This window comes from Heterodontus francisci, chromosome 5 (genome assembly GCF_036365525.1).
Source record: "Heterodontus francisci isolate sHetFra1 chromosome 5, sHetFra1.hap1, whole genome shotgun sequence".
Lineage (NCBI taxonomy): Eukaryota > Metazoa > Chordata > Chondrichthyes > Heterodontiformes > Heterodontidae > Heterodontus > Heterodontus francisci.
The window spans coordinates 114,167,728-114,311,906 of NC_090375.1; positions in this window are offsets into that span (position 1 = coordinate 114,167,728).

A 144,179-nucleotide genomic window follows, 5' to 3' on the forward strand; every position below is an offset into this window, starting at 1 on the left:
CAATGAAACAGAGGAAAGTGCAGGACAATGGGATTAGGAAGGAGTACATGAGCAGTCTACAATGTTATCTGAGTGAACAACTCCAAACTGCACAAATAACTCTCTCACAACAAGTACTCGCATCAAACTGTTTCCCCCAGGCAGCTATGAATACTGAAACTTTATTCATGATGGCACTCCTGACCGTTAACCATCCCCATGAAATGCCACTCAATCTTGCCTCTGTTTCACTGAGAAAATTCCCAAACCCAGGGAAACCTGTGTAGGAAGGATTAATTTCAAATTGCTACCAAATTCTCATCAAAGATCCTTCATTTAGATATTATAATTTCAGAGGCCCTGAAACCCAATATGGTCAAAACAGAAACAGGCATGTTTGCAGCAGGTTGGTCTGGATTTCCTGAATTTGATGATTTAACCACACCTCCACCTATGATGGGGGCAGGGATAAAACTCCCCCACTGCCTCTCAACATTTATTAATTGAATACTGTGAAGAATTTCTTACAATTTAAAAAAGTTATAATTTTCTTTAAACCATGAAGGGTTGAATTTTAACTTGCGAATCCGCTCACAGTGGGGCAGATCAGCAGCAGGTCGGGAACACAAAAGATCATGGAGCCGGTCTTGCCATGGCTCTTTAACTCAGCTATGGCATTTGCATCCCACTTTCGGGTTTCCTGACCAATTGGAATGGGTGGACATGGTCACAAACCACACCTGACTGTTCAAGCCTCAGTATTTAAGGAGCTCCCAGCAAGGGACAGAATGGATCCATTCCATAGTTATCAAGAGAGAGGCAGCAACACAGCTGATGGAGTTTTAACATGGGCAAGGCATGCCTGGACATAATGCTGTGGGCTGTAGGAGCCTGAAGAGAGATATTGTTCCCAGTGGATGGGAGGAAGAGGTCAGCCTCTGAAACCAAGCAGAGTGGGTGGAAGTGGCTAAGGAAGTGAGCAGCAGGATTGTGATCCCTCGCTCATAGGTACAGTGCCACAAGAGATTAAATGGCATTAAGGCAGGAAAGGTGAGTGGCATGTCATATTAAAGTGCCAACCTCCTCACTCTGACTTCCCCAGAATTCTCCTGCACAACAATCCTCAGACCAACACAAGTTGCATCTCCACCCATCTCTCTCTCCAGGCACCTCCTCACATTCCCATTTGAACAGCCAGCACTGACACTCACCCTCATCTTTCTGCCATCTCAAACCTATCCCTCACAGTCGCCCTCCACAAATGTTGTCCTTGAATCCTCTCAGCACATTCCATTTCTCACACTCATAGCTCTGTTTTTTCTCTCCTTGCAGGAGAAGAGAGCACAGAACACTGGGGAGAGGACACTGCCTGTTGCACCTACATGCTTACCTTCAGCGACTGGTGTACAAGAACACCCAGGTCAAGCTGCATATTCCCCTTTCTCATTTTATAGCCGTTTAGATAATAATCTGCCTTCCTGTTTTTGCTACCAAAGTGGATAACCTCACATTTATCCACATTATACTGCATCTGCCACTCACTCAACTTGTCCAAATCACCCTGAAGCCTCTCTGCAACCTCCTCACAACTCACCCTCCCACCCAGTTTTGTGTCATCTGCAAATCTGGAGATATTACATTTAGTTCCCTCATCTAAATCATTAATGTATATTGTGAATAGCTGGGGTCCTAGCACTGATCCCTGCAGTATCCCACTCGTCACTGCCTGCCATGCGGAGAAAGACCTATTTATCCCTACTCTTTGTTTCCTGTCCACCAATCAATTTTCTATCCATCGCAATACACTACCCCCAATCCCATGTGCTTTAATTTACACGCTAATCTCTTATGTGGGACTTTGTCGAAAGCCTTCTGAAAGTCCAAATAAACCACATCCACTGGCTCCCCCTCATCAACTCAAAGAATTCTAGTCAATTTGTCAAGCATGATTTCCCTTTCGTAAATCCATGCTGACTCTGTCCGATTCTACCACTGTTCTCAAGTGCTCTGCTATAAAATCTTTGATAATGGACTCTAGAATTTTCCCCACTACTGACGTTAGGCTGACTGGTCTATAATTCCCTGCTTTCTCTCTACCTCCCTTTTTAAATAGTGGGGTTGCATTAGCTACCCTCCAATCTGTAGGAACTGTTCCAGAGTCTATAGAATCTTGGAAGATGACCACCAATGCATTCACTATTTCTAGGGCCACTTCCTTACGTACTCTGGGATGCTTACCATCAGGCCCTAAGGATTTATCGGCCTTCAATCCCATCAATTTCTCCAACACCATTTCTCTACTAATACTGCTTTCTTTCAGTTCCTCTCTCTCACTAAGCCCTGTGTTCCCCAACATTTCTGGTATGATATTTGTGTCCTCCTTTCTGAAGACAGAACCAAAGTATGCATTTAGTTGGTCAACCATTTCTTTATTCCCCATAATAAATTCCCCTGTTTCTGACTGTAAAGGACCTACATTTGGCTTCACCAATCTTTTTCTCTTCACATACCTATAGAAACTTTTACAGTCAGTTTTTATGTTCCCCGCAAGCTTGCTCTCGTACTCTATTTTCCCCTTCTTAATCAATCCCTTGGTCCTCCTTTGCTGTATTCTAAACTGTTGACTTTCATTTACTAGCCCATAACTTTCCAACTGTCAATTAACTTTGCTCCAAATTATTTTTGCTAAAAGTTTCCCCACCACCGACTTTAGGCTGACTGGTCTGTCATTGCCGGGTTTATCCCTCTCCACTTTTTTGAACAGGGTTGTAACATTTGCAATCTTCCAGCTCTCTGGCACCACCCCTGTAACTAAGGAGGATTGGAAGATTGTGGCCAGAGCCTCCTCAATCTCCACTCTTACTTCTCTCAATAACCTTTAATGATTTTCATCCGGACCAGTGACTTTTCTACTTTGAGTACTGTTAAACTTTTAAGTATCTCCTCTTTATTTTATCCTATCCAATTTCTCTCATAGCTACTTGTTTAGTATTACATTGGCAGCATCCTGTTCTTTAGTAGAAACAAATGAAAAGTACTCATTTCGTACCTCAGCCATGATCTCTGCCTCCACAAGAAGTTATCTTTTTTGGTCCTGAATCAACCCCACCTGTCCTTTGACGACCCTTTCACGAGTCATATGTTTGTAAAAGGCTTTTGGCTTCCCTTTTATATTAACCACTAATCTATTCTCATACCTTCTCTTTCCTCCTCTTATTCCCATTTTTAAATCTCCTCTGTACTTTCTCTGTTCAGCTTGGTTGTCTACTATATTATGAACCTCACATTTGTCATAAGCCTCCTTTTTTTTTTAATCATAAAGGAAGCTCTAGCTTTGGATGCCCTTCCTTTCCCCCTCATGAGAATGTACCTTCACTGTACCCAAACTGTATCCTCTTTGAAGGCCACCCATTTTTCAATTACCGTTTTCCTTACAAACATTTGATTTTATTCCACGTGAGTCAAATCACCATCTCACAAGAATTAGCCCTCCTTGAGTTAAGTACTTTTATGTTTCATTGCTCCTTGTCCTTTGGCCATAACTATATTAAAACTGATGACATTATGATCACTGTTCTCTCTCACTGCACTCTCAAAGAAACATGCTTCACTTGCCCCACTTCAGAGAGAGAGAGCAAGCCTGAGGGGAAACAGTGCCGGAAACCCATGGATAACAGAGGCGGTGGGGAGTCAGCGTGAGTCAGGAAGAGAGCGAGCCTGAGAAAAAAACAGTGCTGGAAACCCACAGAGAAAAGCAACGAGTCCGCGAGAGACAGAGGTACAGAGAGACAGCCTGAGGAAAAACAGATAAAAGCTGCAGTGAGGAGTCAACAAGAGTCAGAGAGAGCGCTGTAAGAACAAATCAACAAAAACATCAAGCAATGATGTCACAGGGCAGCAGGTAGGTGATTGGTTGTATGGAGAGCCCAGAGGTGAGGATTGTACAGCTGAAGGAGTTTGGGGACAGAGCAGTAGAGCAGAGTAAGCATGAGTGTCAGGAAGCAAGGTAAAAAAAACTAAAAGTATAGTCAGCACAAGGGAGGATGCTGACTAGTAAGATATTTTTTATGTCTTTCACAAGTCTTTAGTTTATTTCTGTCAGGTTAGTTTGTCTAATAAATAGAGGCTTGGCAGAGATCCTCAGTCCCATGGAATGCACTTCCTGTAATATAAAAACATAAGAAATAGAGGCAGGAGTAGAGCATTCGGCCCCTCAAGCCTGCTCTGCCATTCAATAAGATCATGGCTGATCTGGTCATGGCCTCAACTACACTTTTCTGTCTGACCCCCAACCCTTGACTCCCTTGTAGATCAAAAATCTGTCTAACTCAGACCTGAATATATTCAATGACCCAGCCTCCACTGCTCTCTGGGGTACAGAATTCCAAAAATGAATGACCATCTGAGAGAAGAAATTTCTCCTCATCTTAAAAGGAAGACCCTGTATTTTGAAACTATGCCCCCTAGTTCTATATTTCCCCATGAAATATCACCTCAGCATCTACCCTGTCAAGTCCCCACAGAATCGTATACGTCTCAATAGATCACCTCTCATTCTTCTAAACTCCAATGAGTATAGGCCCAACTTGTTCAACCTTTCCTCATAAAACCTTCTGTGCACCCTCTCCAGTGCAATCACATCCTTCCTATGGTGTGGTGCCCAGAACTGTACACTGTACTCCAGCTGTGGCATAACTAGCATTTTACACAGCTCCATCATAACCTCCCTGCTCTTATATTCTGTGCCTTGGCTAACAAAGGCAAGTATCCCATATGCCATCCTAAGCATCTTAGCTACCTGTGCTGCTACCTTCAGTGATCTATGGATAAGTACAACGAGGTCCCTCCGACCCTCTGTACTTCCTAGGATCCTACCATCCATTGTATATTCCCTTGCCTTGTTGGTCCTCCCAAAATGCATCACCTCACACTTCTCAGGATTAAATTCCATTTTCCACTGCTCTGCCCATCTTACCAGCCCATCTATATGGTCCTGTAATCTAAAGCTTTCCTCCTCACTATTTACGACACCACCAATTCTCGTGTCATCTGTGAACTTACTGATCATACCTCCTATATTCACGTCTAAATCATTAATGTACACTACAAATAGCAAGCATCCCAGCACCGATCCCTGCGATACACCACTGGTCACAGGCTTCCAATCGCAAAAACAACCCTCGATCATCATACTCTGCCTCCTGCCACGAAGTCAATTTTGGATCCAATTTGCCAAATGGCACAGAATATAAGAGCAGGGAGGTTATGATGGAGCTGTGTAAAATGCTAGTTATGCCACAGCTGGAGTACAGTGTACAGTTCTGGGCACCACACTATAGGAAGGATGTGATTGCACTGGAGAGGGTGCACAGGAGATTCACCAGGATGTTGCCTGGGCTGGAGCATTTCAGCTATGAAGAGAGACTGGATAGGCTTGGGTTATTTTCCTTAGAACAGAGGAGGACTCTTACCTTCTTAACCAATCTCCCATGTGGGACCTTATCAAAAGCCTTAATGACGTCCATGTAGACTACATCAGCTGCATTACCCTCATCTACACATCTAGTCACCTCCTCGAAAAATTCAATCAAGTTTGTTAGACATGATCTGCTCACAAAGCCATGCTGACTATCCTTGATTAATTCCTGCCTCTCCGTGTGGAAATTAATCCACTCCCTCAGAATTTTTTCCAATAGTTTCCCTACCACTGATGTTAAACTCACTGGCCTGTAATTACCTGGTTTATCCCTATTACCCTTCTTGAATAATGGTACCACATTCGCTGTCCTCCAGTCCTGTGGCCAGAGAGGATTTGAAAAGTTGTGTCAGAGCCCCTGCTATCTCTCCCCTTGTCTCACATAACAGCCTGGGATACATCTCATCTGGGCCTGGGGATTTATCCACTTTTAAGTCGGCTAAAACAGCTAATACTGCCTCCCTTTCAATGCTAATTTGTTCAAGTATATCACAATCCCCCTCCCTGATCTCGACACCTACATCGTCCTTCTCCATCGTGAGCACAGATGAAAAGTAATCATTTAAAACCTCACCTATGTCCTTCGGCTCCTGACACAGATTGCCACTTTGGTCCCTAATGGGCCCTACTCTTCTCCTGGTTATCCTCTTGCCATTAATATACATAAAACACCTTGGGATTTCCCTTTATCTTGCCTGCCAGTGTTTTTTCATGCCCCCTCTTCGCTCTCCTAATTACTTTTTTAAGTACCCCCCCCCCCCCCCCTCTACACTTTCAACACTCCTCTAGGGCCTCTGCTGTTTTCAGCCCTCTGAATCTGCCATAAGCCTTCTTTTTGTTCTTTATCCAATCCGCTATATCCCTTGACATCCAGGGTTCCCTGGGCTTGTTGGTCCTACCCTTCACCTTTACGGGCACATATTGGCCCTGAACTCTCACTATTTCCTTTTTGAATGACTCCTCCTGGTCTGATGTAGACTTTCCTACAAGTAGCTGCTCCCAGTCCACTTTGGCCAGATCCTGTTCTGATCATATTGAAATTGGCCTTCCGCCAATTCAGTACCTTTATTTCCAGTCAATCTTTGTCCTTTTCCATAACTACTTTAAATCTTACAGAGTTATGGTCACTATCCCTGAAATGCTCCCCCACTGACACCTCTACCACTTGTCCGGCTTCATTCCCTAGGATTAGGTCCAGTACTGCCCCTTCTCTTGTCGGACTTTCTACGTGCTGGCTCAAAAAGCTCTCCTGTGTGCACTTTAAGAATTCCACCCCCTTTAAGCCTTTGGCACTAAGACTATCCCAGTTAATATTGGGGAGGTTGAAATCCCCTACTATTATTACCCTATTATTTTTCCACCTCTCTGAGATTTGTCTACATATCTGTTCCTCTATCTCTCTCTGACTGTTTGGAGGCCTGTCGTACACTCCCAGCCAAGTGAGTGCCCCCTTTTTGTTTTTAAGTTCTACCCATATGGCCTCATTTGAGGAACCTTCTAAGATATCATCCCTCCTTACTGCAGTGATTGACTCCTTGATCAATAGTGCAATGCCACCTCCTCTTTAACAACCCCCTCCCCACCCCCGTCACACTTGAAGATTCTATACCCTGGAATATTGAGCTGCCAGTCCTGCCCTTCCCTCAACCATGTCTCTGTGATAGCAATAATATAATTTCCCATGTGTTAATCAACGACCTTAATTCATCTGCCTTACTAGTAAGACTCCTTGCGTTAAAGTAGATGCAATCCAGCCTTGCATTATTTGCTTGTGCCTTAACATGTCTATATTTTCTCTGCCTTCCAGACTGACTTAGTTTTTCTTCTATATTTGGCTGTGCATCACCCCCTACTGTACCTCCACTCTGTATCTCACCCCCCTGTCAAATTAGTTTAACCCCCCCCACCCCACCCCCCGCAACAACAGCACTATAAAACCTCCCAGCAAGGATGTTGGTCCCATTCCAGTTCAGGTGCAACCCATCCGACATGTACAGGTCTCACCTGTGATCCAGGAAACTAAAGCCCTCCCTCCTACACCACTAACCTATTTATATCTCTTTGCAAACTCTCTGTGTCCACCTCATGACTTGCTTTCCTACCTATCTTTGTATCATCATCAAATTTGGCTACAATACACTCTGTCCTTTCATCCAAGTCATTAATATAGATTTTAAATAGTTGAGGCCCAGCACTGATCCATGTGGCACACTAGTTGCAGTTTGCCAACCAGAAAACTGATGTGTTATTGGGAAGGTCTTAGACTCCGGTAAAGGTTAACTAACAGCCTTCATTATTTGCAGTTACTATATACGCTCTCAGCAAGCCACCTAAGCTAGCATCCTTCGTGCTGCTATACCTTCTTCTCAAGCCTATTTCATGTGACTGTTTCATGATCGCTCATACAGTGGGAGGGGTCTCTCACCGTCTTCCATATTAACCCTTTACATCCTTATACTACATATCCCCCTGCAAGTCTTTATCCAACATTTTTCCAAACGTGTATACATTTATGATTTCTCTACTGCTCTCTCTCCCCCCAAGTCTCTGACTTTACAGATTCAGTAGCAGGAGGTTTGACAAATCTCCCCGATCTGGTTGTAATCTGTCTGGGACGATCAGTAGTCTTTGTAGAAAGTCTGGGTTGCTGACTTGGGTTTTTCATTTCTATGGGTTGTAGCATTTCATTCAGTTTGGGTTTGTTCATCTTCATCTGGATCTTACAGATGGATTATTGGCTCTTGCTTTTGCAGAATAGGAATGATATTCCTCCAATTCCTTCATATGTTTCCTTCATTTGTTTGTAAAACATACAATGACTGATAGTTCTCATGTTTATGGATTACTGTACCTTCTCGTTCCAGGTCACATATCCAAACTTTTTGACCAATGTTTAATTTGGGTAACTTCTCATTCAAAATCTCCTATTGTAATTCCGGGTTTGTTTTCCTCTGTAGGAGGTTTCTCCTTTTAGATTAGAGATACAGCACTGAAACAGGCCCTTCGGCCCACCGAGTCTGTGCCGAACATCAACCACCCATTTATACTAATCCTACACTAATCCCATATTCCTACCAAACATCCCCACCCTGTCCCTATATTTCCCTACCACCTACCTATACTAGTGACAATTTATAATGGCCAATTTACCTATCAACCTGCAAGTCTTTTGGCATGTGGGAGGAAACCGGAGCACCCGGAGAAAACCCACGCAGACACAGGGAGAACTTGCAAACTCCACACAGGCAGTACCCAGAATTGAACCCGGGTCGCTGGAGCTGTGAGGCTGCAGTGCTAACCACTGCGCCACTGTGCCGCCCCTGAACTTCTTGAACTTTCTCATAATCTTGAGTCTTTACCGTGGTTTGCTTGACTTTGGCTACCTTTTTAACCAACTGCAATTCCAAACATGCATTCCTGCTCAGGAAAGAAAATTCTTGATTGTGTAAGATGTATAAGATCTCTCCCAGTTGTCTTCCTTTATGCTGAAGTGTTGCTTGGAGTTTGCCTTTTAATCGCAGTTGTATCCTGCCTGGACCATCCAACTGTATATCTGTCAGTTGCAGGTAATGTCTCTTCACCCAAGGCTCTTGGTCAGACAATATTGTGACGCTAGCTTAAAATTCATAAGGTGTCCATTCACAGAGATGTCTGCTGTCCAGAAATTTTGTTTTGGATTACCGATTTCTCCCAAGAACTCACCTGGTTTCTTCTCTTGTGGGTATTGCTGTTCTTGATTCACAGCTATTTGCGTGAAGGTCTTCAGCTTTGTACCTTTAAGCGCAGAAATTTTGCTGTGGCACATCTTTCCATAGTGGCCAGTTTTTCCACACTTAAAACACTCAGCTTTACTTGCTGGCCACTGCTCTCATCTGTGGGTCTTCTTGGCTCCTCAATGTTGGCAAGGTTTTCCTATTTCATGTGCTTTCTCACCTGTATGTTTTTTCTGTTCCTCAAAGTGTTTCCTTGGCTTTGGCTTAACCAGTTGGATGGGCATTGGACTCCTTCTCATCCATGGCTTGTCTTCAGTTCATAGGATGTCCCTATTCTGTTTGTAAACCTCAGCCTGTTTTACAATTTGAATGTCCTTTTCCAGTGTAAGGTCTTCCAGGGATTGCTACAAGGCTGACAGGGATTCATCCACTGTGCCGACGACTATCCTGTCTCTGATTGGTTCTGCCTTTAATTTGCCATATTCGCAACCTTCTGCTAATCTATAAAGGTCATTAATATAGGAGTCTACAGATTCGCCAATCATCTGTGCCCGCTTATTAAATTTGGCTCTTTCCATGATTTTATTGGTACGGAGATTAAATATTTATCAAAGGCTTGGAGTACCTCTTCGAATTTATCGGTAGCCTTGTTGATCCCTTGTCGGGCAATTATGTCGTCCGCTATTGCTCCTATTGAATATAGCAGGGTGTTCACTTGTTCCACTTCAGATATGGTATGGAGTTGAGAAGCTATTCTGAATCTTAAGAACCATTTTCTCCATACTAGCCAATTGTGGACCCAATTGGGACCTTTATTTTAATTGTTCGTGGGATGTGGGCGTTGCTGGCTAGGCCAGCATTTATTGCCCATCCCTAATTGCCCTTGAACTGAGTGGCTTGCTAGACCATTTAGAGGGCATTTAAGAGTCAACCACATTGCTGTGGGTCTGGAGTCACATGTAGGCCAGACCAGGTAAGGATGGTAGATTTCCTTCCCTAATGGACATTAGTGAACCAGATGGTTTTTTAACAACAATCAACAATGGTTTCATGATCACCATTAGACTAGCTTTTAATTACAGATTTTTATTAACTGAATTCAAATTTCACCATCTGCCATCATGGGATTCTAACCCATGTCCCCAGAACTTTAGCCTGGGCCTCTGGATTACTCATCCAGTGACATTACCACTACGCCACTGCCACCTTCTTGACTCTGAAAACTCTCAGGTATTCCCTTAATTTTGGATCCATATTGCTTTCTTTTGTTTGCTCAGATTTGCTAGGGTGTTCCCCTTTCATTTTAATTTTTTCCTGCTTGGCTTGACATGCTCGCGTTCTGTTCAGGGCTTTCCTGCGTTCCCCGATCTTTCCTGCACTTTCCGACAATAACCGTACTTTATCTCCCAGGCGAGGCTGAGCAATGGCTGCCGACTGTATCGCCTCCGTAGTCGCCAATTTGGCTGAGATCATGTTCTCCACCTGATTTTCTTTTTCCCAGTGCATCGTTTAAATAAATGGCCAGGTTCACTGTCTCACGGATCCTGGATGGTCGCCCAGCATGAAGACTCAGACCCGACCATTGGAAGTGCTGCCACAGACTCCCATGCTGCTGTGGTGTGGGGTCTGAGAGGCTGCAGAGCTCTTCACAGCTGCTTCTGCCGTTAAGTCGTTTTCTCACTGTATTGGGCCAGTATGTATCTTTAAATTTCTCTGTTGTTCCCCTGGTGTTTCTTCCAAAGGTAAGGAGATATTCAAATTCTCCAGGTCACTTTCACCATTGCCACCCTGTTATGTTGTTGGGTTTGTATTTGTAGCGATGTAGGGTGTTCTAGAGAAAGTCTTAGTCTTTTGTAAAAGTTAACTAACAACTCTATTATTTACAGTTACTATATTCACTCTCAGCAAGCCACCTAAGCTAGCTGCTGTACCTTCTTCTTCTCAAGCATATGTCATGTGACTGTTAGATCATCACTCATACAGTGGGAGGGGTCTCTCCCACTGTCTTTTGTATTAACCCTTTACATCCTTAAACTACAAAAATGCCCCATTTATCCCGACTCTCTGTTTCCTATTAGTTAGCCAATCCTATAACCATGCTGAAATATTACCCCCAACACCATGAGCTCTTACCTTGTGTTGTAACCTTTTATGTGGCACCTTATCGAATGCCTTTTGGAAATCTAAATACATTACATCTACTAGTTTCCCTTTATCCACCCCGCTCATTAAATCTTTAAAGAACTCTAATAAATTTGTCAAGCAGAATTTGCCTTTCATAAAATGATGTTGACTCTGCTTTGTTGCATTATGATTTTCTAAATGTCCTGCACCTACTTCCTTAATGATGGATTCCAGCATTTTCTCAATGATAAAAGTTAGGCTAACTGGCCTAAAGTTTCCTGCTTTCTGTCTTTCTCATTTCTTGAATAGGGGTGTTATATTTGCAGTTTTCCAATTCACTGGAACCCTCCCAGAAGATTACAACGAATGCATCCACTATCTTTGTTGCCAATTCTTTAGTGACCCTATATGCAGGCCACCAGGCCCAAGGGGACTCGTCAGCCTTTAGTCCCATTAGTTTTCCTAGTACCTTTTCTCTAGTGATAGAGGTTGCTTTAAGTTCCACCCCTTTTGCCCCTTGAGTTTATACTTTTATTGGGACGCTTTTAGTGTCTTCTATCATGAAGACAGATACAAAATATTTGTTCAAAGTCCTTGCCATTTCCTTGTTTCCCATTATTAATTCCCCAGTATCATCCACTAAAGGATGATTACTTTAGCTACTCTTCTTTTTATATACTTATAGAAGCTGTTACTGTATGCTTTTATATTTCTTGTGAGTTTACTCTCATATTCTAATTTCTCCCTCTTTTTAGGTTATTCTTTGATGGTTTCTAAAATTTTCCAGATCTTCGGACCTACCAGTCATCTTCACAGAATTATACACCTTTACTTTCAAATTGATACAATTCTTAACTTCCTTAGTAGTCATGGGTGGCTCATCCTTCTCATAGAGTATTTCTTTCTCAAGGGAATATAGCTTTGTTAAGAGTTGTGAAATATTTCCTTAAATGATATCTCCTTAAACGTCTGCCACTGCTCATTTACTGTCTTAATTTTTAACTTATTTTCCCAGTCCACTTTAGAAAACTCTGTCTTCATACCTTTGTAATTCCCTTTATTTAAGTTTAAGACACTAGTTCCAGACCCATGTTTCTCACCTTCAAACTGAATGTGAAATTCTATCATGTTATCCTGTTCCCAAGAGGATCCCTTACTATGAGATCATTAATTAATCCTGTCTCATTACACATTACCAAGTACAAAATAGCCTGTTCCCTTGTTGGTTCCACAATGTATTGTTCTAAGAAACTGTCCCGAACACACTCTATGAACTTGTCCTCAAGGTTACCTTTGCCAAATTGATTTGTCCAATGTATATGAAGAATAAAATTCATCCACAATTATTACAGTACCTTTCTTACAAGTCTCCATTATTTCTTGATATGTGCAAACTCCAGGATGCTCCTCATGTTCTGGACAGCCACATGTGCAGGAGGTGTCATTAGCTGGAGCAGTTTTGGAGCTTGAATGGCAGCTGGCAGCACTACAATGCATCCATGAGGCACAGATCTATGTAGATTACATGTTTTTGGATGTGGTCACTCACTCCACAGCTTAAGGGTTTGCAGGCAGAGAGGGAATGGGTGACCGCCAGGCAGAGAAGGAGAACAAGGCAGGTAGTATACTGGTGAGAGTGATGATTCCTCTCTAGGGAGTGCAGCCAGAGCTAAGTCTACAGCACCATGGCTCATTCAGCTGTACAAGTGGGTAGGAGGAAGATTGGGAAAACACTAGTGATTTTGGATTGTATAGTTAGGGGAACAAACAGAAGTTTCTGTCACCGCAGACGTGAATCCAGAAAAGTATGTTGCCTGTTTGTTGCCAGGGACAAGAATGTCACTGAGCAGATGCAGAGCACACTGAGGGGTGGGGGTGGTGGATGAACAGTCAGCAGTCGTGGTCCATATCGGTACCAACAACATAGGTAGAAAGAGGAATGAGGTACTGCATACATATTTTAGGGGGGCAAGGAAAGAAACTAGCAAGCAAGACCTCAAAAGTTGTAATCTCCAGATTACTCCCTGTGCCACTCGCTAGTGAGTATAAAGGATTGAGGATGTCCTAGAGTGGTCAAGGACAGAGGTACTATTATATGACTCGATGTATTCTATAGGCCACCAACTAGTGGGAAAGATAGAGAGGAACATATTGCAAGGAACTTACAGAGAGGTGCAAGAATTACCCTGTAGTTTTAATATTCGTGCATGGGATGTTGGCGTCGTTGACTCAGCCAGCATTTATTGCCCATCCCTAATTGCCCCTGAGAAGGTGGTGGTGAGCTTCTTTCTTGAACTACTGCAGTCCATTTGGGGTAGGTACATCCACAGTGCTGTTGGGAAGGGAGTTCCAGGATTTTGATCCAGCGACAATGAAGGAACAATGATATAGTTCCAAGTCAGGATGGTGTGTAGCTTAGAGGGGATCTTGCAGGTGGTGGTGTCCCCGTGCATTTGCTGCCCTTGTCCATCTAGGTGGTAGAGGTCGTAGGTTTGGAAAGTGCTGTCTAGGAGCCTTGATGAGTTTCTTGTAGATGGTACACACCACAGCTTTTCTGCATCGGTGGTGAAGGGAGTGAATGTTTGTGAATGGGATGCCAATCAAGCGGGTTGCTTTGTCCTGGATAGTGTCGAGCTTCTTGAGTGTTGTTGGAGCTGCACCCATTCGGACAAGTGGAGAGTATTCCATCACACTCCTGACTCGTGCCTTGTAGATGCTGGGAATCAAGAGGTGAGTTACTCAACTCAGGATTCGTAGCCTCTGACCTGCTCTTGTAGCCATGGTATTTATATGGCTACTCAAGTTCGGTTTCTGGTCAAATTTAACCCCCAGGATGTTGATGGTGTGGGTGGGTGGGGCGTTGTTGGTGGTGGTTTCAGCGATGGTGATGCCATTGAATGTCAGGGGGAGATGGTTAGATTCTCTCTTGTTGGAGATGGCCATTGCCTGGCACTTAGGAACATATGAATTAGGAGCAGGAGTAGGCCACTCAACCCCTCGAGCCTGCTCCACCATTCAATACGTTCATGACTGAACTGATTACTCCACATTTCTACCTATCCCGATAACCTTCCACCCCTTTGCTTATCAAGAATCTATCTACCTCTGCCTTAAAAATATTCAAAGACTCTGCTTCCACTGCCTTTTAAGGAAGAGAATTCCAAAGACTCCTGATACTCTGAGAGAAAAAAATCTCTCCTCATCTCTGTCTTAAATGGGTGATGCCTTATTTTTAAACAGTGACACCTAGTTTGAGATTCTCCCACAAAGGGAAACATCCTTTCCACATCCACCCTGTCAAGACCCCTTAGGATATTATACGTTTCAATCAAGTCGCCTTTTACTTTTCTCAATTCCAGCAGATACAAGCCTAGCCTGTCCAATCCTACCTCATAAGACAGCCCACCCATTCCAGGTATTAGTCTAGCAAACCTTCTCTGGACTGCCTCCAACGCATTTACATCCTTCCTTAAATAAGGAGACCAGTACTGTACACAGTACTCCAGATGTGGTCTCACCAATGCCCTGTATAGCTGAAGCACAACTGCCCTACTTTTGTATTCAATTCCACTCGCGATAAACGATAGCATTCTATTATCTTTCCTAATTACGTGCTGTACCTGCATACTAACCTTTTGCGATTCATGCACTAGGACACCCAGATTCCTCTGCATCTCAGAGCTCTGCAATCTCTCACTGTTCAGATAATATGCTTCTGTTTTATTCTTCCTGCCAAAGTGGACAATTTCACATTTTCCCACATTATACTCCATTTGCTATCTATATCCCTTTTTTAGCCCTCTTATGTCCTCTTCACAACTTACTTTCCTACCAATCTTTGTGCCATCAGCAAATTTAGCAACCAGACCTTCGGTCCTTTCATCTAAGTCATTTATATAAATTGTAAAAAGTTGCGGCCCCAGCACAGATCCCTGTGGCACACCACTTGTTACATCTTGCTAACCAGAAAATGACCTATTTATGCCTACTCTCTGTTTCCTGTTAGCTAACCAATCTTCTATCCATGCCAATATGTTACCCCCTAAACCATGAGCTTTTATTTTCTGCAATAACCTTTGATATGGCACCTTATCAAATGCCTTCTGGAAATCTAAGTACAATACATCCACTGGTTCCCCTTTATCCACAGCACATGTAACTCCCTCAAAGAACTCCAACAAATTGGTTAAACATGATTTCCCTTTCACAAAACTATGTTGACTCTGCCTGATTACCTTGATTTTTTCTAAATGTCCTGCTATAACATCTCTAACAATAGCTTCTAACATTTTCCTAAGACAGATGTTAAGCTAACTGGCCTGTAGTTTCCTGCTTTCTGTCTCCTTCCCTTTTTGAATAAAGGAGTTACAATTGCTATTTTCCAGTCTAAAGGAACCTTCCCCAAATCTAGGGAATTTTGGAAAATTAAAACTAATGCATCAACTGTCTCACTGGCCACTTCTTTTAACACCCTAGGATGAAGTCCATCAGGACCCGGGGACTTGTCGGCCCACAGCTCCAATAATTTGTTCAGTACCACTTCCCTGGTGACTGTAATTTCCTTGAGTTCCTCCCTCCTTTCCATTTCCTACTTACAGCTAATACTGGGATGTTACTTGTATCCTCAATAGTGAAGACCGATGCAAAATATCTGTTCAATTCATCTGCCATCTTCCTATTATCAATCATTAATTCCCCAGACTCACTTTTTATAAGACCAACATTCACTTTGTTAACTCTTTTCTTTTTAAAATATCTATGGAAACTCTTACTATCTGTCTTTATCTTTCTAGCTAGCTTTCTCTCGTACTCTAATTTTACCTTCTTATCAATCTTTTAGTCCTCCTTTGCTGTTTTTTACATTCTGTCCAATCTTCTGACCTGCCTTCCATCTTAACGCAATTATAGGATTTTTCTTTAAGTTTGATGCTATCTTTAACTATTTTAGTTAACCACGATGGCGGGTCCCACCCTTGGAATTTTTCTTTCTTGTTGAAATGTATCTATTCAGTGTATTCTGAAATATCTCCTTAAATGTCTGCCACTACATCTCTATTGATCTATCCCTTAACCTGATTTGCCAGTTCACTTTAGCCAGCTCTGCTTTCATGCCCTCATAATTGCCCTTATTTAAGTTTAAAATACCAGTCTTGGACCCACTCTTCTCTCCCTCAAACTGAATAAAAATTAAATAATATTATGATCGCTGCTACCTAGGGGCACCTTAACTATGAGGTCATTAATTAATCCTATCTCATTGCACAATAATAGATCTAGTATAGCCTGCTCTCTGGTTGGCTCCAGAATGTATTGTTCCAAGAAATTATCCCAAAAACATTCTATGTACTCCTCATCTCGTCTACTTCTGCCCATCTGATTTTTCCAGTCTATATGCAGGTTAAAATCCCCCATAATTATCACTGTACCTTTCTGACAATCTGCCATTATTTCTTCCTTTATACCCTGTCTTTCTTTTTACAGCGGCGACAGGGAGTGCAAGGTGGCAGCTGGGTAAGTGAGTTTACAACTTATATAAACTTACCTTTTTGTTTTGGCAGTTTCTTTTTGCAGCGGCGACAGGGAGAGCGAGGTGGCAGCTGGGTAAGTAAGTCCTATATATTTGGGCAGCGGCTGAACCCGAGACACTACACCTGTAGGGTGTCTCCCACCTGCCCTCCTCCTCTAACCAAAAAAAAAGGACTCGGTGGTGTGCAGATAAGGTAAGGCTTTTTCTATTTTTTTTTTTTTCCTGTGATTGGTAAAATCTTTTCGTTCCTTTTTCATTTATCTAAGTTAAGACTAAGTTAAGCTTAAGATTAAAAATGGCAGGAGATCTCAGACCCGCGTTATGCTCCTCTTGCTCAATGTGGGAGCTCAGGGACACGGCTGATGTCCCTGACTCCTTCACGTGCTGGAAGTGTGTCCAGCTGCAGCTCTTGTTAGACTGCATGACGGCTCTGGAGCTGCGGATGGACTCACTTTGGAGCATCCGCGTTGCTGAGGAGGTCGTGGATAGCACGTTTAGCGAATTGGTCACACCGCAGATTAGGATTGCTGAGGGAGAAAGGGAATGGGTGACCAAAAGGCAGAGAATGGGCAGGAAGGCAGTGCAGGTGTCCCCTGCGGTCATCTCCCTCCAAAACAGGTATACCGTTTTGGATACTGTTGAGGGAGATGGCTCACCAGGGGAAGGCAGCAGTAGCCAGGTTCATGGCACCGTGGCTGGCTCTGCTGTTCGGAAGGGCGGGAAAAAGAGTGGAAGGGCTATAGTCATCGGGGATTCGATTGTAAGGGGAGTAGATAGGCGGTTCTGTGGTCGAAAACGAGACTCACGAATGGTGTGTTGCCTCCCAGGTGCACAGGTCAGGGATGTCTCAGATCGGCTGCAGAACATTCTGAAAGGGGAGGGTGAACAGCCAGTTGTCGTTGTGCACACAGGCACCAATGATATAGGTAAAAAATGGGATGAGGTCCTACAAGCAGAATTTAGGGAGTTAGGAGCCAAGTTAAAAAGTAGGACCTCAGAGGTAGTAATCTCAGGATTGCTACCAGTGCCACGTGATAGTCAGAGTAGAAATGAAAGAATAGTCAGGATGAATGTGTGGCTTGAGAGATGGTGCAGGAGGGAGGGGTTCAGATTTTTGGGACATTGGGACCGGTTCTGGGGGAGGTGGGACTATTACAAATTGGACGGTCTACACCTGGGCCGGACTGGAACCAATGTCCTTGGGGGTGCGTTTGCTAACGCTGTTGGGGAGGGTTTAAACTAATGTGGTAGGTGGATGGGAACCAAATGAGGAGGTCAGTGGACAGTAAGGAGGTAGTAACGAAAGCCTGTAAGGAACTAGATAATGAAGTCAGCGTGACTAAGGGAAAGAGTAGACAGGGAGCAGATGATGAACGCAAAGGGAGTGGTGGTCTGAGGTTCATTTGTTTTAATGCAAGAAGTGTAGTAGGTAAGGCAGATGAACTTAGGGCTTGGATTAGTACCTGGGAGTATGATGTTATTGCGATTACTGAGACTTGGTTGAGGGAAGGGCATGAATGGCAACTAAATATCCCAGGATATCGATGCTTCAGGCGGGATAGAGAGGGAGGTAAAAGGGGTGGAGGAGTTGCATTACTGGTCAAAGAGGATATCACAGCTGAAGGAGGGCACTATGGAGGACTCGAGCAGTGAGGCAATATGGGCAGAACTCAGAAATAGGAAGGGTGCGGTAACAATGTTGGGGCTGTACTACAGGCCTCCCAACAGCGAGCGTGAGATAAAGGTACAAATATGTAAACAGATTATGGAAAGATGTAGGAGCAACGGGGTGGTGGTGATAGGAGATTTTAATTTTCCCAACATTGACTGGGATTCACTTAGTGTTAGAGGTCTAGATGGAGCAGAATTTGTAAGGAACATCCAGGAGGGTTTTCGAGAGCAGTATGTAAATTGTCCAACTCGGGAAGGGGCCATACTGGACCTGGTGTTGGGGAATGAGCCCGGCCAGGTGGTTGAAGTTTCAGTAGGGGACTACTTTGGGAATAGTGATCACAATTCCGTAAGTTTTAGAATACTCATGGACAAAGATGAGAGTGGTCCTAAAGGAAGAGTGCTAAATTGGGGGAAGGCCAACTATACCAAAATTCGGCAGGAGCTGGGGAATGTAGAGTGGGAGCAGCTGTTTGAAGGTAAATCCACATTTGATATGTGGGAGGCTTTTAAAGAGAGGTTGATTAGCGTGCAGGAGAGACATGTTCCTGTAAAAATGAGGGATAGAAATGGCAAGATGAGGGAACCATGGATGACAGGTGAAATTGTGAGACTAGCTAAGAGGAAAAAGGAAGCATACATAAGGTCTAGGAGGCTGAAGAAAGACGAAGCTTTGAAAGAATATCGGGAATGTAGGACCAATCTGAAACGAGGAATTAAGAGGGCTAAAAGGGGTCATGAAATAGCTTTAGCAAACAGGGTTAAGGAAAATCCCAAAGCCTTTTATTCATATATAAGGAGCAAGAGGGTAACTAGAGAAAGGATTGGCCCACTCAAGGATAAAGGAGGAAAGTTATGCGTGGAGTCAGAGAAAATGGGTGAGATTCTAAACGAGTACTTTGCATCGGTATTCACCGAGGAGAGGGACATGACGGATGTTGAGGTTAGGGACAGATGTTTGATTACTCTAGGTCAAGTCAGCATAAGGAGGGAGGAAGTGTTGGGTATTCTAAAAGGCATTAAGGTGGACAAGTCCCCAGGTCCGGATGGGATCTATCCCAGGTTACTGAGGGAAGCGAGAGAGGAAATAGCTGGGGCCTTAACAGATATCTTTGCAGCATCCTTAAACACGGGTGAGGTCCCGGAGGACTGGAGAATTGCTAATGTTGTCCCCTTGTTTAAGAAGGGTAGCAGGGATAATCCAGGTAATTATAGACCGGTGAGCCTGACATCAGTGGTAGGGAAGCTGCTGGAGAAGATACTGAGGGATAGGATCTATTCCCATTTGGAAGAAAATGGGCTTATCAGTGATCAGCAACATGGTTTTGTGCAGGGAAGGTCATGTCTTACCCACTTAATAGAATTCTTTGAGGAAGTGACAAAGTTGATTGATGAGGGAAGGGCTGTAGATGTCATATACATGGACTTCAATAAGGCGTTTGATAAGGTTCCCCATGGTCGGCTGATGGAGAAAGTGAAGTCGCATGGGTTCCAGGGTGTACTAGCTAGATGGATAAAGAACTGGCTGGGCAACAGGAGACAGAGAGTAGCAGTGGAAGGGAGTTTCTCAAAATGGAGACGTGTGACCAGTGGTGTTCCACAGGGATCCGTGCTGGGACCACTGTTGTTTGTGATATACATAAATGATTTGCAGGAAAGTATAGGTGGTCTGATTAGCAAGTTTGCAGACGACACTAAGATTGGTGGAGTAGCAGATAGTGAAGGAGACTGTCAGAGAATACAGCAGAATTTAGATAGATTGGAGAGTTGGGCAGAGAAATGGCAGATGGAGTTCAATCAGGGCAAATGCGAGGTGATGCATTTTGGAAGATCCAATTCAAGAGTGAACTATACAGTAAATGGAAAGGTCCTGGGGAAAATTGATGTACAGAAAGATTTTGGTGTTCAGGTCCATTGTTCCCTGAAGGTGGCAACGCAGGTCAATAGAGTGGTCAAGAAGGCATACGGCATGCTTTCCTTCATCGGACGGGGTATTGAGTACAAGGGTTGGCAGGTCATGTTACTGTTGTATAAGACTTTGGTTCGGCCACATTTGGAATACTGCGTGCAGTTCTGGTCGCCACATTACCAAAAGGATGTAGATGCTTTGGAGAGGGTGCAGAGGAGGTTCACCAGGATGTTGCCTGGTATGGAGGGCGCTAGCTATGAAGAGAGGTTGAGCAAATTAGGATTATTTTCATTAGAAAGACGGAGGTTGAGGGGGGACCCGATTGAGGTGTACAAAATCATGAGAGGTATAGACAGGGTGGATAGCAAGAAGCTTTTTCCCAGAGTGGGGGATTCAATTACTAGCGGTCACGAGTTCAAAGTGAGAGGGGAAAAGTTTAGGGGGGATATGCGTGGAAAGTTCTTTACGCAGAGAGTGGTGGGTGCCTGGAACGCGTTGCCAGTGGAGGTGGTAGACGCGGGCACGATAGCGTCTTTTAAGATGTATCTAGACAGATACATGAATGGGCAGGAAGCAAAGAGATACAGACCCTTAGAAAATAGGCGACATGTTTAGATAGAGGATCTGGATCGGCGCAGGCTTGGAGGGCCGAAGGCCTGTGCTGTAATTTTCTTTGTTCTTTGTTCTTTGTTCCAAAGTATGTTTAGTTTAGTTTATGTTAATGTTAGGTGGCCTGCACATCACTCCTACAAGTGACTTCTTGCCTTTTTGATTTCTCATCTCCACCCAAACTGCTTCTACATCCTGGTCTCCTGAACTTAGGTCATTCCTCTCTATTATGCTAATGCCATCATTTATTAACAGAGCTACCCCTCTACCTTTTCCTAGCTTCCCATCCTTCCTAAATGCCATGTATCCTTCAATATTCAGGTCCCAATCTATGTTGACCTGCAGCCAAATCTCTGTAATGGCTATCAGATCATATTTATTTCTATTTGCCCTCTCAGTTCATCTGTTTTGTTTCGAATGCTACGTGCATTCAGATACAGCACCCTTAGTTGTGGCCTTTTATTATTTTTGTAACCTCTCGCCTTATCTGTTCATTTACTTTTAGATTTGTACGCTCTGTCCCTTCCTGTCACAGTCTGTTTATCATCTCCCATATTAATGCCTTTCTCTCTTGCCTTGTCTCTACTCCTTGATTTACCATATCTTCCCAAATTTGATCCCTTGCCCCCACTACTCAGTTTAAAACGCTCTCTACTTCCCTAGTTATGCGGCTCACTAGAACACTGGCCCCAGCACAGTTCAGGTGTAGATTGTCCCAACAGTACAGCCACCACTTTCCCCATTACTGGTGCCAGTGCCCCATGAACTAGAACCCACTTCTAACACACCCGTCTTTGAGCCATGCATTCATTTCTCTATTCTTATTTGCCCAATGCCAATTTACACATGGTTCAGATAATAATCCAGAGATTATTACCTTTGAGGTCCTGCTTCTTAATTTGGCACCTAGTTCCTCTTATTGACCATGTAGAACCTCTTTCCTTGCCCTGCCTATGTCCACGACGACAGGATCCTCCCCCTCCCGCCTGTGTGGCAGGAATGTTACTTGCCACTTATCAGCCCAAGCCTGGATATTATCCAGGTCTTGCTGCATTTCTACACAGACTGCTTCAATATCTGAGGAGTCATGAATGGTGTTGAGAATTGTGCAATCATCAGTGAACATCCCCATTTCTGACCTTATGATTGAAGGAAGGTCATTGATGAAGCAGCTGAAGATGGTCAAACCAAGGACACTACCCTGAGGAACTCCTGAAGTGATGTCCTGGAGATGAGATGATTGACCTCCAACAAGCACAACCATCTTCCTTTGTGCTTGGTATGACTCCAACCAGCAGAGAATTTTCCCCTGATTCCCATTGATTCCAGTTTTGCTGGGCTCCTTGACGCCATACTCGGACAAATGCTGCCTTGATGTCAAGGACAGTCACTTTCACTTCACTACTTGAGTTCAGCTCTTTTGTTCATGTTTGAACCAAGGCTGTAATGAGGTCAGGAGCTGAGTGGCCCTGGCGGAATCCAAACTGAGCATCACTGAACAGGTATTGCTATCCTTTTACTGAAGATTAAGAGTAGACTGATTGGGTAGTAATTAGCTGGGTTGGATTTGTCCTGATTTTTGTGTATAGGACATACCTGGACAGCTTTCTACATTGCCATGCAGACTGAATGTTTTGCCTGTCCATCTGCAAGACTGTTGCCCTTTGAGTGTACTGAATCTGTGGTATTCCCGGGTACACGAATTACCAGACAATTACTTTTCTCCTTTTACGAATGGAGAATATTTTCCCACAATAATTTATGCTTTATGGGTTTCCCTTTCTGATTGGTAAAGCCTGTTTGCTCCCAGAACATAAGGTCCTGGTTGTAAGCCCGTTTACAATATTCACTATCTGTACAAATTAATGCGGGCTTAACAGGGTCTGCCGTTTCTAAAGCATACCGCAATGCTGCAGCTTCAGCATACTGTGCTGTCCGTTGGCCAAGGGATATGGACAGTAATTCTTCTGGATAGAAAGAATACGAATCCCTTCAACATAAGCCATTAGTCTGAACGGAACCTGAACTGGGAGTTAAAATGCGTCAGGACCTAATCGCAACTAGGATTTAAAGTGAACTTTAAAGGAAATTTCCAAACCTCAAAAATAGAATGAGGAAGTTCTGGTTTAAGATCCACAAACTGTGATCAAGAGTTTGCTGTCTCCTGATTCTTAAATCTGGGTCTTAGTACCACTGACAGCAAACATTCCTTCTGTACTTACAAATCTAAAATAAACATTAAAGACTAACACATAAGTACAGGATTCTGTTAACAACAAGACATGTTTTTGGGCACCAACTGTGAGTGATGTAGGACGTTAACCCCTCATAGGGACTAGAGCAAATCAGGAGTACATCCCTATGAATTTCCTTTAATTAACTTCAAACCAGACAAATTCCTATAGATGCTTATTTGCGTTCAAAGAATTGAACTAGTTTTCCCTCAAAGAAAAAAAACTAACAGAGAATATTACCATCTTTCAGATGGCCTTTTTTTTTACTATTTATGGCTAAGTCATAAATATTCCAGATATTATAAGGGTCTGGGAAACTCTCTTCAATACGTGTCTCTCCACTTAAAGAGAAACAGAGAAGAGGGTTCTTGTAGTTGTGTACAGAATACTACATGAGACGATTTATTAACTTTTATATATTTATTAAAGAATTTAACATGTAATACACTTTTAAGTGGATAAGTAGATCACAATATCAAATATTACTAAGAGATGTAACACATAATCTTATTTCTAACATAGAATCCAAAAGTTTAACCTTGCTAATGTTACAGCAAAATATCTAAGAATACCCATCAAAATTTAAAGCAAACTTTGCCTAAAATTCCCCAAGGAAGCCATAGGGTGAGAAGTATTGATGAGGATTCAACACCTCGAATTTTTGCTTCAGAAACTCTCATGTTTATACTGTTTCTAAGGTATCATCTGACCTTTTAGCATCTAGGTGTTACCTTTCTGTGTATGTTTCTCCTGCTTTTAAGATCCATAGTTGGTAGTATCATTAACTAACATCTCCACTTAATGTTTTGCTGGAATTCCCCTCCTCTTGAAGTGGTGAGCATTTATCTGGTCAAAGTGTTTATAATTGTGTTTAATTTACCTCTTGTTCCTATAGGTACTATTCCATTTATTGTTTTATTATCTATAATTGTGTTTTTATGTCAGCTTGTAATGACCTTTTCAGCCAATCTGTCTACATCATCAACCAACACTATCAATTAAGTCTATTGCTACCTCTTACTGACGTCACACAAGATATTTCAATGTGTGTTTATCCTCAAAGTCCCTGGCAACAGAAATGCTGGAATGGATTTCCCAACTTAAAAGGTCTTTCTGGTTTGCATTCTATTGTAACAGGGACATTGAAAGACCTTGAAATTTCTAACTCTACCTTCTTAAAGGGGAATTTCAGTGAGTCTTGAAAACTGACCATTTATTCAATCTCTAATTCTAAAAGGTATCATATATTAACTATATCTAAATTCTATCTAATTAAGCCTATTATACCTATATTCCATCACACTATTGCCGGAATGTTGTCAGGGCCCATAGCCTTTGCAGTATCCAGTGCTTTCAGTCATTTCTTGATATCACACAGAGTGAATCAGATTGGCTGAAGACTGGCATCTGTGATGCTAGGGACTTCAGGAGGAGGCCGAGATGGATCATCCACTCGGCACTTTTGACTGATGATTGTTGCAAATGCTTCAGCCTTATCTTTTGCACTGATGTGCTGGGCTCCCCCATCATTGAGGATGGGGATATTTGTGGAGCCACCTTCTCCAGTCAATTGTTTAATTGCCCGCCACCTTTCATGACTGGATGTGACAGGACTGCAGAGCTTAGATCTGATCGATTGGTTGTGGGATCGCTTAGCTCTGTCTATCACATGCTGCTTACTCTGTTTGGCACACAAGTAGTCCTGGGTTGTAACCTCACCAGGTTGGCACCTCATTTTGAGGTATGCCTGGTGCTGCTCCTGGCATGCCCTCCTGTACCCTTCATTGAATCAGGGTTGATCCCCTGGCTTGATGGTAATGATAGACTGGGGGATATGCTGGGCCATGAGGTTACAGATTGTGGTTGAGTACAATTCTGCTGCTACTGACGGCTCACATGCGCCTCATGGATGCCCAGTTTTGCGTTGCTAGATCTTTTCAAAATCTATCCCATTTATCACAGTGTTAGTGCCACACAACATGATGGTGGGTATCCTCAATGTAAAGACGGGACTTTGTTTCCACAAGGACTGTGTGGTGGTCGCTCCTACCAATACTGTCATGGACAGATGCATCTGTGACAGGCAAATTGGTGAGGACGAGGTCAAGTATGTTTTTCCCTCTTGTTGGTTCCCTCACCACCAGCCGCCAACCCAGTCTAGCAGCTATGTCCTTTAGGACTCAGCCAGCTTGGTCAGTAGTGGTGCTACCGAGCCACTCTTGGTGATGGACATTGAAGTCCCCCACCCAGAGTACATTCTGCGCCCTTGCCACCCTCAGTGCTTTCTCCAAGTGGTCTTCAGAGGAGTACTGACTCATCAGCTGAAGGCGGGGGTGGGGGGGCTGCGGTAGGTGGTAATCAGCAGCAGGTTTCCCTGCCCATGTGTGACCTGATGCAGGGTTTGCCTTTGTCGTTTCCAGTGCCTACATTGATGCCTCGTGGTCCATCTGGTTTCATTCCTTATCAACTTTGTACAACTGAATAGCTTGCTAGGCCATTTCAGAGGGCATTTAAGAGTCAACCACTTTGCTGTGGGTCTGGAGTCACATGTAGGCCAGACCAGGTAAGGATAACAGATTTCTTTCCCTGGAGGACATTCGTGAACCTGACAGGTTGTTACAACAATTAACAATGGGCATGGTTAGACTAGCTTTTAATTCCAGATTTTTTATTGAATTAATTGAATTCAATTTCCACCTTCTGCTGTGGTGGGCTCCAAACCCCTGTCCGCTGAGATACTCGCCCAGTGACAATACCACTACGCCACCATCTCCTCTTATGCTCTGCTTACCCTTCCATCATTGAGACGAAATGCAACCAAGCAATGGCTGCCGCGTACCCTTTAAGTCGGGCCCACAGCTTCCTGTGTCTCACTTCCTTTCCTGTGCCCACCACCACTAATTTGATGACGAGCTCGACTCTGGGCCAATTAGTTCATTTTCAATTAAAATAACAATGCGTGCGCTTTGTCGACATGGTGCGGGGTTGGGATCCAGAAATGAACGTGACATCGGGTCTTGACCTGGAATTGAAATCCTGCCTATTATGTCCAATTCTGGGCAGCACACTTTAGGAAGGATGTGAAGGTATTGGGGAGGGTGCAGACAAGATTCACAAGAATGGTTCTGGGGATGAGTGACTTTGATCACGTGGATAGATTGGCGAAGCTGTGGTTATTCTTGTTAGCGGAGAAGGTTGAAAGGAGATTTGACGGAGGTGTTCAAAATCATGAGGGTGCTGGACAGAGTAGATAGAGAGAAACTGTCCCCATTGGCGGAAGGGTCAAGAACCTGAGGATACTGAGGTAAAGTGATTGGCAAAAGAACCAGAGGCAACATGAAGAAAAACTTTTTTACACAGCAAGGGGATTTGGAATTCACTGCCAGCAAGTGTGGTGGAGGCAGATTCATTCATGGCTTTCAAATGGGAATTGGATAATTATCTGAAGAGAAAAGCAATTGCAGAGCTATGGGGAAAACACAAGGGTGTGGGACTAGCTGAGTTGCTCTTGCAAAGAGCTGGCACAGACACAACAGCCTCCTTCTGTGCTGGAACTATTCGATGATTTTATGATTTACCAGAACTAGATCCAGCATTACTTTGTTCCTGATTGGGCTGGAAGCAAAATGATCAAGGAAGTACTCTTGTATACATTTCAGGAACTCCTCCCCCCCTTTCCCTTTGAACTGCTTCGACCACACTCTGTTTTAGGATAATTGACGTCTGCCACTATCACTACTCGAGCGTATGCACTGCTTGAGTTGTGTACCTATCATAACCTCTGCATCACCAAATTATTCTTTCACACTAAACCCTGTCACCAGGTTTCTTGGAGACACCCAAGATCACGTCGTTGGCACCAGCTGGACCTCATCATCACAAGGCGAGCCTCTTTAAACAGCGTTCAAATCACACGCAGCTTCCACAGTGCGGACTGTGACGCCGGCCACTCCCTGGTGTGCAGCAAGGTTACACTCAAACCAAAGAAGCTGCATCACTCCGAGCAGAAGGGCCACCCGCGCATCAACACGAGCAGAATTTCTCATCCACAGCTGTTACGCGAGTTTCTAAATTCACTTGAAAAAGCCCTCCAAAACACTCCCATTGGGGATGCAGGGACCAAGTGGGCCCACATCAGAGACGCCATCTATGATTCAACAATGACCACCTATGGCAATTGTGTGAAGCGGAATACAGACTGGTTTCAATCTCACATTGAAGAGCTGGAACCTGTCATAGCCGCTAAGCGCATTGCACTGCTGAACTACAAGAAAGCCCCCAGCGAGTTAACATCCGTAGCACTTAAAGCTGCCAGAAGCGCTGCACAAAGAACAGCCAGGCGCTGCACAAATGACTACTGGCAACACCTGTGCAGTCATATTCAGCTGGCCTCTGACACAGGAAATATCAGAGGGATGTATGATGACATTAAGAGAGCTTTTGGGCCAACCATCAAGAAGATTGCCCCCCTCAAATCTAAATCGGGACACAATCACTGACCAACGCAAGCAAATGGACCGCTGGGTGGAACACTACCTAGAACTGTACTCCAGGGAAAATGTTGTCACTGAGACCGCCCTCAATGCAACCCTGTCTCTGCCAGTCATGGATGAGCTGGACGTACAGCCAACAAAATCGGAACTCAGTGATGCCATTGATTCTCTAGCCAGCGGAAAAGCCCCTGGGAAGGACGGCATTACCCCTGAAATCATCAAGAGTGCCAAGCCTGCTATACTTGCAGCTCTGCACGAACTGCTTTGCCTGTGCTGGGATGAGGGAGCAGTACCACAGGACATGCGCGATGCCAATATCATCACCCTCTATAAGAACAAGGGTGACCGCGGTGACTGCAACAACTACCGTGGAATCTCCCTACTCAGCATAGTGGGGAAAGTCTTCGCTTGAGTCGCTTTAAACAGGCTCCAGAAGCTGGCTGAGCGTGTCTACCCTGAGGCACAGTGTGGCTTTCGAGCAGAGAGACTGACCATTGACATGCTGTTCTCCTTTCGCCAGCTGCAGGAGAAATGCCGTGAACAACAGATGCCCCTCTACGTTGCTTTCATTGATCTCACCAAAGCCTTTGACCTCGTCAGCAGAAGTGGTCTCTTCAAACTACTGAAAAGATTGGATGCTCACCAAAGCTACTAAGTATCATCACCTCATACCATGACAATATGAAAGGCACAATTCAGCATTGCGGCGCCTCATCAGACCCCTTTCCTATCCTGAGTGGTGTGAAACAGGGCTGTGTTCTCGCACCTACACTGTTTGGGATCTTCTTCTCCCTGCTGCTCTCACATGCATTCAAGTCCTCAGAAGAAGGAATTTTCCTCCACACAAGATCAGGTGGCAGGTTGTTCAACCTTGCCCGTCTAAAAGCGAAGACCAAAGTACAGAAAGTCCTCATCAGGGAACTCCTCTTTGCTGACAATGCTGCATTAACATCTCACACTGAAGAGTGTCTGCAGAGACTCATCGACAGGTTTGCGGCTGCCTGCAATGAATTTGGCCTAACCATCAGCCTCAAGAAAACAAACATCATGGGACAGGACATCAGAAATGCCCCATTTATCAATATTGGCGACCACGCTCTGGAAGTGGTTCAAGAGTTCACCTTCCTAGGCTCAACTATCACCAGTAATCTGTCTCTCGATGCAGAATTAAACAAGCGCATGGGAAAGGCTTCCTCTGCAAGTCCAGATCGGCCAAGAGGGTGTGGGAAAATGGCGCACTGACACAGAACACAAAAGTCCAAGCGTATCAAGCCTGTGTCCTCAGTACCTTGCTCTACGGCAGCGAGGCTTGGACAATGTACGTCAGCCAAGAGCGACGTCTCAATTCATTCCATCTTCGCTGCCTGCAGAGAATCCTTGGCATCAGGTGGCAGGACCGTATCTCCAACACAGAAGTCCTCGAGGCGGCTAACATCCCCAGCATATGCACCCTACTGAGTCAGCGGCGCCTGAGATGGCTTGGCCATGTGAGCCGCATGGAAGATGGCAGGATCCCCAAAGACACATTGTACAGTGAACTCGTCACTGGTATCAGACCCACCGGCCGTCCATGGCTCCGCTTTAAAGACGTCAGCAAACGGGACATGAAGTCCTGTGACATTGATCACAAGTCGTGGGAGTCAGTTGCCAGCGATCGCCAGAGCTGGTGGGCAACCATAAAGGTGGGGCTAAAGCGTGGCGAGTCAAAGAGACTTAGCAGTTGACAGGAAAAAAGACAGAAGCGCAAGGGGAGAGCCAACTGTGTAACAGCCCTGACAACCAATTTTATCTGCAGCACCTGTGGAAGAGTCTGTCACTCTAGAATTGGCCTTTATAGCCACTCCAGGCGCTGCTCCACAAACCACTGACCACCTCCAGGCGCTTACCCATTGTCTCTCGAGACAAGGAGGCCAAAGAAGAATAGTACGCACCCAGTATTCTCTATTGTTCCTTAATTCCAATCAATAGACTTTGTCTTTGAACCTCTCAACTACATTATTCCTTATCAGAGTTATCATCGTTTTGTTGATCAATACTGCCAACACACCTCCATTTTTTTTTCCTTTTCTATCTTCCATGAATTCCTTGTAGCCAGGAATATTAAGTTCCCAATCTTCCCATGTCTGTTATTAGCACTATAGGATAGTAACAAGTGGCAACTTTTGATAAGGTCCTGCATGGGAGATTGGTTAAGAAGGTAAGAGCCCATGGGATCTAGGGCAATTTGGCAAATTGTATCCAAAATTGGCTTAGTGGCAGGAGGCAGAGGGTGATGGTGGAGGGTTGTTTCTGTGAGTGGAAGTCTGTAACCAGTGGTGTACCGCAGGGATCGGTGCTGGGACCCTTGCTGTTTGTAGTGTACATTAATGATTTAGACATGAATACAGAAGGTATGATCAGTAAGTTTGCAGATGACACGAAAATTGGGGGTGTCATTAATAGTGAGGAGGAAAGCCTTAGATTACAGGATGATATAGATGGGCTGGTAAGATGGGCGGAGCAGTGGCAAATGGAATTTAATCCTGAGAAGTGTGAGGTGATGCATTTTGGGAGGACTAACAAGGCAAGGGAATATACAATGGATGGTAGGACCGTAGGAAGTACAGAAGGTCAGAGGGACCTTGGTGCACTAGTCCATAGATCACTGAAGGCAGCAGCACAGGTAGATAAGGTGGTTAGGAAGGCATATGGGATACTTGCCTTTATTAGCTGAGGCATAGAATTAGCCGAGGCAGGGAGGTTATGATGGAGCTGTATAAAACGCTAGTTAGGCCACAGCTGGAGTACTGTGTACAGTTCTGGGCACCACATTATAGGAAGGATGTGATTGCACTGGAGCGGGTGCAGAGGAGATTCACCAGGATGTTGCCTGGACTGGAGAGTTTCAGCTATGAAGAGAGATTGAAAAGGCTAGGGTTGTTTTCCTTAGAGCAGAGAAGGCTTGGGGGGTGCCTGATTGAGGTATACAAAATTATGAGGGGCATTGATAGATTAGATAGGAAGAAACTTTTTCCCTTAGCGGAGGGGTCAATAACCAGGGGGTATAGATTTAAAGTAAGGGGCAGGAGGTTTAGAGGGGATTTGAGGAAAAATGTTGTCACCCAGTGGGTGGTTGGAATCTGGAAAGCACTGCCTGAAGAGGTGGTAGAGGCAGGAACCATCACAACATTTAAGTATTTAGATGAGCACTTGAAACGCCATAGCATACAAGGCTATGGGCCAAGTGCTGGAAAATGGGATTGGAATAGGTAGGTGCTTGATGGCCGGCACAGACGCGATGGGCCGAAGGGCCTGTTTCTGTGCTGTATGACTCTTTGACTCTATGAACTTGTGCCTGTTGCTTACCAACCTTATTTGCCATGCCATGTGCATTTACACACATGCACTCCAACCCATCTTCGACTGCCTCATGTTTGCCCCCCTGTCTGATGCTGCCTATTTTTGAACTATTCCTTATTCTATTGCTGTTTGTCTCTCCCAGTCATCTATGCACATTATTTCACCTCAAATCTTTCATCCTGGTGCCCACCCCACTGCCAAAAGTAATTTAAACCTTCCTCCACAGAACTAGTTACCTCACCATGAGGACATTGATCCCAACCCTGTTGAGGTGCAACCTGTACATCATGAATAGATCCCTCCTGCCCCAGAACTGGTCACCATGCCTCAGGAATCTGAAGCACTCGTGCCTACACCATTTCTTCAGCCACATGTTAATCTGCTATTCTTATACTTACTAGCACGTGGTAATGTGAGTAATCCAGAGATTCCTACTTTCAAGGTCCTGTTCTTTAAACTTCCTCTCCAGCTCCTACAGTTCTGATTACAGGACTTTAACCCTTTTCCTTCCTATGTCATTGGTCCCCACATGAATTATTATTTAATACAATTTTGAATCCTTTTACTGTAGGTAGTTTAGTTGTCATTAATTCCTTGAGCTTTAAATGCACCCGGACAAGAGAAAACTGTTTGATAATATAATTGAAATGACATTCATAAACAATATACTAAATTGACTAACATTTTATGAGCAGTTAAGTGCCGCGACCTTTACAGCACGGGAACCTAATCTAAAAATGGCAAAATGCCATCAGGTGCGACAGGTGTGAATTCACAGGTTACATCAAAGATGATGATCATTCAGAATGAAAAATCTGCTTGAAACAGCAATTCAAATCCTCTTCCAGGATCTTTCAAGTTATAATTAAATGGAGACATTACTGTTTTTGTTTTTAGTTAGCATTAAAGTAATTTCACATCTTGCCTAAATGTAAGAAGAATCTGATATGTAGTTTTTTCCACCAAGACCTACTGTTTCAATTTGAAACTCAGTGTAGAGACGTTCAGCACATATCAGCATTGGATCTGTCAGTATGTGGCTCTTATAAGGTTAGTGGTGCATGGGATTCTGTAAGTCCAAGATGACAATCAGGAAAGATCGGCGTCTTTGAAATTCATTACCAGCTGGATGCTGCTGTGGTCCTCTCAGCAAGCATCACAGATAATGTCATAAACAACTGAACTTTAAGTGGTTTATAGAGTTCAGTGAAACCTGAAATCAGACTATGGCCTTGCAATTGTGTCATATTGTCTTTAATAATACTAATGGATCTCCCTTGATGTTGCTCACCGTAAGCTGGATGATATATCGTTTTATAAGGACAGATGTGTTATACCATTTAATGCACAAAGTATTATCCTGCTGCTAAGGTTACAACATCTAGTTATTGTTAAGTCAACACAATTTTAGGTTAAGCAGATTTTAATTGCCATTTTGCAGTGGAACCGTGGCGCAGTGGTTAGCACCGCAGCCTCACAGCTCCAGGGACCCGGGTTCGATTCCGGGTACTGCCTGTGTGGAGTTTGCAAGTTCTCCCTGTGTCTGCGTGGGTTTTCTCCGGGTGCTCCGGTTTCCTCCCACAAGCCAAAAGACTTGCAGGTTGATAGGTAAATTGGCCATTATAAATTGTCACTAGTATTGGTAGGTGGTAGGGAAATATAGGGACAGGTGGGGATGTTTGGTAGGAATATGGGATTAGTGTAGGATTAGTATAAATGGGTGGTTGATGTTCGGCACAGACTCGGTGGGCCGAAGGGCCTGTTTCAGTGCTGTATCTCTAATCTAAAAAAAAAGATTGAAAAATGCTTATCAGTTTCAGATTCCAGCTCAGAAGCACTCAACTTCAAGTCACTGCCTTTCTTCCTTTTTTCTCAAACTTTTGTTTTGTATCTTTAAGAATGCGTGAGAAAGAAAACATGTGCGCACCTATACGTGTGTACATACAATGTAACTAACACGTGCGCACATACGATGTAGCCAATGAATCCTACAGAGGACAAGTGAGAGATTTTGCAAACATCCTAGTTGTGATAGTTTATGCTCTTGGAGAGTTTGTTTCTTTGCACTTTACTTTTGGTATGTTACAGTGTTAGTCTGACACTTGAAGTCTAACAAAAATCTGAAAGGACAACAAATACTTGCTAGCTATACTTTTTATATAACATTACTAACTAATTTTGCATGTTGCTGCTCACTGGGTCAGTTATGTTTAAACATTGGAACATAAAGCATAATAGTCTTCTTCTATCAAACCTTCTCTCAACCTACTCTTCTATAAAGAAGATAGTCCCAACTTCTCTAATCTATCCACAAAACTGAAGTTCCTCATCCCTGGAACTATTCTTGTGAATCTTTTCTGTACTCTCCTAATGCCTTTACATTTTTCCTAAAGTGTGGCGCTCAGAACTGGACACAATACTCAAGTTGAGGCTAAACCAGCGTTCTATACAAGTTTAACATAACTTCCTTGTTCATAGGCCTAACTAAAGCTGTTGACAGTGTGAGTCGACCTGGTCTATTAAAATTGCTGTCCAAGCCCAGATGTCTGAACAGGTTTGTCAAAATCCTGTGCCTCCTGCATGATTGCATGGTTGGGCATGTTTGTGCCTGTGATGAGATGGCCAATGCCTTTGCGGTAACCAGTGGTGTAAAGCAAGGATGCGCCATGGCCCTTCAATCTCTTCTTTGCTGTAATGCTTAAGGAAACCACCAGAGACGTGCTGTAGGCATCAACATTAGGTACCATTCAGGGAAGCTCTTCAACCTCTCCAGACTGTGTGCCTCCACCAAAATCACAGAGGCAGTAATCAGAGAGCTTCTGTATGCAGATAACTGTGCCCTAGCTGCTCTCAAGACAGACATTCAAACTATAGCAAACCAATTTTCAAGCACTGTCAAAATCTTTGGTCTCCAAATCAGTGTCTCCAAGACTGAGGTTGTGTTTTATCCGCACCAGGCACATGCTATGAAGCACCATACAAAACCGTTGATGGCACCAGTCTCAAGGCTGTAGAAAAATTCTTATACTTTGGTAGTGTGTGCTCTCCAGGGATGCTACTACTGTTGAGGATATTCATTCACGCTTCCGGAAAGCAAATTCTGCCTACAGCCGGCTCCCTGATCATGTCTGGAAGCAGCATGACATTCAGCTGAAGACTAAAATCAAACTCTACCAGGCCATTGTCCTTACTACCCTGCTGTATGGTGCAGAATCCTGGGTCTGCTATAGGTGCCACATGTAAGCTCTGGAACGCTTCCACCAAAGACACCTGAGGTTCATCATGAGAATTCAATAGCAGGACAAAAATCACAAACAGTGAGGACCTCCATCATGCTGGGCTGAACAGCATGGAGACCACCCTTCAGAAAATTCAACTTAGATGTGAAGGGCATGTCTATCACATGGATGATTACAAAAATCAGCAAGCAGATCTTCTATGGGGAACTGTCTCAGGGCAAACAACATCAAGGTGGTCAGTAGAAATGATGTAACGACACCATAAAAAAGAGCCGTACAAACCTCTGCATTGCAGATCATCTCTCTTGGGAAAAAATGCAGCTGACCAGCCCACGTGAGAGCAAACACTAAAATTTGGTCACACCTTTCAAGGACAATCTATGCAAAACTCGCAATATCCGACATGGCCAGAGGTGGCGCAGCTGCAGAAGATTCCCCAAGCACCAACAATGACAATATGAACTGCCATTTCTTTGGACATCCATGCTGATCCTGCATTGGACTCTTCAATCATGAGAGGACCCACAGAAGACGATGAAACCATTTACAGCTTGGACATACACTAACAATGAGGAGTCTACCACAATCAGCACTGGAAGAGGCCCTGGATTCTGCAAACACTGGGAAGCGAGTCTGGGGTCTTTCAGAGCTGGGATGGGATTGTAGGATCTACTGGCATTGCATCAAGTGCCAGGATCTGTAATCACAGAGAAAGTGTCCTGGAATCTGTGGGCATTAAAGAAGAATACCCTGGTTCTGGTGAATTGATCACTGAATTTTACAGCACAGGAGGCCATTCAGCACATTGCAGCTATTCTAACTCTCAGACAGTAATCCACTTCCTTGCCTTCCCTGGACTCTTTCAATTTTTTCTTTATCGAATATATATCCACTTCCCTTTTAAAAGCAATTATGAATTCTGCTTTCAAGACTGTTTCTGGTATGGAATTCCTTGTCCTAAACTCTGAATATAATAGGAGGTCCGCTCCCGATCACTTCACTGCAGACCAAGCTGATCGCCATGTTGCGGAAGGCAATAGCACAGGCATGCAATGCATGTGTCAAAAGCATGCAGAGTGGGCAGATCATGACATCAGACAGCATGTAACACTGATTTGATGCCTAACCTGCCATTTTGGACCTTGGTGCTCCTGTTACTGCCCTCTCAAGCATGCACAACTGAACATGTATACAGCTGCAAGAGGGACCACTACCCTTTCCTTCAGCAACATTTAAAGGTATCACCAGTGGTCAGAAGGGAGTGGTGCTGGACCTTTAAAGGTGTTGCGTGCTTTGGAGAGGCCTCTAAGTTCACCAGTCATGGGAGCTATTGCTAGAGTTCCCTTTGGGTTGAGGCATCAGAGAGAGATGGAGCAGAGGCAGCAGAGAAGACAAGCTGCTTGCAGACTGTTAATTGTATATAAATTATGTTTAATTGTATGCATGTTATGGGCATGTACTGGGCATTCACCTGAGCCCCCTATAAATAGACAGAGATTAAAATCATAGTTGTTGGGTTAGGAGATGTATGCTTGTAAGGTGTAACTCTGTAAATAAATATAAAACTCTACTGGAATAGAACATGAAAACAGAAAATGGTTGCCTAGAAGCTAGGAAAATCAAAATCGGACAGAAAACTAGAATTCTAGTAGCCATTGGGAAAAACGGCAGTAGGCAAGTATAAATTTTTGGGGTATGATTACTGTCTAATATTCTCAGTCTGAACCATATGACCAGTGGAGGAATCAAGTGGGCATGGGTTACATCCCTACCAAAAAGGAAACAAGGTATGGCCTTGGCATTGTTGCTTCCTACTAGAAGGAAAATCAGAAGTAGGGCTTTGGTGAGATCACACCTAGAGTACTGTATGCAGTTTTGGTCTCCATATTTAAGGAAGGGTGTATTTGCCATGGAGGCAGTACAGCAAAGGTTCACTAAATTGATTCCTGGGATGAGAGGGTTGTCCTATGATAGAAGACTGAGTAAACTTGGCCTACGCTCTTTGGAGTTTAAAAGAATCAGAGCTGATCTCATTGAAACATACAGATGAGACATTCTGTGGTAACAAAGAATAGAGGACTCAGCAATTCCCAGATTTTGAAATGTTCCAGATGCTGGAGGCAGGCATCAATTCAATGAAAGGGTTAAATGACTGTCTGAATGAGGATGAAATCTATTAAAGCAGAAGACAGATTTGGAACAGCAATAATAGGCAAATGAATCCCAGGAATGCCCGAGGAACAGTTAATAGGTGCTTCAAGTGTGACTCGAAGTATCATTATGCATTGAACTGCCCAAACAGGAGAGGAAGGGTCCTCAAAATGATACATGATGCAGAGAATTCTGATGAACAGAATGAAGGTGATGATAAATCTGAACAAATTATATGGGTCACAAGCAGTTTTAGTCCAGTGATGAATGTGTTAGTCGCAGACTCGTTGAACTGTGCAGTGCTAGATAGTGCTTGTACTTTGACAGCATGTGGAACAGATTGGTTAAAATGTTCCCTTGATTTACTAATTAATGAGGATAGTTGCAAGGTTAAGGAATATAAAAGTTCTGCTTGCTTTAGGTTTGCTGTTGACTACATATTGAGGCTCCTAAAGAGAGTTGTAATTCCATGTAAAATAACTGAGTAGGCCATTTTATAAGCACTGATGTAGTTTCTAGTGTGATACCTATGTTGTTGAGTAAGCCTGATAAAGGCACAAATGAAACTTTACATGGAGCATGATGAAGTAATTATTTTTGCAAAGTCAGTGACTGCAGTTTACCCAGTCAGGACATTATTGTATCCCTGTAAAAATTTCTGATATTTCTCATGAGAATGTTAGACAAGTATTATTTGCATTAGGTTATAAGAATCAGAGAAAAAGAAGAAATTTGTCTTAAAGTTGCATCAACAGTTTGTTTACCCTACTAATCAAAGGTTAAAAGTCCTGCTAAAAGATGTGGGTGTGGTTGATGAACAGTAAAAGAGACTGATGGAAGAGATTATGAGAAATGTGAAATCTATAAAAAGTATCGGAGGACACCACCATGTCCCATTGTAAGCCTTCCATTGATACATGACTTTAACAAGGTAGTTGGCCTGGACAAAAGCAAAAATATTTACATTCTACATTTTCTAGACCTGGCAACCAAATTCTGTCATTCTACAATAATACTTAGTAAGGACAAAAGGGTTATTATAGACAAAATCATGCAGAAATGGATAGGGGCTGGACTTGGGGCACCAGCGAAGTTTCTAACTGATAATGGAGGGGAATTTGCTCATTCCAAGTTCAGAGACACATGTGAAAATATGAACATCAGAGTCATGGATACCGCAGCTGAAAGTCATTGCAGGAATGGGCTTTGTGAAAGGAATCATGCGGTAATTGATGAAATTCTGTATAATATTTTAGCTGATCAATCAGACTGCAAGTTGACAACTGCCCTGGCATGGCAGTTCACACACAAAATTCACTCCAGATGGTTGGAAGGTCCAGTCTCTATCAATTAGTCTATGAGCGAAATATCAAATTGCCTTCTGTTCTGTGTGATAGTCCTCCTGCTCTAGAAGGCGGAGCAGGCTTAATGGGCCATATGGTCTACTTCTGCTCATATTTCTTGTGTTCTTGTACAATTAGTTCCTTTTTGCACGTTTGAATGCTTTATATGCAGGGAGATGGGCTTTCCTCAAGGTTGAGGTCTCGGAGAAAAGAGCTCAGAGGCACCATATAAGACTACCCAAGACAGAATTAATTCAGGCGATTTGGTGTAATATAAAAGAGAGGGTCATGGGAATGGTAAGATAATAAGTCATGAAGGTAAAACAGTACTTGACAACCATGGCAATCAAACTGTTAAGGCTCATTCCTCACCATTAATCGGAATTAATTACAAAATTTCAGACTCAGAGCAGCTTATAGAAGTAAACAAGGCACCTTGCACCTCATGTGTTTGTGAAGGTGAGGAACAGAATATGGTAGATCAAGGGCTGGATAGTGATAATGTGAGCGATCATGATGCACAAGACACAGCTATCACATCCAAAGACCAATTGCCCAGAGTAGGTACTTGGGTGACATACATTCCAGAGGGATCTAGTGAGTGGAGGAATGCAACAGTTATGAGACATGCAGGAAAATCTACTGGCAAGTTTAAATATTGGTTGAATGTTCAGGAAGATGGCTAAGAAGCAAGATCCATGGATTGGCAGAAGGGGTGAAAGAGTGGAGAGTAAGAAAGCACAGTGCAAGTACTGATGGTAAGTCTGAAAGTGACTCTTGCATCAGAAAATAATCACATACCAAAGAAAGAGCCTCCGATAATGCAAGAGGGCAATCTCGCAGTGGTAGTCCCAACAGACATAAAAGTGCAAGAAGGGGCCAGAGCTTGAATAGATACACAATTAAATAAAGGCCATAGAACAGTCTCGTAACAGAACTAAAAGCAGAAGTCCTCACGATCGTGAAGTTTTGGTGGCTACTAATAAACTTATGAACAAACTAATGTGTGGCAAAACAAAGGGAATTAGATAGTTGTAGAGAACTTGGAGTTTATTCTAAGCAACCAGATAAGGGGCAATGAGCTTTGTCAGATAGGTGGATTTGTACTGAAAAAGTCCTTGCAGATGGGACTTATAAGTCAAAAGCAAGTCTAGTTGCTAGGGGTTTTGAAGAGTTACTGAGTGGTACCAATGTTAGAGTGTACTCTTCCACAGCTGGAAAAGTAATCTTGAAAATCTTTTCAGCTCTTTTGGCCACATATTCATGAGAGTGTAGATCTATTGACATAAAAGTCACGTTTCTGCAGGGAGATACTTTTCAGAGAGAAATGTTTCTGAAACCACACAAAAAGGTAGTAGATGCAGAAGGAAAACTATGGAAACAAAACAAATGTGTCAATAGCCTGAAAGATGCTTCCAGGGTGTTGTATTTTTCAGTTAGATGTTTTGCTGAAAATAGGTTGTGTTCAACTAAAAGCAGATCCCACAATGTTTTATTGGTATCTTAAAGGAAAACTCATAGGCATTTTCATGATGCACGTTGACGATTTCTTATGAGGTGGTACTGTGGAATTTTGGAAATGTGCTATTAATAAGATTAGAGTAGAATTTAAAATTTGGAGTCAGCGTTGTGGGGCTTTTAAATATATTGGTTTAGATATTAAGCAGGGTAGGTCTGGAATAACATGAAATCAACAATCCTATTTAGAAAGTGTTACTCCCATCCCGGTTAGTCATGCTATGTCATCACAAAAAGATGATTTTTTATTTAAAGTGGCAGAGTAATTGTGAAGTTTGTTTGGTCGGTTGAACTGGCTGCGCACACAGCCTAGACCAGATGTTAATTTTGATGTATTGGAGGTACAATTTTAAAAATGTAGAAAATGTTTTACGGGCAAATAAAGCATTAAAACAGTTAAATAGGATAGATACTTACCTAAGTTCCCATCCTCAGGTGACTCAAAGAACATGAGACTAGTAATTTTTAAAAGATGCTTCGTATGCTAATCTTCCTGATGAATACTCTAGTGAAGCCGATTTCATAATATAATAGGCACACTATAGCCTGCCGGATTGAACACTGAGATCAATAGTTTCAGAGCATGACGGGTGCCCTTTTTATGCTTAGTTGTTTTTTCTTTTTCTTTTTTTCCTTTTTTATTTGGTTATTTTATTTTAGAATTTTCAGTTTGTTTAGTTTGTTTCCTCTGCTTACCCACTGTTTTCGTTTTTTTTTCATGTGTTTTTTTGTGTTTGTGCTTGGAGTGCTCTGTGCTTTACAGTCATTCACACCCTCTCTGTACTAATGCTTTGTCTTTCAGCACACATTTAACATGCTGTTTGCCTTTGTTCCATGACCATCTGGTCAGTTATTCTCTGTGACCCTGTCCTATCAACACTTTCACCTTTGTTATCTCTTGCCCCACCCCTGCTTTACTTGCTTAAAACCTTTTACATTTCTAATATTTGTCAGTTCTGAAGAAGGGTCTCTGACCTGAAATGTTAACTCTGCTTGTCTCTGCACAGATGCTGCCAGACCTACTGAGTATTTCCAGCATTTCTTGTTTTTATTTCAGATTTCCAGCATCCGCAGTATTTTGCTTTTATCATAATATTTTTTTATGGATGAAAATAGGAAATATTGTCCTTTAGTTTGGGAAGCTAAGAAAATAAACAGGATTGTTAAAAGTACTTTAGCTGCTGAAACACTGGCTCTTTTGGAGGCAGTTGATTTGGGATTCTATTTGCCAAATAGTTTCAGTGAGATTCTATACAAGGGGTGTACTGAAAAAAGAATACCCATTGAATGTGATGTAGATAATCATTCCTTGTGGGATAACATAGACTCTACGAAACATGCGAGTGAGACAAGGTTATAGATTGACCTTGCTGGCTTGAAACAAATACTGGAAACAAAGGAAATCTCTAAAATTAAATGGCTGGATGCAAGTAATCAACTGTGAGATTGTTTTACAAAAAGGAATGCTTGTGCAAAGAAATTTTTAGGGGTCCTAGAGGAGGGATGTCTCACAATGTAGTGTTTTGTACTGAACATGGAAGTCTTTGATTTAATTTGTTTTGAAATTCTGATTGTGAATATTACATCTAATTTTAATTTTAAGACAGTGAAGTAAATCTGTTACTTGTATATTAATTGTGTTTAATTGTATGCAGGTGTTGGACATTAACTGGGTATTCACTTGAACCCCTATAGGTAGTCACAAACTAAAACTGTGGTTGTTGGGTTAGGAGGTGTATGCTTGTGATGTGTAACTCTGTGAATAAATATAAAAGTGTGTAACGATTGGCTCCAGTTCTATCCTTCACCAACTGGCTTTCTGGATGGCGAGGATGAGGGAGAGAGTAGAGGAGCCTGGGAGGAGGGAGCTTTTCAGGTTGCCTTGCTGTTGACTCACCATATTGGGAAGAGGATAGAAAAAGTAGAGAAAGAGAGAGAGAGAGAGAGAGATAGACCAATTCTTAGAGCAAGAGGTGGGTGCTTGTTGCACTTTTCATTCAAGACTGTTACTTGTAGGTGGGGGGGAGAAAGGAAGACAGAGGCTGAAAGATCATGAGGAGTTTGTGCGTGTACACAATTGAAAATTGTCTAGCCTGCATAAACTAATAAAACTCTCTCGCTCCATACCTGGCCCAGGACAGCTCTAATTGTCTGGATGAAGTTTGCTTTAATCCCATCAATAAGACCTGGTGAAGGACTGTGCCTGGGCAGTTCCAACTGTCCCACTGAAGACATCTCCTCCCCTTACTAGGAAGATCACTAGCAGAGACTTTGATAACCCCCCCAGAAGGTGCATTCTTGCAGCACCCACCTACTCACCAAGCTTGACTTTTGAGTGGCTCTATAACCTTCCTTCTTTCCTCCCTTTCCTTCCATTCTCTCTCTCTCTCTATCTCTTTCATTGAGAGGCAAGTGACTCTATCTACGATCTCCTCAGTAATTATTGTTGTATCTTTGAACTGTACAGAGGAAGGAAGCAACTCTCCCATCCCAATCTCAAGGAGGGGTGTTTTTTCCTTTTTTAGTACCCTTCTGTGCAGATGAAAACTGTCATCAGGCCTGAGATATAGGGTGGGTGTTGCTCACAGAGGCTCAATGGCAACTTCATCTTCGCTGGTGGCGGCGACTTTGAGTACCGGAACGGCTGCCTCTGTTGCTCCCGCTGCCCCTGCCGCCCCATCATCATTCACTGTAATCACCAAAACACATGGGTTGAAGAACTACGCTCACCCCAACATGACAATTGAGGTGTGCATTAAAGCCATGGCTGGGGTTGTCGGCCCTTCAGCCATTGTAGTCACCTCGAAAATGTACGAGAAGGCCATTCTTTCTGAAGACCGAGTGGGCGGTGCACCTAGCCCTCGAGAGGGTGCTCATGGTGGGTGGGACCTTCCTGCCAGTGGATCCTCTCAAGGTCACCATGCAGCAGATTTCCATCTCAAATGTCCCGCCCTTTATTCCGGGTGTGCTCCTCCTCTCCACCTTCAAAAACTGGGGGAGGTGAGGTCAGGGATAACGTCGATCTTCCTCAGCTTCAGAAAGACCAGCCTCTGGCACGCCTTCTCCTTCCAGCACCAAGTCTGTGGAGATGGTCTGGGAGGAGTACACGGACGGTGTGATCTCCATCCACCACCAGCAGCCACTTATCATGTTATCCGGATGTCAGGCAGTGTGTGTTGCCACGCCTGTAAGGGGATGAGGCATGTACGAAAAAAACTGTCCCACCTCCCAGGCTTCCAAAATAACCCAGGCAGCAGAAGCTGGTTCCGCAACCTACCCACCATTCCTATTCCCGCATCCGAACTCTCTGGTGTGCGGTGAGCGTCAGCAGCCAACATCACCGTGGCCGCTGGCAGAGGGTGGGGGCAGGAACACGTCCATGCAGAAGGAAGGTGGTGAAAAACCAAGCACCTCAAGGCTAGCCCCCCAGCTAGCCCAAGTCAAGCCACGAGTGATCCCACGTGTCACCGTGTCTGCGAATGACCCCTGTACCCACGAGTAATCCCGTTTGCGTCTCTGCAACTTTACCCGAGCCTGAGAGCTTGCCCAATTAGGCAGAACTTTCACATCCCATGGGGTTCATCCATTCCTTAGGAGAGTGAGACAGATCCCTCCATCCAGCATTACTTCCCAGGGATGGGAGATGTCCCCTGCCTGAAGGAAGGATGGAGGATCCACTCGGTTAAAACTCATTGCCAGGTCAGGCGTTCTGGAGACTGAGGCAAACGAGGGCGATGAGGCTGAGCCCACCCAGTCACGTGCTGACATCCCCAGAACATAATCTTTTTTTTATTAATTCTTGGGATGTGGGCATCGCTGGCTAGGCCAGCATTTCTTGACCATCACTAATTGCTCTTGAGAAAGTGGTGGTGAGTTGCCTTCTTCAACCGCTACATCTACAGTTCTTTCCACTCTACTGTAAAGACCAAGGACATGAGCCAGCTTGTGCTGTGCTGGCTCAAGGCGTTCCCCACTGGGTTGCTGAAGGAGTGGAGGATCATGAGTGATTCCACTCCCTCCCCACAGTAGGATGTAAGTGGTGGTTGCACTAGACCATTGCCGTGAAGACAACCATAGCCAGCCTCAACGTCAACGGCAGCAGAAAGGCATACCATAGGTTTCTCAACTTCTCGCTCCTTAAGGAGGGGGCGTATGCAATGTGCTTCCTGCAAGAAACCTACACTGTTCTGGGACACAAGACTACGTGGCTCCTGGAGTGGCAAGGAGGGATTTACATGAGCCACCTCGCCTCCAATTTAGGTGGGGTGTCCATCTTTCTGGCCCCACATTTTCTGCCATAGATCTTGAGGATCAAGGAGACTGTGCCAGGCCACTTGCTCAATCTCACTGTCCAGCTGGGGGATGTGCCGCTTCACCTATGCACTCCACAGGCCAGCACACAACAAACACGCTTCTTTGAAGAAGTGGCCACTCATCCTGGTTCCATTGATGCCGGTGAGTGCATACTCCTCAAGGGGGTTATTTCAACAGTACTGTTGAGGCATCAGTACCCTGCAATGCCAGGCAGTGATCAAGATGTTGAGGAGCCTGGTTGAGGCCTACGGCTTGGTAGATGTCTGGAAAAATCAATGCTTCGTCAATGAACATAGCTCCATCATAAGGTCAGAAGTGGGGATGTTCGCTGATGATTGCACAATTTTCAGCACCATTCACAACTCCTCAGATATTGAAGCAGCCAGTGTCCACATGCAGCAAGACCTGGGCAACATCCAGGCTTGGGCTGATAAGGGGCAAGTAACATTCGTGCCACAAAAGTGCCAGGCAATGACCATCTCAAACAAGAGAGAATCTAACCATCTCCCCTTGATGTTAAATGGCATTACCATTGCTGAATCCCCCACTAGCAATATCCGGGGGGTTACAATTGATCAGAAACTGAACTAGACCAGCTACATAAATACTGTGGCTACAAGAGCAGGTCAGAGGCTGGGAATTCTGTGGCGAGTAAGTCTCCTCCTGTCCACCATACACAAGGCACAAGTCAGGAGTTTGATGGAATACTCTCCACTTGCCTGGATGAGTGCAGCTCCAACCACACTCAAGAAGCTTGACACCATCCAGGACAAAGCAGCCCGCTTGATTGGCGCCCCATCTACAACCTTCAACATTCACCCTCCCACCACTGATGCACAGTAGCAGCAGCGTGTACCATCTACAAGATGCACTGCAGCAATTCACTGAGGCTCCTTCGCAACCCATGATCTCTACCTCCTAGAAGGACAAGGGCAGCAAATGCACAGGGACACCACCACCTGCAAGTTCTCCTTCAAGCCACACACCATCCTGACTTGGAACTATATCGCCGTTCCTTCAATGTCACTGGGTCAAAATTCTGGCACTCCTTTCCGAACAGCACTGTTGATGTACCTATACCCCAAGGACTGCAGTGGTTCAAGAACATAAGAACATAAGAACTAAGAGCAGGAGTAGGCAATTCAGCCCCTCGAGCCTGCCCGCAATTCAGTACGATCATGGTTGATCTCATCTCGGCTCAACTCCACTTTCCTGCCCGTTCTCCACAACAGTTCAACCCATTACTAATTAAAAATCTGTCTATCTCCTCCTTAAATTTACTCAATGTCGCGGCATCCACCGCACTCTGGGGTAGTGAATTCCACAGACTCACGACCCTTTGAGAGAAGTAATTTCTCTCCATCCCTATTTTAAATCTGCTACCCCTGATCCTAAAACTATGACCTCTCGTTCTAGAGGAAACATCCTCTCTACGTCCATTTTGTCAATCCCCTTAATCATCTTATATACCTCAATTAGATCTCCTCTCATTCTTCAAAACTCTGGAGAGTAAAGGCCTAGACTGCTCAATCTCTCTTCATAAGACAAACTGCTCATCTCTGGAATCAATCTAGTCAACCTCCTCTGAACTGCCTCCAATGCAACTACATCCCTCCTCAAGTGAGGGGACCAAAACTGTACACAATATAGTGCGGTCTCACTAATGCCTTGTACAGTTGCAGCAACACTTCCCTACCTTTATACTCTATTCCTTTAGCAATAAATGCCAAAATTCCATTTCCCTTCATTATCACCAGCTGTACCTGCATACCAGCTTTCTGCGATTCATGCACAAGGACACCCAGATCCCTCGGCACCAAAGCACTCGGAAGTTTCTTTCCATTTAGATAATAATTTGCCTTTCTATTCTTCTGACCAAAATGGATAACCTCACACTGATTCATGTTAAACTCCATCTGCCAAATTTTGGCCCATTCACCTAATCTATCCACATCCATTTGTAAGTTTCTTATTTCTTTATTGCAACTTACTCCCCCACCTATTTTAGTGTCCTCTGCAAATTTGGCTATAGTACCTTCTATCCCTGTATCCAAATCATTAATATAGATTGGGGCCCGAGGACCGAACCCTGTGGCACCCCACTAGTTACATCTCGCCAACCAGAAAAAGACCCATTTATCCTGACTGTCTGTTTTCTGTTGGTTAGCCAAACCTCTATCCAAGCTAATAAACTGCCCCTAACCCATGTGATCTTACCTTATGTATTAGCCTTTTGTGTGGCATCTTATCAAATGTCTTCTGGAAGTCCAGATGTACTACATCTACAGGATCCCCATTATCTACTTTGCTTGTCACAGCTTTGAAGACCTCTAGCAAATTAGTCAAACATGATTTACCCTTCATAAAACCATGCTGACTCTGATGGATTGCATTTTGACATTTCTAAATGTCGTGTTATTACTTCCTTAATAATGGATTCTAACAATTTCCCAAAGACAGAAGTTAAACTAACTGGTCTATAGTTTCCTACTTTCTGCCTCCTTCCCTTTTTGAATATTAGCTGTTTTCCAATCCACTGGAACCTTTTCCGCATCCAGGGAATTTTGGAATATTATAACCAATGGATCCACAATCTCCGCTGCCACTTCCTTTAAGACCCTAGGATGTAAGCCATCAGGCCCTGGGGACTTGTCTGCCTTCAATCCCAATAGTTTGCTCAGTACTTTTTTCCCAAGTGATGATGATTTTTCTAAATTCCTCTCTTTCTATTACCTCTGCATTACTTGTTACTATTGGGATGGTACTAATGCACTCCACTGTGAAAACTGAGGCAAAATACTGATTTAGTGTCTCTGCTATTTCTGCGTTCCCCTCTATTAACTCCCCAGTCTCATCCTCCAAAGGCCACCCCCCCCCCCCCCACCCCATTTTACTTTTATGTTTAGTTATTTTTTCTTTTTACTTTTTTATATATTTTCTTTGTTTTGTTTATTTTATTCTATTTCATCTTAGTTTGTTCAGTTTGCTTACCCACTGTTTTTTTTTTCATGCTTGTACTTGCAGCTGTTCAGTTTTCGGTCTGTTAACACCATATCTGTACTAATGCTTTGTCTTTCAACACACCATTGACATATTGTTTGTCTTTGCTCCATGACCTTCTGGTCAGTTATTCTCTGTGACCTTGTCCTATCTACACCGTCTCCTTTGTTATCTCTTGTCCCTCCCCCGCTTTACTTGCTTAAAACCTTTCACATTTCTAATATCTGCTAGTTCTGAAGAAGGGTCACTGACCTGAAACGTTAACTCTGCTTCTGTCTCCACAGATGTTGCCAGACCTGCTGAGTATTTCCAGCATTTCTTGTTTTTATTTCAGATTTCCAGCATCCGCAGTATTTTGCTTTTATTATGTCAGTGTGCATGTTCATCAACCTTTTCTGGTACACCACCCCATCAAAGTCCTCATCTGAGTGCTCCATAACAGAACTCTCTGCGACCTCGCCCTCCGGTGAGCTGGCACATGCGTTATCCTTTCTCCCTGGTCTGGCTGAAGCCTACTCATGCCTGGTGACTCACCATGTGCAGATCCGGCCTCTGTAATATCCTTTTACGGTATGCACAGTGTCAGTATCTGAGCTGGTGACTGTGACTGTCAGATCAAGCGACGGTGTTTCTTTCTCAGAGGTCTGCTCTTTCTCTGGGCCTTCATCTTCAGGCACCACCAACTGGCCGGGCTGCAGTGCATGGGTACCTAAAAGCATAACTATACAAGGGGAGGGTCGGGGTGAGGGAACAGGGATGGGGGGGAAAGCAAGAGGTGCATGGGCACACCATCTGCAGCTTGTACATGGTACCTGATTGTGGGATCAGGGTGAACGGGGATTTTAGAAGGTGCATAAAAGCAGGAACATACCATCATCCTGGATGGCTTCAGTGATGCAGGTTGACATGGCCTCAGTGACAGCTGTGCCAATAATGCTGAGCACTGTCTCCTCATTGCTAAAGATTATTGATGGGTCAGTGATAGGGGTGTGGTGCATTAAGCAGTGTGTGAAATTGGTGATGCAGCTACTGGAATATGGCACTTGAAGTTGAGGTCACTGAACTTGTACAGACATTGTATCCAGGTCTTTGAGGCCAGACTCCTGGCATTGACCTCCTCGATTTTCTGCTTCCACCACCTTTGCAGTGTCTGACTGGAAGGCCTCCAGGCCCCTGCGGCTAGATCACCTCCTTCCTCCTTTCGACCTCCTCCAATAAAGGCCTCCGAATGGGCTGAATTTTATTGCAGGCTTCGGGCCCCTGATGTCAGGCCAAAGAGGGGTCCCGAGGCCTCACTTGCCAGCGGTGGGACCAGCTCGGCAATTTTACCGCAGACGGCCTAATTGGCTGCCTACAGGCCCACTGTCCAATTAGAGAGCGGGCGGACTCCTGATGCTGCCAGCCCAATCAGAGGGCCGGCAGCTCTGAAGTCTCAACAACCCCACTGGGAGAGGTGGGCACCTCTGAGGCAGGTTGAAGAACTTGGGGGCACCTCAAAATAGAGGCACACATTGACAGGTAGTAAAAATTAAAATTTAGGAGTCCACGGGTGGTAGGCCCCATGGGATGCAGAGAAAAACCCTCTGGGGGGATTGTTGGGACTGGTTTTCATGCCCACAGCCCCCTCTTTGGACCATGGGACAGTGAAGGGGAGCTGTCCCAACACAGCTCAGTGCTATTTTGACAGACCCCCACCTCCATTCCCACCACCCAGGGGCTGGTAAAATTCAGACCAATGTGTTTCTCAGCCAACTGAATAAGATTCTGCAGCCAAAGTGCAAGATGTGCAAGCTAGTTTTAATTGGCACTAGCCTCACACGAACATGGGCTCCCTGTTGAGTATGCAGCTATTTAGTAGCGCGTTTAGCACTGGGCTGCACATCATATCATGGAAGTGAGCAGGCAGCACCAAGTTAGGGTGGGTTAATCATATATTGTGATCCCCTCGCTCATTAATGGGCTTTAAATCAAATTATTAACCCAAAGAAACAAAGAAAAGAAATACTTGCTTTCATAATATGCCTTTCCTGACCTCAAAACACATTACAGCCAATGAAGTTTTTATTGAAGTGCAGTCATTGTTGCTATGTAGGAAAAGCTGCAGCCAATTTTGCACACAACATTCTCCCATAAGCAGCAATGTGATAATGACCGGATAATCTGTTTTAGTTATGTTGTTTGAGGGATAAAAATTGGCCAGGCCACCAGGGATAACTCTCCTACTCTTCTTCAAAATAGTACCATGGGATCTGCTATGTTCACCTGAGGGAGTAGACAGGGCCTCAGTTTAACATCTCATCTGAAAGCCAGCACCTCTGACAATGCAGAACTCCCCCAGTACTGCACCAGAGTATCAGCCTATATATTTGTGCTCTAGTCTCTGGAGTGGCTCTTGAAACCACAACCTTCTAACTCAGCAGTAAGAGTGCTAGCAACTGAGCCATGGTTGACAAATATTTTAGTCTTGTCATCACCCTGTCCAGTCTTCCAGCTCCAACACCTATCTTCTATTCAGGTTTGCTCCGACACAAGCTGGATTATTTTAATCAATGTTACTCTGTTTAAAACAAATGGACCGTTATTGGCAATAAACCAATTGAAAATTTTGGCTCGAGTGTCACCACCTCAGCTTTGCCTTCCACATTCTCTTTCCCAGCTAAGGTTTCATTACCTTCTGAAGATACTAATCTTCAGCAATATAGAACCCATGCCTGTTATATATTGGGAGGAACTTGTAAAGAAAGTCAGACACCAAGATGGCCAGAGCACATTTTTAATGATGTCATCACACACTGGGTATGCTCATAACATAGGAATACATCATAATCCCTACCTATCAAAATCTTTTCAGTGTAACATCTTTTCATAAATCAAATAAAATCTATCAAGAGCCATCCAGCCAGAGCCTCTCATAGTATCCTCATAATATTGGTCTTTGATTTCAGTCTTGGACGTTTCTTCTGCATCTAATTCTTTATTCATCACCATGGCTGCAACTAAGGATCTAGTGAGAATGGTAACTTCACTTGTGTATTCTAGGTTCTTTTCCAGGTCCTGTTATTTATATGTTCAGGCGCATTTCTGTACTTCCAATTTCCTTATTCTTAGTATGGTCTACTATATTATTGGTGGAACAAAAACAAAAAGTGCTGGAAATACTCAGCAGGTCTGGCAGCATCTGTGGAGAGAGAAGCAAAGTTAACGTTTCCGGTCAGTGACCTTTCATCAGAACTGGCAAAGGTTAGAAATGTAATAGGTTTTAAGCAAATAAAGTGGGGGTGGGGCAAGAGATAACAAAAGGGAAGGTGTTGATAGGACAGAGGGTCACAGAGAATAACTGACTAGAAGGTCATGGAGCAAAGGCAAAGGGTGTGTTAAAGGTGTGCTGAGAAACAAAGCGTTAGTGCAGAGAGGGTGTGAATTGACAGAAAACTAAACAGCCCTAGCCAAAAGCACAAACATGAAAAAAGCAGCGGTCGGGCACATGGTTAAAAAAAAAATTATGAAACAAACTAAAATAAAATAAACAGTAAAAAAGAAAATATATAACTAAAAATAAAAAAGTGGGGCCCGTCATGCTCTGAAATTATTGAACACAATGTTCAGTCCGGTGGGCTGTAGCGTGCCTAATCGGTAAATGAGGTGCTGTTCCTTGAGCTTGCATTGATGTTCACTGGAATACTGCAGCAAGCCCAGGACAGATATGTGGGCATGAGAGCAGGGGAGGGGGGTGTTGAAATGGCAAGTGACCAGAAGCTCGGGGTCATGCTTTCGGACTGAATGGAGATGTTCCGCAAAGCGGTCACCCAATCTGCATTTGGTCTCCCCATTGTGGAGGAGACCACATTGTGATCAGCGAATACAGTATACTAAATTGAAAGAAGTGCAAGTAAATCGCTGCTTCACCTGAAAGGAGTGTTTGGGGCCTGGTATAGTAAGGAGAGAGGAGGTAAATGGGCAGGTATTACACCTCCTGCGATTTCATGGGAAGGTGCCGTGGGAAGGGGACGAGGTTTTGGGGATAATGGAGGAGTGGACCAGGGTGTCGCGGAGGGAACAATCCCTTTGGAATGCTGACAGGGGAGGGGAGGGGAATATATGTTTGGTCGTGGCATCACACTGGAAATGGCAGAGGATGATCCTTTGGATGTGGAGGCTGGAGGGGTGAAAAGTGAGGACAAGGGGAACCCTGTCACAGTTCTGGGAGGGAGGGGAAGGGGTGAGGTTAGAGGTGCGGGAAATGGGCCGGGCATGGTTGAGGGCCCTGTCAACCACAGTCGGGGGGGGTGGAATCCTCGGTTGAGGAAAAAGGAAGAAATATCAGAAGCGCTGTTGTGGAAGGTTGCACCATCAGAACATGCGTCGGAGATGGAGAAACTGGAAGAATGGAATGGAGTCCTTACAGGAGGCAAGGTGTGAAGAAGTGTAGTCAAGGTAAATGTGGGAGTCGGTGGGCTTATAATGAATATTAGTAGTCAGCCTATCCCCAGAGATGGAGACAGAGAAGTCGAGGAAGGGAAGGGAAGTGTCGGAGATAGACCATGTAAAAGTGATAGAAGGATGGAAATTGGAAGTAAAGTTGATAAAGTTTTCCAGTTCGGGACAGGAGCAGGAAACGGCACCGATACAGTCATACAACACATGTTGGTCTGGTGGATCCTAGAAATCCTTCCCCTTTCTGCTGTGCTCACATGCCTCGTCATGTCCTTTCTCACTCACTGCTAGTGAATGCTGTAAATATAGCCCTTGTTTTTCAGTTTACAGTTTAATTAGTGATGGAGAATGATTATCAAAGATAAAGCACCATCACTTCCAAATTCCCCTTGTGTAACACACCATTCTGACTTGGACAAAAAAATCACCATTCCTTCATCATCACTGGGTCAATATCCAGGAATTCTCTACTTAACACCATTGTGGAAGCACCACCAGCATAAGAACTCAGTGGTTCAAGGAGAAGGTCCACTACCTCCTGTTGGCTACTGGAGATGGGCAGCAAATGCTACCTTGCCAGCATTGACTCAATCTTGAGAACCATTTTTAAAAAAACTTTGGAAGGCCATCTGATATAAATTTACCACAAATTCTGTCATGGTATTGTCAGACATAAAGTATTGTTGCCAATTGGTATTTCACATTATACACATTATATTATGAATTACGAATACCAGTTAAGCACATTTAATATCGTACATCTTGAGAGTCCCTGTGAGCACATGAAACAAACATCTCTTAAAAAATGTTCACTGCCACGGATTCATTGCAGATGGATGACTGCCTCTGCAGATCTCAATGGACCACATGTCACACTTTAGTCACAACCTCCATGGTAATCTTAAAACACCCTGATGTACTGCTGCTTTGCATGAATAGCTAACTTGCAGCCTATCTATTGCTTGGGTACTGCCTGCTATAAATGATGCCCTCTATTCTGATGTGCTGTTGTCTCCTCCTCCTGCTCAAGTATAATATACCATAACACCCTTGCCTTTTTGCATAACACTCCATTAATATTCACTTTAAGTGCTGTAATGCCACAACATTTTTCTGTGCAGTAAACTAATTAAGGCCAACCTGACCTGGAGTAAAATGTTTAATTTTCAATTTGACTGTTTATCGATAATGACCTTAACTGGGTCTTAAACAGATAAAGTGAAAAGGCAAGTTTTTTATGAAGGCCCATGTGGTTTTGCTATGGTCAGACTTATGGGGCTGAATTTTGTGGAGGTGGCAGGGCTCCTGGCGCCAGGACAAAAAGGCGGGGTCATCCTTTTCACACCCCACCCCCAGCGCAATCCTCCATTGTTCTGGAGGTGAAGTTTCTGGTGCCAGGATCTCCGTTCCTTTAAAGACAGGGATCCCACCTCCAAGAGCTGCCAGCCAATCACAAGGCCGACAGCTCAGCAGTATCAGCAGCACCACCAGGACAGAGAAGGGAATAGAGGATAACGATATTAGATTTAGATGAGGAAAGTTGGGAGGAGGCTCAAGTGGAGCATAAATGCCTGTATGGACTGGTTGGGCTGAATGGCCTGTTTCTGTGCCGTATATCATATGTAAACCTATGGAATTCCAGATGGATTCCAAAGACTGCAATACCTGGGCTGATACATGCCCTTGCCCTTTTAGGTGGTAGAGGCCGTGGGTTTGGAAGGTGCTGTCTAAGGAGCCTTGGTGAGTTGCTGCTGTGCATTTTGTAGTTGGTACACACTACTGCCACTGTGCATCAGTGGTGAAGGGAGTGAATGTTGAAGGTGCTGGATGGGGTCCTAATCAAGCGGGCTGCTTTGTCCTGGATGGTGTCGAGAGTCTTGAGTGTTGTTGGAGCTGCACCCATCCAGGCAAGTGGAGAATATTCCATCACATTCCTGACTTGTGCCTTGAATATGGTGGACAGTCTTGGGGGAGTCAGGAGGTGAGTTACTTGCTGCAGGATTCCTAGCCTCTGACCTGCTCTTGTAGCCACAGTACTTACATGGCTACCCCAGTTCAGTTTCTGGTCAATGCCCCAGGATGTTGATAATGGGGGATTCAGCATCAGAATGCCATTGAGTGTCAAGGGAAGACGATTCGATTCTCTCTTGTTGAAGATGTTCGTTGTCTGGCACTGTGTGGCGCGAACGTTACTTGCCAGTTATCAGCCCAGGTCTTGCTGCATCTGAACATGGACTGCTTCAGTATCTGAGGAGTTGCGAATGGTGCTGAACATTGTGCAATCATCAGCGAACATCCCCACTTTTGATCTTATGATTGAAGGAATGTCATTGATGAAGCAGCTGAAGATGGTTGGGCCTAGGACACTACCTTGAGTGCAGTGATGTCCTGGAGCTGAGATGATTGACCTCCAACAACCACAACCATCTTCCTTTGCGCTAGGTATGACTCCAGCCAGAAGAGGGTTTTCCCCCTGATTCCCATTGACTCCAGTTTTGCTAGGGCTCCTATGTTGGATTAGAATCCCCTCCAACTGGGAAATTTATGGAATATTAGAATCCAGGCCCACGGACATGTTTTGACCTCATGTTTGAACTATAAAGCACAAAAGCCAAGCTGCAGCCAGCAGCACAGGGCTGGGCAGCAAGGGGTTAATTTGGACATTTAGTAAAAGACAGTGGTTCATCAAAAAGGATTCAGACATTGACTGAGTGCTATCATGGAACAGTGATACCAGAGAAAAGCCATTACCTTCCATTGGCTAATGCAATTAAGAGACTAATTACCCTGCACAATGGTACTAGGGACATGCCATCGATATGATAATAAGGCCAGCATCATAGTCAATGGTATTGGAATCTGGCCATTGTAACCGTGATTACTTCCTCTCGAGGAGAGAAATGGGACATTCACACCTTCATCATCTCAGAGCCAGGTGCTTTTACTGTATTGCCTCAAACAGAGGAGGACTGTTTAAACGATATGGGAGCTGATTCGATTTGTCTGGGTTATTTCTTCCATGGAAGGACTGTATTGTTGCACCCAGTATGAGATGATTATATAATAAAAGCAAAATACTGCAGATGCTGGAAATCTGAAATAAAAACAAGAAATGCTGGAACCACTCAGCAGGTCTGGCAGCATCTGTAGAAAGAGAAGCAGAGTTAACGTTTCGGGTCAGTGACCCTTCTTTGGAACTAGATCTGATCATATTCGTCTGGACTATGCGTGGAATAAACTAAAAGGTGTTACCTACTGGATATGGAACAGCATGAACAACATGTTTGAGATGTTCTGAGTCATATTATTATAAAAAGAAAGCACATCAGAGTTACTGTGCTGCAGTCAGGTGAAGAAGGACAGATCATCTGCGGCAGGCAGATTGGTGAGGATGAAGTCAAGTATATTTTTCATTCACAACCTCCCACAGACCCAGTCTAGCAGCTATGTCCTTTAGGACTCACTCAGCCAGCTCAGTCAGTAGTGGTGCTACCGAGCCACTCTTGGTGATGGACATTGAAGTCTCCCACCCAGAGTACATGGGTGGTGTTCAACATGGAGGAGTACTGACTCATCAGCTGAGGGAGGGGGGCAGTAGGTGGTAATCAGCAGGAGGTTTCCTTGCCCATGTTTGACCTGATGCCATGAGACTTCATGGGGCTGGAGTCGATGTTGAGGACTCGCATGCCAACTCCCTCCCGACTGTATACCACTGTGCCATCAACTCTGCTAGGTCTGTCCTGCCAGTGGGACAGGACATACCCGGGGATGGAGATGGTAGTGTGTGGGACATTGTTTTCAAGGTATGATTCCGTGACTGTGACTATGTCAGGCTGTTGCTTGACTAGCCTGTGGGACAGCTCTTCCAACTTTGGCACAAGCCCCAGATGCTCGTAAGGAGGACTTTGCAGGGTCAACAGAGCTGGGTTTGCTGTTGCCTTTTCTAGTGCCTAGGTCGTTGCCAGGTGGTCCATCCGGTTTCATTCTTTATTGACTTTGCAGCAGTTAGATAAAACTGAGTGGCTTGCTAGGCCATTTCAGAGAGCATTTAAGAGTCACATGTAAGCCAGACCAGGTAAGGACAGCAGGTTTCCTTCCCTAAAGGACATTAGTGAATCAGATGGGTTTTTACAACAATTGACAATGGTTTCATGGCCATAATTAGACTAGCTTTGAATTCCAGATTTATTAATTGAATTCAAATTCCACCTTCTCCTATGGTGGGATTCGAACCCATGTTCCCAGAGCAATACCCTGGGTCTCTGGGTTACTAGTCCAGTGACAATACCACTACACCACCGCCTTCCAGACTAACTTGTCCTACAATGTAACAATCTGTTCTTCAAATATCATCAATGACCATCTTATGCAAGGCACTTTCGATATTTTAAATCAATGACAAAGCTCAGCAAGTGTTCAAGTCAATTTTAGGACATTCATTTCTTCTTTTGCCTAATGTATAAATGTTGGCAACTTATGGGATGGTGGTGTCTCTTGGCACTTCTATTTTGTTGTGTGACACCTAGGGCAGGGTTTTATCCGAACCAAACCCTCTCCCCAGCCCCTTGCCGGGACCAGTCAGGTAGGACCCAGCGACCCTGACCCCGCTTACCTGCATCCCGAGGTCTCCAACATCTTGTCTTCTGGCCCTCCAATTGGTCGCCAGCTCTGGAAGCAGGAGCTTGTCCCTTAAAGGGACTGCGTCCCCGATGGCAGACTGTTAATTGGCTGCCCACTGTGTAATTGCAATGGGCATCCGAAACAGGGCCGAGGCGGGGTCTCTTCTGTCTTCCGGCCAGCCATTGGGACCCCCATCGCCGACCTTAATTTCTAAATGATTCCCTTGTCGAAAGAACAATTTGTCCTGTTGCAGTGTTCTGAGGCCCTGCTGGAATTCCGCTGATATTTGACCTGCATTGTTTATGTATTGCAAGCGCCCTGCACAGGAACAGGCACAAGACTATAGTGTTAACTGGTATTTCCTATATGAAGCCCTCTTCTTACTACCCTGTGCTCTGCCTTTCCTGCCTCCCATGCTCGATGTTTTGAGAATGGGGATTAGTGAGTGGGCATCAGTCCATTGCATGTCTTCCTTCTCAGAGTCCATACAGAAAAGCTTACAGCTGTTAGCATGTCAAATTGGCTTTTCTCAGCCAGTAATGCAGAAAGCTATAGTGATTTGGCTGTTTTCCCATTGCTGCTCAATTAAACGACTTCTAATTATAATTCACAGCTGAGTTAAAGGGTTGGTGCTGATCCCTTTTCATTGGCTAGTACACTGTGTGGGAGAGAATGCCCAGAGTTTTGCCCACAAGGTTCAATTTTCCCATGTTTACTCATGAATTGTACACTAATAGCAAAATTCTACACTCAAAAAAATAGAAAGCCTAAGAATACAATTTATTGCTGTCCAAGGCTGTCAGCTGTTATATTTGTCTTCCTTTACATTCATGGGAAAGTGATTTTAAAATGCTTTCCCCTCAATGACTTTGCTTTTAATTGGTGTGAAAAATACTGAACTGAATTGATGATGGATTTTCCAGATTATCAATGGTTACACTGGTCATGGAAAGTCGAAAATTGTAGCTTTATGCCGAGTCCTCTGAGCACCTCATGACTAATCGACATAGATCCCACCACTACAAGGAAGAAGTAATTTTAGATACACATTTTAGCTGTTGGGATAGTTTAAACTGATGTTGCTTGTTCAGAATATATATGGCAAAGGCTATTAACAATGTAGTCAGCAATGTATTGTACAATGAAGAGTTTAAAGAATAGCTTTCATCTAATAGGTCGTCTTAAGATTTGGAAAGTTTAGTCCAACTACAGGCATCTGTCGATGCTAATTTTTAGTGAGGTTCAATAATAAAAGCAAAAAAAAAATTAGCTATCTATCAAAACCTTGTGCATTTAAATTTCAAGGATGATAACTGTCTTTGATTCACAATGTTATGCACTCAGTAGGTGAATGCACCAAGTGCTATTGTACTGTCATACAAACTAGGAAGGTTCACATTTAATCTCTGGTCTGAGCCAAAGTGCTAGTAGGGGACATTAAAATTAATTTTAACACTGGGGTAGGGAGTAGAAGGGAAAGATCGGCCATGCTTCTCATTCCTTGTTATTGAAAAGTCTGTTTTTGTGGATGGCTCATAGGAACAGGACTGGGCTCAGCCTTGGTGGTCCCCATGTTTAGATAGACTTGTAAAAGACATTATATAGACCCACACAAGAAAAATTACACGAATTAGGCAGTGAAAGGCTAACCGCACCTGTGGTGTTGTACCCAACATTCATTTCCAATGTCAGTAGAGTAGGAGATAGAAATGGAAAAAATGGAGAGAGATTTACATATTAAAATGAAGGCCAAGGTTGGACCAATGTTGCAAAGGATGACAATAGTTATAAGAATATTTGGTTACTTAAGAATAGAGATCAATAGTGAATTATAACTGGATGCTTTTAATTTGTGTGAAGGCAGAACACTGGGATAGTTTATGGAAAGGCAAGAGGTTCGTGTCATCTTTAGAAAAAACAAATTGCCAGTATTGGTTTGAATATTTAAAGAGAGCAGAAAAAGACAAGGATATATATTAACTATGGTGAAGGAAAAGCAGCACAGTGGATTAAAAAAACAAAAAGAAAACATGGCAAAGCACCAAACAGAATTACCTGAAAATAACAAAGTGTAATAGTTGTGCAACAAAGGTACGGTAGAACCAATTAGGCTGAATTTAGTTGTTCCAACTGGGCTCCCCGCACTGGGCCAAAAAGGTGAGGGGAGTCCCGTCTTAGACCTTCGGAATCCCCCCGACACAGTTCAACAGCGCTTGGGAAATTAACAGCCTGGAGCCAGATCCTCATCCCTTTAAAGGACAGGGATCCCGCCTCCAAGTGCAGCTGGCCAATCAGAGGGCCGGCAGTTCAGTAGGATCAATAGCCCCACCGGGAGCAGTGGCCACTGCCAGTATTGGAGGAGGCCTGGGACCAGGCCCAGTGCTGGAGCCCCAGACCAAAGATGAGAGAGGCGGGTTCGCCGGGACTGGTCCGGCAGGCCCTGGCGATGTGAGGGGAGGGTGGGTGATGAGGGTGGGATGGGGTAACGTGTCACCAAAGGGGTGGTCTTTGTCACTGGGGGCCCTCCGTAGGCAATCCGTGGCCCGTGGAGGAGGATTCACCCACAGGGAGGCTGCCTTGGTTTACTAGGCGACCTGACAGTGTGATGGAGGCCCTCCCTCCCCCATTGGTTTAATTGCAGCAGCGGCAGGAAGAGGCCCTTAAGTGACAAATGATTGGTCACATAAGGACCTCAATTGGCCTCTGGGCCGGATGGTCATCTTCAGCATTTTGCACCTGACTTAATCATAGTGCAATGGGCCTTCTGCCCCCTGCCTTCCATTGCAATTCTATGGCCCCCCCTGCCTCCTAGCCCGTCTCCAGGGAGCCCATTAAATTCTGCTCGACGTGTTGATATCATAAGCTAGAAGTCTCACCTATGACTTTGATGCTAGAGATGCTAACTGGGAATGCATTGGTCACAAGTTAAATTCCCAGGCTGAACAAGGTGCAACTAGTTCACAGACTGTATATTTACACAGCCCTTATTCAATATATCCTTTAGGTGCCTATAGGTAAGGCTCTGTCCTTTAAAATAGCCAATTGTATAATGTATCAGGAAAATTACATATTCTACTCAAAATCCAACTGAGGTTTAACCACATTTTTTTAAATTCCAAGGGGTAATTTTCCAGGTTAGAGGTGGAATAATACATTTGGAAGATTTTTCACAGGCTTCAAAATTGTGCCTGGAATTCTTTGCTGAATCATCCATCAGAAAGATAGTAATGCAGGGAATCCTCATGGTAGGTGTGGAGTGCAAAATATGGGACATTGTAGACCTTCAGTGTATCCAAAAGGCAGCATATTTGCAGCAAGGAGGTGACTTTCTTTGACGAGAGGTACCCCACCATTGCATTTTTTTAAAAAGACTCTGCACACAGGGGCCTATAGAAAGAGTTACATGTAGATTTCCTGGGTCTGCTTATTTGCATACTGTAAAATGGGTGTAACCAGCTGAACTACATAGAAACTTCTGCACACTCATTAAAAATACTGTACAGTCTGAACTCTATGGCAACAGACTGGGGGGCAACCAGGTGAAAGAGGAATAGTGCTTGGCTCTTTCACTTCACTCTTAAATAATTGCACTGTATGTCTTAGCAATATCTTTATTATACTTACATCAAATAATGAACATACTAACAACATCTGACTCCAGAGGACAACCAGGTGTGCCCCATCCAGAAGAACACACAAATGGACAGTTGAGATCTCCAAGCCTTCCTCAAGGAGTTCTGAACATATAAACATATATCTGATACAGAGTCCATTCCATTCAATCATGCTGCAACTAGGACAAATGATCTCCAGTGTTCCACATCCAACAGCAGCTATGTAATCTCCTGGGAGATTTTTAAAAATGTTACGATCGGGTGAGAAAGGTGTCTGGGGTCCCTTTCAGCCTTTACCTGGTCTTACCGTAACAGGGTTTAATTTTAAAAACACCGTGTTTTTAGCTCCCCCTTGGTGAATCCTTGTTCACCGCTTTCCAATTATAAGGCAAAGGAACCAGCACAAACAGGCTTTCCTAGGTATAAAGAAGAAAAGTTTAAATTTATTAAACTAGAACTTAAACTCTAATTCGGTTGGCGCCTACGGATACACGACACGCCCACGCGAGCATGCATATGCAATACACACATACAAATAGAGACAGAAAAGAACAGAAGAAAAATAAATTGCAAAAGTATGAGGCAATATATGAAGAGTTTCTGTTATGGTTCTTCGAGCTCACTGTAGAATCCTTGATTGTAGGTAGATTTTGCTTTTCATTGGGGCCCAGTATTCTTCTTAAACCTTGTTCGTTGTAGGAGATTCTTCTCTCTTGGGGTTCATGTGTGTTCAGTGGATTCAGAGGCTTGTGAGAAAGAGATGGGAGCAGACAGGAGAGATCATTTCAGTCCAGGAGCAAATAGACACTCTGTTCAAACTGTTTGTACAATTCAGAAAACCCCAGGTTGCCAAGCAGGTTAATCATGTGACTAACTGGTCTGACTATGTCTTGGTTTTGTGGATTGTATCATTTTAGCAGTCTCTGGAATGCTCCTCTTACACCTGGTGATCAAGGTCCATTGTGGGTTGACTGTGTCAGGGAATGGTCCTTTGTCCTTCCAATCACCATTTGTTAATATGCAAATGTATTTTCCAGCCACAGCTGATCTGTTTAACAAGTCCTTTCTTCACTCCAGTCACAGTTTAAAATCAATGTTCATGACAAAATTAATGTGCCTCATTCTTGGCAGGTGAGGGCCTAGCACAACAAAAAACAGATGAAAAGTCGAGAACAGTTCAGGGGAAAAAGAATTCTGGGAAATTCTTCCCTGCCCTAACTTAGCAGCTTTTGCAAATGTGTACATTTGTTACATAAATATATGTTCCTTCACTAGTATATGGTGAAAGGTTGAGGCCCAGTGTAGATCTCTGGGGAACATCACTTGTCACATCCCGTGGATCAGAGAAAGTTCCCTTTATCCATACTTTGTCTTCTACCTCCAAACCAATTATCAACCCATGTTGCAAGATTACCTACAATTCTTTACACTCTTGTTTCTTCTAATAATCTCTTGCACACACGCTTATCAAATGCCATCATGTGGTCCATATAAACAACATATTTAGACAATTCACAATCCACTATGCTAGTAACTTCACACATCCATACTGACTCTTGTTGATCATCTCATACTTTTTCAAATGTTCAGTCAGTCTGTCTCTGATAACAGATTTCAGTAACTTTAAGAACTTCCCGAAAACTGATACTAAACTAACAGGTCTGTAGTTAATTGGTTTCTCCCTCGCTTCTTAAATAATGGAATGACATTGACATTTTCTAATCCAAAGGCACGTTTTTCTGAATCTAGAGAACTTTAGAAAATGATGGCTTTTGCATATGCAATTTCCTCACATATCTCTTTTCATATTCTGGGATGAAACAATCACATCCTAAATATTTGTCTGCCTTATTCCCAGCTATCAGCCTTGGTTCTGTAGTAGCACTTTGCCTCTGAGGCAAAAAGCCAGACAAACCCCACTCCAGAAACTTGAGCATATAATTGTAGGCTAACACTTCAAGGCGTTTTGAAGGACCAAGGCATTGTTGAAAGACTATGGGTGAAATTTTACGCCACCCCAATGAGCCGGATGGTAGCGGGGTGGGGGGGGGGGGGTGGGGAGGGGAGGTGGTGTAAAATTGAGCGGGAGGCTCCGGGAGGCCTTCCCGGCGCGCTCCCGCTCCCACCTCCACCCCACTTTACATGGGCCACAGGGGGATTGAGAAATGGGCCACCCGCCCAGGCCAATCAAGGCCCTTAAGTGGCCACTTAACGTCACTTAAGGACTTTCGTCCGTCTCCACGGGTATTTTACCTGTGGCAAGCGGGCATCCGGTAGACGTGAAAGGCCGCCCAGTGATACCTGGGGAGGCAGTGGCGTAGTCGTATTGTCACTGGACTAGTAACCCAGAGACCCAGGGTATTGCTCTGGGGACATGGGTTCAAATCCCACCACAGCAGAAGGTGGAATTTGAATTCAATTAATAAATCTGGAATTAAAAAGCTAGTCTAATGATGGCCATGAAACCATTGTCAATTGTTGTAAAAACCCATCTGATTCACTAATGTCCTTTAGGAAAGGAAATCTGCTGTCCTTACCTGGTCTGGCCTACATGTGACTCCAGACCCACAGCAATGTGGTTAACTCTTACATGCCCTCTGAAATGGCCTAGCAAGCCACTCAGTTGTATCTAACTGCTAGCACTGTGGGTCTACCTACCCCACATGGACTGCAGCAGTTCAAGAAGGCAGCTCACCACCACATTCTCAAGGGCAATTAGGGATGGGCAATAAATGCTGGCCTGGCCAGCAATGCCCACATCCCATGAATGAATTTTAAAAAAAACTTGGCAGCCTCTCAGCGCACCGGAAGGGGGGCCCGATTGAGGGCTGCCCCTGCTTCCCCAACCACCCGCAGGACGCAAGACGTCCCCCCCCCACCCCGGTGGCGCTGCTGGGACACCCTCAAGCGGGTGGGAGTCCCGCATCTGAACAATTAAAGCCTAGGGACCCGTAAAATGCGGTTCGAATCCCCGGGCTGGGCAGATGTGGGTTCATCAGTGACCTTTACGTTGGTGGCCAGCTCCTGTCCACCCAGCATAAAATCCACCCCAATGGCATTGACAGAAGTGCCACATTTTCATGAGGCATATTAAACCAAGGCACCATTTACCCTCTCATGGCACTATTCAAAGTGCAGGAGAGTTCTCCTGATGTCCTGGTCAACATTTAACCCTCAAACAAGATCATTAAAAATCCAATTTCATTGCTGCTGTGGAACCTTGCTATGTGCAAATTGGCTGCCATATTTCCTTCATTATAACAGTGATGATACTTTAATTTGCTGTGGAGCTGTGATGTCCTGAGGATATAAAAGGTACGAATTAAATGCAAGTTTATTCTTAATGCCAGAACTTTGGGTGTAGCTAGGATTATGAAAAAGGACAAAGTAGAATGAAGACTGTAAATGTCAATTATTTAATTTATCTCATTCACTGACCTCTTAATACTTATTACCTTTCACATTGGCAGTTTTTGACACAAAAATGACAGCGAAGTATCAATATCATTGAAAAGAGTTATTCCAGAAGGTTTTCTGTGTACATAATGGATTTTAAGAGTCCCAATATGACACCAGCCTTCCTAATGGCATGATGATTTGGACTAACAATTTTTTCTCATAGCCCCTTTTTAATAGAAACAGTTCAACTTCCAACCAAACAGGTTAAAATCATTTTCAAGCTGTCACAACCTATTTGTTTTCCTTTATATCCTGTCCAACCAAAAGTGACCTACACTCTATTAAATAGTGAACAGTTTAGTAATAACAATAAAAACTATATAAATTAACACCAAAAGGCTGAAACCAACCAGGCCTCATTATTATATTTTATTACATGGTGTTTGACATTTAAAAAACAATCAATTACACAAATTTGTCATTATTTCTCTCTCTTTTCCATTCAGGCTACCATCATTGAACTAATCAATCAAATTTATTTAGGCAACATCGATCATCTGTGAGCTGAGATAACAGATTATCTTGTTAAGATTCACATGCAAAGTTCTTTGATGGAACCAGCTTTAAAAAAGACAAACAATTTAAAACTTCCAGACCACTCTCATTTTTTTTCCTTCCACTCTTTTAGGGTTCTTCCCGACAAATGTTTGCTACTGCATCTGAGTAATTAAGGAGTTAACTGGCTCATAAGCCTCACCCAAGTGGAATCAATAAATCATATGCAAAAGCCATAAGCCCAAATTAACATGCCTTCCAATTCTATGGCACTAAGAAAAGAGAAAGAACTTGCATTTATAAAGCACCTCGCACAACCTCATGTCCCAAAGTTCTTTGCAACCAATTATTTAGTTTTTGAAGTGCAGTCACCGCTTTAATGTAAGGAAGCACAGCAGCCAATTTGTACACAATAAAAGGTCCTCACAAACAGCAGTGAGATAAATGACCAGATAATCCCTTTTTAAAGTAAAATTGGTTGAGGAATAAACATTGTCTCAAACACCAGGACTCCCATGCTGTCCATGGAATCTTTTATGTTCACCTGAAAGGGTAGACAGGTCTTTCATTTAATTTCTCATTGAAAATATCTCAGACGTTTATGGGGCTAGAGGAGATTACAGAGATGGAGGTGGGGGTAGTGCAAGGCCAGGGAGGGATTTTAAAACAAGGATGAGAATTTTAAAATCAAGATATTGCTGTGCATGTACAGTTTGCCTCAACTCTATGAAATTCTGTTCTTTTAGTGACTATAATACAATCAAACCTTGATAGCAATAGTCAAATAATTATACAACTTAAACAGTCCCTTAAATTTAACTTTAACAGACCCTCATATTCGTGTCATCACTAAGACAGTCTATTTCAACCTCTGTAACATTGCCCAACTTTTCCCCTGTCTCAGCTCATCTGCTGCTGAAACTCTCATTCCTACCTTCGTTACCTCTAGACTTGATGATTCCAACACACACTCCAGGCTGGTCTCCCACATGCTACCCTCTGTAAATTTAAGGCCATCTGAAACTCTGCTGCCCATGTCTTATCTCACACCAAGTCCCATCCCCTATCTCCCCTGTGTTTACAGACCTACATTGACTTCCGGTCAAGCAATATCTTGCTTTTAAAATTCTCATCCTTGTTTTCAAATCCTTCCATGGCTTCAAACCACCCCCACCTCCATCTCTGTAATATCCTCCAGCCCCACAACTCTCTGAGATACCTGTGCTCCTCTAATTCTGGCCTCTTGTGCATCCCCGATTTTAATCGCTCCATCATTGGTGGCTGTGCCTTCAGTTGCAGAGGCCCTAAGCTCTGGAACAACCTTCCCTAAACCTCTCCTCCTCTCTACTTCGCTTTCCTCCTTTAAGACGCTCCTTAAATCCTGTCTCTTTGGCCAAGCCTTTGGTCATCTGACCTAATATCTCCTTATTTTGTTTTATATCGCTCCTGTGAAGGGCCTTGGGACGTTATATTTATATAGCACCATTAACACAATACAAGTTGTTGTTGTAAATTAAGCACTCAATGACTCATTTTGTAATAATGGCAGTTTGGACAGTTTTATGGCAGTAATTGTCTACAGTTACCACCAAGCTGACTGCACCTGTATTTGATTCAACCAAATTTTATCTTGCTCCCAATAATAAGTTAAATCTATCAATCAGCAAAGACCAGCAATATGCACTCAACCACCTCAACAAGTATGAAATCAGGACTTTAATTCCATAAATAATGGAGTAGTAATGACATCACCAAAGCCAAACAGGAAGGGAAATAAAAATAGCTGGTATGAACTTAAAAGATTCAATGGTGTGAAGAATACATCTGTGTTGGAGCAGTAGCAGGATACAGACAATGTTAATATGAAGTTGGACACGCTCCAAGACTCAGTTTCTGAGATAGATGATACAATTGTGCTGTACAGTGACTGTAATCCAGCATGGTGGCTAAAGTGAAATCTTCACTCACCTGTGAATACAATGACACGGGGCAAATTGGCTGCATTGAGCACAAATCAACTCTTAAAGCAGCTGTGAGATTTGGAAGGAGAGAAAAGGAATGTGGTCATCAGTTTCAGAAGATTTTGCGGAGGTGAAAAATGTATCAGGCAAAACCCTCACCTGCCAAGATTGAGGCACACAGTATTTCGCCACATGAACAAAAACTTAAAAATTGCAAGCCCTGACTGGAAGAACATTTACATAGTATCAGACAATGTTGAAACAATGGGGACCCAGCAGTTGCTTCCTCAATACACAGACGTGGTCAGACCAGTTGTAGTCACATGACTAACTGACAGAGCAGCCAGGATGAGCTTCAGCAGATGCATTCTCCTGGACAAGAGGAGGCCAGAGGATCACAGAGAGGAGCTGAGAAGGGAAGAAGGCGCTACCCAAGACATCAAGTATACTGCCCAGGCTAACTGACTGTCCCTGCCCACACTGTCTTGGGAGCAGCAACCCGACATGGATTTTGTCTTGTTGGCCAATAAGTGGCCAGCGGGCACACACGCCATCCAATTAAGGATGGGAGCAGGCCCTCAAAGCTGGAGCACCAATAGAAGACCCTCCAGCTTGTCATTGCAGGTAAGTGAGGGGGAGGGCGCCTCCATTTTGAGATGCACTTTTAAAACTTATGGGGAAAAAATGGCCACAGATACCAAGCCACCATTGTGAAAGTGGAACCCCTCCACAGGGCAACATTCAGCTGCAGTTTGACAAGGTAGGTGGGGGCCTGCAAAGGCAACCTGGAGCGCTGGCGCACACCCCGCCCAGGTCTGCCTCTAGGAGGCCGAATCCAGGCGGATGTTTTGCTATTGACACCACAGGGAGCATGCAGGCCACCTGGAAAATTCCAGTCGGTCTTTGATCAATGGCCGTAATCAGACCTTCAATTCTGTTAACTATCCACCGCTTGTGGACAGGTAGTCATTCCTCCCCCTTTCCGGCCTTCCTAAAAACGATTCGGGGGCGGGATGGTGCTGGTAAACTGGCAGGCCAGGCGGTGCCACAAAATTACACACCCACCCACCTCAGTTCACTCCCCAATATCAGGGTGAAAATCCTGCTCAGGATGTCAGCTCTCAGGCCAGTGATCTGACTTTCACGTCATAGAACCCATGCCAAGTATACTTTAAGCATACATTGAACCCTCTACTGCAAAAGTTCAAGCTATTCTGTACCATGGTGCTCCATCATCGTCACACAGCAAATTGTCAGCAAGAAATTTGTTCACGTTGTACTTCTAGTGGTGTTATGCTGAATTACATTGATTCCCCGGGGGCAGGCAGTGGGTCTTCTGACAACCTGGGACAACAATGACCTCCCTCCTTGACCTCTTAAGCACACAGAGCTAGCTGAGCACATTGGCACATTGTGACATAAGATTGCAAGCACTTATGCTGAATGGACTGGCTCAGCCTTTGTTCACAGTTGGTGCTCCAGTTTGTTTTTTAAATCTAAGAAGTTTCCTTCCCAATTCAGAAACAGGAATCCAATCATTTATACTATCCTGTACTTACATTCTGTTGCAGGGTCATTGGAGGTCGAATTGAAAAATGGACTTCTGTACCTGTGGATCTATTGAAGCGCACAGACTAGTCTAAACAGGACATAATAATATAAACAGTTGGTTCAGCGTCAGTCTTACAAAATGCAAGCTAGATTTGAAAGTGTTTTACTGGGTGATCTCATAGTAACAAGATTGTTTAGCAAGAAGCACATTGCAAAAAATTTATGGATCTTGGGTGGATAATAATGCAAAGCGTCTCAGATACAAATCTCTGCTTGAATAAATCTATTATTTTCCTTCTGGAAAAAATTGATTTGTACATCATATGCAGATGTTCAAGTGCTATTTTGGGGTTAGTTGCAGGAGTCATGTGCTACAATTTCAGTGGTTAGCCAATTAATTAAAAAAGTAATTATTAGTTTGTTTTTCCAAAGGCTGAGAATCAATTACATATATTTCCACCCCCCCCCACCGCCCACCCCACCTCTCCCCCTACCACGTCCGTCCATCTGCCCAACAAGAACAGTACATGGGAGGGATTACTATCATCTGAGTTCACTTACATCATGCCATACCATTCCTACCTAATAACATGCTATCTTCACACACTCTGAAGTTGGCCAGGGGGGCCTACTTTAAATCTTAAAGTTGCAGCTTGATGATGTCATTTGGGAGATCCATGCGTGGCCAACCCTGATATGTCAACCATGGCTGGAATCTGCAGAGTGGCCAGAAGTTTGAAAAAGTAACTTTTAATGTGAAGTCCTTGTAGGCTAGGTGGAGCAGGAGTGCTCCTCTCACTCTGGCCCCACAAGGATACCTTGGTTTTTTCCTTCCCTCGCTCCCACTTTCACCCGCTTCTCTTTTCTTGGTACTTCCTCAGTAACATGGCAGCCGGTCAGTCAGTGTGGACCTTTGATTTTCTGGGCAGTGCCCTATGCATCGCCATTCTGCGTTGGAAGTGCTCGACTTTGGAATGAGCTCTCATGTGGCTCTGGGCCTCCATTAATTGGTCACCCAACCATGAATTAATGCTGGAGCCTAAATTCTTACCCCTTACCTATAGCAACAGGAAGTGGGAACATGCTATTGAAAGGCAGGATCATCTCAGCATCCCAGAGGTCACTGACAACCCCCCACGGCTATACAAATGAGATCAAAAGTTTACCATTTGGGGAACTTTTGCTGCTTTGCAACTTGCAACTCCCTAGTACAGCATATTCGAACATTCCTTCTGTTTAGTAATCCTGGGCCTTGATGAAAATTTCACAGTAACAGCTGCTTTACTTTGAAAGATGTAACTAGCAGAGACTACATAATATTTTCCCAGGCTGCCTCTGACCAGTTATAAAACACAAAGGAGAACTACAGGCAACAACAGAGCAATAGATGTTAGTACCTATTATGTAGTGATTCAGATAAATGCAACTTGCCCTCACGAAGAGTTCTTCAAAAACTTGAGTGGTATTATAAATTTCCTTAAGCGCCTCATGTTAAGTTGAAGCATTTTTATTGCTGTAAGCATTGATGTAAATAATTGATGTTTTAATTCCATTGTCTAATCAGTTTAAATTTAGGAAGACCTAATGTTTCAAGAGATTGTGCATTTGCTACAGTTTAACTAAAAGAATTTAAATTTACAGGTGTTATGGATTTCAAAGTTTAAGTTCCCTCGAGACTGTGGCCAGCTACTTTTTCTGAAAGGAATGATTCCTATGCAATCTGCACATTGTTTTCACAGACAGACAAACATTTTGCTGCATAATGCTTCTATTGTTGCTTTATTCAACATCCATTAGACACACTTTCATTACACGTAACAGGGAAAACCACAAAAAAGTCTGGTTTGCTAACCAGAGACAAATGGATGCTGAGCCAAAGGAGATATTAGGAGGGGCGTCTAAACGTTTGGCCAGAGATGGGTTTAAAGGAGGGTCGTAAAGGACGGGAGGGAGGTTGAGAGGTGGAGTATGTAGAGCGGGGAATTCCAGAGTATAGGGCCTAGGGATTTGAAGGCACAGTTGCCAATAGTGGGGCAAAGGGAGGCATTCCAAAGGTAACTGAGTGGGGACAGGAAGAGAAGACATTGGGCTGGATTTGAACAAGCCCTCAACGTCATGATCCATGGTGGTGTGGAGGGGACCCGACAATGGCTCCAGATGAAGCCTGCCATGGACCTCAACGCCGGCAGGGCCTGGCCCAATCCTCCTGGCAGCGGCGAGTCTCCGTGGTGAGACCCCCCCACCACTGGGCAACAGGACTACAATTTTATTGATTTGCATATTTAAATTAATAAATTTAAATACACTTACCTCCAATCTTGAGGGCCCACCGCAATCTTCGGCACTGCAGCCGGCATTCCTGCGCCTTCAGATCCCCATCCGGGGAAATGGGGAGGAGTGGGGAGGAGCTAAGTTTGTCAGTGCAGTAGGGGGAGGGGGTGGAAAAACAGGGTCAAATACATGTAATGGGTGTAGGGGATGGTGGGAAAGGTTGAACCTTAAGCTTTGTGCAGTATAGGGGGGTGGGGGTGAAGGTCAGATGTGAAAGGAAAGTAGTTTGGGGAGGGCAAATAGTTACTGTAGTTGCTACTGGGGGGTGGGGGTGGGAAAGGAGCAGAAGAAATGTATTTATTTCATTTTGGGGATCTTTCTTTAAAATGTTAAATATGCCGGCAGGATTGGCTGCCCTTTAAAAATGCGCCAGTGCCTGCACACAGCTGACACCATTGCCAGGGATGGACAGCCCACCCCCTCCACGTGGTTGTGGGGGCTGGAGGGTGTTGGGCTGCCCCGGCTATTTAAGTGAGCTGCCGCGTTTAAGATTGCGCTGGCTCTTTGGCACATGGCCTGCCATTTTTTGAGCTCGCTGCTGAGATTGGCAGCGGGCTCTTAAAATCCAGCCCATTGTTGGAGATGCTGCAGCTACATTTCAGTCAGTAAGAGGGCAATCAAGTGAAACCCATGGCTCAACAATGAAGGGGAGGTGCAGGCGGGGAATGGTGTAGTTCAACTGTGTCAAAGGCTGCAGAGAAGGCACGAAGGATGAAGATAGACTGTGTATCATGGTCACAGTCACAAAGCATATCCCTTGATTAGTAACACATCAGCGGCAGGTATGGAAACCTTCTTGGCGAGATACAAACATGCAGTTGTTAAAATAATGGGCATAGATTAAAGGCAACAGATTCCAGGAATTAGTAGAATATCGGACGATAGTTTGCAAAAACAGAAGGAGTGAAGGTGGGTTTTTAGATGAAGGTATGGTGATGTGATTTTGAAAGGAAGCAGAATAGTAGTTGAAGTGAAGAAACCATTTACTATGTCAGCCAACATGGGACTCAAGAATGGAAGTTGGGTGGCAGCAGTTTAATGAGATGAGGGTCAAGGGAGCAGGACATGGTTCTCATGGATAAGATGAACTCAGAGAAGTCATAGTCTCCAGACGAGGATCACTGGCATGCTATGGAGTATCCTGAACTGCTGGTTCCCCATGACTTCCTGGTCAGATCAGTAAAAATTCCCCCCTTTGGCTCAGACTAGAGCGCTGCCACTGTGCCACAGCTGCTCTGAGAGGCTGGACAGGCAAACATTGCAATAGTGGAGCTTGGAGTTGACAGAGGCATGGGAGAAGGTTTCAGCAGCAGATGGGCTGAGACAGCAATAGTGGTGGGCATATTACAGAGATGAAAGTAGGTGGTTTTTGTGAAGGGGAGCAATTGGGACTGAAAGTTCAGCTTGGGATCAAATACAGTTTAAAGGTTTTGTAGTTTTGTAGTGACCGAATTTGCCAATTATACAAAGTTAGGTAGGAAAGTGAGTCGAAGAGACTTAGCAGTTGGCTGGAAAAGAGACAGAAGCGCAAGGAGAGAACCAAAATGAAACATCAGCCCCGACAACCAATTTTATCTGCAGCATCTGTGGAAGAGTCTGTCACTCTAGAATTGGCCTTTATAGCCACTCCAGGCGCTGCTGCACAAACCACTGACCACCTCCAGGCGTTTACCCATTGTCTCTCGAGACAAGGAGGCCAAAGAAAGGTAGGAAAGTAAGCAAGAAAGAAAGAAAATTGCAAAAAGGCTGCAAAAGGATTTTAGACAGGTTAAGTGAGTGGACAAGGTCAGGATAGATGGAATATAATGTGAAGAAGTGTGAAGTTATCCACTTTGGTAGGAAAAATAGAAAAGCAGAATATTTTTTAGATGTTGAGAGACTGGGAAACATTGGTATTCAGAGGGATCTGGGTGTCCTTGTACATGAATCACAGAAAGTTAACATGCAGATGCAACAAGCAATTAGGAAAGCAAATGGTATATTAGCTCTCATTACAAAGAGATTGGATATAAGAGTAAAGAAGTCTTGTTGCGATTGTATCGTGCCTTGGTGAGACCATACCTGGAGTATTGTGTACATTTCTGGTCTTCTTACCTAAGGAAGGATATACTTGCCCTAGAGGGAGTGCAATGAAGTTTCGCTAGAGTAGTTCCTGGAATGAGGGGATTGTCCTGTGAGGAGAGATTGAGTATACTAGGCCAATATTTCCTACAGTTTAAAAAATGAGAGGTGATCTCATTAAATCATATAAAATTCTTAACGGGCTTGACAGGGTGGATATTGGAAGGATGTTTCATACAAACATATGAACTAGGAGCAGGAGTAGGCCACTAGACCCCTCGAGCCTGCTCCGCCATTCAATAAGACCATGGCTGATCTGATTGTAACCTCAACTCCACATTCCTGCCTACCTCCAATAACCTTTCACCCCCCCTTTCTTATCAAGAGTCTATCTACCTCTGCCTATTTAAAGACCCTGCTTACACCGCCTTTTGAGGCAGAGAGTTCAAAGATTCACGACCCTCAGAGAAAAAAAGTTTCTTCTCATCTCTGTCTTAAATGGGCGACCCCTTATTTTTAAATAGTGACCCCTAGTTCTAGATTCTCCCACAAGGGGAAACATCATTTGCACATCCATCATGTCAACACCTCACAGGATCTTATATGTTTCAATCAAGTCACCTCTTCCTCTAGACCAATACTGTACACAGTTCTTCAGATGTGGTCTCACCAATGCCCTGTATAACTGAAGCATAACCTTTCTACTTTTGTAGTCAATTCCCCTCGTAATAAACAATAACATTCTATTTGCTTTCCTAATTACTTGCTGAACCTGCATACTAACCTTTTGCAATTCATGCTGTTATGACCAGATGAGGAAGGGGACTCAGGTTCCCCTTTTGTCGTTTTGTCGTTTGCCTGGTTTGGCCATAACAGGGTTTAACTTTTTAAAACACAGTGTTTTTAGCTTCCCCTCAGTGAGTCCTTGCTCACTGCTCTCTAAGTGTAATTGTAAAGGAATCAATCAGACAGGTATTCTTAGGTTTAAACAAGAAAGGTGTAAGTTTATTAACCTTAAAACTCTAACTCAGTTAAAACTAAGAACACATAATGCAACCGCGCTGGCATGGACACGCGATAAACACACACACAAATAGATACAGAGGAGGAGAAATAATTAAAGAGGGGAAGGTTTGAAGTAGTAGATGGAATGTTGTTGGTTTGGATGCAACAATGTTGGTTGGAGTTAAATCTTGCAGTTCTCGTTGGGGCCCAGTGCACACTTTCAACCTTGTTTCACTGGTACCAGAAGTCTGCAGAGACACAGAGAGAGACACATAGAGAGACAGAGGATTGTTGATTCTTCAAAGCTTACTAAACACCCTCAGTGGGGGGATGGGGGAATGCTGCCTCTTACACAGACACTAGGACACCCAGATCCCTCTGCATCTCAGAGCTCTGCAATCTCTCACCATTTAGATAATATGCTTCGTTTTTGTTCTTCCTACCAAAATGGACAATTTCATATTTTCCTACATTATACTCCATTTTCCAGATCTTTGCCCACTCACTTTACCTATCTATATCCCTTTGCAGCCTCTTTATGTCCTCTACATAACCTTCTTTCCTACCTATCTTTGTGTCATCAGCAAATTTAGCAACCATACCTTCGGTCCCTTCATCCAAGTCATTTATATAAATTGTAAAAAGTTGAGGCCTCAGCACTGATCCCTGTGGCACACCACAGGTCACATCTTGCCAACCAGAAAATGACTCTCTGTTTCCTGTTAGCTAGCCAATCCTCTATCCATGCCAATATGTTACCCCCTACACCATCCGCTTGTATTTTCCACAATAACCTTTGATGTGGCACCTTATTAAATGCCTTCTGGAAATCCAAGTACAGTACATTCACCGGTTCTCCTTTATCCGCAGCACATGTTACTTCTTCAAAAAACTCCAATAAATTGGTTAAACATGATTTCCCTTTAACAAAACCATGTTGACTCTGCCTGATTATTTTGATTTTTTCTAAGTGCCCTGCTAGAATAACTTTAATAAAAGCTTCTATGACAGATGTTAAGCTAACTGGTCTGTAGTTTCCTGCTTTCTGTCTCTCCCCCTTTTTGAATAAAGGAGTTACATTTGCTATTTTCCAATCGAATGGAACCTTCCCCGAATCTAAGGAACTTTGGAAAATTAAAACCAATGCATCAACTATCTCACTAGCCACTTCTTTTAAGATCCTATGATGAAATCCATCAGGACCCGGGGACTTGTCAGCCCGCAGCTCCAACAATTTGCTCAGTACCTCTTCCCTGGTGATTGTAATTTTCTTGAGTTCCTCCCTCCCTTCCATTTCCTGAATTACAGCTATTTCTGGGATGTTACTTGTATCTTCTATAGTGAAGACTGATGCAAAATACCTGTTCAATTTATCTGCCATCTCCTTATTTTCCCTTATTAATTCCCCAGACTCACTTTCTATAGGACCAACACTCACTTTGTTAACTCTAAACTTTTTTAACTATCTTTTGAAACTCTTACTATCTGTTTTTATATTTCTAGCCAGCTTTCTGTTGTACTCTAATTTTCCCTCCTAACCAATCTCTTAGTCATTCTTTGCTGTTTTATATTCTGTCCAATCTTCTGGCCTGCCACCCACCTTTGCACAATTATATGCTTTTTCTTTAAGTTTGATATTATCTTTAACCATTTTAGTGAGCCACAGATAGTGGGTCCTCCCCTTGGAATTTTTTTCTTATTGGAATGTATCCCCTTAAATGCCTGCCACTGCATCTCAATTGACCTATCCCTTAACCTACTTTGCCAGTTCACTTTAGCCAGCTCTGCTTTTATGCCTTCATTATTGCCCTTATTTAAGTTTAAAATACTAGGCTTGGACCCATTCTTTTCTTCCTCAAACTGAATGTAAAATTCAATAATATTATGATCGCTGCGACCTAGAGGTGCCTTAACTATGAGGTCATCAATTAATCATATCTCGTTGCACTATATTAGGTCTAGTATAGCCTGCTCTCTGGTTGTCTCCAGAATTTGCTTTCAAAAAACTATCCCAATAACATTCTATGAACTCCTCATCTAGGCTACCTTTGTCCATCTGATTTTTCCAGTCGATATGTAGATTAAAACTCCCCCATGGTTATCACCGTACCTTTCTGACAAGCACCCATTATTTCTTCCTTTATACTCTGTCCTACCATGTGGTTACTGTTAGGGGCCCATTACACCACTCCCACAAGTAACTTCTTGCTTTTATTATTTCTCATCTCTACCCAAACTGCTTCTACATCCTGGTTTCTTGAACTGAGGCCAGCCCTCTCAATTGCACTAATACCATCAGTAATTAACAGAGCCACCCCTCTACCTTTTCCTAGCTTCCTGTCCTGCCTAAATGTCATGTACCCTTCAATATTCAGGTTCCAATCTATGTCATCCTGCAGCCATGTCTCTCTAATGGCTATCAGATCGTACTTATATACTGGCTGGGGAAACTAGAACTAGGAATCACAGTCATAAAGAGTCAGCCATTTAGGACAGAGATGACAAGTAATGTCTTCACTCATAAGGTTGTGCATCTTTGAAATGCTCTATCCCAGAGAGCTGTGAATTTTCAGTCACTGAGTATATTCAAGACAGAGATTAATGGATTTTTGTATACTAAGGGAATCAAGGGCTTTGGACATAGTACGGGAAGTTGTAATTAAGGTAAAGGTCAGCAATGATCTTATTGATTGGCAAGGCAGACTCAAAGGGCTGAATGGTCTACTCCTGCTCTTATTTCTATGTTTTTTTTAATATTCATTCATGGGGATGTGGGCATCGCAGGCGAGGCCAGCATTTATTGCCCATCCCTAATTGCCCTTGAGAAGGTGGTGGTGAGCTGCCTTCTTGAACCGCTGCAGTCCATGTGAGGTAGGTACATCCACAGTGCTGTTAGGAAGGGAGTTCCAGGATTTTGACCCAGCGACAGTGAAGGAACGGCGATATAGTTCCAAGTCAGGATGGTGTGTGGCTTGGAGGGGAATTTGCAGGTGGTGGTGTTCCCATGCATCTGCTGCCTTTGTGTTTCTAAGTGGTAGAGGTCTCGAGTTTGGAAGGTGTTGTCTAAGGAGCCTTGGTGCATTGCTGCAGTGCATCTTGTAGATGGTACACACTGCTACCACAGTGCATCGGTGGTGGAGAAAGTGAATGGTTGTGGATGGGGTGCCAATCAAGTGGGCTGCTTTGTCCTGGATGGTGTCGAGCTTCTTGAGTGTTGTTGGAGCTGCACTCATCCAGGCAAGTGGAGAGTATTCCACCACACTCCTGACTTGTGCCTTGTAGATGGTGGACAGGCTTTGGGGAGTCAGGAGGTGAGTTACTCACCACAGGATTCCTAGCCTCTGACCTGCTCTTGTAGCCATGGCATTTATTTGGCTACTCCAGTTCAGTTTCTGGTTAATGATAACCCCCCAGGATGTTGATAGTGGGGGATTCAGTTATGGTAATGCCATTGAATGCCAAGGGGAGATGGTTAGATTCTCTCATGTTGGAGATTGTCATTGCCTGGCACTTGTGTGGCGCGAATGTTACTTGCCACTTATCAGCCCAAGCCTGGATCTTGTCCAGGTCTTGCTGCATTTCTACACAGACTGCTTCAGTATCTGAGGAGTCGCGAATGATGCTGAACATTGTGCAATCATCAGCGAATATCCCCACTTCTGACATTATGATTGAAGGAAGGTCATTGATGAAGCAGCTGAAGATGGTTTGGCCTAGGACACTACCCTGAGGAACTCTGTAGTGATGTCCTGGAGCTCAGATGATTGACCTCCAACAACCGAGCAGACCTGCGAGGAGACAGGCACCAGCGAGCGGGAGTTCCAGCAGTTTAAAAGAGATACTCTCACAGACTCACACAGGGACAGCAAGAGATTTCCATGACTAACATCACAGTTCAGAAAGTGACACATTGCAAGGGGAGGCAGCTGATTGGTAAGTAGCAACAGGTGAGTATTTCTACCCTTTTTTACTACTTTCAATCGCCGAAGTAAAAGTAAAGGTAGGGAATTTAGGTTGTAGTAGGTAGTGTTTGGAGTGGAATAAGGTCCCTAACGTAATTAATACTCTATATTAAAGGGAGTAACTAAGGAGCTTAATCTAAGGGTAAGTCATGGCAAGAGAGCTCAGCCCCGTGATGTGCTCCTCCTGCGCTATGTTGGAAATCAGGGACGCTTCCAGTGTGCCTGACGACCATGTGTGCAGGAAGTGTGTCCAGCTGCAGCTACTGGCTGACAGCATTGCGCGGCTGGAGCTGTGGGTGGATTCACTATGGAGCATCCGCGGTGCTAAGGATGTCGTGAAAAACACATTTAGCGAGGTGGTCACACAGCAGGTAATGGCTGCACAGGCAGAAAAGGCATGGGTGACCACCAGGCGGAGTAGTAGGTGCAGGCAGGTAGTGCAGGAGTCCCCTGTGGCAATCCCCCTCTCAAAGAGATATACTGCTTTGGATACTGTTGCGGGGGGATGGCCTCTCAGGGGAAAGCAGCAGCTGCTAAGTTCGTGGCACCACGGATGGCTCTGCTGTACAGCGGTGGGGGGGGAAAAAGACTGGGAGAGCCGTAGTGATAGGCGATTCAATTGTAAGGAGAGCAGATAGGCATTTCTGTGGCCGCAAATGAGTCTTGAGGATGGTGTGTTGCCTCCCTGGTGTTAGGGTCAAGGATGTCTCGGAGTGGCTGCAGGACATTCTGAAGGGGGAGGGCGAACAGTCAGAGGTCGTGGTACACATTGGTACCAACGACATAGGTAGAAAGAGGGATGAGGTCCTGCAACAAAAATTTAGGGAGCTAGGTAGCAGATTAAAAAGCAGGACCACAAAGGTTGTAATCTCTGGATTACTCCCGGTGCCACGTGCTAGTGAGAATAGGATTGGGAGGATAGAGCAGATGAATGCGTGGCAGAGGTGGGACCTGTACAAGTTGGATGGGCTGCACCTGAACCAGAATGGGACCAACATCCTTGCTGGGAGGTTTGCTAGTGTTGTTGGGGGGCAGGGGGGTTAAACTAATTTGGCAGGGGGATGGGATCCAGAGTGGAGGTACAGTAGGGGATGATGCACAGTCAAATATGGAAGAGAAACTGTCAGTCTGGAAGGCAGAGAAAATACAGGCCTGTTGAGGCACAAGTTTAGTTTAGAGATACAGCACTGAAACAGGCCCTTCGGCCCAGCGAGTCTGTGCCGACCATCAACCACCCATTTATACTAATCCTACACTAATCCCATATTCCTACCACATCCCCACCTGTCCCTATATATTTCCCTACCACCTACCTATACTAGGGGCAATTTATAATGGCCAATTAACCTATCAACCTGCAAGTCTTTGGCATGTGGGAGGAAACCGGAGCACCCGGAGAAAACCCACACAGACACAGGGAGAACTTGCAAACTCCGCACAGGCAGTACCCAGAATCGAACCCAGGTCCCTGGAGCTGTGAGGCTGCGGTGCTAACCACTGCGCCACTGTGCCGCCCTAGTGAAAAATGCAAGGCTGGATTGCATCTATTTTAATGCAAGGAGTCTTACTAGTAAGGCAGATGAATTAATGGCATTGATTAGTACATGGCAGTATGATATTATTGCTATCACAGAAACATGGTTGAGGGAGGGGCAGGACTGGCATCTCAATATTTCAGGGTATAGAATCTTCAAGCGTGACAGGGGAGGGCATAAAAGAGGAGATGGCATTGCACTGTTGATCAAGGAGTCAATTACTGCAATAAGGAGAGATGATATCTTAGAAAGTTCCTCAAATGAGGCCATATGGGTAGAACTTAAAAACAAAAAGGGGGAAATCACTTGGCTGGGAGTGTACTACAGACCTCCAAACAGTCAGGAAGAGATGAGAAACAGATATGTAAGCAAATCTCAGAAAGGTGTAAAAATAATAGGGTAATTGTAGTAGGGGATTTCAACCGATATCAACTGGGATAGTCTTAGTGCAAAGGGCTTAAAGGGGGCAGAATTCTTAAAATGCATACAGGGGAGCTTTTTGAGCCAGCACTTTCTAAAGTCCTCCAAGAGAAGGGGCAGTACTGGACCTAATCCTAGGGAATGAAGCTGGACAAGTGGTAGAAGTGTCAGTGGGGGAGCATTTCGGGATAGTGACCATAACTCTGTAAAAGCTAAGGCAGATGTGGAAAAGGACAAAGATGGTCTGTAAATAAAGGTACTGAATTGGGGGAAGGCCGATTTTAATATGATAAAACAGGATCTGGCCAAAGTGGACTGGGAGGTGCTACTTGTAGAACAGTCTACATCAGACCAGTGGGAGTCATTCAAAGAGGAAATAGTGAGAATTCAGAGCCAACATGTACCTGTTGAGGAGAAGGGCAGGACCAACAAGTCCAGGGAACCGTGGATGTCAAGGGATATAGAGGATTGGATCAGGAAAAAAAAGGAGGCTTATGGCAGATTCAGTGCACTGAAAACAGCGGAGGCACTTGAGGAGTATAGAAAGTGTAGGGGGGTACTTAAAAAAGTAATTAGGATAGTGAAGAGGGGACATGAAAAAACACTGGCGGGCAAGATAAAAGAAAATCCTAAGGCATTTTATAAGTGTATTAAGGGCAAGAGGATAACCAGGGAAAGACCAGGGCCCATTAAGGACCAAAGTGGCAATCTGTGTGTGGAGCCGGAGGATATAGGTGAGGTTTTAAATGATTACTTTTCATCTGTGCTCACTATGGAGAAGGACGATGTAGGTGTAGATATCAGGGAGGCGGATTGTGATATACTGGAACATATTAGCTTTGAAAGGGAGGAAGTATTAGCTGTTTTAGCGGGTTTAGAAGTGGATAAATCCCCAGGCCCAGATGAGATGTATCCCAGGCTGTTATGTGAGACAAGGGAGGAGATTGCAGGGGCTCTGACACAAATTTTCACATCCTCTCTGACCACAGGAGAGGTACCAGAGGACTGGAGGACAGCGAATGTGATACCATTATTCAAAAAGGGTAGTAGGGATAAACCAGGTAATTACAGGCCGGTGGGTCTAACATCAGTGGTTGGGAAACTATTGGAAAAAATTCTGAGGGACAGGATTAATCTCCACGTGGAGAGGCAAGGATTAATCAAGGATAGTCAGCATGGCTTTGTCAAGGGGAGATCGTGTCTAACTAACTTGATTGAATTTTTCGAGGAGGTGACTGGATGTGTAGATGAGGGTAATGCAGCTGATGTAGTCTACATGGACTTCAGTAAGGCTTTTGATAAGGTCCTGCATGGGAGATTGGTCAAGAAGGTAAGAGCCCATGGGATCTAGGGCAATTTGGCAAATTGGATCCAAAATTGGCTTCGTGGCAGGAGGCAGAGGGTGATGGTGGAGGGTTGTTTTTTCAAGTGGAAGCCTATGACCAGTGGTGTACCACAGAGATCGGTGCTGGGACCTTTGCTGTTTGTAGTGTACATTAATGATTTAGACGTGAATACAGGAAGTATGATAAGTAAGTTCACAGATGACACAAATATTGGTGGTGTCATAAATAGTGAGGAGGAAAGCCTTAGATTACAGGACAATATAGATGGGCTGGTAAGATGGGCGGGGCTGTGGCAAATGGAATTTAATCCTGAGAAGTGTGAGGTCTTGCATTTTGGGAGGACTAACAAGGCAAGAGTATATACAATGGATGGTAGGACCCTAGGAAGTACAGAGGGTCAGAGGGATCTTGGTATACTTGTCCATAGATCACTGAAGGCAGCAGCACAGGTAGATAAGGTGGTTAGGAAGACATATGGGATATTTGCCTTTATTAGCAGAGGCATAGAATATGAGAGCAGGGAGGTTATGATGGAACTGTATAAAACACTAGTTATGCCACAGCTGGAGTACAGTGTACAGTTCTGGGCACCACACTATAGGAAGGATGTGATTGCACTGGAGAGGGTGCAGAGGAGATTCACCAGGATGTTGCATGGGCTGAAGCATTTCAGCTATGAAGAGAGACTGAAAAGGCTAGGGTTGTTTTCCTTAGAGCAGAGAAGGCTGAGGGGAGATATGATTGAAGTATACAAAATTATGAGGGGCATTGATAGGGTAGATAGAAAGAAACTTTTTCCCTTAGCGGAGGGTTCAATAACCAGGGGGCATAGATTTAAGGTAAGGGGCAGGAGGTTTCGAGGGGATTTGAGGAAAGATTTTTTCACCCAGTGGGTGGTTGGAATCTGGAACACACTGCCTGAAGAGGTGGTAGAGGCACCCTCACAGCATTTAAGAAGTATTTAGATGAGCACTTGAAAAGCCATAGCATACAAGGCTACGGGCCATGTGCTGGAAAATGGGATTCGAATTGTTAGGTGTTTGATGGCCGGCATGGACACAATGGGCCGAAGGGCCTCTTTCTGTGCTGTATACCTCTATGACTCTATGACTCTAACCAAAACCATCTTCCTTTGCGCTAGGTATGACTCCATACAGCGGAGAGTTTTCCCCCTGATTCCCATTGACCAGTTTTGCTAGGGCTCCTTGATGTCATGCTCAGTCTAAAGCTGCCTTGATGTCATGCTCAGTCTGAAGCTGCCTTGATGTCAAGGGCAGTCACTCTCACCTCACCTCGAGTTCAGCTCTTTCGTCCATGTTTGAACCAAGGCTGTAATGAGGTCAGGAGCTGAGTGGCCCTGGCGGAACCCAAACTGAGCATCACTGAGCAGGTTATTGCTGTGCAAGTGCCGCTTGATAGCACTGTCGATGACACCTTCCATCACTTTACTGATGATTGAGAGTAGACTGATGGGGTGGTAGTTTGCCAGGTTGGACTTGTCCTGCTTTTTGTGTACAGGACATACCTGGGCAATTTTCCACATTGACGAGTAGATGCCAGTGTTGTAGCGGTTCTGGAACAGCTCGGCTAGGGGCACGGCTAGTTCTGGAGCACAGGTCTTCAGTACTATTGCCGGAATGTTGTTAGGGCCCATAGCCTTTGTAGTATCCAGTGCCTTCAGTCGTTTCTTGATATTACACGGAGTGAATCGAATTCGCTGAAGACTGACTGGGGACTTCTGGCTGAAGGTTGTTGCAAATGCTTCAGCCTTATCTTTCACACTGCTGTGCTGGGCTCCCACATCATTGAGGATGGGGATATTGAAGATGGAGCCACCTCCGCCAGTTAGTTGTTTAATTGTCCACCACCATTCACGGCTGGATGTGGCAGGACTGCAGAGCTTAGATCTGATCCGTTGGTTATGGGATCGCTTAGCTCTTTCTATCGCATGCTGTTTACGCAATTTGGCACGCAAGTAGTCCTGTGTTGTAGCTTCACCAGGTTGACACCTCATTTTGAGGTATGCCTGGTGCTGCTCTTGACATGCCCTCCTGCACTCTTCATTGAACCAGGGTTGATCGCCTGGCTTGATGGTATTGGTAGAGTGGGGGATATGCCGTGCCATGAGGTTACAGATTGTGGTTGAGTACAATTCTGTTGCTTCTGATGGCCCACAGCGCCTCATGGATGCCCAGTTTTGCATTGCTAGATCTGTTCAAAATCTATCCCATTTAGCACGGTGATAGTGCCACACAACACGAGGGAGGGCATCCTCAATGTGAAGGCGGGACTTCGTCTCCACAAGGACTGTGTGGTGGTCACTCCTATCAGTACTGTCATGGGCAGATGCATCTGCGGCAGGCAGATTGGTGAGGATGAGGTCAAGTATGTTTTTCCCTCTTGTTGGTTCCCTCACCACCTGCCGCATACCCAGTCTAGCAGCTATGTCCTTTAGGACCCGGCCAGCTCGGTCAGTAGTGGTGCTACCGAGCCACTCTTGGTGATGGACATTGAAGTCCCCCACCCAGAGTACATTCTGCGCCCTTGCCACCCTCAGTGCTTCCTCCAAGTGGTGTTCAACATGGAGGAGTACTGAGTCATCAGTTGAGGGAGGGCGGTAGGTGGTAATCAGCAGGAGGTTTCCTTGCCCATGTTTGACTTGATGCCATGAGACTTCATGGGGTCCGGAGTCAATGTTGAGGACTCCCAGGGCAACTCCTTCCCTCCTGTATACCACTGTGCCGCCACCTCTGCCGGGTCTGTCCTGCCAGTGGCACAGGACATACCCGGGGATGGCGATGGTGATGTCTGGGACATTATCTGTAAGGTAAGTTATTACAATGGGAGGGCAATTTTATTTTTCTGATTCAAGCCAGATGGCGAGTGTTAGTCTGAACAGCAGGGTTTGCATTGCAGATACAGCATGCATTTGGTAAATCTCAATGAATGTAAAGATTTAATTAATAAATTTTGCAGTATGTTTTCCCCAGGATGTGCAGCCTCTCACTGAAAGTCAGATAGCATAAAATTAAATGTTATCATGGTAATCCTCCATTTCTCCTAAAGCGCACACACAGTGATTTTAAGCACCTGAAATCTAATATCATGCAGGCCCTCACCTGCCAAGAATGAGGCACATAAATTTCGCCGCATGGACATTAAATTTCAAATTGCAAGAGAAGGCCTGTTATAAGGAGTTGCCAGGCCCCTGACTGAAAAGGCATTTTTGCATCTTTACAGACAGTATTTGTAGACAAAGGACCATTCCCTGACCCACCCAATACACAAAGCCGGAAGTGGTTATACCAGTCACGTGACTACCTTGCTAGCCAACTTGGGGAGTTTTAAATTGAAGACAGTGTTTGAACTGGCAGAAAGCTGAATGCTCCTGAACTGAAGGAGACCTCTTCTCCTGTCTGCTCCCATCTCTTTCTCACAGAACTCCAACAAGCACTGAAGCCACATGAACCCCAAGAGGGAAAAGTCTCCTACAGTGAACAAGGTTTAAGAAGAATACTGAGCCATAACAAAAAGCAAGATCCACCTACAATCAAGGACTCTACAGTGAACTCGAAGAACCGTAACAAAAACTCTTCGGATACTGCCTCAAACTTTTCCACTTTAATTTTTCTTCTGCTCTTTTCTGTCTCTATTTGCACGTGTGCATTGCATATGCATGCTTGCATGGGCGCATCATGTATCCATAGGTGTCAACCGAATTAGAGTTCAAGTTTAAGTTTAATAAAATTTCACCTTTCTTCTTTAAACCTAAGAAAGTCTGTTTGTGCTCATTTCTTTACCTTATAATTGGGAAGCGGTGAACAAGGATTCACCAAGGGGGAGCTAGAAACACAGTGCGTTTAAAAAAAACCCTGTTACCGAAGCCCAGGTAAAGGCTGAAAGTGAACCCCAGACCTTTCTGTCATCTGGTCATAACACTAATTTTTGAAGATGTTGGGGATGAGGCTGGGGAAAGGGGTGGTGTGGTTTAATTAGTTTGCTTTGATTAACATCTCACTGCAATTGCCTGAAAAAGAGGGGCAGAAGTAAAGGGGGAACATTAATAAGAAATAAAGTCATAGAAATGCTGAACTGAAAGCAGTAAAGGGCACGGAAATTCTAATGATACCCAAATATTGTTTTATTTAAACTTCATTGTGGTTTGGAAGAGAAGATATCCTGTTTGTGATTACTGTGTTTCATCAGTGATGGTAGAAGAGTGATTCTGACAAGAAGTAGTTTCAAAAGAGCAGTTTCCATTGCAGAGTTTTTGCAAGAAATTTCATAAAACGAGAGAATCTAACCATATCCCCTTGGTGTTCAATGGCTTTACCATAGCTGAATTCCCCACTATCAACATCCTGGGAGTTACTATTGACCAAAAGCTGAACTGGACCAGCCACATAAATACTGCGGCTACAAGAGCAGGTCAGAGGCTCAGAATTCTGCAGCAAGTAACTCACCTCCTGACTCCCCAATGCCTGTCCACCATCTGTAAGGCACAAGTCTTACGGATAGTCTTTAAAGAAATGTTACATAGTTTACAGCAACTATACATTCCTTCAAGGCACATAAACCCCAAAGGTAAAGGCAGTCAACCGTGGATAACAAAGGAAGTTAAGGATTGTATAAGATTAAAAGAAAAGGCCTATAAAGTTGCCAGAAATAGTAGTAAACCTGAGAATTGGGAGGATTTTAGAATACAGCAAAGGAGGACCAAGAAACTGATAAAGAAAGGGAGAACAGAATATGAATGTAAGTTAGCAAAAAATATCAAAATGGCCTGTAAAAGTTTCTACAGATACTTAAAAAGGAAACATTTGGCTAAGACAAATGTGGGTCCATTACAGGCAGAGTCAGCAGAATTTATAATGGGGAATAGAGAAATGGCAGAGGAGCTAGATGATTACTTTGTGCCTGTCTTCATTGAGGAAGATACAAGAAATCTCCCAAGGGATTAGGGGAATGAGGAATTGAAGGAAATTAGTGTTAGTGAGAAGGTTGTATTGGAGAAATTAATGGGGCTGAAGGTTGATAAGTCCCCAGGACCTGAAATTCTAAATCCCAGAGTGTCGAAAGAGGCAGCTATGGAAATAGTGGATGCATTGGTGATTATCTTCCAAAATTCGAAAGATTCTGGAGTGGTTCCTGCAGATTGGGAGGTTGCAAATGTCAGCTCACTATTTAAGAAAGGAGGGAGAGAGAAAACAGAGAATTATCGACCTGCTAGCCTAACACCAGTCATTAGGAAAATGCTAGAATCTCTTCTAAAGGATGTGATTAATGGACACTTGGATAATAATGATCTGAGTGGACATAGTCAACATGGATTTATGAATGGAAACTCATGTTTGATGAACCTGTTGGAATTTATTTTGAGGATGTTACTAACAGAATTGATAAAGGGGAGTTGGTGGGCGTGGTATACTTGGATTTTCAAAAGGCCTTTGATAAAGTCCCCCACAAGAGGTTGGTTAGCAAAATTAAAGCACATGGGATAGGAGGTAATATACTGGCATGGATTAAGGATTGGTTAACAGGCAGAAAACAGACAGTAGGGATAAACAGGTCATTCTCGCATTGGCAGGCTGTGACTAGTGGGGTACCTCAGGGATAAGTGCTTGGGCATCAGCTGTTCACAATATATATCAATGATTTGGATGTGGGGACCTAATATAGTATTTCCAATTTCACAGATGACACAAAACTAGGTGGGAATGTGTGTTGTAAGGAAAATGAAAGCGGCTTTAAGGGGATTTGGAAAGACTTAGTGAATGGGCAAGAACATGGCAGATGGAATATAATGTGGAGAAATGTGAGGTTATCCACTTTTGTAGGAGGAATCGATGTGCAGAGTATTTCTTAAATGGTAAGAGATTAGAAAGTGTCGATGTACAAAGGGACCTGGGTGTCCTTATCAATAAGTCACTGAAAGCTAACATGCAGGTGCAGCAAGCAATTAAGAAGACTAATGGCATGTTAGTGTTTATCACAAAAAGATTTGAGTACAGGAGTAGTGAAGTCTTGCTTCAATTGTTTTGAACCTTTGTTAGACCATACTTGGAGTACTGTGTGCAGTTTTGGTCCCCTTACCTTAGGAAGGATATTATTGCCATAGAAGGAGTGCAACGAAGGTTCACCAGACTTGTTCCCAGGATGGCGGGACTGTCCTATGAAGCTGGGCCTGTATTCTCTGGAGTTTCGAAGAATGAGAGGTGATCTCATTGAAACCTATAAAATACTTAAAGGGATAAACGCAAGTACAATCTTTCCCCTAGTTGGGGAGTCTAGAACCAGGGGACACAATTTCAAAATAAAGGGGAAGCCACTTAGGACAGTGATGAGGGGAAATTTCTTTACTCAGAGAGTTGTGAATCTTTGGAATTCTCTACCCCAGAGGGCTGTGGAAGCTCAGTCATTGAGTATGTTTAAAGCAGAGATTGACAAATTTCTAAACTCAAATGGCATAAGGGGATATGAGGACAGTGTGGGGGAAAAGGCAATGAAGAGGATGATCAGCCATGATCGTATTGAATGGCGGAGCAGGTTCGATGGGCTGAATGGCCTACTCCTGCTCCTATGTTCCTATGTTCCTTCGTCAGGAGTGTGATGGAAAACTTTCCACTTGCCTGGATGTGTGCAGCTCTAACAATGCTCAAGAAGCTTGACACCATCCAGGACAAAGCAGCCCACTTGATTGGCACCCCATCTACAACATTCAACATTCACTCCCTTCACCACCGATGCACAGTGGCAGCAGTGTGTATCATCTACAAGATTCAATGCAGTATCTCACTAAAGCTCCTTTGATAGCACCTTCCAAACCTGCGACCTCTACCACCTAGAAGGACAAGGGCAGCATGGGAACACCACCACCTGCAAGTTCCCCTCCAAGCCACACACCATCCTGACTTGGAACTATATCACAGTTCCTTCACTGTCACTGGGTTAAAATCCTGGAACTCCCTTCCTAATAGCATTGTTGGTGTACCTTCACCCCAAGGACTGCAGTGGTTCAAGAAGGAAGCTCACCACCACCTTCTCAAGGGTAATTAGGGATGGGCAATAAATGCTAGCCTAGCCAGCGACGCCAACACCCCATGAACGAATATAAAATAGGTACAACATTCATTGTGGCAATATTCTGGCTTCCATCTTATCTCTTACTCAGTTGAAACTGTAGCTTATGATAGTGAAAGCTCAGATGGCTGGGAGGATAGCTCCTTTGACATTGTACAGAATTTTGATGGCACCTTGTACTGGCACAAAAGTGACACAGTGTTAAAGTGGAAGGAGGGTGCTGGTAAGATTAGTGGTTCATTGAGTACTACTCAGACTCTGCCTGCATTTGCATCAAAATTATACTAGTAATACCAGTAATGGTACAATAAGAATACCAGTCTAGAAATTCCTATTAACACCCCGCTGAGGATGGATTCGGGTTAGACTGGAACAAGTGCCTCCCCCATCGATATTCTCCTGGCTCCATGCCAAATATAGGTCATTAAAAAAAAACTTCCAATTAAATAACACTTTTCATGAACTCAGGATGTCCCAATAAAGTTATCTTGAAGTGCAATTACTGTTATAATGTATGGAAAAGAATACTCTGTATGCATGCTGGTGCCGTTTTTGCTGTATGATCAATTGCCATAAGGAAATGGTCTTTGAAAATAATGGCAAGCCCCATTTTTGCCAGGAGGACCTGCTTCATGCAGGTGTACAGTGTCGGGGGAAAGGGAGGTAGAACTGATGAAAATTCAAATGGATGAGGTCATCATACCAATCCTACCTCTTACTGCTATGTACAAAGTGCCTACCTCCACTTCTGGTAAAAAGAAATGGGCAATGCCCAGCATAACCAAATTCATCCCTGCCTTTGCGGATTGCATGTTTTTTCCAATGATAGGTCCAAGGAATTACAGTCCTCTTGTCCCTGTGCTTTAGCAAAGAAAGCAGTGTCATGATGGAACATTCCAGATTCTATATTGTTATGACCGAGGTGGGAGTAATGCACTGTTAATTCAGTCCCACCACTCCACAGATCATAGCATATTAGTAAAGTTTCCCACCTACCAGAAATTAGCCAAATTAAACATTTTATTAACCCCCAGAATAAAACACACCAAACCAGGTTTCTTCAAATAACAACAAATTAACTATTTGTTAATAAACTAAATCGCAAACAATATTGAGATAAATCTATAACTGAAGGACCTTATAACTTCCTATTCCTCCTAAGCCTCATGCACAGACACCTACATCCAAAAACCAACAGCTAACCAGTTTAAAAGTGATGTTTTAAATTAGAGCTGTCTCTTAGGAATAATAAAAATAACTGGGTCATAATTCCTGGTTGGTTACTTGCCTGGATTGGTAAGGTGTTCCAGAGTCAAACAGACAGATGCCACTCGAAGTCTCCAGGCGAGTTTGACAAATAGTCCATAATGGATAAGCGTTCAAGGCAATTCGGCGGCAGCAGGCGTCATACAGATCTTTCAGAGAGTATAGCAACAGGTCTATTTGGATTTTGAATTAGCGGTCTAACAGTGGAAATTTTCCTGAGATTTCAGAACTCCCAGAAACATAAAAGGAAATGGAAATTCACTCCAGAGGCAGAACTTCTCAGAGACTGGAAGTAAAAAAAAAAGGAATTTGCTATCTCCGACAATGCAAAGATTCCTTTCCAGGGATTTTTCCTCTTTAGGCGAAACACAGCCTGCAGGCCAATGTAAATTTTCTGATCAGAGGGACAGATCTCCCTTCAGAGGGAGAAGCTGTTCTGATCTGCCAGAACAAACCAGTTCCAGCCAGTTTTTACATACAGTCAAATTGATATAATACGGCATGTAATGTCGTCTCTCTTGCTGTTGACTAGAAACAGGCTTGCGTCTCACACTCACTGTTCCCAGGGAGAGAAAAAACTGCTCTCAATCTTAAAGGCACACAGACCCCCTTAGTTTTAACAGAAAAAATCCAACACTCCCATGACAATATGGAATTTTTGCCACTGAGCCTTAAAGGAAAGCCTGCTGTATTTATCAAGGAAAATCCTAGAGATCTTAAGGATAATTCATTTACTCCTTATCTGGGAAGATAGCACTTACTACATGGTTATTATAATATTGTGCCCATATTATTAGAATTCTAAAGCCACAAAATTGGGCTCCGTAATGCCACTGGTGCTGGCACTAAGGAAGCCCCAAGCTTAAAAAATGGCAGCCAGAATGCTTCCAGCCACTTTCACCGCTGTCCATGCATGCCTGTGTGCATCAGAAGCATGCAGAGTGGGTGGATTGTGGTGTCAAAAAGCCACTAATGCTGATTTGGCACACAATCTGCCACTTCGGACCATGCAGGTCCAGTTAATGCCCTCGCTTAATCACTCCCTGCTGAACATGTGTTCAGCTGTACAAGGGAACCCCCGTTAGCATTACTTAAAGGGCTAGCCATCCAACTTCCAGGTGAGGTGCTTTTGACTTATTTTTGCTGGTTCAGAATTCATGGAAATATCCTGTTCTGTTTTATTGGAGGAATTTTGCAGAACTTTTTGGATCATCAAGGGAGTGGTGCTGGATCTCGGCATGGCAGAAAAGTCTTGGGAGGTTGGCCTGTCAGGAGAAAGACTGCTTCTGTAATGGGGGCTTTGGTTGCAGACCCTCATGGGCTTAAAGAGGAAATTGATCTTATTGGATGTAACTTTAGGATACAAGCAAATCTGCAAGTTTTATTTGGGATCAGGTCAAGAATGACATAAATTACCATGTAGTGAGGGATTCAAATAAGCAATGTCTGAGAACCAAGGTGCAGCAAGATAAGATTTCTGTAGACAAGGCAGATATTGAGAAATAATCACAGCTGATGTACACAGCAAAAAAGAAGGGTTGAGAAGAGCTTTGAGGTTAAAGACAAAATGAGAAATAAGTACAGAAAATGAATCATAAAAAGCTGAGGCACAGTACCAGAACCAGGAGGAATCTGACTTAATGCGATGTTGACTATAACCAGAGTTGACATTAGTGGGAACATGGTATTTGTGGGTATGTCCAAAGCTTGAAAGATTGATCCAATGAAATGTGAATTTTTTTCCTACCTCTCGTGCCTTTTTTATCTACCTCTGCCTCCCATCTCATCGGGCCCATCCTCTGCTCCCTAAAACTGCACAGTTATCCAGTGTTATTTCCAGGAATCAGTAATGTTCTTTCTTCATCTGATCAGCAATGAGGGAACACAACTAGGAAACAAGAGAAAGGTCATATTACATAAAAGCCACTAGCCTAGAAATAGCTGTTGGGGTAAAGCCTTCCATTTTCAACACTTATCTTACTGAATGGCACTTTGAAATGCAAGTACAATCCCCAAAATGACATTAGGACAGCTATATTGGCAGATTGAGCACCAGAGAGAAGACCCCATTTTACAGCAGTGACACATCACTAGTGCTAACACAAATGGAATAAACATTATTTAAAGGAGAATTTGTTCAATTTTTCTTTCCAAATTCATTGTACAAAGGCCGAAAACCTTTCAACTCATTCTTGTCAAGCTACATTGATCACCATACATAAAGCAAACAGAACATTCGGCAGACTGTACAAATGTGTGTGGAGCAACCACAGCCTCAGAGCACAGACCAAACTCAAAGTGTACAAAGCCATAGTTCTCATCACCCTTCTGTATGGCGCTGAGTCATGGGTCCTATATCGCCATCTTTTATTCTTCTAGAGTGCTTCCATCAGCGCTGCCTCCGCAGCATCCTCAAAATCCGCTGGCAGGACCGCATCTCCAACATTGAAGTCCTGGAAACAGCCAACATCACCAGCATCGAGGCCAATCTCCTGCAAAGCCAACTGCGTTGGGCAGGTCATGTTGCCCAGATGGACGACAGTTGCCTGTCCAAGATAGTGTTGTTTGGAGAGCTGACCACTGGTAAAAGGAACAGAGGGGCCCCACGCAAACATTTCAAGGGTTGCCTGAAAGTCCCTGTCTGTGTGCCACATTGACCATTGCATGGGAAGTGCAGGCCATAGATTGTGATGCCTGGAGATGCTACATCAGGAGGGTTTCAGACACCTTTGAGACTGAGCAAAGAACCAGAATGGAAGAGAAAAGAGGAGAAGGATAGATCCAATTGCCCCCAGCAGCGACTACACCTTCATTTGTACCTGCTGTGGGAGAATCTGCCAGTCACGGATAGACCTGACTAGCCACCAGTGGGCCTGCAACCGATGACTACAACCTTCCCAATATCTTTGTCCACGAAGAAATGCCAAGAGAATAATTGCAGAACTCCAGACTAAATTACTTGGCTTTGAATCCTGATTTTGCTTCCTGTAGAGAGTAAATGCCATTGAAACATTGACTGGCAGAGCCTTATTTGACTTTGTACAATTCAACTTCTAAGGTCCTTTTCCCTGCTTTCAAACTCCTCATTGTCCCTCAGCAATTTACTCCACTCACACATCCTGTACACATACCCTGCTCCTGTAACACCAGTTAATTCCTTATTTCCTTTTCTTCCACTGTCATCAGGAGCTGCCCTTTCAGCCACTATACCTCCATCTTCTGAAATTCTGATCATAAACACCTTCACCCTATCACCTGCCTCCATGCTTTCAAGGATTCCCTAAAGAACCTTCTCTTCAATTCTGCTTTCACTTCTCCGCATTCCACTCTTTGGGCTGTATTTTAGGGGCCCCCTAGGGATGGGAATGAAGTGCCTTCCCAACCCCTTTGAATTTATTTCGGGGCCAATTAAGGGTCTCTTCCAACCTCTACCTCAATTTAATGGAAGGCTGCCTCCTAGCAGAGTTGAGGGGTCCCTCCTTTGGAGGCAATCCATGGCCCCCGGAAGGCTCCCCCCACTCCCGCAACAGTGATGGCAAACCCCACCCCCATCCCTGGGGCCTGCCTGAATGGCCCCAGTGATCCCAACTCCACTTATTTCTCTCGAGGTCTTCTTCACTCTTCTCCTCGCAGGGCCAGCTGCAGTACCAGCAGTAGCCACTGCTCCCAGAGATGCTACCAGTACTGCAGAGCTGCCGGCCCTCCTATTGGAGGCAGGAGCTTGTCCCTTAAAGGTACAGCGTCCCCAGCAGTGGGCAGTTAACTGCCTACCCGTCATTAAATAGCACCAGGGGTCTGATGGAGGATCAAGGTGGGGTCTCCCCCCACCCCCCCCCCACCACCTTCGAGCCCACTGCCGGGTCCCCTGTTGCCGGAATAAAATCCACTCCATGGGGTTAATCTTGAATTTGGGCAATATTTCATTTCCATTGACTTCAATGAAAATGAAAATTGGGAGCGATCTATAAGGGGAGCTGATCCAACATTTCCTATTTTACACTATTGGCCAAAGTCAAAATTGTGCTTCTTTCATCAATTCACCGAGACATCTTCTCTAAACAAAGGAGCACCATAGAAATACAAGTTGTAAGCAAATTACAGGATTCCATAGTCCCAAAGAATATTTGTCGAATTCAAAAGCAGTAGTTTATTTATGTTGGCACCTTCCACTACCTGGGGCCTCAGGTCCATTTACAACAGTAGCCTTTTTACACCTCACAATACTTGAGAATGCCTCAAGGCCCTAACTCTACCATTCCTATACTACAAGGGAAAATACAATAGTTTAAAAATGAATTTAAAACAAAACACTTTAGGGGCGGCACAGTGGCGCAGTGGTTAGCACCGCAGCCTCACAGCTCCAGCGACCCAGGTTCAATTCTGGGTACTGCCTGTGTGGAGTTTGCAAGTTCTCCCTGTGTCTGCGTGGGTTTCCTCCGGGTGCTCCGGTTTCCTCCCACATGCCAAAAGACTTGCAGGTTGATAGGTTAATTGGCCATTATAAATTGCCCCTAGTACAGGTAGGTGGTAGGGAAATATAGGGACAGATGGGGATGTGGTAGGAATATGGAATTAGTGTAGGATTAGAATAAATGGGTGGTTGATGGTCGGCAAAGACTCGGTGGGCCGAAGGGCCTGTTTCAGTGCTGTATCTCTAAACTAAACTAAACTAAAGAAACATACAGTGCCAGCAATTTTCTTTCTAAATGACAATATTCTGCAGTACAATTATATAAAATTGTCTTGATTCTTGATATACATCTTATTCTATATTTTAAGACTTGAAATGTTAAAATTGAGACTGACAGTTACAAGACATGAAGAGTAGAAACTTATAGGGAACAACTAGGAAGACTAATGTTAACATAACAACATTTGTAACTTGGTCAACAATATATCTAGAAACAAATTATATTCATTTTAGTCTGACAGCATGAATCAGAGCCTCTAACTTAGCTGATCCAATTAACTTGAAGGGATCAGAGTGACCTTTCTATTCTTATCAAATGAATCAGAGATACCAACTTAGGGCAAAATAAAAAAATAGTATGTTTAACATGCATTACTTGTACAGGCACATAGCCATTATTTTTATTTACCTCCTTTTGTATTTATTTATGAATTTTTATAATTCATTCCCTTTTTCTCCCACTGGAAATTACCCCTCGAACTTATTGATTCATATTCATCTCTTTTAGGCAGGATGACTTTCTCCAGGAAATTCTCGACAGCTACTATCAATCATGTTTATTAGTCAACCCCAGGGTACAAGCTCAGGCAGTACAATGTCAAATCAGACTCTGTCAGTCAATTTTCAAATGACATTTTCTGCCGACAGGAAGCAAAATTAGGATTCAAACTTGACTAACGTAGTCTGGAGTTCCACAATTAAACCCTTATAGTAACTAAAAAATCATTGCCATTTTATTTTGAGTCAAGTGTTGCTTGATCAAGGCAGAGTGGGGCTCCCAGTCACTGACAGTGGAGGACATCACAAGTTGCTGGCATGGGTTATTTAAACAATCAGGTGGCAAACTGCTTCAAAATGGGGGCAACAGCGGCACCTCTCCACAATCAAAAACAAAGTTGGAGTGGTGCCAAATTGCTCCAATGGCTAAGTGGCAGGCCTTAGAGGTTCTAATGCTATTTTCTTTCCTTTCACTAAAGGGAAATATGGGCCTTTCTTTGGAGGTAATTGATTATTTATGCCCATTAACGTTTAGGGATCTTTGGAAAGCCCATTTCAGAGCTCATGTTTGCACTCAGCTGACATGCTTTTAATTGGCCTGTGGAAGGTAGGCTGTACAGAATTCTTCAGGTAGCCTAAAAAAGTCTCCAGACACACCCCAAAGTTGTTTTCTGATGTGAAAGGATTCAAAAAAGAATCATCTACTCCTCCCCCCAACCAGAATTTGACCAGTACTTTAGATGAGGTGAAATCCCAGAGGATCTGGGTCTCACCCCAAATTCCCACTTTTTCCACTCTCTACGTCCTGATACTTCACCAAAATTTTGGTCTTGAATGTTTCAAGATTGTAAACATGCTAGTGTTGTGATTAAGAGATCAGGGTGCATTTTGATTATCTCTGCAAATTGTCACAGAATATATGTACAGATGCAGAGATTTGTATAGAATACACACATCTTAAAGTCTTTATTTTTTTCTTTCCTTTTTAATCTCAAAGTAAAAGTTGCCCTCCCTCTTTGTTTTCTATGGCAGTCTTTCCTCTTAAGTAAATGATTAATATTTCAACTCTCAGCTATCTAACTTGTCTTGAAGGGAACTATGCTCACTCTCTCCAATTCTGACTGAATGAATAAATCATTAACTTAGCTGAGTTACCTTATGGGAAGGGAGACAGGCTATCCCTTATAGAATTAAGCACAGTCACTAACTGGTGGAGTCTATGTCCTACTATATTGGGTTTTGATTGGGTGAGCATACTAGGAGCTACAATATATATTAGGGCTATGAAGCAAATGCCCTCAAATCAATGGGCGTGAGAATTATTTACAAAACAGAAGTACCTAAACAACTAGTAACATAAAATCATCATTTTTCAGTAATCATTCTCTAAGTTTATAATTTATTCAACCAATAACTAGGAATGTTGTAAAAGATTCAGACTTCTCCAGCTAACCAAACCTAAATCGTAAACTAATTAAGAGTTGAATTCTGCCTTCTTTGGCCACTATTGAGCTAACTACTCTCGAAGGAAGTTATATTTTATTTTGAACTGCTCAAACTAATTAGAGCATTAACTTAATTATCTGTAATACCTTAAAGGGAGTAACACATCATCCTTCACTCTAATGAAGCAAATCAGCACCATCAATTGTTCTCAGCAGCTGGAAGAAGTTGTGGAATTGAAATATTTAACAAAATATATATAGTTTAAAATTCAGCCTAGATGCAAACTGAATGGATAAATTATAATTAAAGATCATTGTCAAGAGGATTTGACATATGTATATTTAGGAAAACTTGATTAAAAATGAGCAAACGTAAAATAAATAATTTTAGAATATGCAAAACGTTTCTGTGTTCTTTGTATGTCATCTTTCAATAATAATTTGCATTATAGAGTTCATTTAATGTAAAAAAAAACCTCAAGATATTTCAGAGAGGCATGATCAAAAATGGTCACTGAACCAAGGAAAACAAGAAAAGACTTGAAGTGACAATGTAATGATTGATGCTCAACAATCGCTCAGCAAGTTTAGCCAGGGAATAGCTGGACGATTCAGACCAAGAAGATAGTGTCACTATTATTATTAATACTAGTACAAGAACAGTACAAAAAGATGTCATACAGCCGTTGCTACAGCATTCTAAAACAAATTACATTGCCTCATACTCTTGACATAGCCTTGTACCTTCCTCTGCTTAAAGTAGTTATCCAATCTTTTTCTGAAAATATGCAATAATGCTTGCCTGAAGAACCTCCTGTGGCAAAGAATTCCAAGTTGAAACGTCAAGGGAATAAAAATCGGCCGAGTCTACCATGAACCAACAACTCAATCAGGCAGATTACCACCCAGATGATGATGGCTAAGAAATTACCCATATGATAATCTTAGACTCTCTTTTCCCTTTTAATTTACTATTTATCATCTGTTTCTTAATATGAATTAACAAGATTTTGTCTTTTTTTCATTGTGTTATTCTTGCTATTACAGGACAATTGCACGGTAATTAATAGAAGTTCCATTGATACTACCATGTGGTTTTATATAATGTTGCAATTTCAGTATCACCAATTGTTTTTGAACTTCAATGGGTAAAAGGCACAGCCAACTTTCACGTGAAACAGGGAGAATTGCAGTCATGAACAGCATACTGATTCTCAGTTTTGGCTTTGCATAATGAATACTGAAAACATCACTCCAAAGGAGCCAAAACCAGTGAATGGCTTCACAAATCATTTAGGCTACTGCCCTTGGGTAGAGAAGGGAGGGTATAGATTTGAAGGGAGTAGTAACACTGCTCCATTTCCACTTACTGACAATGTGCAGCAGGGAAAATAGTGAATAGCAGGAAGAAAACTTGAATAAATCCAGATTTTGTACACATCCAATCTAAGTAAATATGTTTTTTTTAAACTTTAATACTGATCTGGAGCACATTAGAATATTTAGACGAGAATAAACTTAAAATTCTAGCATAGTGATTTAAAAAGGCTCATAAGCTAGAATTTACTGATAGTTATATCTCTGTTACAATTACAAGTCTGCTGTAGATAGTCTCTGGTGTGCTTTTACAAACACTCTGAAGACAAACTCAGCAAATCTAAATACAAACAAGGCAAAATACAAACTGTTAGGTGAATTTATTTCCCAGAACATGAATATACCAAACAACCGTTAGAATCACTTTCACTTCAATCTGTACACTTATTGTCACATAATGATACAAAATAAAGAACATGTCATATTATCTTATGTTGGCCTTCTTACTTAACTCAAAAAAGATGGTTTCTAACTAGCTTCCAGCTCTATTAACCTTTTTGCCTCAGCAAAAGCTCTAACAGCTTTGTCTTTAACAAATCTGATGACCTTCAGAGTCATCCTTTTTTAAGAGGTGAATTTCAATTTGCAGGAGCATGTGGGTTTGAGAATGGGTAGGGGGGTAAAAGCACAGAAATTGACAGGGCATCGGGAAGCTGGCTCCGACCTGCTGACTTGCGCATTTAACTGCAGCACTCTAATCGCAATTAGAGTGATATTAACATGGCTTTTGTAATTTAACTGTAAGTGCATGGTTTTCCACCAGAACTCACCAGTGAAAGTAAAATGAAAACACAGTGGCAGTTGAGGGAGCTGAAGACATGACAGAGAAAGATGCCAATAAGCACTGAAGCCTTGCAGCTGATTTCTTGCCTGATTGTGTGAAAGGCTTTGTTCACAGTACTTGTACTGAGAGGTTACTTTCACAACTTTAGAGGTTACTTTTACAACTTTGTGGGTTACTTTCTCACCTTTGAAGTGTTGCACAACTGACCTCCACTTTGGAGCTGTGATCTATCACATCAGCATGAGTGCTGCTTGTGCTATTTTACTTTGGACCACAAATGAGCAGTGATCTTCATTGTGAAGTGAGTCATTGAACATATTCAAGGCTGAGTTGATCTACAAAACAGTCAAGGGTGGCAGGCAGGAAAGTGGGGTTAAGGCCACAATCAGATCAGCCATGATCTTATTGAATGGCAGAGCAGGCTCAAGTGTCCGAATGGCCTACTCCTGCTTCTATTTCTTATGTTCTTATGTTCTATGACCAGCAGCATCAACAGCATCAGCAGCAGGAGCAGCACCAACAGGAACAGCAACTGCAGCAGGAGCAGCACCAGTAGGAACAGCACCAGCAGCAGGAGCAGCACCAACAGGAACAGCAACTGCAGCAGGAGCAGCACCAGTAGGAACAGCACCAGCAGCAGGAGCAGCACAAGTAGGAACAGCAACAGCCTGCTCCTCACAGACCTGCCGCTCCAAAGGAGAGAGGGGATGAGCAGAGAGTTGCAGCTCACAGGAGGCCATATCCATAACACAGGATGGTTCCTCGACATGTCGGACAGAACAGCAGTGTCTCAGGAGGCTCAGAGTCTCGTGTCAGGTGATGGCAGATATTTGCAGCCAGCTAGAACAAGACCTGCTGCCAAGTGAACCTGGTGGCCACACTATACTAGGCTGTTAATGTCACCAGCCTATTCAACTTTCTTGCCTCCAAATTTTCCAGGGCTCTGCTGAGACATATGTAGGATCTCACAGTCGGCTACCCATGAATGCATAAACAAGTGACTGATGGCTTGTTTGTCAGGGCAGGCAATTATGTCAACTGTGCCACAGATGGGGCCAGTCAGAATGAGCGGGTGCTCGGGTTTGCAGTTCTAGCTGGCTTCCCACTGGTGCAGGGCATCATCGACTACATGCAGGTGGCAATAAAGGTACCCCAGATCACCCAGAAGTATTCATCATAAGAGTTTCCATTCCATCAATATGCAGCTGGTCTGCAACCATATAAAGATGTTTATGTAAGTGTGAGCAAAATTACCAGGCAGCTGACATGATGCTTTCATCCTGCAGCAGTTCACCCCCCCCCCCCCCCAATCCATTTGCAACTCGAAGCAGACTTACTGGCTGGCTGATTGGAGACAAGGGATACCCATGTAAAGTGTGTCTGATTCCACCCATGAGGAACCCAACCTATAAGGCCCAGGAGAAATATAATGAAAACCATATGATAACCAGATGTGTTACTGAGCAAGCTATTGACATGGCAGAGATGCACTTCAGGTGCCTGGAAGATCTGGAGGCTCCCTTTAGTACTCACCAGCCAAACTCTCCAGAACGGTTGTGGAGTGCTCTACTCTGCACAACATTACACAGCACAGATACTTGGACCAGCAGGAGGTACAAGGCACAGAGCAGAGAGCCTCTTCAGACAATTTCCACTAAACTGACAACCATCCAATTTCGTTCCTGGTTCCCATGTTAGTTAATATTGTTAATGGTTCTCTCTCATCATTTACTGTCCCTCTCTCCTTCAAATCAGCCCTTCTCCTCAAAAAAACCAACCCTTTACCCCATTGTCCTTGCAAACCACTCCAACCTCCCTTTCCTCTCCAAAGTCCTTGAACATGCTGTCTCCAACAAATCCATGCCAATCTTTCCCAGAACTCCATGTTTGAATCTCTCTAATCAGGCATCTGCCCCATCACAGTAATTAAACAGTTCTTTTTAAAGTCACAAATTACATTGTCATGCCGAGTAAAGACATATATTCTTAACTTTTAAGATACAAACTTTGTTCAATGTGAAATTGTAATTGAAATCTTGAAATTGATTTCTCCTTTAAAAAAAGTGGACAATGTTCTGCAAGATGGCCGTGAAGGTCAGATGAACTAGCCTGTGTCTTCAAACTGTCTCAAAAAGACAAAAGGATACATTCCAGATTAAGAAGTGTCGACTACACACATCCTGGAACTATCAAGAGACATTCCTGAATTGAATGGTTTTCATCTGAGACAAAGAAGGAGTGAAGTAGACACATCATAACAGAATAGTATCCATTGAAACATTAATAGATAGCCATGGATTCTGCATCTTGGTCCATTGTGTGGTAACACCAGGGGAGAAGGCCACGTGTCAACGAACAAAACTCTAATTTGATGTATTTTGACCTTAAAAAGATAACTCTTCCGGGAGAGAGGGCGAGGTCACAGCAACATCACAGCAAAGCAGTCCAGTGAGAGGATGTGGAAAGATCGAGCCTAAAGAAGAAGAAGCCCTGCTGCTAATTCTACACTTCAACTTGGTACAGCATAGAACTGAAAGTGACCATCTTCTCTAATCTGAAATCTTAACCACAAGAAATCTACAATACCTCAACAAGTTCAAGACTGCAAATCCCTAGGCCTTCATCTTTAAAAGAGACTGCCCTACTTAGAAGATTTAACAGCTTTACCATAAGCCATGAACACCTACCACCTTGTACTCCTTCCCTTTATCGTCTATCTATCTTCTATTGAGAGTGAGTGTGTATGTTAGTGGTGTTGTGAACATTTCAGGGAATGAACATTGTTTAATAAATTCTGTTCTAAACCTACAAGAAAACCTGTCACTGTCTGTTTAAATGGCAAATTATTATTTGACACCCAGGAGCTAACTCATCATTTTAAACAAAAACGATTACAATTATTTGCGAGGTGAATAATGGGAGCCATGCACACCCCTTACCACCTGTCCATAACAACATCCTATGTAACTGCAACAAAAGTAAACTATCACTCCTCATCCTTCTTGACCTGTCTGCAGCCTTTGACACGGCTGACCACATCAGCCTCCTCCAATGCTTCTTCACCATCGTCCAGCTAGGTGGGACTGCAGTCACCTGGTTCCATTCTAATCTATTTAAAAATGGCCAGAGAATCACCTGCAATGGCTTTTCTTTCCAATCCCAAAGCTATTACCCCTGGTATACCTCAGGGATCTACCCTTGCCCCTCCCCCCACTTTGGCAACATCAACCGAAAACATGTCAGTTATTACATGTACACTGAGGACACCCAGCTCTCCCTCAACACAGCACTCTCGACTTCTCCGGTGTCTCTTAATTATCAGACTACTTTTCTGACATCCAGTACTGGATGAGCAGAAACTTCCGCGAACTAAATATTGTGAAAACCAGGCCATTGTTTTTGTCGCCTCTACAAATTTTGTTCCCTAGTTACTCACTCCATCCCTCTCCCTAGCAACTCTCTGAGGCTGAACCACACTGTTTGCAAACTTGGTGTTATATTTGACCCCAAGGTGAGCTTCCAACCACATACCTGCACCAGCACTAAGACCACCTATTTCCAACTGTGCAATATCGCTCGATTCCGCCCCACCTCAGCTTATTTGCTGCTGAAACCCTGATTCATATCTTTGTTATTTCTAGAGTTGACTATTCCATGCACTCCTGGCTGGTGTCCCACAGTCTTCCCTTCGTAAACTTGAGGATCATCCAAAACTCTGCCACCCGTGTCCTTACTCGTACAAAGTCCTGTTCACCCATCACCCTTCTGTTCATTTACCTACATTGGCTTCTAGTTAAGCAGCACCTCGATTTCAAATTTCTCATCCTCGTTTTCAAAGTACTCCCTGGCCTCACTCCTACCTATCTCTGTAATCTGCTCCAGCCCCACAAACCTCCAAGAAATTATGTCCAATATGAGGCATAATACTGAATACATAAATTTATTTAATTTGTGGAAATGATTCTAGGTACAAGATGCATTGACTGGGTTACTTTGTGAAACCTGATTTCATTTGTGGGAATGACAGAAAATCAGCACCTGGCACATGCAGTAATGCTCCTTTCACATTTCTAAAGTAGTTAAATAAATCGCCACTTAACCAGTATGACTGAGTTTGAGAATAGAACAGCAGTATTTTGAGCACTTTGTTACCACCATGCACATAACAATGAAAGGTGATCTCCATAGTGTGGGGACTCCAACAGCACTGTTGTCTCCAACGTGTAATGTCACGGAGCATCAGTTCTCTGTAAGCAGCCGATCATTGGGCATATGCAACACTAGGGGCACCTACAGTGGAGTCTTCAGTTTCACTGGTCATGAGCACGTAACAGGATCTTTCATGAATGCTCTCACTGCTCCTGTGCAGATTTTGGAATCCAAGCTTTGTCAAGGCAAGCTTCATTCACTTGATGGGTTGGGGTGGGACAGAGACTATTGCCCACCTCATTCTGGAATGTGCCTTTGCAAAGCAAGTTTGGAAGGAGGTGCAGTGGTTTTTGTCCAGGTTCATCCCGAGCAGCTCCACAAAGCAGGACTCAGTGCTCAGCTCTGCATACTGTTCCCAGGGATGCAAACCAAGATACCATCAACTGCTGCTGGAGGACCATCAACTCAGTGAAAGAGGCACTTTGGTCTTCCCAAAACTCATTGGTCTTCCAGGGCAAAGAGCTGCCGACAATCAAGTATTGCAGACTGGCACATTCCAAGGTCCAGGACTATGTGCTGAGGGACTCCAGAAAGCTTGGTGAAGCCGCCACAAATATCCAATGGGGAAAGGCCACTGTGTAAGGCACCCCCACCTTAGTATACCCCAGGGCTCGAAACTGTGTAAACCCCTCGGGCTGTATGCACCAAAGAATGTTTTTGGTATGTAATGCAAATGTACATTGTAAATATAACCCTGAAATGGCAAGGGTAGCGAGGAACCTCATTTTAAAAACATTTTCATTCGTTCATGGGATGTGGGCAATGCTGGCCAGGCCAGCATTTATTGCCCATCCTGAATTGCCCTTGAGAAGGTGGTAGGTGAACCGCTGCAGTCCATGTCGGGTAGGTACACCGACAGTGTTGTTAGGAAGGTAGTTCCAGGATTTTGACCCAGCAACAGTGAAGGAACGGTGATATAGTTCCAAATCAGGATGGTGTGTGGCTTGGAGGGGAACTTTCAGGTGTTGGTATTCCCATGAATCTGCTGCCCTGTCCTTCTAGGTGGTAGAGGTCTAAGGAGCCTTGGTGCGTTGCTGCAGTGCATCTTGTAGATGGTACACACTGCTGCCACTGTGCGCAGTGGTGGAGGAGTGAATGTTTGTGGATGGGGTGCCAATCAAGTGGGCTGCTTTGTCCTGGATGGTGTCGAGCTTCTTGAGTTTTATTGGAGCTGCACCCATCCAGGCAAGTGGAGAGTATTCCATCACACTCCTGACTTGTGCCTTGTGGATAGTGGACAGGCTTTGGGGAGTCAGGAGGTGAGTTACTCATCACAGGATTCCTAGCCTCTGACCTGCTCTTGCAGCCATGGTATTTATATGGCTACTCCAGTTCAGTTTCTGGTCAATGGTAACCCCCAGGATGTTGATAGTGGGGGATTCAGTGATGGTAATGCCATTGAAAGTCAAGGGGAGATGGTTAGATTCTCTCTTGTTGGAGATGGTTGTTGCCTGACACTTGTGTGGTGCGAATGTTACTTGCTACTTATTAGCCCAAGCCTGGATATTGTCCAGGTCTTGCTACATTTCTACACGGACTGCTTCAGAATCTGAGGAGTCGCAAATGGTGCTGAACATTGTGCAATCATCAGCGAATATCCACACTTCTGACCTAATGCACTGGATTGAAAGTGTATGTACTGTATTGAAAGAAGCTGATCTGTATTGCACTTTATGGAATGTCCAATTTGAATTGTTCTGTAATGTATTTTTATAAATGTTATGAATAAAGTATATTTTTGGAAAAGAGAAGCAGGATATTAGGCATTCATGATGCAGACATTATTGAAACCTCATAGATGCACATGTTTGATGCTCACACAGATCACTGAGCATCATGAGAAGCTGCCCTCCAGCATTGAAAGCCATGTTTATAGGCAGCTGACCCTCATGTCAGTGATTTTCTGTACCATCACATAGACTTGCACCAGTGCCACTAGGTGCCCCCTACAAAAGTAGTGACTCCATCTACGGAAACCAGAAATTGAAGGTGCATTACGATAAATCACAAAAAGAGGGACTTCAATATCCCATGCACCTCACCAGTTAGAACTACAGCTATCCATCCTTTGGCTAGGTGAGCATTTATAGTCAGGCTAATCTACAAACTTGGTTAGAAGTTCATGGCATACCACGCGCATATGTAATTGCCAAGCATATTAAACATGCAGAAATTCACACTGCACAACCAAATAATATACTGGGATGTTGTCACTTTCCCCTGTGCAGAAACAAAATCTTCAGAATATAAATGAACAAAGTGACTGACCCCTGAGCTGTCTCCTGTAGGCATTTGGATTTTCCCTATGGCACAAGACCTGAGGACAAGGTTGGTACTCACCACAATTTGTAATCCATGGAGATGGTCAACAGCGCCATGGGGTTTTCATAGACCAGGGTTGAACCTCATTCACAACTCTTTTCTTTATACACGACCCCTCTAAAGCACTTAGATAGTTGACCTTATTGTAGTAGGCCTATTACCTAGTACAGTACCTGCAACTTCTGTGTTTCTCTTGCCCTCTATGAACTTCTCTGTGACAATGCAATATGCAATTTCCACTTTAATAATTGTTCGCTGGAAAGGAAAGTGCTTTGAAAATACACAATATATGTATTAATTGACAAGACACAAGAGATCTAATTTCAATAGTCCTCAAAACCCACACACATTCAATGTAATGAAGGCAGCACAACAACTTCATGCAGCTTGCGTGGGTCAACTCTGGTGCATTATTTTAAGGAGCGTTGAGGAGGTCTGCATAACTCCATGACTTGACAAAGACAACTAAAGAAAGAAAATCAGCCTGTCTTCATTTTGAAATAAAGGACATTTTCTCAAAATAAAATAATTATAGGACAAGCTACGTATTGTTAGTTGAGTGGAATCTAAACTTATTTAAATAAACATTCTGTAAGTTTAGAAATCAACTTGTTTAATAATTATTGAGAAGCAGTGAGATCAAATTCAGCAAGTATTAGTTATTTAATTTCTTGCTTTGCATAAATCATTTAGTAAGCTTTCTGTGAAATATAAATATTTAAAACAAAGGATACCCTCCACAATTTATAGTTTAATGAACAGTAATCAGTCAGCACAAAGTTAAATAACTACCTCCTTTTCCCCCAACTTTCATGAAGAGTCATGGGGTACAGCTTCCATAGCGGTGGTAACCCTTCAGTGCCTCATCCAACTGGCCACTATCCATATTTGAATATAGATGGGAGGCCATCACAGCTGGATCCAGTCTTAGCCTCACCACAGTTAAGGAGAGGTCACCGGAAAGCAATCCCTAGTCTAGGGGCGTTTCAGCCTATTATACTACAGCTGTGACTGGCACAGACCAGTGATTAAACCTGCGACCATCTGTGTCGATATACCCCATACCAGAGACCAATCATCATCTGGAAACAGGGAGGATGTTATGCCCTTCTGAATCAATGTAGCTGTAAACTGACAATATGCATAGCAGACATCACTGGTGTGCACACATCTGTCCCTGAAACACTGAGTACTCCTAGGCTACAGTGAGATCACAGGGTACATAAGAATCTCATAATAGGACTTTTTAATCCAAAATACTAAAAAAGGGAAATACTTCACATTGAAATTATCTACTTTCAGAATATTCCCTTTAAATTACAAACTACCTTCATTTTATAACTTTTCGCACAAATTCAATGAGGCGTGTTAGGAGGACTGACTCAGTAGAATAAAGAACCAGCACACAGATATAGACAGAAGATTTAATTCTCTGTCTAATCAACATGCTGGAAAGGCAAATTCCACCTGCATTCTCTGAAGCGTGAAATAATCCATATATGGCACTACTTGTCACTAACCTTATTAAAAGTTTAATTGAAGAATTGTCTGGAAACCTAGGGAATGGAGGATAAAAGCAATTTGCTTACTTTAGCAAGTTGGAGAATTGATAACAGGATGATTGATGTTGAGTCAGCTTTACCCATATCAATGTATTATGCATACTGTAGCTCAGAAATGTAAAGCTGCATGCAAACCAGGCCTGATCAGGTTATGCTAGGCACAAAAGGGCATTTTGATAAGAAACTTGTAAAAAACTCAATGTAAATTAGTATAACCTAACAGGAAGTTTGATTTGATACAGGAAGATTGGGCTCTTCAATTGCAAGTGAAAAGACATAATTTTCCCAACTAAGCTTGCTTAATTGAAAGTACTTAATTTTATTTAAGATATTATACTTTGAATAAATTAATTTGATTTATGAGTGTATTGTCTTGCAATCAATGACCTCACATAACTAAGTGGATCAGCTTACAGAGAAAGAGAAGTAAACTGCTGGCTGCCTTGATTTGTATAGATCCATGGTAGTTAGATCAGTCTTCACGAAAGACAGGTTCAGCATTTGTTTCCAATGTAAACCGCCACTGAATAAATGTCTTCATCTTCTGTATGAATCGTAAATTGTAAAAATATTCTACTATTTAACCAAAGTTCTTAAGAATTCTGATCCACAGGCAAGACACAAATAATTTTAACAAACACAGTATAGGTTGGAACATTCATAATATATTCTCATGACAATTCATGAATCAATGGACAGGATGAAACAGTGGTGATGAATCAGAAGACGCAAATGATTTAATGCATTGCATCTGTTGCCCTGACTCACATGCTTAGTAAGATAATTACTGACATCTCCTAATGCACGGTTCACGAACAAAGAAGGCAATTCAACACCATGGACCCTTTGAATTCACATTATATTGCTGGCTGGCTTCAGGGAACAAAAGATGGCTTTCAACCTCAGAAAGCATCACCCTAAGCTTCTCCACTTCTTTGACTGGGGGTGTCAGAGAATATGAGTTAGTCTGACCTCCTTCAGTAGTTGATCTCTCTGTCTCATTATGTTCTGCCTTTCCTACAAAAACAGAAGCAGGCATTGATTAGCTGACATTAGAAGCACAAAATCTCCCAACACTGACGTGAAGAAATAAATGTGAAGTTGATCATGGAAGGAATTGATAATTTTAATCGCCTGAGAACTAGATTTAATTTAATTGTAACATTTATAATGTAAATCATATAAAGATCGTTTATGTGGAAAATGGGTCAAAACCTCTGAAATGTGACACTGGACTAACCATTTGTTGGATGGTGCTTCACAATCAGAGAATGCTTTCAACACTCAACAAGTTGACACCAACCATAATCACAGGTATTGTCGAACTTACCTGCCGCTGGATGTGAGGAGCTGTCTGATATCTGCTGGAAGGACATCTGCTTCTAACATCCACAGAAAGGCTTGCTCACACAACCAGTTACAGAACAGGTCAGCTGCAGCCATAAACCTGCAAATGGGACTTCCTTTTCCTTGATTTTTATGTTAATCCTTATACTTTCAGCTTTGGCAAAGTTTCCCACAGGATTGAGACACCTTTTGAGTCTTTTTAAAAGTTTTCACTGTAGTGCTGATGTCATTTTATAATCTACTATTGTTGGTAGTTAACATTTCAACGATATGATTGATGCCTTACAGTTCTAAAGCATAGCTGGCAGTAAATTATCACACCCTTTTGCTTTTAAACTATTTCCATGGGTTACCTGGTTGTAAAAGGTATTGACTCAGTCTTCATTCAGTGTTTCCCTACATTAAATTATTTTCCTTCCCTCACAGATGATGTGAAATTTCGCTAGAAGTTCCCTTGCATAACATCTCTTTTCTGATGTTCCCCAAGGCACCAGACACTTGCTGTGTGGCATTCTGCCAGGATAAGGGTGCATACACGTATGTCCCCTGTGTGCTCCAGATAGGACTGATTCACAGCTATTCTGACATCAGAGGCCAATCAGCCAATGTGACGCCAGGATCCCAAATTTAGACAACAAATGTCGAGGAAGCATTAACGCCGTTTGCTCAATAAAAAACAGGTGTGAAGCTGCAAGTAGGGCCCTGCAGTAGTATTATTTAAAGGGCCAGGCACCCTGATTGCAGCTAAGTTCATTATTTGGAACTTTTTCTATTGCCAAGGGTGTGTTGGGAGTTGGTGCAGAAGACAGTAACATACCATCATCCTCAATGTTTTCAGTAACATCGGATGCTGTGGGTCCCATCACTGAGAACCCTCTCTGCCGTAGGGCTCAGGAGATGCAGGTGTCCTTGCCCCTGCCAATTCTGCTCTGTTCCTTTCTATTGTGTCCTGCACTGATGTGAGTGTATCTATGCCAGTGGAGGGTGAATCTGCTTGAATGATGTGATGGTGCTAGCTCTGTTGCTTCTATCTCGTCTGAGGCCCCGTGATGCTGCAACAACACTGGCATGCTCCCCTTCCATATTGGCCCTATGGGAGACATAAAAAGGCAACCATGAGAATGCATCTCTGACATTAGATTCCTCTTCAGAGCTGAGGCTTCCCAATGTAGCTGAAGCTTTGACATGCTGTCAGACAGGAAGGAGTGCACTCCATCCCCTTCATCTACAGAATTCTATATCTTTTCACCCTCTCCCACAGGTATTCTCATCTCACCATCACCCACAACTTCATGGAGCCCCACCCTCACACTGTCCATTGCTGCCTCCTCCACAGCAATGAGAGGATGGCAAGCTGGGGCACTCCTCCTGTTATGCAAGCCCTCTCCCTGGCATTGTGCACCTTCTTCTCCTGCAAGGACAAGAGAGAGAGAGATAAAGCACTGCTGGACTCTTGGACCAATGACAGTAGCTCACTTAAATAAGAAGCTGCATGTATCAGTGCTGCCAGGTCCTCAACAGCGCTAGGGCTCTGGGCATTGCCGACGGGTCAGTGAATATCCTGGGCACACATATCTCCCATGATAGGAGCACCATGCACCCTCAGGCTGCTTAGCTGGCATGTCCGCTGGTGGCTGCAAAGCTGGAAACTTGTCATCTGGGTGTCGCACTGCACTCACCTTGCCAGAGCGAAGAAGGTCATTAAATCTTTTGCAGCATTGCTCCCAGGTCCTCTGTATGACACTATGGCTGCTGGCATGTTCTGCCACCTCCAGCCAGGCCTGCTTAGTTTGGCCTTCTCCTGCCACCCTCCAGGAACAAGACCTCTCGGCTCTCATGTACTGCCTCCAACATCACTTCAAGGGCTATATAGGTAAACCATTGGTCAGCCCTGCCACGATGCCATGCCTCTGCCCCTCCTCCTGCTGACCTGCCTTCCATAGATGTGCTAGACGGCTGCCACTGTTATGGCTGTCATCATGCCTTTAAAGCGGGCCCAAACGTTCAGAGTCCTGCCTCCATCTCATGCCTGCTGCTGCTAATTGGCCACCAAACCCTCCCTTCAGCCAAATAGCTGCTAACCTGAGCTGCAACTTCCTCCCTCACCCAATCCCCACCCCGGAGCAGGGTCAGGATCTGGAAATGGTTCCCGTGTTGAGAACCCGAGCCCCAATGGAAAATCCTGCCCCAAGTCAATTGCAGTTGTCAGGCAAACCCCCCACCTGCCAAGACTGAGGCACACATGATTTCGCCACATGAACATTAAAACTTAAAATTGCAAGCCCCTGGCTGGAAGGACATTTGCATAGAACCAGACTATGTTGAAACAAACGAACCCGTCCCCACCCCAATACACAGAAGAGACCTGGTTAAACCAGTCTGTCACATGAGCACCTGCTGGCCAAGTAGGGGAGTTTTAAACTGGAAAAACAGAATTTGAACTCAGAACGCCGTGTGCTCCTGGAACTGAAACAAGAATTACAGCCTTTCCTGTCAGCCTGTTCCCATCTCCTTCCCACAGAACTGAATCTTGTGAAAACAGGTGAAACTCAAAGAGAGAAAAGTCTCCTATGTGAACAAGGTTTAAGAAGAACACTGGGCCCTGACGAAAACAAGACTACTTACAAGGAATAATGGTGAGCTCAAAACACCATAACAAGATATTGCCTCACACTTTTCCACCTTATCTTTTCTTCTCTTTTCTTTCCCTATCTGCATGTGTATATCACATGTGCATGCTAGCGTGGGCGCGTCGTATATCCATAGGCTTGAACTGTATTGGAGTTTATGTAGGATTAATAAATTTCACTTTTCTTCTTTAAACCAAAGAGGTTAGAAACAGGAGAGGAGAGGTCACCCTGTTGGGAGTTTTCTGTAGACCTCCGAATAGTTCCAGAGATGTAGAGGAAAGGATAGCGAAGATGATTCTCGACAGGAGCGAGAGTAACAGGGTAGTTGTTATGGGGGACTTTAACTTTCCAAATATTGACTGGAAATACTATAGTTCGAGTACTTTAGATGGGTCAGTTTTTGTCCAGTGTGTGCAGGAGGGTTTTCTGACACAGTATGCAGACAGGCCAACCAGGGGCGATGCCACATTGGATTTGGTACTGGGTAATGAACCCGGCCAGGTGTTAGATTTAGATGTAGGTGAGCACTTTGGTGATAGTGATCACAATTCGGTTAGGTTTACCTTAGCGATGGGCAGGGACAGGTATATACCGCAGGGCAAGAATTATAGCTGGGGGAAAGGAAATTATGATGCGATTAGGCAAGATTTAGGATGCGTAGGATGTGGAAGGAAACTGCAGGGGATGGACACAATCGAAATGTGGAGCTTATTCAAGGAGCAGCTACTGCGTGTCCTTGATAAGTATGTACCTGTCAGGCAGGCAGGAAGTTGTCGAGCGAGGGAGCCGTGGTTTACTAAAGAAGTTGAAGCGCTTGTCAAGAGGAAGAAGAAGGCTTATGTTAGGATGAGACGTGAAGGCTCAGTTAGGGCGCTTGAGAGTTACAAGCTAGCCAGGGAGGATCTAAAGGGAGAGCTTAGAAGAGCGAGGAGAGGACACGAGAAGTCATTGGCGGGTAGGATCAAGGAAAACCCTAAGGCTTTCTATAGGTATATCAGGAATAAAAGAATGACGAGAGTTAGATTAGGGCCAATCAAGGATAGTAGTGGGAAGTTGTGTGTGGAATCAGAGGAGATAGGGGAAGCGTTAAATGAATATTTTTCGTCAGTATTTACAGTAGAGAAAGAAAATGTTGTCGAGGAGAATACTGAGATACAGACTACTAGGCTAGATGGGATTGAGGTTCACAACGAGGAGGTGTTAGCAATTTTGGAAAGTGTGAAAATAGATAAGTCCCCTGGGCCAGATGGGATTTATCCTAGGATTCTCTGGGAAGCCAGGGAGGAGATTGCAGAGCCTTTGTCCTTGATCTTCTTGTCGTTATTGTCGACAGGAATAGTGCCGGAAGACTGGAGGATAGCAAATGTTGTCCCCTTGTTCAAGAAGGGGAGTAGAGACAGCCCTGGTAATTATAGACCTGTGAGCCTTACTTCGGTTGTAGGTAAAATGTTGGAAAAGGTTATAAGAGATAGGATTTATAATCATCTTGAAAAGAATAAGTTCATTAGCAATAGTCAGCACGGTTTTGTGAAGGGTAGGTCGTGCCTCACAAACCTTATTGAGTTTTTTGAGGAGGTGACCAAACAGGTGGATGAGGGTAAAGCCGTGGATGTGGTGCATATGGATTTCAATAAGGCATTTGATAAGGTTCCCCACGGTAGGCTATTGCAGAAAATACGGAAGTATGGGATTGAAGGTGATTTAGTGCTTTGGATCAGAAATTGGCTAGCTGAAAGAAGACAGAGGGTGGTGGTTGATGGCAAATGTTCATCCTGGAGTTTAGTTACTAGTGGTGTACCGCAAGGATCTGTTTTGGGGCCACTGCTGTTTGTCATTTTTGACAGAACGAGGTGCGGAGCGGACTTTCAGCTGAGCGGTCAATTTCAGTAAGTTACAAGTTAATCCCCTTTTGTTTCGGAAGACCAGGGGACTGCTGGGTAAGGGAAAAGTATTTATTTGGGCAGTTTTAAAATCTTTGTCTTTTGCGAGGAGCAGCTTTGACAGAACGAGGTGCAGAGCGGACTTTCAGCTGAGCGGTCAATTTCAGTACGTTACAAGTTAATCCCCTTTTGTTTCAGAGGACCAGGGGACTGCTGGGTAAGGGAAAAGTATTTATTTGGGCAGTGGCAGTACCCGAGACACTACACGTGTAGTGTCTCCCACCCACCCTCCTCCTCTAACCAAAAAAAAAGGACTCTGGTGTGTTGATAAGGTAAGCTTTTTATTTAAAAAGTTCAGTCCGTCGGATTGCTAAGCGAACAAGTTTTGACTTTTTTTTCGTTTGGTTTTTCAGTAGATTTATTGGGAATCTAGAATAGTGGGAATGGAGGTAAAGGCAGTTGTATGTTCCTCCTGCAGAATGTGGGAGGTAGGGGTCGCCAAGAGTGTCCCTGCTGACTGCATCTGCGGGAAGTGCACCCAACTCCAGCTCCTCGCAGACCGCGTTAGGGAACTGGAGCTGGAGCTGGATGAACTTCGGATCATTCGGGAGGCGGAGGGGATTATTGACAGGAGTTATAGGGAGGCAGTCACACCTCAGGTAAAAGAAGTAGGTAGATGGATTACCGTCAGGGGAAGGAAAGGGAACCAGCAGGCAGTGCAGGGATCCCCTGTGGCCGTTTCCCTCAACAACAGGTATACCGTTTTGGATACTGTTGGGGGGGGGGGACTTACCAGGGGTAAGCAATGGGGTGCAGGTCTCTGGCACAGAGTCTGTCCCTGTTGCTCAGAAGGGAAAGGGGAAGAGGAGCAGAGCATTAGTCATTGGGGACTCCATAGTTAGGGGAACAGATAGGAGGTTCTGTGGGAACGAGAGAGACTCACGGTTGGTGTGTTGCCTCCCAGGTGCCAGGGTACGTGATGTCTCCGATCGTGTTTTTGGGATCCTTAAGGGGGAGGGGGAGCACCCCCAAGTCGTGGCCCACATAGGCACCAACGACATAGGTAGGAAGAGAGATGGGGATTTAAGGCAGAAATTCAGGGAGCTAGGGTGGAAGCTTAGAGCGAGAACAACCAGAGTTGTTATCTCTGGGTTGTTGCCTGTGCCACGTGCTAGCGAAGAGAGGAATAGGGAGAGAGAGGAGTTGAACACGTGGCTGCAGGGATGGTGTAGGAGGGAGGGTTTTGGTTTCCTGGATAATTGGGGCTCTTTCTGGGGTAGGTGGGACCTCTACAAACAGGATGGTCTTCACCTGAACCAGAGGGGTACCAATATCCTGGGGGGGAGATTTGTTAGTGCTCTTCGGGGGGGTTTAAACTAAATCAGTAGGGGAATGGGAACCTAAATTGTAGTTCCAGTGTACAGGCTGTTGAGAGTAGTGAGGTAGGGGATAAGGTTACAGGGACGCAAGAGGGCACTGGCAAGCAAGAACTTGGTTTAAAGTGTGTCTACTTCAACGCCAGGAGCATCCGGAATAAGGTGGGTGAGCTTGCAGCATGGGTTGGTACCTGGGATCCTGATGTTGTGGCCATTTCAGAGACATGGGTAGAGCAGGGGCAGGAATGGATGTTGCAGGTTCCGGGATTTAGATGTTTCAGTAAGAACAGAGAAGAGGGTAAAAGAGGGGGGGGTGTGGCATTGTTAATCAAGGAAAGTATTACAGCGGCAGAAAGGACGTTTGAGGACTCGTCTACTGAGGTAGTATGGGCCGAGGTTAGAAACAGGAGAGGAGAGGTCACCCTGTTGGGAATTTTCTATAGACCTCCGAATAGTTCCAGAGATGTAGAGGAAAGGATAGCGAAGATGATTCTCGACAGGAGCGAGAGTAACAGGGTAGTGGTTATGGGGGACTTTAACTTTCCAAATATTGACTGGAAATACTATAGTTCGAGTACTTTAGATGGGTCTGTTTTTGTCCAGTGTGTGCAGGAGGGTTTTCTGACACAGTATGTGGGCAGGCCAACCAGGGGCGATGCCACATTGGATTTGGTACTGGGTAATGAACCCGGCCAGGTGTTCGATTTAGATGTAGGTGAGCACTTTGGCGATAGTGATCACAATTCAGTTAGGTTTACCTTAGCGATGGGCAGGGACAGGTATATACCGCAGGGCAAGAATTATAGCTGGGGGAAAGGAAATTATGACGCGATTAGGCAAGATTTAGGATGTGTAGGATGGGGAAGGAAACTGCAGGGGATGGGCACAAACGAAATGTGGAGCTTATTCAAGGAGCAGCTAATGCGTGTCCTTGATAAGTATGTACCTGTCAGGCAGGGAGGAAGTTGTCGAGCGAGGGAGCCGTGGTTTACTCAAGAAGTTGAAGCGCTTGTCAAGAGGAAGAGGGCGGCTTATGTTAGGATGAGACGTGAAGGCTCAGTTAGGGCGCTTGAGAGTTACAAGCTAGCCAGGAAGGATCTAAAGGGAGGGCTAAGAAGAGCAAGGAGAGGACACGAGAAGTCATTGGCGGATAGGATCAAGGAAAACCCTAAGGCTTTCTATAGGTATATCAGGAATAAACGAATGATAAGAGTTAGAACAGGGCCAATCAAGGATAGTAGTGGGAAGTTGTGTGTGGAATCAGAGGAGATAGGGGAAGCGTTAAATGAATATTTTTCGTCAGTATTTACAGTAGAAAAAGAAAATGTTGCCGAGGAGATTACTGAGATACAGCCTACTAGGCTAGATGGGATTGAGATTCACAAGGAGGAGGTGTTAGCAATTTTGGAAAGAGTGAAAATAGATAAGTCCCCTGGGCCAGATGAGATTTATCCTAGGATTCTCTGGGAAGCCAGGGAGGAGATTGCAGAGCCGTTGTTGTTGATCTTTATGTCGTCATTGTCGACAGGAGTAGTGCCGGAGGACTGGAGGATAGCAAATGTTGTCCCCTTGTTCAAGAAGGGGAGTAGAGACAGCCCTGGTAATTATAGACCTGTGAGCCTTACTTCGGTTGTGGGTAAAATGTTGGAAAAGGTTATAAGAGACAGGATTTATAATCATCTTGAAAAGAATAAGTTCATTTGCGATAGTCAGCACGGTTTTGTGAAAGGTAGGTCGTGCCTCACAAACCTTATTGAGTTTTTCGAGAAGGTGACCAAACAGGTGGATGAGGGTAAAGCCGTGGATGTGGTGTATATGGATTTCAGTAAGGCGTTTGATAAGGTTCCCCACGGTAGGCTATTGCAGAAAATACGGAAGTATGGGATTGAAGGTGATTTAGAGCTTTGGATCAGAAATTGGCTAGCTGAAAGCAGACAGAGGGTGGTGGTTGATGGTAAAGGTTCATCCTGGAGTATAGTTTCTAGTGGTGTACCGCAAGGTTCTGTTTTGGGGCCACTGCTGTTTGTCATTTTTATAAACGACCTGGATGAGGGTGTAGAAGGGTGGGTTAGTAAATTTGCGGATGACACGAAGGTCGGTGGAGTTGTGGATAGTGTCGAAGGGTGTTGTAGGGTACAGAGGGACATAGATAGGCTGCAGAGCTGGGCTGAGAGATGGCAAATGGAGTTTAATGCGGAGAAGTGTGAGGTGATTCACTTTGGAAGGAGTAACAGCAATGCAGAGTACTGGGCTAATGGGAAGATTCTTGGTAGTGTAGATGAGCAGAGAGATCTTGGTATCCAGGTACATAAATCCCTGAAAGTTGCTACCCAGGTTAATAGGGCTGTTAAGAAGGCATATGGTGTGTTAGCTTTTATTAGTAGGGGGATCGAGTTTCGGAGCCACGAGGTCATGATGCAGCTGTACAAAACTCTGGTGAGGCCGCACCTTGAGTATTGCGTGCAGTTCTGGTCACCGCATTATAGGAAGGATGTGGAAGCTTTGGAAAGGGTGCAGAGGAGATTTACTAGGATCTTGCCTGGTATGGAAGGAAGGTCTTACGAGGAAAGGCTGAGGGACTTGGGGTTGTTTTTGTTAGAGAGAAGGAGGAGGAGAGGTGACTTAATAGAGACATACAAGATAATCAGAGGGTTAGATAGGGTGGATAGTGAGAGTCTTTTTCCTCGGATGAGGATGGCAAACACGAGGGGACATAGCTTTAAGTTGAGGGGTGAAAGATATAGGACAGATGTCAGAGGTAGTTTCTTTACGCAGAGAGTAGTAGGGGCGTGGAACGCCCTGCCTGCAACAGTAGTAGACTCGCCAACTTTAAGGGCATTTAAGTGGTCATTGGATAGACATATGGATGTAAATGGAATAGTGTAGGTCAGATGATCGGCGCAACATCGAGGGCCGAAGGGCCTGTACTGCGCTGTAATATTCTAATTCTAATTCTAATTCTAAATGACCTGGATGAGGGTGTAGAAGGGTGGGTTAGTAAATTTGCGGATGACACAAAGGTCGGTGGAGTTGTGGATAGTGCCGAAGGATGTTGTAGGTTACAGAGGGACATAGATAGGCTGCAGAGCTGGGCTGAGAGATGGCAAATGGAGTTTAATGCGGAAAAGTGTGAGGTGATTCACTTTGGAAGGAGTAACAGGAATGCAGAGTACTGGGCTAATGGGAAGATTCTTGGTATTGTCGATGAGCAGAGAGATCTTGGTGTCCAGGTACATAAATCCCTGAAAGTTGCCACCCAGGTTAATAGGGCTGTTAAGAAGGCATATGGTGTGTTAGCTTTTATTAGTAGGGGGATCGAGTTTCGGAGCCACGACATCATGCTGCAGCTGTACAAAACTCTGGTGCGGCCGCACCTGGAGTATTGCGTGCAGTTCTGGTCACCGCATTATAGGAAGGATGTGGAAGCTTTGGAAAGGGTGCAGAGGAGATTTACTAGGATGTCGCCTGGTATGGAGGGAAGGTCTTATGAGGAAAGGCTGAGGGACTTGAGGTTGTTTTCATTGGAGAGAAGGAGGAGGAGAGGTGACTTAATAGAGACATATAAGATAATCAGAGGGTTAGATAGGGTGGATAGTGAGAGTCTTTTTCCTCGGATGGTGATGGCAAACACGAGGGGACATAGCTTTAAGTTGAGGGGTGATAGATATAGGACAGATGTCAGAGGTAGTTTCTTTACTCAGAGAGTAGTAGGGGCATGGAACGCTCTGCCTGCAACAGTAGTCGACTCGCCAACTTTAAGGGCATTTAAGTGGTCATTGGATAGACATATGGATGAAAATGGAATAGTGTAGGTCAGATGGTTTCACAGGTCGGCGCAACATCGAGAGCCGAAGGGGCTGTACTGCGCTGTAATGTTCTATGTTCTAAAGCCGGTTTGTGCTCATTTCTTTGCCTTATAATTGGAAAGCTGTGAACAAAAATTCACAAAGTGGGAGCTCAAAACACAGTGTGTTTAAAATTAAACCCTGTTATAATAAGACTAGCTAAGGTAGTAACAGACCCCTAGACACCTATCTCACCTGGTCATAACACAGTATAGATTTATGATATTAAAACAAAAATAAAATACTGAAAATCTGAATTAAAAACAAAAAATTCCGAAAACATTCGGCAGGTCAGGGCACCACCTGTGGAGAGCGAAACAGAGTTAAGGCCTCAATATTTACGGGGAGGAGAGGGGAAGCATAAACATGTGGGGGGAATATTCGGGATTGCCAATAATGTGGAGGTCCTGTCAAATTTAATAGCAGGACCATGATATAATTTTTTTTAACTCCGTTTCCCACCAGGCAACTGATCTGATTGACAGGCTGGCCGGCTACCGGGAGGGAAAGCCAATGGTAGAAGGCTGCAGCCGGGGATACTTGGGTACGGTCCCCGGGAACCTGAAAATATCATAGAATGGTGCCGAATAGGGGGGCAGAAAAAGAACAAACAGGAGAGGGCTGAGATAGGATGGAGGGCAGGAGTGATTAAATGACAAAAGGGATAATGGTGCAAGGCAAAATGAGTTGATAAGGAGACAAGTATGTAAACAAAAGACAGGTCAAAGGAAATGTGTATGCTTACAGCAGAATAGCCAAGTATGAGGGAAACATGGAATCTGGCAAAGAGATGACTCAGGAATATGGTGGAAGAAAAATGGGAAAACACCAGGGATGCAGAATTCTGGCTATGTATCAATAAGGGATCCCCACCACAAATACTAGTTCACAACAGCTCTACTTCCAGTGGCTCTGCTGCAGCCATCCTCCATTACCAACACCAGTTGTCTGAGAGAAAATGGGAGCGGTGGTTAGACCTGGTGCACCCTCCTGTAAGTCACCTGTAAGTACTCCAAAGTAGATAAACCATGCTGCAGCTTGCAGTTCTCAGTGACCAGAGTTATTCACAATATTTATATAGTCTTGGCTCCAGAAGATTTAGTGAATCAATCATCCTCCATTCTGACAGGCACAAATCCTGCATTCCCACACATTTGGTGAATATTGCAAAGAATACACCCAATTATGTAAGATAGCAGTGGTTGTTTACCAAAACAAACCATATGTTTCTACTGCAGAATTGGGTTAGGAGGAATCTATTTAAGTGAAATGTATAATTATGAAAAACATCTCACCATATAGTTACTGCAATATTCTAGACTCCAACTTAAAGAGGAAGAAAATACTCTGAAAAGTACTTTCTACTCAAAGTACATGCCCATGTTGATGTAATAAACAAATATAAGGACCAACTTTCCTTCCCTTACCCCTTCCCCCTAACCTGACTGTGAGTCAGCGAAGTGTACAAAGGGCCCAAACATTCCCTGTTTGCAGGTTGAAGTTATTATTCTGTCCGGACATACCCTCGGTGTAGTTCTACTCCTTGATATGGCCTTGTAGCTAGAATTCGGACCTGGAATCTAATCACATCCTGAAGCCTGCATCAATAGTAATAGTCACTGGATCTGGAGTCTTTTGGCTTCTGCTCAAAACAGAAGACCTCATCCCCAAAGGTCCAATGGGGAAGCTAACTAACATGGGCCTTTATCTTCTTGGCCCCTCTATAGCCTTACTGCCTAACCCTCCCACTAAGTTCTTCTGATCTGTTGAGTGTATGGTGCAAGTACCAAGAACCTTTATTTGTCTCCCACTTTAGTTACTTAGGTCTCTGCTGAGGCCTTTGCCAAATAGACACTTAGGAAAATGAGGCAGTTCACATGGAGACATTCTTCTCATCTCATTTATATGGCCTCTGAATCAGGAAGAAGAATTTAATCATTTCGTTAGGAAGTACAAGGGTAATCAAAGGGAGCCCAGACCTGCCAGGACAGGTTTCCCTTCCTTTTCCCTTGGCTTGGAGCTAACAGAGACAAATATTTCCAGGGTACAAAACAGAGAGAAATCTAAATACAAAAATACTTGAAATAAAATCTGACCAAGCTGCTACGCATTTCCAGAATTTTTCTGTTTAAAGTTTGCATAAATGTTCTATGCGTTTTTTAAAAAACCTTTACCAAAGAAGACCACCATTTCAGTTTCCTTCTCTCCAGACACCACTGGCAACATGACTGATGGGAAGGGCCCACCATTGTTCCAAAGTGACTCCAATTTTTTTAATGGACAAGCAACCTGGAAACCTAATTGTAGCCACCCATACCCTGGATAACATAATACTGATTGGATCCTGTTGCATAAGAACAGTAAATATGTTACAGTTTTCCTAACACCAACATTAAAAGAGATCTTTGAACAGAATGTATTCCCCCAAGACTGCCCTTGCCCTTTTAATTTGACTATACCAGTTTAAAATTCTCCAGGTTTTTGATGATGTCATATTTAAACTGATGCTATCAAAGGCACATCAGTACTCCGAATAAAATATCAAATACTATGTTTTTAAAAGGCCTTTACACATGAACAGCTGCTGGTGATTTACAATGAGCTGTGACTAATTCTGCTGAATTGCAATGTTGCTAAGATAATTACTAAGTCCAACTATTAGCAAAAAATGAATGACGCATCGAAAGAGTGAGCCTCTACTTAAAACTACTGCTAATGATGTTTGAAGTAAGCTCATGATGTAGGGGGTAACATATTGGCATGGATAGAAGATTGGCTAGCTAACAGGAAACAGAGAGTAGGCATAAATGGGTCATTTTCTGGTTGGCAAGATGTAACAAGTGTTGTGCCGCAGGGATCAGTGCTGGGGCTTCAACTTTTTACAATTTATATAAATGACTTGGATGAAGGGACCGAAGGTATGGTTGCTAAATTTTCTGATGACACAAAGATATTTAGGAAAGTATGTTGTGAAGAGGACATAAGGAGGCTACAAAGGGATATAAATAGGTTAATTGAGTGGACAAAGATCTGGCAAATGGAGTATAATGAGGGAAAATGTGAAATTGTCCATTTTGACAGGAAGAATAAAAAGGAAGCGTATTATCTAAATGGTGAGAAATTGCAGAGCTCTAAGATGCAGAGGGATCTGGGTGTCCGAGCGCATGAATCACAAAAGGTTAGTATGCAGGTACAGCACGTAATTAAGAAAGCTAATAGAATGTTATTGTTTATTGCAAGGGGAATTGAATACAGAAATAGAGAGGTTATGCTTCAGTTATACAGGGCATTGGTGAGACCACATCTGGAGTACTGTGTACAGTATTGGTCTCCTTATTTAAGGAAGGATGTAAATGCATTGGAAGCTGTTTGAGAAGGTTTACTAGACTAATACCTGGAATGGGCAGATTGTCTTATGAGGAAAGATTGGACAGGCTGAACTTGTATCCGCTGGAATAAAAACAAGAAATGCTGGAAATACTCAGCAGGTCTGGCAGATGCTGCCAGACCTGCTGAGTATTTCCAGCATTTCTTGTTTTTATTTCAGATTTCCAGCATCCGCAGTATTTTGCTTTTATTGTATCTGCTGGAGTTTAGGAGAGTAAGAAGCGACTTGATTGAAACATATAAGATCTGGAGGGGTCTTGACAGGGTGGATGTGGAAAGGATGTTTCCCCTTGTGGGAGAATCTATAACTAGGGGCTCACTATTTAAAAATAAAGGGTCGCCCATTTAAGACAGAGATGAGGAGAAACTTTTTTTCTCTGAGGGTTGTGAGTCTTTGGAATTCTCTTCCTCAAAAGGCAGTGGAAGCAGAGTCTTTAAATATTTCTAAGGCAGAGGAAGATAGATTCTTGATAAGCAAGGAGTAGGTGGGAATGTGGAGTCGAGGTTACAATCAGATCAGCCATGATGTTATTGAATAGCGGAGCAGGCTCGAGGGGCAAGTGGCTTACTCCTGCTCCGAATTCGTATGTTCATATGTATGTCTGTTTACACTTGTGGGTGAATTCACCAATCCCACACTCTCAGCAGGAAGCTGTGCTCGAAGGGAGTTTGGGCCTCCGCTCAGTCCGCAAGCATGACCCTGAGCTTCCAGTTGCTTGCCATTTCAATTCAGCACCCTGCTTTCACACACACATTTCTGTCCTTGGTCTGCTGCAGTGCTCCGGTGAACATCAGCACAAGCTCGAGGAACAGCACCTCATTTTCCGATTAGGCACTTTACAGCTTTCCGGACTCAACATTGAGTTCAATCATTTCAAAGCATGACTGGCCTTTTTCATTATTTATTTTATTTTATTTTCTAACCATGTGCTGCCTTAAACTTGGTTTTTCATGTTAGTGCATTTGGACAGAGCTGTCTATTAATCTGTCATTAACATTCTCTCTGGACTAATGCTTTGTCTTTCACCACAACCATTAACACTCCCTTTGTCATTGTCCCATGACATCATTGTCATTTAATCTCTCCTGCCCTCTGCCCGATCACACACCTTCCCTTTTGTTCTCTTCCTTCACCTCCATCCCCACTTAACTTGTTTAAAACCTATTACATTTCTAACCTTTGCCAGTTCTGATGAAGGTTCACAGACCTGAAACATTAACTCTGCTTCTCTCTCCACAGATGCTGCCAGACCTGCTGAGTATTTCCAGCATTTTCTGTTTTTATTGAATAAAAGTATATGCTAGGCAGATAAAGGCAGAGAGAGAGAGATTCCATCTGCTGCAGCTGAAGAAAAAGGACCTTGTCTAGAGCACCATATTTAAACTATCTTTAGGCAGAGACAGGAAATGACTTTGAACTCCATATCCGAGAAATAGTACCTGGGTTTTTGACATTGAACCGTGACTGAGATGGAACCAAACAAAGTCTGCAACAATGCATGTGCCCTCCTGAAACTTTCCAAGTTTTGTCTTCAGCAAACCAGGAAAAAGGGAAAACAGCCCTGCACCATTTTTTAAATCCTCACTCCTGGGGAAGAACACCAAGTTTACAGTGAAATCTTTTTAAAACCATCAGACCAAAATGCATGTTATCTGTTAATCTCTATCTTTCCTTGTGTGTGTATGTGTTTGTGTGTGTGTCTCTGTGTGCGCGGGTGAAGTTGTGAATATTTTCTGGTGTTGTTTAATAAACATTTATCTTTCTTTAAACTAAGGAGAAACCTGCCATTTGTCTGTTTGTTGACATTAAAACGCTCAGCGGTTAAAACACGCTTCTAACAAAAATGTTGTCGTCAGTCAGTTGAGAGGTGAACAGGGAAACCATCCCCATCATTTCTCACCTAGCCATAACACCATTTTTGTAATATTCTTTGTTGTTGCTACCAGTGCTTTCCTTCCGTTATTGTGATTGCTGCAGGCATTTACATAACATTGTACGAAGTGGCAAACATGAACATTCCTTGCCAGCCGAATGAGGATGAGAAGTTCATGAGGGCCAGCAACAACATTTGAAGCATTCTGTTTGCACCTGTCACTACCTCAGACTCATGTTTACAAATCCCTCAACATGTACCATCAAGGAAACTAGTCATCATCATCTCCATGTCACAAGGCAGACTGCCACATAGTTGTACGTTACATTTTTGACTCTTCTCCAACCTTCTTCTTCTAAAAGCTTCAGTCCTACTTTTTAGATTACTCCCATAAATATTCTCTGGTCTGAATGGCATTAACATTACTTTCATTGGTGCTGATATCCAAGTATGATTTAGTAACATGCTCAAGATAACAAACAACAAATCTTTCTGGGATAAAAACAGAAAATACTGGAAATACTCAGCAGATCAGGCAGCATCTGGCAGAAAGAGAAGCAAAGTTAACGTTTCAGGTCTGTGACCTTTCATCAGAACTGGCAAAGGTTAGAAAATAATTAGGTTTTAAACAAGTGAAGTGGGGTAGGGTGGGGGGGCTTGGTGGGGAAGAGAACAAAAGGGGAGGCGTGTGATACGGCAGAGGGCAGGAGTGATTAAATAACAAAGCTGTCCTGGGACAAAGGCAAAGAGTGTGTTAATGCTTGTGGTGAAAGACAAAGCATTAGTCCAGAGAGAGTGTTAATAGCAGAATAATGAGCAGCTCTGTCTACATGAAAAACATGGTGAAAAAATAAAATAAAATAAAATAAAAATGTAAAAATATAAAAAAGACCAGTCAAGCTCTGAAATTATTGAACTCAATGTTCAGTCTGCAAGGCTGTAGAGTGCCTAATCAAAAGATCAGGTGCTGCTCCTTGAGCTTGCATTGATGTTCACTGGAGAGAGAGAGGTCAAGTGTGTACATGTTGTGGCACATGGCACTGAGTGCGGATCTCAGAAAGTGGCGAAACCAGCATCCGAGGAACGTTGTATACCTTGGAGATACGTGTAATCCTGGGTGGATTCAAAACATGAAGGATGGAACATCAGTTGGAATCCACGTGGAATACGTTGGAGCCAAATACAGTAATTGGGGAAGGAGATGTGGCTATGAAAACAAGTTTTGGTAGACACCTTATCAAACACCAGGAGGAAAATAGAAAGCAATGAAGATGAACAAGGTAAAAGAGACAAATGGAAATCCTGTGGAGAGAAGAGCCAAACTTCTACAAGGTAGGCATTCCTGGAAGAGAAGTGGCAGTGAATTAAACACTAAACTAAAAGCAAAACACTGTGGATGCTGGAAATCTGAAATAAAACAGAAAGTGCTGAAAATACTCAGAAGATCTGGCAGCATCTATGGAGACAGAAGCAGAGTTAACGTTTCAGGTCTGCGACCTTTCATCAGAACTGGCAAAGGTTAGAAATGTAATAGGTTTTAAGCAAGTGAAGCAAGGTAGGGGGAGGGCAAGAGAACAAAAGGGAAGGTGTGTGATAGGACAGAGGGCCAGAGAGATTAACTGACAAAGAGGTCATGGGCAAAGGCAAAGAGAGTGTGCTAATGGTTGTGGTGAAAGGCAATGCATTAGTGCAGAGAGAGTGTTAATGACAGAATAATGAACAGCCCAAGCCAAAAGCACAAACATGATACAGACCATGCTCTCTAGGCAACTTTTCTTGTGCCTGAAGACTATTCAAATTAGGAGGAGAGCTGTGATTAGAAATTGGCTAAGTCAGCCTCTGTGCTGGAGGTAGAGATGAGCCTCATATTAGTCCAGCTCATTCCTATTTTTCCCATTTTCAGAAAATTGGAGCTTTTTAAAAAATGCATTCATGGGATGTGGGCGTCAGTGGCTATGCCAGCATTTATTGCCCATCCCTAATTGCCTTTGAGAAGATGATGGTGAGCTGCCTTCTTGAACCATTGCAGTCCATGTGAGGTAGGAAGGGAGTTCCAGGATTTTGACCCAGCGACAGTAAAGGAACGGTGATATAGTTCCAAGTCAGGATGGTGTGTGACTTGAACGGGAACTTGTAGGTGGTGATTTTCCTATGCATCTGCTGCTCTTGTCCTTCGAGGTGGTAGAGGTCATGGGTTTGGAAGGTGCTGTCTAAGGAGCCTTGGTGCGTTGCTGCAGTGCATCTTGTAGATGGTACACACTGCTGCCACTGTGCGTCGGTGGTAGAGGGAGTGAATGTTTGTGGATGGTGTGCCAATCAAGCGGGCTGCTTTGTTCTGGATGGTGTCGAGCTTCTTGAGTGTTGTTGGAGCTGCACCCATCCAGGCAAGTGGAGAGTATTCCATCACACTCCTGACTTGTGCCTTGTAGATGGTGGACAGGCTTTGGGGAGTCAGGAGGTGAGTTACTCGCCGCAGGATTCCTAGCCTCTGACCTGCTCTTGCAAATGTTACTTGCCACTTATCAGCCCAAGCCTGGATATTGTCCAGGTCTTGCTGCATTTCTACACGGACTGCTTCAGTATTTGAGGAGTCGCCAATGGTGCTGAACATTGTGCAATCATCAGCGAACATCCCCACTTCTGACCTTATGATTGAAGGAAGGTCATTGATGAGGCAGCTGAAGATGGTTTGGCCTAGGACAGTGCCCAGACTAGCAGCTATGTCCTTTATTTAATATTTAATTATTATTTAATTATAATTTAATTAATATTTAATTACGTCAGAGCAACAGATAGCCATAGCATATAATTTCCAATGCAATGTTACAAACTACTTTCAATAGTTTCCAAAAGCAAAATAATAAAGCATCTCAAATTCTAAAGTCTATTTTCAGAACTGCTTCATTGAATCTTTGAAGATCATAATGTGAGAACTTTTTTGCTTCATCTTGCAAGCACAATAGGACTCAACAATTGAAGCAGGGGGATCCAATGAGATAGAGGAAAATTTTATCTATTATAATATCCTCCTGAGAGTGCAACATGCAAGATCAAAGAAGTTCTTTCCCACATGGCAGGAAATGATGTTACTCAATTTTTCCATTCAGGTTGAAGGGTTAACATCTGGTCATTATAGTGGGTTTTTATTGTTTTTGACATCTGCATTATAAATCAAATATATTGGTGTTTAGGTTAAACAAGTATATGTAAATTTTGCAAGTGTCTAATAACTGAAAAATGCAATCTACCAACTCTATCAAATTTAATCCAGTTAGATTCTAATCTTGCAGAGGCAGGTCACTTCCCCTTCCCACTAACAGCTGTCCTGAAGCAAGTGTACTTTTCTAATTTCTTCCCCACAAAGACAAAGGAATTGTTTTCAGAATCAGCTGAAAGAGTTCATTTTAAATTCACAATACAATGATCTATCTGACATTTCAAATCAAGAAGATTTCAGGGCTCATTTTGAAAAATACACTCTCAATCGAATGTCTTGCCCACCACGATTAAATATTATGAATTCAGGTTATGTGTTTCCCAGTGATTGTCTGGAAGATTGTGTGAAGTATTCACCAAAATTCCTGACATATGCACCTTGGAGAGGAGACAAGACTCCCAAAAGGGAATGCAATTCCACAAAGTTAGCTCTATAATACAAATTAATGGTTTGATACATAATGGAGCTGAAATTCCATCACAAAACTACTGCTGATTTTTTAATGCCTGTTAAAATAGTGGACAGACTAATGTCAGACAAATGTTGTAAGCAAATGTAAGCTAATGACATCAACAGTAATTTTTTGGTTTATATCTCTTACCCTGGAAAACAATAAATGTGCTTAATGGCCAGATTTTCTGCTATGCATATACCAGTCCATAATTTTCTTGTTCAACAAAATGACTGGTAGGAAATTAGATGCTGGTGAGCACATGCACAGAAAACCCCAGCAATGCACTTTATCAATCCTGCATGATTCATTATCTATATATTACACAAAGGGGTTCCTAATTATAGTCGGTCACTCAGGCAATCCTTCCATAATCTTTGTCATTTTTCTCTCAAATACTACCTTCAATTGACTTCTTCTGCCCATTTTGGGTATTAGTCTCTACTGCCTTGACTTAATTCATCCTCACCAAGGAATACATTACTGTGTGCCTGTCATGGATCTATGAGACAGAGAAGAACTTTGAATATTTTAACACAAATAAAAAACAAAATTTGAGTATTGCTGAAAATAGAGACATGTTGTTGAAGCTTTTTGTCTTGCACTCATCAAGACAAACCACAAGAATACCAATGTAAGGGTAAACAATGACTTTATACTGTATAAAAGAGTGCTGATTGGTTGGCAAGTGAACTCTGATTGGTAGAGGTGTTGCCATGGAGAATGCACCAGCTTACGGTGACTGACAGTTAACTGTAAAGCTTTTTTTTAAATTTAAACCAGGTAGCTTGACTCTGATTGGTCAAGGCAGTGTCCTGAGGAATGAACCAGCGAATGGCTGTCATTTATTTTATTTAGCTGAAACATGTGCAATGTTTGCACATATTCTTTCTGTCTGCAAAAACAAAATACAGTGGAAATCTGAAGTAAAAACAGAAAATGCTGGAAATACTGAGCAGATTTGGCAGCATCTGTGGAGATAGAAATGGAGTTAAAGTTTCAGATCTGTGACCTTTCATCAGAACTGGGAAATGTTAGAAATGTAACAGGTATTGTGCAAATGAAAGGTGGGAGGGTGGGAAGAAAAATAAGAGGGAAGGTTTGTGATAGGGTGGAAGACAGGAGAGATTAAATGACAAAATGTTTCATGGTGCAAGGCCAAAGGGAGTGGTAATGGGACAAGTAAAGATACAAAAGATGCATCCAGAGGAGCTATGAATGAGGAGACACTGAATAGCTGTCATCTAAAAGCAAAGTAAAGGAAACAAGAGAGAAACGAGAGGAAAAAAGCCAAACCATCAAAGATAAAGGAAACAAAATGGAGGCAGAGGTTACCATCTAAAATTGTTACATTCAATGTTGAGTCCGGAAGGCTGTGAAGTGCTCAGTCGAAAGATGAAGTGCTGTTCCTTGAGCTTGCATTGAGCTTCATTGGAAAACCGCAGCAGGTCAAGGATAGAAAGGTCAGAGTAGTAGCAAGTTGGAGAATTAAAACGACAGGCGACTCAGAGCTCAGGGTCATTCTTGTGGACTGAATGGATATGTTCCACGAAGCGATCACCCAGTTGATGTTTGGTCTCCCCACTGTAAAGGAGACCACATCATGAGCAGTGACTACAGTATACTAAATTGAAAGAAGTCGAAGTCAATTGCTGTTTCACATGGAAGGAATGTTTGGGACCATGGACAGTGAGAAGGGAAGATGTAAAAGGGCAGGTGCTGCATTTCCTTTGAAGGCCAGAGATGCTCGATGTCATCTCACAAGGTCATCTGCAGTCTCCCCCACTGAAAGTCAGCAGCCTTCCACCATATTGTAGCTATTGGCATCGCACTGTGTAGGAGCTCTAGGACAGGCAACAGAACACGGAAGACAGGCACTAAGGAAATGTGCAAGAGTGATTAGCCGACATTTGTATGAAATATGGCATGGTTTGATTTATAAATTTGGTGTGGATTGTTTATTTTGTGTTGTGGCCAAGCAAACACCATGATGGTCAGTAACAGAGGGAAGGATAGGCATGGGATTGTTGGGGAATTGGGGTTGCATTTATTGATATTGCAGTCAGATGAATTGCTCACAGACAGCCCAGACAGAAAGGGGCTGTGTTGATTGCTTCCTCTCTTCCCCCACTTCTTCCTACTCCTCCTCCTCCTGCTCCTTAGCTAGGCACTGTATAACTGGTGACATGTGCTATGCCCTTGTGATGGCGAGGTTGTGCAGCATGCAACAGACCACGACAAATCCTGACACCTGCTCTGCCACATACTGTAGGACTCCTCCAAAGTAGTAGTCTCGGCAGCGGAAGCATTTGCTCTATAATATTTTATATGGCAGCATGGCTTTCATTGCATGTATGCTGTCCGTGTGTGCATGGATTACACACCAGAGTCATGAGCCATGTCATCAGCAGATAGCCCTTGTCGCCCAGTAGCTACCCTTTAGTTTGTCGTAGTTGCTCAAATGCAGCTAACACAGCAGACTGCTCAGACTGAAGGCATCACGCCTACTGCCAGGATACAAGGCATTAACTTGCATGATTCACTTTGTATGGTCACACACCAGCTGGACATTGAGGGAGTGGAATCCCTTCCTGTGGGGTCAATTTCAGAATTGGCATGCGCACCTACAAAGTGATGTGCATGCAGTGCATGTCACTTTGCACCAAGGGAAAGCCTGCAATCCTTGTGAAGCCACGTGCTTGCTCTGCCTGCTGCTCTCTAGCAAGATATAATGAAATGTATCAGCTGTCTTGGTCTACAGAGTCTCAGTGACTTCCCCTATGCAACAGTGGATGGAGAAGTTGCAAATATTGCCTGCTCCAGCGTGGAAGGAGCCAGATGCATGAAAGCTCATGGCCACGGTCACCTTCACAGCCACTGGCACTGTGGATCCCACCCTGTTCTGAGGTTGCAGATATGGCTGCAGCAGGTGGCAGATTTCAGTGAGGATGCCCTTAATGAAGTGGAGATGTCTGACACACTGTTCCTCGCTGAGATTCAGATAGGTGAATTGCTCCCTGCACACCCGGGGTGGATATGACCCCCTGCTGAGAGCCCTTTTCCCCACCCCCACCTCCTCCCTCTTCCAGCAGTTTGTCGTGGTCTGTGTTGCCTCTGTTCATTCTCCAAGTCATTCTGTATTCCAATGGGAATGCCTATGACTGCACCTATGTCTGGAAGCAACTGCTTTGTACAGAAACCTTGCAGTCAGCCACACCGCTCCCTGTAAACTTTAATAACTTTAATGAACTCTAGAAACCACTTCTACAATCGCATCAACAACCAGTAGCAATCAATCAGCAACCAACCTGAAGGTAGTTATGATCCTGTTAAATAGCATTGGTGAGACGGATTCTTCCTGCTGCTGAACATGTGTTCAGCAATGCATGATTAAAAGAGGGTTGAGCTCCAAAATGACAGCGCTGGTTTCATATCAGCTTTACACGTTGTTGACATCGTGATCTGCCTACTCTGCACACACCTGGTGGATGCTCAAAGCACATGCTAATGCCATCACCAAAATGGCATCTGCTGTGACTTGCACCAGAAGTGTGTATGCAAGCTGCAGACATCATTTTGAACTTCTAAGGCGCCACACATCTGAATTTTGTGGCTATCCTTTTTCTGACAGGAGTAAGAGCTCTAAGTGAAATGAGTTTTAGAAAATCTGTCAACATTGGATAATCCTAGGTGTGGGATTTTCAGTTATTAGCTGTAAACCAAGGGCATCAACTCCGACTAAAACCAGCATCTATCACATGAGCCAAGGAGATGACAATGTAATATCAATAGAATTGTCTTTTCTCTCTTATTCTGTCTTTCTACTTTCCACTTTATCTTGGTTTCCCTCTTTTTGGGCTACATTTTCATTCCAAGGTCTCAACCCCGCACCACTACGCTGCTGGATGTACAATGCTATTTTGAAGGAGGTGGCCAATTAGTGGCCAACTGGCATGTTCATTGTCCAACTGGAGTGTTGGATGCATGGAGGAGGCAAGATGTAGACATGGTGGGCCCAATTTAAAGGGCACCAGCAGCCGTGATTGTGAACGCTGGCATCCTTGGCGATGACAAAAGCCAGAATGCAGTGCAGCAGCAGCATGGCATGCATCCTTGGAAGGGCGGCCGCATGATTTGCTGGAGCCTCCCTAGAGCTGCTGTTAGAGGCAGTGGCAACCAGGAGGAGCATTTTGTTTCTGGAGAGCGGCAGGAAGAGGTCAGCCAGTCTGACAAAGCAGGCATGGATGGAGGTAGCTTAGGAGGTGAGCAGCCACAATGTGATCAGCAGGATGTGAAAACACTTCAACAACCTTCAGAGGTTTGGCAAGGTGAGTGCAATACCACACCCAGATGGCAGTCCTCCAGTTCTGGAGGCACAGGAACACCTATGAGCAGAGCAGCCTGAGGGTGCATAGTGCTCAGAAACAGATAATATATGTGTGCCCAGGTGCACTCCTGAGCCACGGGCAATGCTCACATCACAAGCACTTGTGGAGAAGGTGACACTGGATCCATGGACATCACGTGTGAGTGAGCTGCTGGATGTGGTGATGGGCAGCACCATGATCTTTGTTCTTGACTTAGCAGTAAAAAAAGAGACAACATGTGAGAAAGTAGTTCCTCCAGTGGTGGAGTGGCACAGGTCGTTATACCGATGACCATGGAGGAGGAGGCCCTTAAAATTGGCAAGTGGCAGCATGGTAGGAAGTTGGTGAGGATGAGATGGGTGTCTGTCCAAGACTGGGTGAAAGGATCTTACCATGTCCATGAGACAGGAATGGAGCTCCCACCTTGTTTGTTTACTCCATGCCAGTGCATAAGCTGTTATAGACTGCTGTAGAAGCAGCCGCTGACAGAGAAGAGCTTTCCTAACCAAAGTCTTAAGTTTACCAGGGCCAGCTATGGAGGGGGAGCCGCAGCATAACACTGTGCTGTCAGAGCATGTCAGACAAACTCACCCACCACCAGTGCACAAACACTCACCTCGGTGAGGCCTCACACAAGTTTAGAAAGGGTGGCACAAGGTCACCAGCACTTCATGTTTTTTTTAATTCTTTCATGGGATGTTAGTGTCGCTGACAAGGCCAGCATTTGTTTCCCATCCCTAATTGCCCTTGAGAAGGTGGTGGTGAGCCGCCTTCTTGAAGAACTGCAGCATGAGCAGGAGAAGGTGACAAAGGCAGAGGCAGCTGTGGGCAGTCCCCCTTGGAGGATGGAGGACGGAGGACAGACATAGCCATGCTCAGCTGAACAGAGATGCAGAGCCTCGGGATCGCACACAAGGAGGGTCATTCTGGAGCAGTAACAGGAAATGTGTGCCCACATGTCAGTGTTCCTTGAGGCAGTGCAAAGTCTTGGGCACAGAATGGAAGAGTCCGTTTATGAGATGTGTTCCACTATGTCTCAGGCGTATGAGCACACAAGCTCATCCATTGAAAGAGTGGCCTACCTCATGGAGAGCCATATGCAGCATCACGCTGAGTGGATGCAGGAACATCACACTGACATGTAGAGAATGCATGCTGTGTTCTGTAGCATTGACCAGTCAGTTGCACTGATGGCACAAAGATGCATGGATGGGCACCCAGATGCACCCCTGTTGTTAGTTCCATCAGACATGCATGTGCGCCATGACAGAGTTGGGGGAGGTAGGGATGATGTCGAGCGGGCCATCCCTCACAGGACACCTTTGTAATCAGCCACCCCCTTAGCCCCTCTGACTGAGGCGCATCTATCCAGCAAGCCCTCATGACCGGGATTACCCCTGCATCATCGCAGGTGTGGCAGCCTGTGGCAGCGCCCCCATTGGCCCCATCAGTCTGGAGCTCAATGTGTTCCAATGCCCTATCATACATGACATCCATCACTTGCCTGACGCTATGATGGATGGCCACTAACGATATGCTACACACGTCCGCTGCCGCCCCTTGAAATGGCCCAGAGGCAAAGTTGTTCAGCGCCACTGTTACTGTGTCCCAATGGATGAGCTTCTCTCTGCTCCTTCCACCATTTATGCAGGGTCAGGAATTTCTCCCGCTTCTCTGACTGGCTCCCCACTGTGCAGTCGCTTCATCTCCTTGGACGTGCTGCTGAACCAGCGAGTTTCTGGTGCATTGCCTCGAAAATGTAAATCAGTCCTGCAATGAGCTCTCAAGTGGCTCGTTAACTGCTACAATTGATAGCCCATCACTTTTGGGCACATTTCTGCGACCCCCAAGAAGGCTCTTCCACCAAGAGTGTTGGAGGCGGGACTACCCGCCTCCGAACTCACCTCCGCCGCAGCACTAAAATCCAGCGCATTGTTTATTTCATTCTTTGTAGCCCCTGCGATTTGGAATCTCGTTGCATTTTCACTTGCTTTCTCTAATTCAGAGTGAAAACAGAGTGATAGCTCTGGATAAAGAATTATCGCAACCAGAAGATTGTTTGTAAAAATTGTTGGCCTTTTGACCTCAGACAAACTTAACATGTGCTTAGTCACTTCTGTAACTCATGTCAGTAATTTCAATGTGAAGTGACAAGCAAGTAGACATAAATGATTCTACTCATTCTGAAAGTTTGCTGAAGCAGTTAAACATCTGTGTTGTTTGAAAGTGTGATAACAAAGACAGAAGAGATGAGTGTAAGAATATTAATCATTGTAATCCCAAGCAAACGTGCAAAATCCAATTCAGTCCAGTGAAGTGGTAACAGAGCATTCAGCTGTTGGACCTTATTGACAACCTAACATGGAAGAAAATGTAACAAAATTATATATTTTACTCCTATTGCTGTGCATTCCAAAAAGTCACTCAGTATTATAAAAGTCACACTATTATATACCAATCTAAAATTTCATTCCCATGGCATTGCACACTGGCGGCAGTTTGAATAATGAAGTAAGTTACTCAGTTTCATTAATGAACGCTATAATCTTAGAATGTGTTGCAATGATAAACTGTGACTGTCATTTCGATTAAATGTTTGGTTATTGTCCTACCACTTAACAGTAGCATCAATGAATAATGTGCACTTTCTGACATCAGAGCCAAAGCAGAAGTTACTCGGTGCAGAATTCCCAGCCTCTGGCCTGCTCTTGTAGCCACAGCATTTATGTGGCTGGTCCAGTTCAGTTTCTGGTCAATGGTAACCCCCAGGATGTTGACAGTGGAGGATTCAGCGATGGTAATCCCATTGAATGTCAAGGTAGATGGTGAGATTCTATCTTGTTTGATATGGTCATTGCCTGGCACTTTTGTGACGCGAATGTTACTTGCCACTTATCAGCCCAAGCCTGGATGTTGTCCAGGTCTTGCTGCATGTGGACATGGACAGCTTCAGTATCTGAGGAGTCGCGAATGGTGCTTAAGTGCTGTTCTTTATAGAGGCACTGGAACTTCTTGTCTGGGGTGATTTGCATCAATTTATTTTTTCTGCTGTATATATTGGAGGGTGAACCAGGATCCTGTAACTGCAGGAAAACCAGATGGCTCTTCATTTTGAAGGGAGCACTGAAAGTTACGCTTATGGAAGTGACCAAAAAGGGCTCCCGTTTTACCTGCAAGGAGCACCCTCCTCTAAAGGCATCCAGAAAGGCTCCATGGAAAATGATGATACATCTTGATTTTCTGAGCTAAGATCCTTTCTCTCTACTTCCTTTATCCCATTATTTCTTATCAGGGCTAACCACCTCTTCCCCCGTCCCCTACCCCTCCACCACCCCCCACCCTCTTTTTCCATTTTGTCTATCTTCTAAAAGTCAAATATCCTGGAATATTTACTGCCAAACCTTGGCCGCTCTGCAACCATATCCCTACAATGGCTATTGGATCAAACCCATTCATTTCTTCTGTACTATTAATTAAATTACTTTGTTGCAAATGCTTTGTTCATTCAAATATAGGGGGAAAATTCATTAGTGTAGTGCCGCTTCAAGTCTTTCTTCAATGATATCAATGCAGAAATCCATAGATGCTGCGTAGGTAGCACTGTCTACCCTCCAGGAATCAACATAAGTCTGCATAGCACCACTTAAAGTGGCACTATACAAACAAATTTCTCCTCTCAATGCCTTTAGCTTTAACATTTTTCTTTTTCCCCTGATGTCACCTTTGTCACTAATGTCCTATTTGTTAAGCTTTCTACCCCTTGCTGATACAACTGTGCTTATTTTTACTCAAATCACTGCTCTGCTCTATAGCCTCGACATTTTTCTTAATGCTTTTGAATTTATGCTTTCCTGAATTCTCCCAACCCACCCCCCACCCCCCCCGACCCCACCCTGCGCCTTCATTAGTTTAAAACCCTGTCTACTGACCTAGTTATTCAATTTGTGAGGACACTGATCCCAGCCCGGTTTAATGTGGAGCCTACCCCAATAGAACAGCTCCCTCTTTCCCCAGCCCTGGTACGAGTGCCCCATGAATCGAAACCATTACCTCCTACACCACCCTTTCAGCCACGTGTTTAACCTTCTAATCTGTTTGTCTCTCAGCCAATTTGCATGTGGCTCATGTAACAATCCAGAGATTATTACCTGTGGGGTTCTGTGTTTTAATTTCAACCCTAGTGCCTCAAACTGTCTCAGCAAAACCTCATTCCTAGTTCTATCTACATCGTTGATTCCTACGTGGAACCCAACAACTGGATCCTTCCCCTTCCACCTCTTCTCCAGCTGTGAATAGATGTCCTGAACCCTGGTATTGCGCAGGCAATAAAACCTTCAGGACTCCTGGTCACAGCTGCAGAGAACAGTATCTGTCACCCTGACCGTACTGTCTCCTACCACTACCACATTCCGTTTCACTCGTATCACTCGTCCAACTTGAATGACCTTTATACCATGGTGCGATAGAGAGTTTTGCTCATCCACCCTGCAAACTTTGCCCTCATCCACACAGATAGCAAAAGACTCATATCTATTGAATAAAGACAAAGGCCGGGGTTCTGCAGGAACAGCACCTGGGTCCCCTTACCTGCCAGTCACACCCTTCAGCTCCTGACCATTAACCAGACCTGTACCACTTCCTAGCCTAAGGGGTTTGACTGCCTCCTGGAATCAAGGTGTCCGGGTAACTCTAGGCCTCTCTGATAATCCACAGTGGCTGCACCTCAGACTTTGACTCAACAACTCTGAGCTGAAGTCCCTCGAGATGCATACACTTACTGCAGATGTGGTTGTCCAGGATTGTGATGCTCTCCACTGTTGTGTGATGGCCTTTAAGAGTGATATCTCTTTAAGATCTTAGTACGCTAATGAGCAAAGTACCAGGATGTGGTCGTGTGACTGACTACATGCCAGTCGCACTCTGTAACTGTGACTGCAAGAGGCAAGTCCTGTAAATAGGTAGCGCTGTACTGTACATAATAGTTTAGCTGTTTAATAAACCTGTTGAGATTTTCAAAAACCTGAACTCCACGCATCTCATTTATGTTGCATCAGACAACGTAAAAAGCTTCTCATTACAACCACAAACTCCCACATGCTGCAGTTTCAGCACACCACCAGCACTGCCTTCCCTAGATAGCCTTGTTTTATTTATTAATTAATTAGTCTATGTATTTAATCAACTTAGCTTATATTTTTTAGTTTTCAAGCTACTTAATGATCTAGTTTAAGTTATAGATAGATGAAATTAAATGTTAACCTCTCGACTTATCCCCACTGTCCTTCCTTGTGCTGTGTCTTAACTTTCTGATTTTTCTCCCATACCACCCGCAGCCTCACCCTTTTATTAAATCTTAAATTTGTTTACTTAAAGTACACTATGCTCTTAAGGCTTAGATAAATAATAAATTAAGGACTTAGCTCTGATTCCTTGACTCCCACCACTCCTCATTCATACTGACTATGACGTCACTTTTATGTTTCCCCTTTGTTCTGGCATCAACAGCTGCCCACTGCTTTTCAATGCCTGGTGCCTGGGTTTCTGCTCTTTTTAATCCGTGGCTGCTCTCTGCTGCCACTCCTTTTCAATGCCTGGTGCCTGGGTTTCTGCTCTTTTTAATCCGTGGCTGCTCTCTGCTGCCACTCCTTTTCAATGCCTGGTGTTCAGGGTTCCTGCTGTTTGTAATCAATTTGTCTTTTTCTCGAGATTCAATTTTCCCTTCAGCTCTTTATTCATCCAGAGTGCCCATAATTAGTCAGCTTGTTTCTGGTTTTTGTGAAATTTCTCTTGAACTCTTATCAATTATTCTTTTAAAGACTTGCCACTCTTGTTCTGTCTCTTTGTTTTTTCAAGATTTTCTCCGAGTTCTTTAGTTCCACCCTCATTTCCTCATAATTTGCTTTTTTCCAATCTATTACCTTTGTATTTTCCTGCTTATGTCACTCTCAAACCTAATCTTGAACCTTACTATGTTGTGATCACTACCACTAGATGCTCTCCTTTTCTTACTTCTCCTATCTGTTCCAATTCATCAATAAGATCCAGCAGTGTTTCTTTTCATGTTGGACTTTTCATGTACTAAGTGCCACGACCAGCTGAGAAAGCGGTCTAGGGTTCCCTTTCAGCCTTCACCTGGTCTAACTGCACAGGGTTTAATTTTAAACACATGTTTTTAGTTCCCCCTTGGTGAATCCTTGTTCACCGCTTTCCAATTATAAGGCAAAGAAACCAGCACACACAGGCTTTCTTGGGCTTAAAGAAGAAAAGTTAAAGTTTATTAAACTTAAACTTAAACTCTAATTCGGTGGATGCCTACGGATGCATGATGCGATACACACAAGCAAATAGAGACATAAAAGAGCAGAAGAAAAATAAAGTAGAAAAGTTTGAAGCAATATCTGAACAGTTGTTATTATGGTTCTTCGAGCTCACTGTAGAGTCCTTGCTTGTAGGTAGATCTTGCTTTACATTGGGGCCCAGAATTCTTCTCAAACCTTGTTCGCTGTAGGAGACTTTTCTCTCTTGGGCTTCATGTGTCTTCAGTGGAGTCAGAGGCTTGTGAGAAAGAGATGGGAGCAGACAGGAGAGATCTTCTCAGTATAGAAGCAAACAGACACTCTGCCCAAACTGTTTGTACAAATTCAAAAAACTCAGGTTGCCCAGCAGGCTAGTCATGTGACTAGCTGGTTTGACCTGTGTATTCAGCCATCTTCGCAGTCAACCTGGAATGCGAGCTCCCCCACCTTCAACGTCTGGTGATCAAGAGTCCATTGTGGGTTGAATGTGTCAGGGAATGGCTGCTTTGTCCTTCCAAACACTGTCTGTTAATATGCTAATGTCTTTTCCAGCCATGGCTGATCTGGTTAACAAGTCCCTTCTTCACTCCAGTAACAGTTTTACATCAATGTTCATGACAAAATTAATGTGTCTCATTCTTGGCAGGTAGGGGCCGAGCATGACATAAGTGAGAAAGTTGTGCTGCATACATTGTAAAATCTCAATTCCCTTTTCTTCTTTAGCTTGATTACTGTTTCTCCTTTTGTTTAATTCCCTTTTCTACATCTGCAGGAAGTGTACCCAGTTGCAGCTCCTCACAGACCGCATGGATCGGTTTGAGCGGCAACTGGATGCACTTAGGAGCATGCAGGTGGCAGAAAGTGTCATAGACAGGAGTTTTAGAGAAGGGGTTACACCCAAGGTGCAGGCAGATAGATGGGTGACCACTAGAAGGGGCAGGCAGTCAGTGCAGGAATCCCCTGTGGCTTTCCCCCTCTCTAACAAGTATACCGTTTTGGATACTGTTGGGGGGGATGGCCTATCAGGGGAAAACAGCAGCAGCCAGAGCAGTGGCACCACGGCTGGCACTGTTGTTCAGCAGGGAGGGACAAAGCGAAGAAGAGCAATAGTTATCGGGGACTCTATAGTCAGGGGCACAGATAGGCACTTCTGTGGATGTGAAAGAGACTCCAGGATGGTATGTTGCCTCCCTGGTGCCAGGGTCAAGGATGTCTCTGAACGGACAGGGGGCATTCTGAAGGGGGAGGGTGAACAGCCAGAGGTTGTGGTACACATCGGTACCAACGACATAGGCAGGAAGAGTGACGAGGTCCTGCAGGGGGAGTTTAGGGAGTTAGGTAGAAAGTTAAAAGACAGGACCTCTAGGGTTGGAATCTCAGGATTACTCCCTGTGCCACATGCCAGTGAGGCTAGAAACAGGAGGATAATGCAGCTAAACACGTGGCTGAACAGCTGGTGTAGAAGGGAGGGTTTCAGATACCTGGACCATTGGGATCTCTTCAGGGACAGATGGGACCTGTACAAGAAGGACAGTCTGCATCTAAACTGGAGGGGCACAAATATCCTGGCTGCGAGGTTTGCTAGCGTCACTCGGGAGGGTTTAAACAAATGTGGCAGGGGGGTGGGAACCAGAGCAGTAGGACAGCAAGTGAAATAAATGAGGGGGAACTAGTAAATAAGGCCAGTAAGACTGAGAGGAAGAGCAGGCAGGGAGATGTTGTGGAGCACAGCAGGACTGATGGTCTGAAGTGCATTTGTTTCAATGCAAGAAGTATAACAGGTAAGGCAGATGAACTTAGAGCTTGGATTAGTACTTGGAACTATGATGTTGTTGCTATTACAGAGACTTGGTTGAGGGAAGGACAGGATTGGCAGCTAAATGTTCCAGGATTTAGAAGCTTCAGGCGGGATAAAGGGGGATGTAAAAGGGGTGGGGGTGTTGCATTACTTGTTAAGGAGACTATCACAGCTGTACTGCGGGAGGACACCTCGGAGGGGTCGTGCAGGGAGGCAATATGGGTGGAGCTTAGGAATAGGAAGGGTGCAGTCACGATGTTGGGGGTTTACTACAGGCCTCCCAACAGCCAGCGGGAGGTAGAGGAGCAGATATGTAGTCAGATTTTGGAAAGATGGAAAGGTAACAGGGTTGTAGTGGTGGGTGATTTTAACTTCCCCTATATTGACTGGGACTCACTTAGTGCTAGGGGCTTGGATGGGGCAGAATTTGTAAGGGGCATCCAGGAGGGCTTCTTGAAACAATATGTGGATAGTCCAACTAGGGATGGGGCTGTACTGGACCTGGTATTGGGGAATGAGCCCGGCCAGGTGGTCGAAGTTTCAGTATGGGAGCATTTCGGGAACAGTGACCATAATTCCATAAGTTTTAAGGTACTTGTGGATAAGGATAAGAGTAGTCCTCGGGTGAAGGTGCTCAATTGGGGGAAGGCAAATTAAAACAATATTAGGCAGGAACTGAAGAATTTAGATTGGGGGCGGCTGTTTGAGGGTAAATCAACATCTGACATGTGGGAGTCTTTCAAACGTCAGTTGATTAGAATCCAGGACCAGCATGTTCCTGTGAGGAAGAAGGATAAGTTTGGCAAGTTTCGGGAACCTTGGATAACGCGGGATATTGTGAGCCTCGTCAAAAATAAAAAAGAAGCATTCGTAAAGGCTGGAAGGCTAGGAACAGACGAATCCCTTGAGGAATATAAAGACAGTAGGAAGGAACTTAAACAAGGAGTCAGGAGGGCTAAAAGGGGTCATGAAAAGTCATTAGCAAACAGGATTAAGGAAAATCCCAAGGCTTTTTATATGTATATAAAGAGCAAGAGGGTAACTAGGGAAAGGGTTGGCCCACTCAAGGACAGAGAAGGGAATCTACGTGTGGAGCCAAAGGAAATGGGCGAGGTACTAAATGAGTACCTTGCATCAGTATTTACCAAAGGGAAGGACTTGGTGGATGATGAGCCTAGGGAAGGGAGTGTAGATAGTCTCAGTCATCTCATTATCAAAAAGGAGGAGGTGTTGGGTGTCTTGCAAAGCATTAAGGTAGATAAGTCCCCAGGGCCTGATGGGATCTACCCCAGAATACTAAGGGAGGCAAGGGAAGAAATTGCTGGGGCCTTGACAGAAATCTTTGCATCCTCATTGGCTACAGGTGAGGTCCCAGAGGACTGGAGAATAGCCAATGTTGTTCCTTTGTTTAAGAAGGGTAGCAAGGATAATCCAGGAAGTTATAGGGCGGTGAGCCCTACATCAGTGGTAGGGAAATTATTAGAGAGGATTCTTCGGGACAGGATTTACTCCCACTTGGAAACAAACAAACTTATTAGTGAGAGGCAGCATGGTTTTGTGAAGGGGAGGTCATGTCTAATTTGATTGAGTTTTTTGAGGAAGTGACAAAGATGATTGATGAAGGAAGGGCAGTGGATGTTATCTATATGGACTTCAGTAAAGCCTTTGACAAGGTCCCTCATGGCAGACTGGTACAAAAGGTGAAGTCACACAGGATCAGAGGTGAGCTGGCAAGATGGATACAGAACTGGCTCTGTCATAGAAGACAGAGGGGAGCAGAGGAAGGGTGCTTTTCTGAATGGAGGGATGTGACTAGTGGTGTTCCGCAGGGATCAGTGCTGAGACCTTTGCTCTTTGTAGTATATATAAATGATTTGGAGGAAAATGTAGCTGGTCTGATTAGTAAGTTTGCGGACGACACAAAGGTTGGTGGAGTTGCGGATAGTGTTGAGGATTGTCAGAGGATACAGCAGGATATAGATCGGTTGAAGACTTGGGCGGAGAAATGGCAGATGGAGTTTAATCCGGACAAATGTGAGGTAATGCATTTTGGAAGGTCTAATGCAGGTGGGAAGTATACAGTAAATGGCAGAACCCTTAGGAGTATTGACAGGCAGAGAGATCTGGGCGTACAGGTCCACAGGTCACTGAAAGTGGCAACGCAGGTGGATAAGGTAGTCAAGAAGGCATACAGCATGCTTGCCTTCATCAGTTGGGGCATAGAGTATCAAAATTGGCAAGTCATGCTGCAGCTGTACAGAACTTTAGTTCGGCCACACTTAGAATATTGCGTGCAATTCTGGTCGCCACACTACCAGAAGGACGTGGAGGCTTTGGAGAGGGTACAGAAGAGGTTTACCAGGATATTGCCTGGTCTGGAGGGCATTAGCTATGAGGAGAGGTTGGATAAACTCGGATTGTTTTCACTGGAACGACGGAGGTGGAGGGGCGACATGATAGAGGTTTACAAAGTTATGAGCAGCATGGACAGAGTGGATAGTCAGAAGCTTTTTCCCAGGGTGGAAGAGTCAGTTACTAGGGGACATAGGTTTAAGGTGAGAGGGGCAAAGTTTAGAGGGGATGTGCGAGGCAAGTTCTTGACACAGAGGGTGGTGAGTGCCTGGAACTTGCAGCCGGGGGAGGTGGTGGAAGCAGGTACAATAGCGACGTTTAACAGGCTTCTTGACAAATACATGAATAGGATGGGAATAGAGGGATACGGTGCCTGGAAGTGCAGAAGGTTTTAGTTTAGGCAGGCATCAAGATCGGCGCAGGCTTGGAGTGCCGAATGGCTTGTTCCTGCGCTGTACTGTTCTTTGTTTGATCTTTGTTTGTTTTTTTGTTTCTCTACCTAGAGTAGTAATAACAAGTGATCCAAATTAAAAACAGCTTATACACTCCATAGACTAAACTAATGAAATCATTAACTATCCCCAGTGATGAAGGAGTTGTGTTGAAAAGGCTTTATTTACATGTGTTTTGGTTTTTAGTCAAATTAATTGCCCACTTGGTAGTTTTTATACCTACTCAAATGCATTAATGCACTACACATGAGCTTCCAAAACAAATAACCATTAAAGAAAATACCACTGCATTTTGTGCATAAATGGTACTATCTTAATTTAAACTTTTTTTGTATTTTAATCGCTTGGTACATAAGCATCTCAGGAACTCTTAACTGAGCGACAGCAGCTTTTTTGCCTGTCAGGCTGAAACCACTGGGGGACTAGCTACCACGGAGCCATGGCTACTACTTATATTGATATGTATGTATATCAATGTTGGTCTATGGCAGAATTCATTTATTAGAGAATGGAAGAACTGGGAGAGATGCTGAGCATGAATTTTAATGGGAGGGGTCACAAGAATTGTTCTGGTTGCAGGCTGATATTGGTGTCCTCCCACTTCTTCGTCATTCCCAAAATCATTTTTTTTATTCGTTTGTGGGATGTGGGTGTCTCTGGCTAGGCCAGCATTTATTGCCCATTCCTAATTGCCCTTCAACTGAGTGGCTTGTTAGGCCATTTCAGAGGGCATTTTAAGAGTCAATCACATTTGTGTCATCTTCATCATCTGGTTGAAGGTCCTCAATCAACAGTGGCTCTAGGTTTTGTCCCTAGTGCACAACAAAGTCATGTCGCAAACTACTTTAATATAAGGGCACTCTCTTTGAGCTGTGCTGGAGGAAGCCATCTGACCTGTCCAGGCAGTTGAATTGTTGCTTCAGCATTCCAATCATCTGTTCGATGAGGGATCCAATTGACCCCTGGATATAGTTGTAGCACAGTTTCAACAGCAAGCATTGATTTCTGAGAGGAGTCATGAGGCAAGTGTGCAGCGGACAGGCATTGTCCCCAAGCAACCAACACTCTCACTTGCTGTGAAGGGGAAAAGTCCTTGCAATTTGTGGAGGTGATGTAATGAGTCCATAGGGCAATGTTTATGAAGTTAATGATCCCCTGGACTTGGAGGAAGCCTGCAATCTACACAGAGCCTGATCCATTTCTTTAGTGTTGTTCATGGGAAAATGATTAAATTGTTTGTTTTAGTGATCAACCTTCAGAAGCTCCTGAATGAAATGAGGGAAAAGGAGAAAAAGACTGTTGTGTGACCATTGGCGAAAACTGCAGAAAAATGTGCCATGTGAAGGGAGGTGGCAGTGGCACTGAGTGGCACCTCTCTCATCTCCAGTACTGCAGACTGGTACCAAAGAAATTCAATCACCTAACAATGCCAGACAAGATAACATACAAGCCACCCTCCCTTTTCCTTCAAGGGAATTATTTGTTCTTTCAAATTAATAGGAAAATTAATTAACTAAATAAAATGAATAGCAGGTCTTCATATAATAGCTGATGCACTCCCCTATTGCCTCTTTGGTATGGCATAGTCTTCTAAGAGAGCTCCTCATGCCAGTCTTCACAGAATCTGTATGCCATATAAATTATTTTGGAGACAGAGTTAATATTCTGTGAGGCAAAATCTTCTCAAATACTGCATCACTCTCCTTTCCTCCATCTTGCTCTACACCTCCTCCATTATAATTGCATACAAGGGAATGCCTATTGGGAATCCTACAGTGGCACTCAGAACTTCTTAGTGGAGGTAAAAATTTCCTGGTGGTCTCAGGGGTCACCAGGCTGTCAGAGGAAATGCAGGTACAAGTCAAAAAAAAAGCTTTTATAACTTTTCTGTAATACCAACAATTTCTCTCAAAAACGTCTTCAGGTTTCAGGCCTGAGAGTAAAGCACTTCCAGATGGTACGTGCACCTCCTTTAGTTTGTTTTAAGTTATCCTTGATATCTCTTGTTGTATGGTTGCCTTTAAGAGTGATGTCCTTTTAAGATCTTAGTATGCTAATGAGTTAAGTGCAAGGATGTAGTCATGTGACATGTGACTACAAGCCAGATTCACTCTGCAACTGTAACACCCAGAGTAAGGTTCTGTAAATTGTTAGTTCTTTACTGTATGTAAGAGTTTAGCTGTAATAAACCTGTTTGAGATCTTCAATCAATTGGACTCCACGTATCTCATTTATGTCACATTAAACAACATAAAGAACTCTTTATATCCCCCATCTGCCATCCCACCACCCCACCACCCCCCCCCCCACCCCCACCATCACCATCGGGAATGCAACCTACACATTCAGGAATCGCCTAGCAATATTGACAAAAATGCACAGTTAGTGACGGGAACTACAGTGCAGCCATTATGGGAAAAAAGGTGCTCCATCCTGGAATCCTTTTTCTAAAACTGCCACTATATACATTTAAAACAAAATTTGCCAAAAATGGGAAATAAACTGGGGGCCCACATGCTTGAAAAATCAGTGGAACATAAAAGTTGATGGCGCGGTGACTTTCACTACAATTGGTAGCGCAGTGTGACTGCTGACTGTCCTCAGACATCTTCAATGATCTGCCAGGAAATCTCAATCACAGTCCTCTATAAGTGTCAGCCATGGCTTAGTTGGTAGCACTCTTGCCTCTGTCAGAAGGTCATAGGTTCAAGTCCCATTCCAGAGATTTGTGTCTGTTGAAACTCTAGTGCAGTACTGAGGGCGTGTTCCACTTTCAGAGATGCCGTCTTGCAGAGGAGACATTCATCCAAGGCCCCATCTGTCCTCAGAGGTGGATGTAAAAGATCCCATGGCACTATTTGAGGAAGTTCTGGCAACATTTATCCCTCAACCAATGTCACTAAAAAAAAATTACCAGACCAATATTTCATTGCTTTTTGTGTGACCTTGGTGTGTGCTAATTGGCTGCCATATTTCCTACATTTTAACCACACTTCAAAAGTACTTCATTGTCTTTAAATGCTTTGGGATGTCTTGAGGTTATGAACGGTATCATATAGATACAAGATTTTTCTTGCAGCTGATCCCGAACTGGTCCTCCAATGCACATAGACAGCTGCCTCTGGTGTTTATATCCATATCCCTGGGATAGTTTGTTCTGAAATCTTGAGCTGCCTTTTCCTGCTGCTACCACTATGGTGCAGGCACTGCACCTATCGTGTGGAAATTTAAAAAATATCCACCCAATTCTTTTGTGGTGGTGCTATATTGATCCATACAATTCTTGCCCTTTCAGTCTTTCATTCTAAATAGAAGTAAATATATCTCATAGAGAAAGTCCTTCTTAGCATATTGTCCTTTAAGACACTCTTCTAGTCATTAACAACACTTAACAATTTATCTTCATTCCCTATTTTTATAACATCCATTTTGGGCTTTGGAGCAACACTGAAACTCGTGGCAACAATAAAAGAAAATCATAAAATTTCTTTTCCTGCCTAGTTTAGTCATATCTACTCTCTCATTAAATTTTACACCCACAAAAAATATCTCCCATGCTGTTCTTGAGCAGTGTAGCTTACGTCAGTCAGTGCTTTGTGATTGAAACAATCTCCCTGGATGAGCAGGTTCTGGGATGAATTGATTGCCTCTTAAATTCAGTTTATATAACCAGACCACATGATGTTAGGTTGTGGTCATAGTTGATAACTTTTTTAACAAGAAGTTTCCACAGCGGAGGAGTTTTTTTCTCATGGAACTGGCACACAATTGGTTTACTTAAGCTTTTATTTTTCTTTCATGGGATGTGGGCATCACTGGCCAAGCCAGTATTTGTTGCCCATCCCTAATTATCCTTGAGAAGGTGGTGGTGAGCTACCTTCTTGAACAGATCCAGTCTATCTGGTGCGGGCATTCCCACAGTGTTGTTAGGAAGGGAGTTCCAGGATTTTGATCCAGCGACAGTGAAGGAACGATGACATAATTCCAAGTCAGGATGGTGTGTGACTTGGAGGGGAACTTGCAGGTGGTGGTGCTACCATGCGTCTGCTGCCCTTGTCCTTCTAGGTGGTTGGGATCACGGGTTTGGAAGGTGCTATCGAAGGAGTCTTGCTGCTGTGCATCTTGTATATGCTACATGGTATTTACCATTTTAACCAAATTTATAAGACCATTTTACAGTAAAAGTCAGTGACATGATCTTCTTATTTGTGGTTAAAATTATAAACTTGTTTCTCAAGCAC